This window comes from Eupeodes corollae, chromosome 2 (assembly GCF_945859685.1).
Source record: "Eupeodes corollae chromosome 2, idEupCoro1.1, whole genome shotgun sequence".
Taxonomy (NCBI): domain Eukaryota; kingdom Metazoa; phylum Arthropoda; class Insecta; order Diptera; family Syrphidae; genus Eupeodes; species Eupeodes corollae.
Window position 1 is genome coordinate 154,654,470 of NC_079148.1, and position 144,179 is coordinate 154,798,648.

Here is a 144,179-nt window from a genome sequence, read left to right on the forward strand (position 1 = left end):
CCCTGCCATTGACTGCTGAAGCAAGTCTGGATCTGGAGTGAAACAACTCTTAGCCGTATCTGAGTTTGAAGATGGAGGTCTTATTTGTTCCACACTTAAAATTTTAACCCTCGAACTGTTGCACCAATCCTTGAGGCAATTTTTACCAGCTGTCTTTACCTGGTCCATGTTCCCTCGGCATGGAGAGAAGTTAAAGTTGTCTTTATACCTAAAGCAGGTAAATGCTCCCAAGTTAATCCTAAAGATTTACGACCTATAAGTCTATCATCATTCCTTCTTAAGACCCTGGAAAGATTGATCGATATCCATTTAAGGGCACGTATCGATACAAGACTTCTGTCTTCGTCTCAACATGCCTACTGTAAGGGTAAATCGGTGGAAACAGCGTTACACACTTTAGTACGCACCATCGAATATTCCCTCCATCATAAAGAGTTCACTATGGTTGCTTTCCTTGACATCGAAGGTGCCTTTAACAACGTGGACACATCTGCAATCACTTCTGCACTGACATCTCTAAATGTAGAGAGTTCGCTTCGGGAGTTAATTCATTTAATGCTTACTAGCAGAATAATTAACTCAAAACTGGGCAACTCTTCTAGTAGACGATTCGTTAGTAGAGGGACACCGCAAGGTGGTGTTCTATCCCCTCTCCTCTGGAACCTAGTGGTGAATGAAATCCTAACTAGTCTGGATGCGGAGGGTTTCAGAGTGATAGCCTATGCGGACGACGTTGCTATAGCAGTTTCAGGAAAGCATCTTAATATCCTAAAAGAACTCTTACAAAATGCCTTGGACAGGCTAATACTCTGGGCTGATCGGTGTGGACTGGGTGTTAACCCACACAAAACCGATCTGGTCTTATTTTCGAGGAGATACAAAATTTCATTTGTCAACCCTCCTTACATTAAAGGAATCCAATTAAAATTCTCAGACGAGGCCAAATACCTAGGTCTTGTCTTAGACAAAAAACTAAATTGGAAACGCAACGTACAGGAAAGAGTCAAAAAAGCTACTGTAGCTCTCTTTTCTTGCAAAAAAGCTATTGGTAATAAATGGGGTTTACAACCCAGAATCACGCATTGGCTATACACATCGGTAATCAGACCGATTTTAACGTACGGTGTGGCAGTATGGTGGACTGCTTTAGAGAAAGGTATAAACAGGGATAAGTTGAATAAAGTTCAACGTTCAGCCTGCCTATGTATAAGCGGATCGCTTCGCACGACCCCGTCTGCGGCACTGGACACCTTGCTCTACCTTACACCTCTTGACATATTTAGTAAACAAATAGCTGCAAGCTCTGCTATCCGCCTCAATGCTTCGTCGCAGTGGACTAACAACAACATTGGCCACTCCGTAATTCTAAGGTACTTAGAATCAATTCCAAAGCACACAGACTACACCATCCCCCAACTACAATTCGATAGGAATTTCCAGATTTCTATACCTACCAGATCTTTTTGGGAGGATAGGACATTCTTAGAGGATGAGTCAATCCACTTTTACACAGATGGCTCAAAGACCAAAGAAGGGGTTGGTGGTGGTGTGTACTCTGAACGACTGAAATTAAGTCTCTCATTCCGCCTTCCCAATCATTGTAGCGTGTTCCAGGCGGAACTTTTGGCGATTAAGGAAGTCTTGTCTTGGCTCAAAGAAAACGTGATATCAACATCTGATATCCGTATTTTCTCCGACAGCCAGGCCGCTATCAAATCTCTGGACTCAGTCTCTACAAACTCTATAACAGTCCATAACTGTCGATCATCTCTAATGGAGATGGCGCAACAGTTTAATATTCACCTTTGCTGGGTGCCGGGCCATAGAGACATTCCAGGTAACTGTAAGGCAGATGAACTCGCCAGGAACGGTACAGTACAACCCATCCTACCACGTTTGGCAAGTACTGGCATACCAATCGCTACTTGTAAACTGCTACTAATGCAAGACGCTGTGAGGAGGGCAGGCACCAGGTGGACCAACATCACCACGTGTCAAGCCACAAAAAACATCTGGCCAACACTGGATTTAAAACGTTCAAGGTGCTTGCTCTCTCTAAGCAGATCGCATATAAGCTCGATAATAGGTGTCATAACCGGACACTGTCTAATAGGAAAGCACGCCATGAGACTAGGCGTATTCTCAAATGACTTTTGCAGAAGCTGTATGGACGAGGAAGAGGAAGAAACGGTTCTTCATCTTCTCTGCACATGCCCTGCTCTAGCTCGAAAACGCAAGAATTACCTAGGAGAATTCTTCTTTAACGATCTAAACGATCTAAATCATATCGGGATAATCAGCCTCTCACGTTTCGTAAGAGACTCTAACTGGTTCCATTGAGCTTAGGAGGAAGCCTCAAGATTCATGTGGTATCACAATGGGCCATTAAACTGGCCTAAGTGTGTCCGTTCCATCTTGGACAGCCACTATAACCTAACCTAACCTAACCCTCGAACTGTTTGATGTGGAGGGAAATGATTCCAAAGATTTTCCACTTCGAAAGTAACTTGTTTCCCCAGCCAAGAATACGACGATTTATTTGCAATTTTTTTTTGAAGAAGCTCGGCCACAATGTTTATTTTGTTGCCAATGTTTGGTGTATTTAATCTTCTCTGAAACGAAAAAAAAGTGTTATTATTAATATTACTATTATTGTTGTTGTTAAAAATGATGATTTTTTAGTTTCCAGAATCGAAATCGGAATGGGAACAAATCGCTGAAGACTTTGCGATACGTTGGCAATTTCCAAATTGTCTTGGTGCTCTCGACGGCAAACATGTTGCTTTCAGAAGCCTAAGAAAAGATGGCGCGTATTACCACAATTATAAAGACACTAACAGCATAATTTTATTAACTTTGGCAGACGCAAACTGCAGGTTAATTTACGTGGACATAGGAAGCAATGGACGAACTAATGACGCTGGAGTTTTGCTACAAAGCTCTTTGAAAAACGTATTGGATGATGCACCTAATAAGTTTCCACACGATAGGATTGTGGGAGATGGAAGAGTACTTCCATTTGTGATTGTTGGGGATGATGCCTTTCCTCTTCAAAAACACATAATGAAACCATATCCATTCAGAACGCAAAGCAAAACAAAAAGGATTTTCAACGTACGATTAAGCAGAGCAAGGCATGAGGTTGAGCATACCTTCGGAATAATGTCGAACAGATTTAAAATACTTCAGTCGACTATGAACCTTAGTGTTGAACAAGTTCAAGTTGTCACAAAAGCTTGTTGCGTCCTGCACAATTTCTTAATGAAACACAACTCTAATGAAACTAATTCACTGTTAGCCTCTTTTCCAACAACGAGCACAAACATAAAAACTCAAAAAGTTGATAATCCCCGTAAAGGGGCAGCAGAGGCAATACGATGTAGTTTTGCTGAATATTTTTGTAACGAAGGACAAGTAGAATGGCAAAATAAACAGATTTAAATAAAATTATGTGCTTACTTTTTTTTGCTTGTATAATTATTTTCAAAATCCGAATATTGAGTGCTGGAGTGGTAGGAGGGACTGGGTACTGGGTTTTGCTCGCTATTCTAAAAAAAAAAAAAACAAATTATAAACATAAATTGATGTTTTAATTAATTAATTCACCTCTTCAATATTCGATTCCGATGTTCGGGTTTTGCAGTAAGTTTTTAAGAAAACTAATTGGTCATAACACCAGAGTTTAGGCTCATGTAAATCATCGGCACCAGCCCCACTTTTCTTCGACTTTTCCGTTTCACGGAACTCCTTAGAAAATTGACTACGCAATGTATAGATTTTTCTTTTTATTGCATCCATTGTTATATTCGGATCAAAAGGCTTCAGTGCATTTAACAAACTTTGAAATGCGTCTGCCTTTTTGACCCTGTTTGTTATATATTCCGGATGGCAAGGATTATAGAGAATGGGGTGCACTTCGTAATTCAAAATGAGCTCGGACGTTAATTCCTTGCTCCATTTGAATTCCTCAGCCATTTTTATTTGTGTTCTTCATTCATCAACATTTTCATTTATTTTATTTGCATAAATTTACTCAGTAAGATACAATACCTTATAAATTAGAGTAAAACATCAGTATAATAATACTATTTGTACATTAATTGTGCTTTTCTAATGTGGTTTTAAGATACAATAGAAAATTGAAAAAGCTAATTCATTCGCTCACTTAATGTTAAATATAAATTGAAAATTTTAAAAATTAAAAAAAAAATTATATAAACGAAATTTATTTATATAAACAAAAATGAGTTTATCCTTAAAAAGAAAATTTTATTCAAAACAAAAGAAAAAATATATTTGATTGTCATCATCACCATCATCATCCACAGGATAATTAGGAGAAAAATTCTTTGAGCATCCTACAAAACAGGGTCGAGCTGCTTATTATTTTTAAAGATTGAGGGAGACAATTCCATAATCGAGTGGCATACACATAAAATTGGCGTTCAGATACTAAAAATGAGTAGCGTATTGGTATGAGATTGCAAGATCTTACAGATCGTGTATGGTTAATTTTATTGTAAAGGTATTCCGGCTGATGGCTTTGCAGAATATTGTGAAATAAGGTTAGTGTTCTAAGTTTAAATAAATTATCTAGGGTAATACCATAAATTGATTTAGAGAAATTAGAGATGTGATCATATCTTCTTAAACCAAAAACATAACGCGCAATACAAACTTTCCCTATCGAAATTCTAATATGGTTATTCCAACTGAGCGTTTTATTAAACGTGAGACCAAGGTTTTTCGCAGTATCAACAAATTCAATAACTGTATTATTTAAATAGATGTCAGGGAAATATGAAGTGTCAATTACAGTCCTGGAAATTACTAAGCACTTTGATTTCTTAGGATTCAAACAACGATCATTTTTACGGGACCAGATAACGATTTCTTTCAAATCCTCATTAACTTCATGCACACCGTTCTCGAGCATACCAAGTGGAAAACTATTATACAATTGAACATCATCTGCATACATGTTTACATATGAACTCAATGGGCAAGATGGTAGATCATTGATCTACCAGCAAAGGGCCCAAAATAGAGCCCTGAGGGACACCTCTTTGCAGAGGAAGAAAACATGACATAGAGTTGTTTGCAAAAACTGCTTGAGATCTACTGGTCAAGTAGGAAAGAATCAGTTTTACTTTTTACAAAGTATATGGCAATTGACGGTATCAAAAGCCTTAGAGAAATCCAAAAGTGTAAGTACAGTTATTTTTCCATCATCCAAAACACTTCTTATATTTTCTGTTACGTCAATTAACGCAGTAGTACAACTATGTTTAGGCCTGAAACCTGATTGGTTGATACATAGCAATTTATTTCTGTTTATAAAAGTGCGGATTTGATGATTCATAAGTCTTTCCAAAACTTTAGAAAGAAATGGTAATATGGCTATGGGTCGAAAATCATCTGCATCGCGATTTGTAGGTATAGGAATAACCTTGGCTTGCTTCCAAGCAGAGGGGAAAGTGCTTGTCATAAAAATAGTATTGAATGCATAAGTAATGTATTTGAGAACAGAAGGCAGTATAGCTTTTAAAAACACCGGATGGATACCATCAATTCCAACAGAGTTGGATCTTACAGAAAGAACACTTTCTAAAACATCAACCTCATTAACAGGTGAGAAACAGAAACCACCTGTAGACAGATGGCCATTTAAAATATCTTCTTGTGATTGTGTTTCAATAATTTGGGATTAAGAAAAAGAGGAATTAAGAGTAACAAAATTTTTGTTAAGCTCATCACAATCGATAGATACGATTTTGTTGTTAATTTTTTTACCTACACCTATCTCTCTCAGATTCTTCCATAGGTTTTGCTTAGCTAGGGAAGGGTCAAGCTTTGGAGCATAAAATCGTTGTTTAGCTTCACGAATTAAAAAGACTACTCTATTTCTCAAAGATTTGTATTCACTATGCAATTCGTCAATCCTGAAAGTTTTCCAGCGCTTATATGCACGATTACGTTCTGTTACAAGCGACCTAATATGGTTATTAAACCAAGGATGAGCTTTAAAACGAGATTGCCTTGTAACTAGATGAACATGTAAGCTATAAAGTTGGTTTATATTATTTTGTAAAAATGAAACCTGGTCATCGACAGATGGCATAAGATATATTTGATGAAAATCAAGTGAATTCAAATCAGCTTCCAACTGCTGTCTGTTGACATTTTTAAAATCACGAAAGGTGAAGGTAGATTAAGATATCAGGGGTGAACATTGAAAAGTAAGATAAATTAGATCATGATGTGAGAAACCGGGATTGGAAATTTGGTCATAAAGAAGAACTTTTTGTAAATGACTTACAAAAAACATATCGAGTAATGTACTACTCTCCCTGGTAAAGTGAGTTGGGGTTGAAACATTAGTAGGAAATAGATTAAAAGATCTCATTCTATCTACAAGATCAGAGCTTCTTAGAACATTATGATTAAAATCTCCCGCAACAATGATAAAATCGATGCGAACAACGGTGTTAAATCGATATTGCGATTTGGACGATAAACTGAACCTAGCAAAATTTTGTTGTCGTTACATTTTAACTCGACAAATATATATTCGACACCACTTCCTGGCTGAGACTTTCGAATTATCTTGCTCAAGCCACTGCGAGTAAAAATCGCCACACCACCACCCACCCGACCAACCCTATCGCAACGAAAGACGTTAAACCCTTCAATGCAACAAACGGAATCTGTAGAAAACCAAGTTTCACAGACGCAGACTACATCAATGTTTGAATGTTCAAACAAATAACGAAATTCATCCAGCTTGGGACCTAAACTCTGAGCATTAATATGGCAAACTCTCAAGCCAGTGTGCTGCGAACCTAAAATTTGAATCAAAGAACGCGTAGAATCATGTGAACCCTCGAAAACCGAATTCCTGTTATGATTCAAAATGAAATAAAGCAAATCCAAAAAAGAGAGAAAGAGTAGAAAGAGAAACGTCAAAAACACGCAAGGAAATTTCTACCCGTGCGTGTTCAGATAGATTTATTTCTGTTTCATCTTTTCGTTTTTTTTTTCTCTTTTGCACTTCATTCACTCGAGACTAAACACGCGCTGTGTAATACCGGACTTACTGACTGTAAATCATAGAGTAATTAAGTTCAGGGGAGTCATTCCGTAATTTCTAACGATTATCATTAACGATATCGTCAATAATTTGCTTCACGTAACTTTATCACTATCGTACCGACAATCGTTTTCAGTATAAGATCGTTCAGGAAACAATTTCTACAACGAAAAACACAAGAACAATGTTAACTTAACTTAATAAGGAATTACATAATTATATTATACGCATTACAATTATATGGAGTTTCTTTTAGTGGGAAAAATGTGCCTGCTTATTTTTTCATAAAGCTGAAATATCTGGTTGAATTTGGTACAACTGCAATCGTATATCAGGCTCTGCATCAAGACGGGATCTATATTTTGTTTTGGTTCCAACATATGCAGAGAACCCTGATTCGCACATGTATGTTATTGCAAACAGCAGACAAATCATTTAAGCTTTCTCTGACAGTAAACTGAACTCGTCTTTTAACTTACACCAGAATTCTGCTAAAGACTTCTTTGTTGCAAAAAGTTCTCTTATCGAAGAATCTGATGTCCGGTCAACCAAGCACTTAAATTGCAGCAATGTGAGCGAAGGCAGTTTTTGCGATGCCCAAACGTTTTCCTTAATGTTCAGGTGGAATTCCTCTGGAAAACAAAGTTGTCGTTAATGAGGAAGGTTCTAACTTTAGCTCTCATTTCGAAAAGCCGCGTCATTGTTTTTCCACGAGAAAGCCACCTTACTTCCGCGTGAAAAAGTAAAGACCTATGTAGACTAACCATGTCATCACACAATACTTTAAAAAGCTTAATATTCTTTCACCGTGATTTAATAAAGTTGATTGAATATAATGTCGTCCAACGTCGGCAGAAGAGCAGATCTTCTTGAAAGGACTGTAGATATTGGTAGCGCACAAATACTATTAAAATAGCCAACCCTGCAACATAGTTTTATTCATCCATTCGCATTAAAAATTTGTCTTTTGCTAAGATTCATTTTGATATTGTGTTATTTGACGAAGGAACGGTGTCAACTAATTTTTTGGTCTTTTCACCCAACAAACATTCAACAATGTCTTTAACACATGGCTTTATTAAGTTTTCAGCAATGGTATAGGCTTCAACAATTTGCGCTATTCGGAACTTACCAAGTAGGACGTCATCAACGCATTTTCGATCATTGTCCTTGAGTGATAAGTAATAATGGTTTGAGATTTAGTAAGTTCAGCATACTTTCTTTTGAAGAAATCAGTAGGGTTGCTTTTGCAATCTGGATGAATTCCTACAAAGTGACGTTTAAGCTTTGATGGAAACATAGCAATGTTTGGCAACACTTTGCTGCAAATCACGCAGTGAGGTTTGTTGTCACTTGTCTCAGCAAATCCAAAATTCAAATATGATTCGTGTTACTTCCTTTAAACTGATTTTTTTTCGTTACCATTGATCACCATGGAACTAGTAGTAGGCAAAACGTCAAAATCTCTAACTCCGCTGTCTCTATTGCGTCATTTTCTTTCGCACTAAAGTAAGTATATGAAAAACCGAAATTGGGCAAACAAAATAAAATCATTTTGTGCGGTTAAATGCTTAAAAAGCAGAAGTTATTAACCAGGGATTACTTTTTTACGTAAATTATCAATGACCCCCCAGCTTTCACTTAATTGAAAAATCATGATAAGCTGTTATTTTGACATAAGTGGACTTTACTTGAAGTTACGTTGATTTTTCTTGGCTAACTTTCTAGTCAACTTTCGAATAACATTGGGCGCTTGAGACAACGTAAGGGACTTCATTTGCAGTCATCTTAATTCTTTAAACGTAAATTTTGCCGAAGGCAACTAGTTAGTTTTACAAGTGTCATATGTAAATTTAAAATTAAGAACTTTACCTAACAAACCTCTACTTTAAGTTCATAGTACAAAAACTACCAAAAACATTATTGTATACAAAACACTCCTCAGCCAAACTATAAATCACGACTTGTATTTTGTATTGTAAGGAAATATTACTTATTTCTTTTCGAAATTGAATTGAGGAACCATTTATAAAAAGTATCAAATGAAGTTGTGCAGAAAATAAGTAAATCGCATAGTAATAAAATTCAGCTTTTAGTTGAATACAAAAATATGATAAACTGTCATTTTAATAAAATAACACTTTACTTGATAGTTCGGATTTTGCTTGACTAAGTTTCCTGACTACTTTCCAATAACTTGGCCTTAATTGGAAGGTAATTTTTTGACAGCTGGCCAATCAGATACCAGAAATTTGCCTTTCTTTCAAGTCCCCTATGTCGTCTGAACCTACCCATTCTTTCCAAGAATCCTTACAGTGAAATATCAATCCTTAAATATGTTTAGGGTTAAGTTGTTATTTTGTTTGCGACATTTATGTTATATAAAGACCAAGGGCCGCATTAAGAGGTCCGGGGGCCTCGGGGCAATAAAGGAGCGGAGGCCCGCTCGCTCCAAATTATTTTCAAAATAAAGTAAACCATTTTTTTCACTCGAGTTTTTCAATAAATAATTTCTTGTGAAAACAAGTAGATTCCTTAAGTATTGAACAAACACATATAAATATAAACGAAAAAAAAAAAGATTTATCTGAAATTAAATTTTAGGGTTAACGAACGGAACCTTTGAGGTTTTTGTCGCCGAAAAATCGTTAATGATTTCGTTGAAATCCAGGCCATAGAGTAATTCGCTTCCAATGCTCAGGAGAGAGAGCTTCGATAGACGGTTTTGTCCCATCCTGCCTATTTTTTATAATTTTCATTTTTGAAAATGAGCGCACTCTAATGCAATCTGCGAAATCAAAACCAAATATATTCTCAATGCAATTTCGAGGTTTGGGAATGTAGCTCTAAAATTTTGATTTTCGAGAATTTGGTAGTAAAATAGTTCCGGCAATTGAACTGTTCAAAGTCCTTTTCCTTTTTGTATAAGTCAGTCAAAGACACAAATTGAACCAACTCATTATCAAGACTAGGCTCTAAATCATCCGGATACAGCGTGCGAATTTTCAGCATCCATCTTCTCGATGTGATTCAGGAAACCAAATTTCGAACGTACAGCTTCGTATGCATGCAATGTTTCAGTAGGAGAAACGGATAGCTGGTCAATCAATGGGATGAAGAAGGATACTTCGTATTTTTCCTTGGGTAACAGATTTGCGTCTTGTGCTTTCCCGTAATCGGGCGGATTCAACCTCACATTTCTCGTTCTGGTGCGGGTGCGTGATTGTACATATTCATCAGTATGGGATATTTTTTTGGCTGCTTTCTTCTTTATAAAAATCATTTCGTTTGGATTACACGAATGATTTCAATGATTCTAGTGTACGCTTTGCAGATTCAAGAATCATTTTCGGTTCTTGCAACATCTTGTTTCTAGAGTTCAATCGCTCCAAGATATCGTTCCAAAATTTTATAAACAAAGAGGTTTCGAGAAAACTCATCTTCTGTAGAATGTGCGATGCTTTATTCCTCACGATGTCTTTTTGCTCTTTATTGGAAGATATGCTGGTTAGAGCTTCTTCGATTTCCGAATAGCCGTTGACTAAGGCTTTCGTAGCTTCAGCTTGACAAGACCAACAAGTGTCGCTGAATTTAGAGAATGACCACAACAAGGTACGAACGCCGATACATGATTTCTTTTCCAAAATAAGAGCCTGAATCCCCTTGTATTTGCCACTCATGTTTGCAGAATTGTCATATGATTTTGATATTTCGCTGATTGCCTGATTGGAGTGAACAAATATAGATCAATGGTTTCTGTTATTTAAGATTAATATAATTAAATAGTCATGTACATATGTACAAAGTACTGTAGGCTGTAGGTAAAGGTAAAAGAGTAAAAAAAAGTACATATCAAAGGAAAAGATGTTTACTAGTGTTTAGTTGGAATTTGAAACAAACATTTTTCAAAGTCTCTATTGTGGGGCCCCCCCTTTGTGGAGCTTCCGCCCGGTGGCCCTCTCCTCAATCCGGCCCTGTAGAGACCACTCGATTATATCTTCTACTGCGAACAATACGTTATGAAGAGGGTAACTGGAAGAGTAGACGTCATTGATATTTAGGTTTAACTTGTTTTCGTTGATAAACTATGGGTAATTGAATATTTGCATTTAAATAAAACATTTTTTATTCTTTAGTTTCTTTTGTAAATTTTAATAAAGTACAACTTTTATCTCTTCTTGAATTTAACAATTCAACAAACATAAACAAATAAAAATAAGAAAAAAAAGATTCAACAATTTTAATGAAATAAAAAAACTTAAAATTATAATCTTCAGGTCTTTAAGCAGGTTTTTTAAATTCCATCTAACTTTGCATGCTTTCCAGCATCTCACTTTCTAATTGACGTATTCTATGTCTAAGATTATAAGTCCGAATAAACCATCGAAGGGAGTTGAAAAATTTACGAAGGTCATTATTAGATTCATAGGTCTCGTTATTTGTTGCTTCAATTATTAGACCTTCAAAATCCCTAACTATAGTTATTGAAAATGTTGCATTAAATTGTACACTGAATTCCTTTTTATCGCTTCTATCGGCGAAGAGCTTTTTCGTTAGAGCAAGTTGATTTTCTATAAAACTTGCGCTACTTCGATGCATCTCACGTCCTGTCCACAAATCCACTTGAGAGCTTATTGACCATTTAAAAGGCAATGGCAGCTCTTCGGTTTTGTCAAAATTTTTAAATGCACAATTCCCCGTCGGAGGCAAAAGTTTCATATCGATTTTATAAATAGAATTCATTATTTGTGGAATAGCTGAAATGTATGCTCTAGTCCATAGCTTTCTGATGTTTAAAACCTCATTGCAGAATTTGGATAGCGATGTCAGCTCATTCTGTTGAGGTATTATACTAAACGACAACGTTTTTTGCAAGTCTTCTATCTCGTTGATTATATTCACAAGTAATGATTTGTACATATTTTTCAAAGATATTCCTGGTTCCGAACACTTATTTCGAGCCAAAGAAATGCAAATTTTAAAATATTCGAAAGTGGCCTGAGTTACAACTTTGGGCTTTATACTATTTGCAAGGTTTCTGTTTAGGAAGAACATGTCCTGAACACATAATGTTTGTTGTGTTTCCAATTCTTCTACACGCTCATTAGAAGAAGCAGCTAACAATCTTCTTTGGGACTCATATTCAGGATACTGAAAAACTTTGTTTTGGAAATCCAGCTTATTAATGGTTTTACCCAGATATGGCGCTATTATTACACTCCCGAAATCTAAGGAACCATAGAATTCAAAGAATCCTTTAACCAGCTCATGTATATTTTTGTTCACGTTCATGTTGATGCGTCCCGAGTTAAGTCCATAATTAGTGCCGTTAATACCTTTCTGTGCAGTTTGTTGGATAATCTTAAACGCGGGCAGAATTGGTGGATTAGTGTTTTGCAGATAGAAGACTATAAGAGTCGTGAAGCAGTACTTGGTCATAGCATTTTCATCAACAATTCCCATATTGACAAACCAAATTTTAAGAAACATAACCAATTCGTTAATTCTGCTATCCGCTTGTTTAAGTTGATTAACAAATTCACTATTGTGAAGGTCATATGGCTCAGAAACGTCAATTTGAAGAGCGGTTTTAGTATTAACGTGAGTACATTTTACTAACGAATATTCTTCAAAGGAAGTAACTCTTGAAAAGTGCAGACTCTTCTGCAATACTTCTGTTAATTTAATGTCTATGTTGGGATCAGCTTTGGAGGTTGAACTATAAACATGCAAAGCGATGGCACTTTCTGAAAATCATATAGTTGAGAGACAAATTAAAATGTTTACCATGGAATTAATTTATCAAATTGTTTTTTATTTTTAACTCACTTTTTAAATTCAATCCATTTGCAACGGACTCAAACGGCTCAATATTAAACAATCCAATCTTGTCCAATTCTTCTTTCAAATCGTCAGAAATTTGGGAGTAAATAGATGAAAGATATAGCTCATCGGTAAGGTACGTCTTGAATACAACACTCAGTTCCTTGCCATCCTCACATTCCGAAATTGCTTCCATCAAGTTGTAGTGAAATTTCTTCTTTTTTTCGGAATCTATTCTATCTAGAACGTAACGCATTTTGCGTTTCAGTTTTAAATTTTCTTCATCTAATTCTTCCATTATGATTTTATAGAAGAAAAACACCTGCAAATACGTTTTAAATTAAATTCAGATCAGATTTAGATTTTATTTAATCAAAGCAATAATTTGGTTAATACAATTAATATGATGCATGGCATTGCCGTCTGCCTGATTAAGAACTAAAAGTATAGCTTTAAAAAAAAATAAATTGGGTGGCGCAACAGTCCATGAAGAACCAGGGCCTAGTGACTTACAACTCTCAACCATTCCTGTGTGCGAGTACCTAATGTTGTCAGGAATGGAGGGGACCTACAGTTTTTATGCCGATTCCGAACGGCTAATTTGAGAAAGCACTTTTTCATGACAAGAGTTACTCTTGGAGAATTTGTCAATTCCTCTCAAGAGGCAGTACCCGTGAAAAGACTTTAGATGGCATAGGCAGGGATTGAACCCAAGACCTCTGGCATGACAGTCCAACGCACTAACCATCATGCAACGGGTACTACAGTAGTATAGCTTTATATAAATAAAAAAAAAAGAAAGTGCAGTTTAAGATTAAAACGCTTCATTTAAAATTTGAAGTCTATATTTAAGTGCTGTTTTGCAATATGCATATAACTTTGTGATTTCAAGACGATAACTTGGCATATTTGAGGATGTAATCGATTTGTATCTTGAGTATTTTTATTAATAAAGGCGATAAACATGATCATGTAGTTTAGTGTACTCGAAGGAAAGTGGAAAATCCGTTTTATGTAAAATCTTACCAGTTTTTCCACTCGTTCATATTTCCGACCTAACCAAACTTGCGTCGCATAAAACATAACTGATTCCGGTACAGCTTCGAAGACCCTGAATTTACTGGTATGCGTAATTTCCTTATCATTAAAGGATTGCTTCCATGCTACGTTTATAGCTGGTTTCGCCTTAAAAAGTTTGTCAGTTTTTCCATGCTCAAGTTCTTAGGAAAATAGACTCCTGTTGTGATGTTTGTATTCTTTTACCAACTCTACTCTTTCACCATTATAATGCTATTGCTCACTTGCACCCGATCTTCCTCCGCCATTCTTAAAAATCATCACTTTGGATTGATTTAAATTAACCACTAGGTTCCACCTTTTACAAAATTCAGCAAACTTATTTCTCATTAGCTGAAGGGACTGCGGAGTATACGCGAGCAGAACAATTTCGTCAGCGAAAGAAGAACTTTAATGTTAACCCCTGCGTTCTTGATTCGTGCTGGTAATGTTTCGACTATATCATCAATGAAGAGTGCAAACAAGCTTGGACTGAGTGCACAGCACTGTCTAACTCTTAATTTCGTTTGAATCCATTCTGACTTTGGTAGTCGTGTATAAATTTTGCAATATTGTACCGAACTTAAGCGACAATCCTATCTGGAAAAGCTTGTAAAATAGGGCATTGTGATCCACGGCGGCGTCGAAAGCAGCTTTGAAATCAACAAAAAATTCAAAAAGTTTCTTATTTATCAATAGAAACGAGTCCGTTTTAAATAGGAAAAGAGAAAAATAGGTTTCTATCAAAAAGTTATGCGTTAAGAAGTTTGTTTAAAGATAATGTTAATGTATTGAGGAAAGTGCGTCCAATTGCCAGAATTGAACAAAATGTTAAGAAGGAAAGTGAGACAATCTCACATCTGAGCAGAAAAGTCAAAAGTAGAGTCTTGAAGGGGTTAATCAAATATCTTACGAAAGAAATAACTTGGCTCTAAAATTAAAAAACAACTAAAATTTGTATAGTTCATTTTAGGTATTAGATAAAATGGTTTAATTTAAAAAGATTATCCAAACTATTTTTTAAATGTTCAATCAAGCAATTGACTACTGATTGTATTGTTTCTAGTTCATTATGCAAGTTGTATTGCAATGCACAACAATTTTTTTAATGTAAATTTAAAGCCCAACTTTTTTTTTGTTTGAGTAAGAACAAAACAAAACATTTCTAACGCGCACCGCAAATGCAGACGTTCTTATATATCCTGCTTTCCACATCACACTTCTTAATAGATGGATGCTATGTCTAACATTATAGGCCCGAAGGAAATTATAAAGTGAGTCTAAAAATATACGCAGTTCATCATTTAATTCAATACTGTTATTATTTGTTGCTTCAATGATTAGGGACCTAAAATCCTCAGCTACAGTTAGTGAAAGGAAAGCCTCAAATTGTTCACTGAATTCTGGTATGTTCTTTCTTTCAGTGTAGAGCTTTTCCGTTACTGCAATTTGTTCATCCATAAAAGTTGGGCTATCTCTATGTTTCCCGCGTCCTGACCACAAATTAAAAGACGATCGTGTTGACCATTTAAATGGCAATGGCACCTCTTCTGTCTCGTCAACATTTTTGAATGTACAGTTCTCCGTTGGAGGCAGCAGTTCTATATCGATTTTATAAATTGATTTAATTATTTGTGAAAAGCTGCAATGTATGCCTTAGTCCAAAACTTCCTGAGGTTTAAAGGATTTTTTAAAAACATGGATAATGATTTCACTTCATAATCTTTTCCAACTATTGAAAATGAAAACTTTGTTGGCTTGTCTCTCAGTTCATCAAATATAACACTTCTTATAAGCGTGGCAGATACATATTTTAAAATATTCGAACGGATTTGCATTCTTATGCTTTGGTATTATGCCTATAGCAATGTTTCTATTAAGATAAAACATGTCCTGAATACATAATGTTTGTTGTGTTTCCAATTTTTCTACAGGCTCTCATTGGAGGATGCAGAGAACGTTCGCATTTGTGAATCATATTCGGGATATTGAAACGTTTTGTTATGAAATTCGAGTTTATTAATAAATGTACCCAAGTATTGCGAAATTATTACACTTTCAAAATCTAAATTACTGTTCACGTTCATGTTTATGCATCCTGAATTCAATAAATAATTAGTGCCATTTTTACTTTGTTGTGAGTTTTCTTAGATTATTTTAAAAGCTGGTAGCACCCGTGTATAGGTATTTTGCAGATAGAACACAATCAGAGTCATCAGACAGTACTTAGTCATAAAATTTTCATAAAGAATTCCCATATTTGCAAACGAAACTTTTAAAAAAAGCATTAATACATTAATGCTTTCATCCGCTTGCTTAAGTTGATTAACGAATTCACTGTTGTGAAGACATTTCATTTCGAACATGTGTTTCAGTACCAAAGTGATATTGTTGAATATTTCGTTAGGGGAATAACTTCTTTAAAATGTCGACTGCTCCTAAGCAAGTGGGAAATTTTTTGTATCATAGGGTCAGCTTTTGAGTTTGAATTATAAATATGTAAGGTGATGTTATTTTCTGAAAATCATAATGAAAAGAATTTATCAAAGAGAAATACCAGCATATTTTTTTGTTTTTTAAACCCACGTTTTACCCACAATCCATTAACAAAGGATGCATATGGTTCAAAATTATAGAATGCGGTTCTGGGCAAGTTTTCTTTTGTATAGTTTATTATTTGATGGTAATTAGTTGAAAGATGGTGTTCATCGGGAAGATACTTCTTGAATATTACACTTAATTCCTTCCCATCATCATAATTAGAAATAACTTCGGCCAAATAATGATTAAATATCTTCTTATTTTTGGAATTAATCCTTCTTAAAATCTGTAGCGATTTCGCCTCCACATAATCATTCAGTTCTGTTTCCATTGGTCTTTCTTCTTCTTCATCTTCCGAAGTGTCCATCATGATTATTGTCAGCTAAACATGTTTACATTTTAAATTAAGAGGAAAAAATAAACTTTCTATAAGTTGGTTTTGAAGATAACGCATTTGAAATAGTGTCGAAGTCCTTTAATTACACAAAATGAAAGGAAGTACATAATATCACAATCTAAATGATGAGCATTTTACTATAACAATTGGGTCCCACATATATTTCCATTAAATAGTTTTCATCTCTTTGTACCTCATAAGTACATTAATTCTTTAATTTTAATCTTACCAACGTTTTCTTTTTGAAGAAAAGATCACTTATTTTAAATCTTTTTTTCCAATATTCTATGTTAGATGAGCACTTAATTTAACCGACGAAAATAATAATGTGTGCGTCTATTTTTAGTGAATGCCTCAGGATAATTGGATCAAGAATTATTATGTTTATATTATATTACTCTTAAGTTTAATATTAATACTTAAAATATAATTTAAAATAGAAGATAATCCAAATATAAGATAATTCATTTGAAATGATATTAGATTTACTCAATTAAAAATCAAAATCATTAAAATTTAAAATGAGGTTTGTTTCTTGGACAAAGCGAGTTATTGGCTCATTTTCGCTTACATCCTTTCTAAGCAAAGAACCTACTCGACGTAGGTTGTCGTTAAAAAGATATTTGATGTGATAAGATAAATAAAAAAGATTTTTAAATACGTTGTTGTGTGAAACTCAACACGGGATCTAACGAAACCGCAGCAAAAATGCTAAAAAACGCACATAAATTAAAAGGCACAAGCGCTTTTATACAGCAAGATCGGAGCAAGCAATCTCAACTCAAACACCGAATCCTTCTTGGTTATCGAAAAGTGATAAAAGTATGCAATCCAGCTTTGCAACTTTAAATCGAAAGAAGATTGCTTTCATATCATAAGTATATGCCTAACATTCAAATCACAAAGGCAAGTTTCTTTTGGAAAACAATTATTAACTATGCAGGAAACTATCCAACTTCTAAACGAGTGTGACTGGAAAACCCTAAGCAATTTCTTAAGCAGTTTACAAGTATAGGATGTTATTAATATCAGAATACGTTTGAAACTTAAGTTCTTTTTTGTTGACCTTTGAAAATTAAATTTCAAGGTAAACATTTATAAACTCATAATTTGTGTTCTATTTTTTATATTGAAATGTAAACAAATGAATAAATTTACTTTAGCTTTACTGATAAGATAAAATATAAATAATAAAAATCACATAATACATTTTGCGTCTGTTTTCATGTTATTGAATTCCTAAAAGTTGGCATCTAGTATTATAAGAAGGAATATCGAGATTCCAGCCAATTTTCTGAATTGTTTATATAGTATACATTGTTATTTGGACCATTTCAATGCTACTAGAATATTTTTTATAGAAGACGGTTCCAGGCTACACAGCAGTATTTCAAGAGAAAAAATCTTTAAAATACATGCTATTACGTTTAATAAAGCCTAGCAAGATAAGTTTAGGGTAAAAAATTACATCAATATCTTTCTTGTTCCAAACTCTTTCAAGAAATTGGTCCTTTATTGTGTAGTCAAAGATAATTTCAGAAAAGTTGCAACAGAAGAAATATTTAATATAATTGAATTTTCGTCCACCACCGGCATAATTATTTCTAATTTTCTTTTTGTAAAAGCATCAATGGATTTTATACATTGAAATACTTTAAGAAATTTGCCATACTCGAGACAGCCCTTAAAAATAAAGAAAAGCGGATCATCAATAGAAGAAACATGTTTTTTAAAAACAATAGGTATGATTTCATGTGGACCTAGTTTTTTGTTCATCATTTAAATTTAAAATACTTTCTTCAATTTCTGAAATATTTAACTCTTAACAACTGATATCAACCTTACTGCAAAGCGAAAGCCTCCACCAATTCTCTCCAAATGTTACAAAAATATGGAATATTCTTGCGACTTTCAGCGGAGATCGAAGCGGGATCATGCTCTTGCCATTTTCACATCTAGTGACTCTCTCTTTCAAATGGTCAGGTATAAGATGGAAGACATGGGAAACTTATGATTCAAGCAGTAGAAACTTAAACCAATACAATCGTTATATTACAGCTTTGAATATACAACGCTTTCTTTACCATTAGCTCCTTAAACATCCACATATGCAAAGAATAGATCTAAAGCTCAGAATACGCCTCTGAAATTGAGTCAAGGGTTTACGTTTAGGTTTTGGTCAATTAAGACAGTTCAGTGGCTTATAAACTCTGATCTATTAATATGACTATGAACATAATTCTGTTATGGAATGCATGATACTTTTGAACCATCGCCTGCTCTTCGATCAATACCTCAAATTACAGTCCCTGGCCATATTATTAGATGCACTTTAGATTTTATGCAAAATCTTAATTTCCTTCTCTTTTAATCAGGTTTTCAAATATTGTTATGCATATTGCAGTGCGTCTAATAATATGGCCAGGGACTGTAGGTTCATGAGATATATTTGATAGTTAGAAAACCATTTGTTGATTTGCAAAAGTCCCTCATTGGCACCATGTCTGAATACCAACGAGGTCTTGAGTTAGATCGACAGTGACATAAACATGAAACAGATGTTTTGAATAAGACCACAGCTAAAATAAAGAATGCATTTTACAAGTTGAGTGTCCATTAAATTGATGTCTATTAAAATAATGTTTAAAGTTTTTAAATCTTACCTTTTTCAAATTTTGTTGTTTTATTTACTACCAGTGAATCGAATTATTTGACAATTGACATCGTGGAAAACGATGACAGATGGAAATTTAATAGAAACGGTGGGATATGTTCAACAAACTACAAATTTTTGTAAATTGAGTTGAGTTGAAATGAGATTGATTCAACTCAACCGTATTCAGAGAGCGGTTTAAAGCCAAATTGAAGTTCAACGAAAAATCCATTCAACAAAGGTTGTATTTAAAACGTGTGGTTTTAAAGAAGCTGCCTAACTGCTTGCTCGAGTAAATTATGCACGCGAGGCCCAATTTTCAACCACTGTTTGCACTTAAATGGCCCCGAATATTGTCTTTAAGGGCATATCTGCGTAAAAGAGGGACATAACCTCTCACAAAATAGTTCAGTGGTTCTAAATCGCACGATCTTGAAGACAACGCCACAGGTCCTCTACGATGCGATAATAATAATACGCCCACCAAAAGTTTCTTTCAGTTATTTGATTGTTTGGTTGCGTCGCTCGAAACGGATATTATTTTGGTAATACGTTTGAACGATTTGCAAAATATTTTAACAGATTGAAAAATAACACGGGTTACATTCAAATAGTATGATTGATTTACATTGTTTTGGACTTTAATATCTATTGAGAAAGAGGATGCAAATTATTAATTTCTGTGGAGACAGTAGACGAAAAATGTAGAGTTTTTTATGAATACAGATTATAGGAAGTGCCATAACGGAGATAAGAAAAGGTGCATGTTTATCTTTTCTATTTTGACCCTCTCGGTTTCGGCTTACATCAATCCCGCTCTACTCTCTTCATTATCGTATTCAACATTTGTTTATTCACGTCTGTCCAAACCAAACAAAATCTTTTCCCCACCCCATGGAAAAAGTTCTTTAAAATGAAAGCTAAGTTCTACTAAGTTTAAAAAGTTGCTATAAACATTTTTTAAATGAGGTTGATCAGATAAATTTTATCGGTGGATTACAAAGATAAGCCTACGGACAAACGATTGAGCTCGATGCTCTTAGTTGCTTTTTTTGGGAGTTTCTAGACGATTTTTTAAGAGTAATTCATTGTAAGTAAGCGACTTTGGAAGTGTTCATATGGTTAGGTTAGGTTAGGTTAAAGTGGCTGCGGATACCAAATCCATACACTTAGGCTAAAACAAAAGGCCCATTGTGATACCACATGAATCTAGTGAATTACTTCTTATTAGTCGAACCATTTTGAGCTTTTTATAAAGGAAAAAAGATATTTTTTATCCTTTTTAGCTAGTTCACTGGGATTATCAAAGGATTAGTCTCCCAGATGAAGTTTACGTATTAGTGAAAGAGCAGGGCAAGTGCAGAGAAGGTAAGAGATTGTTTCCTCTTCTTCCTCGTCCATACAGCTCTTACAGAAGTCATTTGAGGCTACACCAAGTCGTATTGCGTGTCTGCCTATAAGACAATGTCCCGTAAGGACATCTATTAGGGAGCTAATATGGAGTGTGCTTTGAGATAGCAAGTCTTTAGAGCGCTTTAGGTCCAGTGAAGGCCATATGAGTTTTGTGGCTGCGCACTTTGGTAAATTGTACCACATAAAGTTTGTTATCGTAAGAACTGTTTCTTTTAGGTATGGCGGTTCCATTTTTAGCGAGTTCATCGGCTCTAAAATTTCCAGTGGCCCGGCGCAGACGATCGACAATCGAGGGCCGTTTGAGATTTGGTTGAGACACCGTCAAGAGATTTAATAGCGGCCTGACTGTCAGAGAAAATTCGGATATCAGAAGTTGAAAGCACGTTTTCTCTTAGTCGGGAGATCATTAGGGAGGCGGAAAAAGATGTTAGATTAAGCTTATCTAAGTACACAACACTACCAACTCCCTCATTTGTCTTGGAACCATCTGTATAAAAATGAATGCTTTTGTCTTCCTATTCATCTCGGGATGGAATGGATACCTGAAAGTATTTTTATAAATTGTGGTTTTGGAATAGTGCAGTCTATGTACTTTGGTTGGTACCTATAGAACCGAAAAGGTTCAAAATGATGGAGTGTCCCAAATTATTGTCGGTCCAATGAGATGAGGCATTGAGTCTTATAGCTTTACTCGCTGCCACTTGTTTGCTGAAGATGTCGAGGAGTGTCAGATGGAGGAGAGTGTCTAACGCTGCTGAGGGTGTGGTTCTCAATGCCCCGCTTATGCAGAGACATGCAGTGCGTTGGACTCTGCTGAGTTTGTCGTAGTATGTGACTATGGTGCAGTCCACCATATTGCAACCCCATACATAAGTATTGGTCGGATGACCGATGTGTATAGCCAATAGGTTTGCGAGGTTAAAAACTCCATTTGCTTCTTATGGCTTTCTTACAAGTTAAAAGAGCTATTGTAGCTATCTTAACTCTTTCCTGAATATTCAATTTTTTGTCTTATATCAGACCAAGAAATTTGTGTTCATATAAAAAAGAATCTTTTTTCTTGGGAGTGGACAAATGATAGACAAACGAGTGGCAAATACCCCCTAGAAAATAAATTTGAAGTCAAATTTTTGACTTCATACAGTTAACTCGTTACAATTTTTCGCCACCAGTTTAGCAGCGAGTAATTTCACAATATGATTTGCAGATGCAATTAATATACAGTTCGTTGGCTGTGGATTTTTCGGTCGTGATTCGTCCAGTAATATTTGTCTATGTACTGTCATTATGGCACTTCCTATAATCTGCATCTACATTTTAAAGATTTGGTCTATCTCCATTAAAAAAATTTAATATTAATAGTTGGCATCTATTTTTTGAGCAGACGGATCATCAAACGATAAAAGTGGTGGTGCTCCCTAAGAAAAGCGAATTAAACATTCAATTTAAAAGTAAACGTCTGGGGTCACCAAATGTGAAAAGTGAAATTCAACAAATAGAACAACATAAGAATGGAAGTCCCAATCTTTTGGCGCGAAAGATTTGGATAATAGGTTTCCATATCCATTTATTTATTTATCGTCAATTAGAGATTATAATAACTCTTAACTTACATTTTAGTCAATTAACCAGAAAGAATAAGCTGAGCATATTTTTAAATGCATCCCTACTCAAATGAAAATTAAAATCAATAAAATCAGATATTTGGTTAATTTCTCTGACACAGCGAGATATTGGCTCGTTAACAGCATAATTTACTCTATGAAATAACTCATGGAATAAATAACGATTTCTAAGCACTAGAGTTGGAGCATGTAAATTTAGAAGAGACAATAAAAACGGACAGTCAATATGATAGGAAACAATATCTTTAATGAACATTATAGAATATATTTTGCGGCGATTTTCTAAGGTCTGAATGCCAAGAAGTTGACTTAGAGTATTATAAGGTGGCATAACATCTGCGTTCCATCTAAGTTTATAAATAACTATTCTTGTAAATTTTCTTTGAATTTTTTCAATTCTAACAGAATGAGTTTTGTAAAACGGATTCCATACCACACAGCAGTACTCCAGAACTGATTTAACATAAGCAATGTAAAGCGTTATTAAGGTATAGGGATCAGTTGGACCTTTAGAGTTGCGGAAAAAAAATCCAAGCATAGAGTTGACTTGTTTACTATGAATTCTAAATGATTACTGAAGTTGAATTTAGAGTCAAAAATGACTCCCAATGACTCTATGGAGAACTTTGTTCTCAATATGTTAATCATATACAAAAGGAGACGAGCGCAGCGGCGGGAAAATGAAAAACATTGACATTTAGAGATGTTGAGGAATAATTTGTTGATTTTACACCAAGTTGATAAGCTTTGAAGATCTTCTTGAAGAAGCTCACAGTCTACCGGATTCTTAATGCATCTCAGACATTTGAGATCATCAGCAAACATTAAGGAAAAGGAATGTAAGAGAAAATCAGGAAGATCATTTAAGAAACAAAAGTGGTCCAAGATGGCTACCTTGGGGAACACCCGAGGAAACATCTATTGCACTAGAGACGATCGAATCAATACGGACATATTGAATGCGTCCTGTAAGATATGAACGCAACCAATTTAACAAGTAATGTATACCTAGTTTTTTCAGTTTATGAATCAAAATTTTATGGTGAACTCTGTCAAACCCTTTGGCAAAATTCGTATATATGACATCAACTTGAAATCCTTTTTTTAGATTATTTAAAACCAAGTTGGAGGAAATTGTAAGATTTTTAGAAGTTGATCTCCCGGATACAAATCCGTGTTGAAATGGGGATATAGTCTCTTTTAATAAAAACGAAAGCTTATCGCAAACAATTTTTTCAAAAAGTTTTGGTTTTACAGATAAATTGCAAATCGGGCGATAGTTGGATATGTCCTGTTTTGGACCACTTTTATGGATAGGAGTTATAAAAGATGTTTTCCATTCGGAAAGAAATACACCTTTCTCAAGTGATCTGTTAAAAATAAAACATAGTATTCGAAACAGGGAAGGCGCACAATTCTTTAAAATAATGGGAGGAATTTCGTCTGGACCAGCATTCTTATCGTCATTCATGCTCGATAAAACTTTCTCAACCTCAGTTATGTTAAAACTTAACTGACCAATGTTAACCGTATTATTAGATGGTGACAAAGAGAAAGCATTATTGTTATTTGAAACTAAATAATTAGATTTGAAAAATTTTGTAAAATTATTGCAAATGTTAGGTAGGTGAGTGTACGTACATATATCCCAAATACTCCATACGCTTTGAAATTCCATTATTATTTTGTTTTATTTTTAATAAAAGTCCAAAAATACTTGCTATTGTTTTTAAGTTTAGATTCCATTGAACAAATATAGTTTTTATAAAGAAATTTAATTAACAAGTTAAAGCTCTTTTCAAGAGCAATATATGAGCCGTTTATTTTGAAAGTGGCATAAGTCACTTTTGTTTTAAGTCGAGATATTTAAGATATTTGTTATACCGTTAATTACCAATACTTCTCTCGAAGAAATCTCAATAGTTCTCAACTTATTGAGTGCAAATTTTTTTTTAAATGAAAAGACACCGTTCAATTGTATTTGTGTGTTGCCACTAACTCGATTTTTTTTTAAAGTGACTTATGCCACTTTCAAAATAAAGGGCTCATATTCAACTTTTAAATTGGCATCAGAGGAAGAAACCCGCAACAGTTTATAAACTTTGTTCTTTTTATTTTTCAAAGTATTTTGTTGTACCATGGTGGCTTAGAGTTATTTTTAATTTGTGATTTAGGAACAAAAATGTCAATTGCTTCCTTAAGAGTACTTAGAAAGTCACTATAGAAGTAAGATAAATCAAAATTATTATTAAAATCATTGGGCAAAACTAAACGATCCAAATAATTCGCTATGCCAACAAAATTGGCTTTTGCAAAGTTAAATTTAAGTAAGTTATATGTTTAAAGAAATTGAGTATTTTGAAATGAAAAGTTAAAGCAATATGATGCATGGACACTGTTCATTACATTTACTGTACATTTAGCCATAATAATTTTAACCACTTTTACTGATACCAAAGAAGACTATCAAAAGATGAAAGGTTACTCTAAATTGTATCAAATATTCAATTAAAATAAAAGAGTAGTTGTTCTTTGTGCCAAATTAATTTTATTTGAACTTGTTAAGTTAGATAAATACATTGTCTAGTTATAGTTTTATAAGTTAAATTTATATATTCTATGCCATTTTATTAAACGAATTAAAAACAAAAAATAATGGTTTTATAATAAGTTTTAATTTTAATATTGAGAAGAAATTTATTTTAATTACATAAATTAAATATGTATAGACATTTCTTTTTCAAGACAAATACATATAGATAAGTAAAAAATGTTCACTATTTTTGTTTTGAAGAATATAAAATGATTGAAAAGCAAAATGTCTTGATATCTTGACCAAAAGAATAATTCTCAATAGTACTGAAGTATATTTTAATTATATATAGAGAAAATAAACTTCATATACAAACATACATAAATGTAAATTAGTCTTACCAAGTTAGTTGATTTATCTATTTACAAAAGAAAACTAAAAAGAAATGGCTTATAAAAGTTAGTTTTACCAAGATTCGGTAGAAACAAGTTGTTGTTTTTTTTGTTTTAAATATATTTTTTGTTTTTCAATAAGAAAAAGGCCATGTTCAATTTAATTTTCTTAAATTCTAATTTAATAATAACAAACACGTTATAAGTAACATTTTCTTGTAACATTAAATTTGTAGTATTATTATCGTACCTTAAGACGTTAAGTTTTTATTTCAAGTCATTTTCTCAAGACACAAATTAATTTAAATATAATGAATATTTTATGTTCTATTTCCGTATGTTGGAATATAATTCATCCGCTTACATATTTTTACTAGATATGTATTATAATAATCGCTAACTGTTTATAAATCCTTAAAACAAATATCATAAAACCATTTTTGTGACATGTTTTATACAATTTCCTGTTAAAAATTTAAACTTGGTGATGTAAATTGAGATCAATTTGAATTATAAATGTAGAACCCAAGTTTTTAAGGTTTATAGCGGTTTGATTTCCCAATTAAAAAGTCTGGCGGGATTTTTTACTACGACTCTGGAAAAGTTGAAAATATCATGAATAAAGCTTCTTTTATATATTTGTAATTTTTAAGGCCCGTGTTATAAAAAGCGAACCGAAGGTTGAAGGAAAGATTTTTGATATCACTCATTTCGAAATTAAGAAATGTTGTTCAATTGGAACACACACGTATTGTACTTCTCAAAGGATCGTTTTAAGTCGAATATTCAGTTGGATTTTTGTAAAAAGGGCCTACAACTTTTATCGATCTAAAAATAAAACCAATAATCTCCTCAATCGATAAAATTAAAGTTTTAAAAATCATTTAAACATTGGCCAGAAGAATTCAAACCTTCTGACTTCTGAATTCGAAAACACGATTGATAAAGCTAAAAGCCGTCATTTTTACAATTTAGTTATGTTGAAGCCAACACAAAATTTGGTTTACCTATTTATTTTACTTCTTACTCTTGTGAGACGTTAAAACACCTTCATTCTTTTACGTGAAAAGCTTTAAAAAGCGGACCAACCAACTTAGTATAATTGTGTCCATTTTTCAAATTCTTAAAATCATAACCTAGGTATAAAAGGTGTCTGAAAATGAGAGCTGTCGTCTCAATTAATCGCCACAAATTGTATTCGATTCAAATACCATTCAAAACGAATACGATTTGAGTCAAGAAATGTTGAACATAGTAAATTTGTATACTTTAAAAATTGTTGCGATTTGGTAATTAGTTAAGTAAGGAAATTTACTATGCACAAATGTAAGAATTGCATTTAAGGATTTGCTTGAAAACTCAAAATATTTTCACAGGAAACTTCATGGAAGCATTACCCACGTCCTTCCCACAAAAGTTTTCATTCAGCTTCGAATTGAACAAGAAACGTTATTGCTTGAAAACTCAAAATATATTCATTTTCAGTTGAAACCTCGTCATGGAAACACTAAGAAAAGCTACGATCTGCGTTAGGAAAAGAACTTATTATTTCTTAATTATCTTATCATAGAACAATTGCTGAGCTGAGAAAATGTTTGACCCCCTTTTACTATGCTTCCTCCATAATCTGAGATCTCAAAAAATGAGTGATCTCAAAATCAAAAACGTAAGAAGATGCCTTTTGATTTTCTTGATACGATAAAATTTTCAAGTACAAAAATCAGTCGCTCTCTCAATTGCTTTTTTTTAAAGGAATATTTCCTCGTATCAAGAAGGTATTGGTAAATTGGAAAGGACCGCTCCAACACTCAAATGAACCTAAGAACCATTGTATCTTGAGAAAATGACAGTCAATCGTCTTAAGACGGAAAAATACTCTAAGATTAAATATGTATACGTAAATATATCTGTAAAAAAGAATAATTTAAGTCCGAAATAGTTCATCTTATCACACATCTTCTGCGTTTGCCTGTCGCTGACTTTCAAGTTGATGGATTCTATTTTTGAGATTATAATTTTGCATGGAACATTTGAGTGCTCCGAAAAACTTACGCATTGGATTCTTTTTGCACAGCGTTTCATTACTACTCGCCTCAACGTGCAGCGAATTAAAATTCTTCGTTATGGTTATCGTAATGAATCCCTTGAATTGTACCGAAAAGTTAGACTTTTGTCTCCGCTCGGCGTGAAGCTTCTTCGTTTGGGCGATTTGGTATTCCATGAAGGTAACATTACTCTTTGGCATCTGACGTCCCGTCCACAAATCCACCGACGAGCTTACTGACCATTTCCAGGGCAATGGCAATTCTTCGGTTTCGTCAATTTTCTTGAATTTACTGTTTTCCGTTGGCGACAGAAGGGTCATATCGATTTTATAAACTTCAGTCATTATTTGCTCAATAGCGGCAATGTATTCCTTGGCCCATAGCTTCTTAAGGTTGAGTGGTTGGTCGGCGAATTTGGCCAGCATTTTCAGTTCGTTCTTTCGAGGAACTACGTCGAATGTCAGGGGATCTCCAGCAACAATGGTGGTGGTTTCAGCTACCGGAAACATCTGACTAAGCTCCTCGATGATATTGACGAGCAGTGATTTGTAAAGATTTTTCAAGGATATTTTTGGCTCACAGCACTTCTTGTGAGCCATGGTTATGCATTTCTTCAGATATTGAACATTTGTCTCGGAGAGGCCCTTGGCGATGTTTATATTGAGACAGAACATGTCCTGAACACACACTGCACACTCTGTTTTGAGCTCTTCTGCTGGTTCGCCGGTTTGTGAGGCCAACATTCGCAACTGTGCCTCGTATTCGGGATATTTGAAGACCTTGTTCTGGAAATCTGCCTTCTTGATCACCTTTCCCAGATACGGTGCAATTATTACTTTCTCGAAATCCAAAGTGCTGTAGAATTCAAAGAATCCCTTAATCAGCTGATGGACGTCTTTGCTGGAGTCCAATGGGACGCATCTCGCGTTCAGACCAAAATTAACACCATTTACTATATTTTTTTTCGCATTTCGCTGCAGGATCTTGATGGAAGCCAGGACCGGGGGATTGCTGTTTTGCAAATAGAATATTATCAGAGTCATGAGGCAGTAGTTGGTCATATTGAAGGCTCCATAGATGTGCATATTCTTGAACCAGATCTTCAAAAACAACATCAGTTCATAGATCCTGTTGTCTGTCTGATTGAGTTCGTTTATAAATTCACTGTTATGGATGCCATAGGGCTCGGTGGTGTTGATGTCAAGATTGAATCCGGTGGCAAGATGAACACACTTTATGATCGGCACTCGTGCTTTTCGAATGGGTACAATGTCGGAGAACTGCTTGCTACGATAGAGCATCTTAGTGATGACCTTGTAGGTGATGTTGGGGTCAGCGCGCGAGTTCGAACAAGAAATGTGCAAATCAATATCGCTTGCTAAAATAAGAGGGATGTTTTGCAAGTTAGTTGAGTGAAATAAGCATTTTTAAGTATACTTACATTTTAGGGCTAATCCATTCGCCACCGATCCATACGGTTGAATGTTGTACGGGCCGATTCTGTCCAATTCCTTCTGCAAGCTGCTATGGATGCGCGAATAGATGCACAGTAGATCCTCATTATCGATTAGGTACTTCTTGAATATGACACTCAGTTCTGTTCCATGATCACAGTCCAAAATTGCCTCGGCTAATTTTTGTCTAAACTTCTTTTCCTCTTCGGCATTGACAGTCTTAAGGACAGCATTTACCCTCCGCTTCAACTGATTCATGGGACGTTTCTTTGCACTTTTCGTCGCCGAATGATTGAGCAATTCGTGCTTGAGCACATCTTGAAGGTTCTCAAATGGTTGATGGCAAACTTTACATTCCAGATTCTCCCGTTCGGCGTCGGTTAGACTTGAATTTATCTCAGAGCTTTCCGTGACAGTTGATCCTTCTTCAGCAGCCTTTGAATCTTCCATCTCTGCGTTTAAGTCTGCTATAAGTGAACGAAACAAATAATAAATAGTCATGGAGAAATTTCATTTTTCGAACAATCTACATTTGTATCTCCTTTGGATGGGATTAAGTGGCTTCTTAAATGTCATGTCTTATTTTCTAAATATTTAGTAACACTAAAGAAATGTTTGGTATTTTTATTTTGGCACAGTTGATTGCACATTGTTTATGTAATGAATAAAGAATTTGTGTATAGTTTTTTTTTTTTTTTTTAAATAGGGATAAGTTGTCCGGTTTTTCTGTCTACAACCTTTTCGAAAAACTCTGTGCTTATGACACCATTCAAGCCAGGACTCAATATCACATTGTTTTCGGAGCGGTAGAGTTCTATGCCTTTGCTAATGGCAAGATCTGTGTTCAAGTAGATCAGAACTTCACAATTATGTCGAATTCCACTGACTCTCTCGGTGCCCGGTTTGAGTTTGTCCGATGCAGAGAAGTGGATGTGGTTGCGATTCATTCGCTTTAGTCCGAGTCTCCTTATGGCGGGCAGATTCTTGTAAAAAGTTCCATGCACAACAATTGGAACTTCGGATGCGTGGCGAACTTTTGTCAAAGTCAGCTCTGAAACCTCGGAAATCGAATGACCCTGGTTGGCTTTGATGAGGATTCTAGTGCTGCTGGGACAGGTGGTGACAGTGTATCGATTTTTCGAATCCGCTTCCACTATCCTCATGATGTCCTCGGCTGTATAGCGATTGCTAAGGTTGCGATGCGACAAAATAGCATCCAGAGGAATGAATCCATTGGATGCTATGGGAAGTCCCTCTTTAATAGCACCATGTCGCAGGAGCCACGATAGACTCTTACTCAGCTCCGTATCGAAATTGCGCGGGTAACTCATGCCTTCGGAAATCGCAATACAAACACTCAGCTCAAATCGCAAACAGAATTTCAATTTGTGTCTTTAGTTGTTTAAGGAGATTGGATTTAGTGTTAAGATTTCCGGGAGCTTACCTTCTTAAGGGAAATATGGTGGAAGTTATTTAATTTGGGACAATAAAAGCAAAAGCAATAATTATCTACGCGCAGAACGTATTTAAATTAGCTAAATTCTACACACTACAATTCAATTCAATTCAATATTGCGATTTTCCAAAATGATGGTAATGGTGTGAAGGGGAACACAAAACAGCAATGGACAACAGAAAATAAACCCTGCGAAAAAGTGTGGTATTCTATAAATACAGGGGTGGTATTTGAACTATCAAAGTCGTATTTACCGCGTTTATATGCTAACCCATAAGTTCAAGTGCCACTCTGAATATTGTATACTCTGAACATTTTTATATTTGTTTTTGAAATTAATCTGACATTAAAGCTCTTAAAAAATTGACGTTTTGTGATTTCTGGCACAATAAAAATCCTTACTTATTAAGTTTGGAAATTAAAATAATGGATTATGTCCCTTTTAATCTAAAACAAGTTTTTTAACAAACCAAAGTATTTGACTTATTATTGATCACAAAATATAAATTCCCCGCCATTTAAGTTGAGTATGCATTTTCCCTTATCTCAGATACTTGACGTTATAGGCTTTTCACACCAAGTCCAAAACCCGGTTTTGGCCTAGAACCTACATCGAAAACTCAAGTTTTCCCATACATTTTTGGTAAACCACAAGTTTTATATAAAACCTCTCGAAAACTAGTAGCAACTCAAAGTTGAACTTAACAAACAAACTTTTCGAAACATTCAAGCGCTCAGCGTAAACAAAACAGCTGATCGCTGCTGTCAAAACAAATATTTCATTTTGAAATTAATTTGGTCGTGTAGGTATTATTATATTTATTGTATTGTATTATTTATACAATTTCCTTACAATATAAGAATTTTGTATTTTTATTTATTTATTTATCTACAAGCTTAGATAAGATTTGATCTTAAAAATTTAAGTATTACAAAATTATAATAAAAAGTAAACAATAAAAGTAAATTGGCCTTAAACAAATCCCTAGAATTACTTAATTCAATAAATTGCCAAACTTTATTGAATTGCCTTATAGATCTACAAATCGGCTCATTATTACCGTAGCTTGTTCTGTGAAAAGATTCAAACAGAAATGTTCTACCACGCATAGCTCTTGACGGAACATAAATTGGGACAATTAAAAGCAAAGATGGACAACGTACGTGATAACATAAAATATCCCTCACAAGCATTATATCATAAATTATAGTTTTTTTATTTACCGAACATGGAGAAGAAAAAAAGGAAACTTTGGGAGGGCTGCGTGGCAACAAAAACGTCGAAAATAAAAGCCCCGGTGACTATTTTCGGCACTGGCAGTCTTTTATAATCCTCCAGAGTTTCAAACACTCTTTGTTAAGCGAGGAAACGGAATTCACTATGGCTACTGGCGTGACGATCCCAAGAACGAGGAAGACTTGCTCTTAGTGCGTAATAATGTTTCCAAGGGATGCGTCTTCGAACTCGTCGCCACAAATATATTCGACGCTTTAGCTTTCACCTGGAGAAAGGCTTTCCTGTAAATCCATTCAATTGCAAGGGTTTAGGAGATATGAGAAAGGTGACAAGTTCATTTGTAGAGGAAAGAAAATTTCTAGTGGACATTATGTAGCCGCGGGCTAGGAAAATTTGTGCCAAAACATTCCACAATGTGGGAATCGTTGTTCCAGTGTGTAAAACCACAACAGTGGGCTATCACCCCTTGATGGACAGCGATGCCAACATCAAGAAGCTCCTCAGTCCTTTGGACAAGCCAGGCAAGTCCTCAAAGGAAGAAACCAAAGAGATAGTCATTAAGAAATTGCAGCCCATCATAACAGCTTCAGTGATCGATCTGGATGAGTGTGATTTTGGTATGAATCTAGAACTAGGAATTGACCATTTCTGCTCCGGCGATTCTAAAGGGATATTTGGGCAGCAGAAACAATAGTTATATGCTTAGTATTTTGGATTGAATTTGTTGTAAAAGAAGAAGAAAATGTTTTAAATAAAATTAATTTGTACTGTAACAGTTTTGTTTGTCTATGATATATTTTCTAGACATTTAGCTTCTCTTTAGTGAATTGTTCGGACCGGTTGAAGTAAACAAAGAGGGTAGGTGCAGCCAAGTGAACTTTTAGTTCTTGTTGGTTTACGTTGTGAGCCCATTCCACCCGCCCCCAGAACATCAGTGGAAACTCTTCTTCGAGACGAGCTAGTGTTGCATTAAAATCAATTTGAATTGATTAGATATCATTTTATTTTCACAAATAATTTGAGAACAACAAAACTTTGTACTCACAAATTTATTCATCAATACAAAATTTGACAGCCGGTGTTAAATAAATTTAAATGACAAATGAAAACTTGTGAACGGTTTTCTGGTTTTCGAAAACTTTTGCCGAAAACCCGGTTTTGGGTTTGGTGTGAAAAGCCTATTAGTTTTGTGCAGGCTTTTTATTAGATCGTTGACGTGCTTCAAACATTCAAAATCGACCTGTGAGCGAAAAAATTAACAAAATTTTTAATTTCTGATCGCACTTAATAAAGAAAATAAACATTTTCAATTTGGCAGTTCCAACAATTAAAAACGCCTTATTATAAAAAGTAAGCACTTCAATCAAAAACGCTCTATAAGGATATAAATTCTTAGTAGCCACGATGGTTGGCCTACAAGCTAAAGTGAAGAGCTGGACCATAAAGCTGAACCTACCGAAGATCTAGTGGCATTATAGAGGAATCGATGACACCAACTTGAAGGTGGGTACTAGCTGTCCATATCTAGTAGGTCATTGATTTAAAAGCTCACTTCATTTTATTAAAAGTGCAGTTGGTTTTTCTTTGCGAAATAAAACGCTAATTTTTTGTTTGCTTATTTTATAATCATATGAACTCAAACTCAACTTCAGCCAATAACTTGAACTTAGGCTAACGGGGTATTGTGAATTTATGAAAAAGCATATTGGCATCACTGTAATGTTCGTTAAGTGTGTCTTTACTTGACTTTTTGTTTATTTATTTTTATTTATTTGTTTCTCTTCATAAAAATCCTAAATTCCAACACAATTTTAAATGGAAAATTGCGAATCGAAATTCGCAGATCTTTACAAATCTCACAACCGATCTGATGTACAAGAAAATCGTCGCAAACAACTACTCAAAGAACAAAAGCTCCATCGTTCTCTATTTCAAGATGAATCAAGGAATCTCCAAGAGATCGTTACCAAAACCGTCAAAAATGATGGCAAAGGCGGCAGACACAAGGTAAGAACATTTAAAAAGAAGTATCAAATCGATGCCAAACTACAGCTTTCCGAATGGCTTCGAGAGAAACCGGAAAACATCAACGATTGGTTTTTGGTTCCTTGTCCGAAAGGACAACGTTGCATGGTAATGGCATGCAATGGTTATACAGAGATGTATTCGAAGGCTGGACGCTTGCTTGATACCTTCAAATCGCTATTGCCAGGCAATGTTGGCTCAAAAAACGATGTCACAATGCTGGATTGTGTTTATGTCGATGAGAAATCAACTTTTTACATACTCGACGCCCTGGCATTTGGAAATCAGGATCTTATCAACTGTGAGGCTCAATTCAGATTCTTTTGGCTGACTTCGAAGTTTTTGGAAAACAGCTACGATGAAATCAGCGATAGGAATCCTTACGCCTTCGAGTGTATAAAATTCTTCGATTTCGAAAACACGACAAGTGTCTCAATAGGCCTGCAGCAGTTTCCACTTTGGGAGAATAACTCTCCGGAGCTGGATGGTTTTCTATTCTATCACAAAGAAGCCAGCTACACATTTGGAACCACTCCACTAGTTGGGTGGCTTTTTGCATTTATGGTACCAGAAGTCCTTAACTACAAAGTTAATTCAGAGTATATGACACAAAAACCCGAAGGTTACTCCGATTACCTTCGCTATATTATAGACTTTGATGAAGCAATGGCAAAGAAGAAATATAAAATTCGGAAAGTGGGGAAAATGGACGAAGATGAGATGAGCAGAGACAAGATTGAAGACATCGAACTTGATGACGATGCTTCGCTAAATGCACTTTTAGAAGCTGAAAAGAATTTGGAACTAGATGGAGGTGTAGATGACGTTATAGATGACTATGCTTAGTTTTATAATTCATTTTAAGTAAGCAGTATATTATAATAAATAGATAAAATCTATTCTATTAGTTTGTTTCATTTTCTTTCTTTGATTTAAGGACTTGAAATGGATTTTCTAAAGGTTAGGTTGAAGTCGCTGTCCAAGACACAATTAGGCCAGTTTAAGAAGAATTCTCCTAGGTAATTCTTGCGTTTTCAAGCCAGATCTGGGCATGTACGGAGAAGATGAAGAACTGTTTATTCCTCTTCCTCGGCCAAACAGCTTTTGCAAAAGTCATTTGAGAATACGTCTAATAGCGTGGCGTGCGTTCCTATTAGACAGTATCCGGTTATGACACCTATTATCGAGCTTATATGCGATCTGCTTAGGGATAGCAAGCACCTTAAACGTTTTAAATCCAGTCTTGGCAAGATGTTTTTTGTGACCTGACATGTGGTGATGTTGTTCCACCTGGTGCCTACACTCCTCACAGCGTCATGCATTAGCAACAGTTTACAAGTAGCGATTGGTATGCCAGTGTGTGCCAAACGTGGTAGGATGGGCTGCACTGTACCGTTCCTGGCGAGTTCATCTGCCCTACAGTTACCTGGAATGTCTCTATGGCTCGGCACCCAGCAAAGGTGAATATTTAACTGTTGTGCCATCTCCATTAGAGATGATCAACAGTTATGGACTGTTATAGAGTTTGAAGAGGCAGAGTCCAGAGATTTAATAGCGGCCTGACTATCTGAGAAAATACGGATATCAGTTGTTGTTATCACGTTTTCTTTAAGCCCAGGACAAGACTTCTTTTATCGCCAAAAGTTTCGTCTAGAACACGCTACAATGATTGGGAAGTCGGAATGAAAGACTTAATTTTCAGTAGGGGGATGGTGTAGTCTGTGTGCTTTGGAATTTATTCTAAATACCTAAGAGTTACGGAGTGGCCAATATTGTTGTTAGTCCACTGCGACGAAGCTTTGAGGCGAATAGCAGAGCTTGCATTTATTTGTTTGCTAAATATGTCAAGAGGTGTTAGGTAGAGTAAGTTGTCCAGTGCCGCAGATGAAGTCGTGAGAAGCGATCCGCTTATACATATGCAAGCTGAACGTTGGACTTTATTTTATTATCCCTGTTTATACCTTTCTCTAAAGCAGTCCACCATACGGCCACACCGTGCATTAAAATCGGTCTGATTACCGATGTGTATAGCCAATGCGTGATTCTGGGTTGTAAGCCCCATTTATTACCAATAGCTTTTTTGCAAGAAAAGAGAGCTATAGTAGCTTTTTAGACACTTTCCTGTGCGTTGTGTTTCCAATTTAGTTTTTTATCTAAGACAAGACCCAGGTATTTAGCCTCGTACGAGAATTTAAATTGGATTCCTTTAATATAGGGAGCGATGACAAATGGAATTTTTTTTTTTTTTTTGTGGGTTACCACCCAGTCCACACCGATCAGCCCAAACTATTAGTCTGTCTAAGGCATTTTGTAAGAGTTCTTTTAGGGTGTTAAGATGCTTTCCTGAAACTGCTATAGCAACGTCGTCTGCATAGGCTATCACTCTGAAACCTTCCGCATCTAGACTAGTTAGGATTTCATTCACCACTAGGTTCCAGAGGAGAGGGGATAGAACACCACCTTGCGGTGTCCCTCTACTAACGAATCGTCTGCCAGAAGAGTTGCCCAGTTTTTAGTTAATTTTTCTGCTAGTAAGCATTAAATGAATTAACTCCCAAAGCGAACTTTTTACATTTAGAGATGTGAACCATAGTGAACTCTTTATGATGGAGGGAATATTCGACTGTGCGTACTAAGGCGTGTAACGCTGTTTCCATCGATTTACCTTTACAATAGGCATGTTGAGACGAAGACAGAAGTCTTGTATCAATAATTGCCCTTAAATGGATATCAATCAATCTTAAGAAGTCTTAAGAAGGAATGATAATAGACTTATAGGTCGTTGATCTTTAGGATTGACTTGCGAGTATTTACCTGATTTGGGTATAAAAACAACTTTAACTTCTCTCCATGCCGAGGGAACATGGACCAGATAAAGACGGCTGGTAAAAATTGCCTCAAGGATTGGTGAAATTATATCAGAAGTCTTTTGTAGCTCGGCTGGAATTATTCCATCAGGTCCTGCAGATTTAAAATGTTTGAAGCTGCTTGTCCCTTGAGATTAGACCTATAACTAAGTCAGGAGTATTTCTTGTAAATGATAACATACACATATTCTCAGATACACATTTACCACTGTAACTATTCATCATTCTACAAGTAGAATCAGAAGTAGTTTATATAAACGATACCGAACTCAAGAAAAGTAAGCGGGTACCACGCCCTTTGGTGGATAATGTTATATTTACTATTTTCGTCTTTATTTGCACATCGACTCCTTTCACTACGCTTAGTTTCATTGTTCTATATCACTTAAAAGAGTACCTTTTAAGTCATACTTCGTTCGAGGAAGAGGGCGTATACCACGCCCCTGAGTGCATAGTTTTTGTACCTTGATTTTTGTTTGTGTTTTCATATGCCGACCTACCACTCTACTGAAGTTAATTATTTGACTACACTTAGAACTGGTATTTTTAACAAATGCCTTGCATATTTTTATGGGTGGATACCACGCCCCTAAAACGAAAATCAAAATGTTTCGATATTTTTCTTTTCTTGCACAACACGACCTAACTGAGCAAAAACATTCTGCGATGTTAGGAAGTGCTTCGCTATTTTGATAGTCGATCAGTCAGTCAGTTATGGTTTTTTGCGATTTTCAAAGCGCTGTATCTAAAAAAGTCTTTTGGCTAGAAAGGGATTGTTCCTGTAAATATGTTTGTAGTAAAGCCAGAACTACCATTCTCAAATATCCTTCATCCTTCAATTCAATTTAAATAATAAAAGACTACTCAACCTTTTTGTTTGATTTTATATACGTGTATTATCAAAATAAATTAACGAGTTACTCTCCTTAAATTGCATTTTCCCTACATCATTAAAATGTTTTACATTTCGTTGAAGTCAAATTACATCGAACGCGAAATCTTTTTGAATCTCTTGAAAACAACTTAAAATCCTGAAACATCTTCTTCGTTTCATTGATATCTCTAACCAAACCAATGAGCCCCCATGCAATCTCTTGTCCATTCAGTTTGACAAATCCAGCACCATTCAAATCCACATCCTGCACGAGTGCACACCATGTGCATGCAACCACCTAGAATTTTGATTTAATTCAATTTATTACAAATTGATTCATCTAATGATTTACTTAGAATTACCATCTCTTTCTGTTGGTGTACGACATTTTGGACATGGTTTAGTCGAAACCTTTATAGTCACAGAAGAAGCATCTTCCCATCTCGCATCAGCAGCTCTCTAAAAAATCATGTAAATATGTTAAAGCAACGTTGCAAATCAAAAAGACAAAAACCAACATTTGGATCGACAGGATATTCACAATTTCCACTATTTAGAATAGTTGAGTTCTCTGGAAGACAATCTCCAATATGATATCCTTGTCTACAGTTCCTACAAAAAACATACTAAAAACGGTTCTTCATGTTAAAATACTTCCTCTCGAGAATATTCAAAAATTAATAAACTTACTCCACAGCCACCTTCACATGTGACTTTTTTGCATTCTGGTCCGATTAGAAGTCCCATTCCACATCCAGGTTGTGGACAGAATACTCCACCAGCTTGCAAAACATACTCTTCGGCTCCGAATCGTTGATATCTTTCATATTCGTCTTTTGAAAGTAATTTAAAATGGTGGATTTCTGATATAAATGAGCCAGTGCAGCCCGCTGGACATGGTAGAGTGTAACCGTATTCAGGATGAAGCATAAGTTGACGCTCCATCAATCGAGATCTCGTATAGTGCTGAAAACAATCGATGCATGTGACGTGTTTCGATTCGCAAGGGAAAATAAGAACAGTCTCGCTAATGAAAACTATTTAGAAATCGATAGACAAAGATCCAAAGAAGAGGTAACACACCTGATATCAGTGCAAGCCAGACAAGGCACATCTTTAATATTGACTTGGATGAGATTTAGAGGAGCTGCGAAGTCAGCCTCACCTCGGGATGGATGTTCAGCACACTTGAAATAGAATTCTGCAAATGGAGGGTCACCCATTTCGTTATCCTGCAAAATGAAAACAAAGGAAATTCGTAATAAATTCATCTCATGGGGATTCTTTAATCTTCAGCTTACAACACAAGCGATCTCCTTACTCTCACAATGACCTGTGATTCGTTTTGGTTGTAAGACGTCATCCCAGCATTCTGGATCTCTGTGGACAGTAAAGGCACCTCCCTTGCACAAAGAACATCGAACTCTTAGCTTACCTCGGCACAATTTAGAGCACTGTGAGCAATGAACAAAGAAATGAGCTCTTGTTCGTTCTCGGTCTAGAAACATAGAAGACACTCAATGTAGGAATATAAAAATACAACGAGTGTACCCACTCTCTTCGCTGATATTAACCCGTTCATCACTTTGAAGCTGCAAGTCAACTAATGTCTCACACAAGGGCTTGGAGGCTTCTTCTTGGAGCTCCTCCTCTGTTAAAATTGACTCGGTATGCTTCTTATCGATTATACTCTGACGAGGTCTTGTTTTGATGGCATGCAGAATGCTCTGCTGACCTAAATCACATTCCTAAAAGGACACAGAAGTCTCCAGTTCACTATGGCATAACCAATCATCTCATTTACCTACCTCAATAGTTGTGGAATCACAAAGCTCCTTGCCAGCAAAAATGATCTTCACTTCGTCAGGTTGCAAGCCAAGTTGTGGGGCAACCAATTCTTTTACATTCTTTATATCCCATTTGGGATCCAAGTCAACAGTTAGGGTGTTCCCGGTGTTTGTCTTAACATAAATACTCAAAGTATTCTTGATGGTTTTTTGACCTATCGAAAGTATTTGCAACATCTTATCAATTATGGCACGTATCAAGTTAAGGAGGAAACTCATAATCCCGATGGATTATTTTCTAAGTAAATATTTATAAAATATACATGTGCTCCTTTTTATTGTAATCTAATTTGATCAATTTTTATTTTCTTATGTAGAAAAGTTTTCCTATTTTGCTTTCGATTTCTTGACTGTGGTGAAATTACTATCGAAATGTCAAAACGTCCAGCTGATTTGTATTTTTATAGTCATGAGATTGCGTTTCCTATCATGAGGTGAGTTTTTGAATACTTTTGAATTATATGTCATGAATATATAGAAAAATCAGCACTAAAAATTTCATGTGGTTCCATAGTGTAGCGGTTATCACGTCTGCTTTACACGCAGAAGGTCTCCAGTTCGATCCTGGATGGAACCAGCTGAAAAGTCTTTTTTTTAAATTGTATATGAATTTTATATTTTTCGTTTCGTATTTACAATTAAATGTTTTGAAAATATGTTGGACATATTTTGTGGTACTATTTACTTAAAAACTAATTTAATCGATTTGGAAACATTTTATATTTTAGTTGGGGAAATGTTCAAAATATACCTTGGACACTGTCAGGGTGATACTACTACCTACATACATATATATTCTAAAGGGCGTTTTTTAGGGGTAAAGAACTTCTAGATGGAATAAAACAAAGACGACTTTTTTAAATTGACGTTACATTTGCTTTGATCGGAAGGTAATTTTTTTTGCATTATAATTAAATATGAATTTTGGTACCTGACCGCCACGGCTGGGTCGGACGTAGTTATACTAGAAGTCCAATTTTCGATTACTTTTTCAAGCATTTGTGGCCGTATATCGGCAATAACGCTGCTGTCCTGCAAGTGCAAGATCCAAGACGTGAAGCGTTTCTGTCTTATCGTCATAGATTAGCGACTTAGCACATCCTGTTGTAGGTTCAGGAAACATAAGGGACTTGAAAGTTATGCAAGTTTCTAGTATCTGATTGGCCAGCTGCCAAATTAAGAAAACTTTAACGGCTGCGTTCAATCTCGTGTTGGATATGTGGATTTTTAGAAAGGTGGATTTTTAGATACCTTGTTGAACGAGTTGGATGGATAGCTGTATTGAGATAGCTGTCATAAAATAAAAACAATTTTCAGCTGTTCACAAAAAGCAGAGAAACACTTAAGCTTCAAAGTCAAAATTGTTGTTAAGATAAAACATTTAATGGATAATTAAGCTGATTCCTCGGATTGGTCATCTACAAAACGAGAACAAAATAAGTCAATTTTCAAGTTTAAAAAATAAATCATAATTACCTTCTGAAATTCATCGTCTTTTATGTACAGAACATCCTCAAATACAACTTCAAATAACATTTTGTATCTCTTTGTTTACCAACAAGTACAAAAAGTTGAAATCAATTTTCAAGTTTCTTGAAATTCAACCATGCGTTGAATCAGCTGTTCTGTCAGATTACTACAGAAATTGGTCGCATTCCCAAAGCTAGTGGCTACGTAGTCAAAATTCAACTAGCTTTGTGAATGCAAAACTACACTACAAAGCTAGTCAATCTGGAACTGTCATATTGTTGACAAAAGCAAATATATAAAATAAGAAACATTATTGATTTGATAATTTTGACTTATCTTTTGTGATTTTAAATTCAATAAAATCATATTTAAGACATAATTTGAATGATTCATATTTGTATTTAAATACTGAACGATTTATTTCATTTCTGAAACCTCAAATCACTCTCCACTGACTTTGTAGCCGAATTTTTTACACTACATCGGACTGGAAATTTCAACTTCTTTTGTAGTTAGATTAAGCCAATCAGAATCCCTTGACTATGTAGCCAATGGGCGCATTCACAAAGCTAGTGGCTACGTAGTCAAAATTCAACTAGCTTTGTGAATGCAAAACTACACTACAAAGGTAGTAAATTTGGAACTGTCATATTGTTGACAAAAGCAAATATATAAAATAAGAAACATATTTGATTTGATAACTTTAACTTATCTTTTGTGTTTTTAAATTCAATAAAATTAAATTTAGGACACAATTTGAATGATTTATATTTGTATTTTAATATTGAACAATTTATTTCATTTTCATTCGTGTTACTATACCGAGCAGCTGATTGTGAAACGTCAAAATCATTCTCCACTAACTTTGTAGCCGAATTTTTTACACTACGTCCGAGGGGAAATTTCAACTACTTTTGTAGTTAGATTAAGCCAATCAGAATCCCTTGACTACGTAGCCACTAGCTTTGTGAATGCGACCATTCTTGGATACCTTTGGATTTTTTTTGACATCTCAGCTGTTTTTGATCAGCTGTTATTTTACACGTACAACACTACCAAAAAGGTATCCCGATATCAGTCTGAGATTGAACGCAGACAATGGAAAGTTGACTGAAAAATATGTAAGTCAAGAAAAATCTCCCTAACTATTAAGTCATTACTTCATACTTCATTGAATGTTTTCTGTAAAAGGGTTCCTTTTAAATTTGGAATAATAATAAGTAATATTTCTTTACAATACAAAATACAAATCGTGATGGGCTTGTAGCTTCCCTGCGGAGTGTTCTGTGGACATTAATTTTGTTGGTACTTTTCGCACTATGAACTTGAAGTTTGTTAAGTAAAGTTCTGCAATCCAAATTCATGACACTTGAAAAACTAACTAGTTGATTTGGTCAAAATGTACGTTCAAAGAGTGAAGTTGGTTGCGAATGAAGTCCCTTATGATGACTGAACCTGCCCAATGTAAGTCTTCTTAGGTTATCATCTTCATGTGGCTTGAATTTTTGTAATGTCAAACCAAACTAAAATAATCACTTAACAGCTGACAAAATGGCCGCCAGTTAAAAGTTGTATTCCCATATATTTATAAGAATATGCCAAGACAACTTAATAAAAATTCACAATTTGATAACCTTTCGTAATTGCTAGGACAATGTTTGTATAAAAGAAATTAGGTGTAAATTCTTGAATATATCGGATTGTTTTCAAATTAAAGACGTTTTTCGCCAATTTAATTTTATAGATGGCGCTGTGATCAATATTTCAACAAAGCCTTACTTTGCAAAAATTTCGAAAAAATTTACTTTTAATTTATTTATTTATTTATTTATTCATCTACAGATATAAGTCTTACAGATTACTGACAATTTTGATATAAAAATATAATTAAATACTTAAAGCTAATTTATAATATGCTTTGCAATTTTATTTTAAATTCACATCTGTTTGTAGAAAGATCAAGTTCATTACATATAGTGTTGAAAAATTGTATGCATCTTGTAAATGGTTCATTGCAACCATAATTACATCTATGTTTAGGATTGTTAAAGAAATGAAATTCTTTCCGGAATATAGATTTCAAAATTATAAATGATTTGTGGGCATTTGATACGGTATGAAAATACATCACGGACAAACAGTACACATTGAACAGAACGCCTTTTTTGTAAAGAATCAAGTCCAATCAAAGCACATCTTGACGGATATGAAGGAGTATCAATTCTCCATTTTAGTTGCCTAACAACAAATCTTGTGAAAGCCTTTTGAACTCTTTCAATACGAGTTATGCCAATGGAAGTAGAAGGACACCAAACAATTGAACAGTACTCAAGGATCGGACGAACTAATGACATGTACACTGATTTCAGAGCATAAGGGTTAGAAAACTCGTTGCAGTTTCGCTTGACGAAACCAAGCATTGAATTAGCCCTTGCAATTACATAATCTATATGTAACGAAAAAGACAACTTCGGATCAAAAATGACTCCAAGATCACGAATCTCAGATTTGCGATCAAGAATCTGGTTGAACATATGGTAGTTGTGGATCATAGGAACTAAAATACGATGTGCCGTAAACACATTACACTTTGTGATATTTAATGGGAGGATATTCCTATCACACCAATCAGATAAAACATTTAAATCCATTTGAAGATTTTGCTGATCAATTCTATTTTTGATACAAAGAAAAATTTTCATGTCATCAGCAAACAAGATGCATTTTTAAGAAGAGAGGGGATATCATTTACAAATATATTAAAAAGAAGTGGTCCCAAATGGCTACCTTGAGGAACTCCTGATGAAGCTTGTATGATATTAGAGAAGAATTTCCCCAATTTCACACATTGTGTTCTTTTATAAAGGTAGCTCTCATCTCCTCTCATTTTCATTTTGTATGTGAGCGAAACATTTTTGGGGGTCAAACCCTTTTTTGTGAGTACTCAACAAATATTTCGTACACTTTGTAGCTATCTATCAAAATCTATAAACTTTACGATAAAAAGTTTTGCGTAAAATTAAATGAGATACAAAGTGTAACTTCAACTTTTCTCAAAATAAAGAAAATGATGGTTGTTCAGTAATATGCAAAATAAGTTTACTTGATCCCCTTTCACCCCTAAACATTTTAAGCGTCTATCCAAAATAAGAGGAATTTTTAGAGAGTGTTAAGGACATATAAATAAAGCTTTTCGCCAAAAACCAGCTTTGTGGGAATTTTTCAAAGTAAACATTTAATTCTCCTGGATAATGATTAAATTTGTTTTATGATCAATCTAGACTTGATCTGAAGGATCAATGTAAATATACAACTGCTGATTTAGTATAGATAAAACCCATTTCAGGAGATGTTTGGAATATGTATGTAGCTAAAAACAGCTGCATTCAAAACATACTACACCAGAACATCATCAATTTAATGAAGTGAAAAAAAAAACTATTTTGAACTTCGAATACGTTGTATTAAATTAATTGACTGCTAAGCCTTAATATACTATACAACAACACAATTTCTAATTCAGCCAATTATTGATATTTTGTTAATATTTCAAGGCATGCTCAACATTTTTTAAACTAAAATTCAACGTAATTCAACAAAATGAAAATTACACTTTTTTTGAATTAAATTTGTTTATTAATTTTAAAATTTTGTGGTTCAATTCAATATTTGGTAATATGTCCTTATTCAATATAGCAACTGTACAGCGCCTTTGCATACAATTTACAAGCCATTGGCATCTTTCAACAGGAATAGATTCCGAGCAGCAGACCAGAGTTTTTTAGCGTTACGTTGCTTACACTGGAACGCTTCCGTCTTAACCATTACATGAGCCATTAAATAATATCAACTTTGTTATGCGGAAATATTTCTTGCTTAGTGTTCTGATATGTTTCGAGTCGTTGTCCTGTTAAAAGACACTTCCTCAATATTTGTTCATGCATATATTTTTAACAACGATACATGAAAAAGTTCACCACATTGTTACGATAAATTTCCTATGTTTAATAAATGTATTTTTGGGGTTGAATTTGGAATTTGGAAGCATATCATGAACCTCTCTCACCAAATATAACAATTTTGGCTTGATCGGTCCAAAAAACATTTATCCCACAGTCATTTTTCTTCTTAATCCTTGACAATATTTTGACCGAAAATGTCCCTATGTTACATTTAAAATAAATTCTTGAAAACATATTTCTAGTATTATTTTACTACAATCTAAATGGAAATTACTGTATTATTAAGCTATAATATGGTTTGAAATTGGAAGAAGAATCTTCTTAACTAACCTATTTGCATACATACTTCAATCTATCATAAGGAGTCATATTTTTTTTATTTTGTTTGTTTTTATTTTTTTTCTGTCGTTCGAAAAAAGAAAACTAAGAAAGTTTATCTATCTTTGGATTTGGATAACAATCAATTTACGAATATGTATTAAAACAAGTCAATTAAAAAACAAAATAACGTAAAACCTTAAAGTTTCCTTTAAGTTGTTTTTATATGTATAAATTTAAGATCCAGGAAGTCTTAAAACATAGCTTTGATAATTCAAAAATAGCCATCTTATATTTTAATGCACATCCATACCCATCCATATGCCTTCTTTTGAATCCTCAAACTCTTTTAAATATACTGTCTTTACCTTCCAACTAGGATTTAAAGGACACATTATGAACCTGAAGAGAGCGGAAATGAAAATTGATTTTTTGTGCTTATACTCTTTGAAAGGATATATGTACATAAATATAAATACATGTGTATATAAAATGTAAGACAGCGGAAACGGAAGCCAGGAACAACTCTGTTTGAGGATATATTATAAATATACATATTTACATAATCATCATAAAACAGAAGGAATCAAACATCATCTGGGATATAGAAACATATAGAATAATGGATGAAATTAAGAAAAATTGTGTTCATTAAATATAAAAATAATCATACTTTAAAAAAAGAATTATTAAAGTGACAGCTTAAAAAATAAATAAAAAGTACGTATACGCCACAGTGTACCAATCGAATAAAAACTTGTAGTATGCAAGGTTTATCTATTTTGCGGTGTAATAAAATGTAGGGCTAGAATTCGACGTCTGTCAAACTAAGTTGTTAAACTATTTTTTTTTCAGTTGAAAGTCTGACATTTTCCCAAATGGATCACGCTTAACTATCTCACAAGGAAAAGAAATTGTTAAAACCTACTACAAAACTGGTGATTCTGCAACAGCCAAGTATTGTGCTTTTAGAGGTTATGATTTAAATAATCATCCAACAACCCAAGCAATTCAAAAAATTGTGAACAAATTTGAGACTGGACTGGTAACAGATATTTTAAGGCATTTGCATCATCGTTTCGCTTGTACCTTTGAAAATATCGCTGCTGAAAGTAAAAGTGTTGCCGAAGACCGGAATGTGTGGATTCCTCGTCATTTTCAGGAATTAGGACTGTCTTACGGCACATTGTGGCGTATTTGGATTTACACCTACATCCAGCTTATACAACAACTGAATACTGAAGCCAACTGACCACTCACAACGTCGTAGATACGTCGAATAGGTGCTTGAACAGCAGGCGGTGGACGGCGATTTTTCGAACAACATTTTTTTCAGCGATGAAGCACATTTCTCACTCTCTGGGTATGTTAACAAACAAAATTGTTGCTTTTGGAGTTCTGAAAATTCGCGTGATGGTTAGTGCGTTGGACTGTCAAGCCAGAGGTCTTGGGCTCGATCTCTGCCTGTGCCATCTAAAGTTTTTCTCATGGGTACTGTTTCTTGCGAGGAATCGACATAATCCTCCAAGAGTATTCTAGTCATAAAAAGTGCTTTCGACTTAAAGTATATGTGGTTCAAATAAGATGGTGCTACATGCCAAATAACTCGAGCAAACATGGCTTTATTGCAAACATTTCCTGGCCGCGTAATTTCTCGTCGTGGCGATATCATTTGTCAGCACTGGGCTTTTTTTGTTACGCTACGTTTAAGACCGTGTTTATGCAGATAAACCTTTAACTCCCGAGAACTTAAGAACCAACATTTATCAAGTTATGGCTGAGATACCGCCCAATATGTGTCAGAAAGTGGTCGTAAATGACCTCAAAAGAATCGATGCTTGCAAAAATTCAATATTTGGTAATATATAATACCTATGTGGTCATTAAAATGATGTAGTGTTAAACGTTCAAACTTTATAACAAAAAAGAAATATCATGAACAATGAAAAATATTGTATAAGTGTTTTGTTTACGTTAACTTTTGAAATCGCAAAATGGATAACCCTGTACCTATAAAAACAAAAATCTATTATAAAATATTTATTTAAAACAAAAGCTTTGCCCTCTTAACTATCATTGAGTCTGATGGTAAACTAATGATTATATTTTACAAGTTAGTGTAAAGTCAAGACTGAAAACAGCAAAACAAAACTTATTATAAATTCCATATTTCGTACAACTATTGAATTTCATCGCATGCTAGATGAATCCTTAGAACTTAGTTCAAGTAATAACTAGAAAACCAACCCTTGTTTCAAAATTGTTCCTTCTCTGAATTGGGTTCTGTTTCTGTATAGGAACAAAGTTTCAAAAAGGAATCATGCTAAAAGCTCTTTTTGCACATTCCAAAATAATTTAAAAGCGTGTAACGCTAGAAAAAAAATCTATTCACTTTCCCAGTTTAAGGGATGAAAAAATGTTGACAAAACAAAAAATAGAAGAGCAGCCCATATTTGATTGATTATTTTTTTCATATCATTTTTTGTTTTGTTTTTTTGAAATGCAAAAATGCGAAAGCTCTTTGTTTAGCTCTGACGCCGCTGTCCGCAGTCACTGACATGGCACCTGCGTGTAACTGACTCTCCATTAATTTTAATTTTTTTTTTGCACATATGTATGAAAATTAACCATCCCAATTTGTAAATGTGTTTTTTAAAAAATAAACCAACAAAAATAAAATGAATCGCATAGTGAACTTTGGCAATTTCCGTTACGACTTCAATTTCCGGTTCCGTTTTGAAGTCCATAAATATTTGATAGGAGCTCGCAGCGTATAGCTTGCTTCAACTTACATGATAACATTCCAATATCACAAAAACTCCACTTAACAGTGGTGTTTCCGTATTTATGTCTGCACAAACAAACCAAGAAGCTTTTTTATGTTTTTTGAATTTAAAGAGCAACGTTATTTTTTATGAGGTTATTGTTTTAATAAAGAACTCAGTTCATTTTGCTTATGTGTACATGTACTCCATCATAACATACATCACACACCACGTGGTTGTTTTGAGCTTTCTTTCCATAAAGAATGAGTACACAAAGAGAATGTATCAAAAATCCTCTTGGAATGTTTGTCTCTCATAACATAAAATGTGCAGAAATCAATATTTATAAAAATTAAATGAATGAAGTTGAACTTTTGAGAACTCAAGACATACCATAAAAGAGTGCACACATGACAAAAAAAAATAAAGAAAACAACAAAAACAGTACAAAAAAGAACTGAAAACGCAGAGAACACATTAAAAAGACTACAAACTTTAGGCGGTTTTGGTTTGAGAAAAGTCACTGAAACGAAAATTGACCAAAGGACATTATAGGTATGCGTTTGCTGTATACGAGGAAGCCTAACTACAAAAATATCGATTGAGTTCTTTTTTTTTGTGTTCTTATTTTTTTTGCGTATGGTGCGGAAAAATGTTGAGAAAAATTCCATGTAGGTAATTTTTCTACTTTTGCAAAATTTGAATTTTAACTGAAAATTAACTAAAGCTTAAGCTTGGAACAACTTTTTAACGATTTTTGCTCGATTTATTAAAGAGCGGAGATTTACTTTCTCTATAGCTAAGATTTTTACTCCATAAAGTAACACTGGAACATTTTTCTGCTTCTCTGAGATTACTTATAGGTTAATTCATTCCATTTACATTAATTTGATAGATTCACGCAAAATTGGAACCGGTGGGTGCTTGATAAAAATGACTTGAAGACGTCTATTTAAATTTCAAAATCACCGCATTTAGCACATTTTTAAACCCTAAAATTATTTTATTAGACGAAACCGGTCTTTTTTACTTCATTGGTGTTATAAATCAGTCTAATGTTAAGAAAGTATTGCGAACTTTCCACTAAACTTCGAAACCAAAGAACTTTGTGTTCTTTATGTTCCTCAACTGACTAAATTATTGGCTTGAATTTATAGTATGGTTTAAAATTTTAAAATTTAGAAGCTTTTACTGTAGCAAAAATATTGAGTACATGAGCTACGAGTATAACCTTAATTGGATCTTGGGGGTTTGTTTTTGGATATAATTGTAATATATTTAAACACACTTAACTTCTTAAAACGTATTTGAAAAAATAAGCATTTTAATAATTTTCGACTTAAGAATAACATAAGGCGCCAAAGTTATACAAGATATTAACAAAAACTAGTTTTGTACCAGATATTTCCTCATTTAGGGTGTTTTTTCCATTGCTTCAGAAATTTGGCTTTTTAACTTTCCATTAGAAGTTATTGTAAGATTTATCGGATTGGAAGTTTTTGACATTTCTCGACGATTCAAGATCCCTAGAACCCGAATGGCAGGTAATTTCGAGAGATGTGTTTATGTGCGTGTGAACCTTTTTTAACGGCCATATCTCAAGCCTTTCAGACACTTGTCTTACAGATAAAAACACCAAAGGATGCATAAAGGACTTTTAAAAACTTTTATAGGTTTTTTTTACTATAGAAATGATTGCAAAACTATGCAAAATGTTGTTTTAAACTTAAGATAATAATTCTTAGAAAAATCTAATTGGTTTTTTGTTTCATAAAAGACTAGCTGTGCCATAAGGCGTTACTCTCATTCTAAATTTTAGAACACAGTTTAAAATATGAGACATAAAGTGCGTTTTTTTGGTATTCCATATATAGTGCAGTGAGAAATTGCCAACAAAATGATCCGCAGTAGCCAGATTTTTATATTTAAAAATTGGGTATAACTGAAAGAAACCCTGTCAGAATAAAAAAATCAAATGTTAAAATTAACATAGCAAAAAAAAACTAACTAAAACTAATAAAATGGACAATTTTTCAAAAAGAAATGGTAAGAAAACATTTGGAAAACATCATTTAACAATTGCTTCAAGGAGGGAGTTTGTTCGTAGACTACTACAATAACACGTGGTGTTGAAGCGATCTTGAAGCTCACCTCAATTATTTAAATACCTGAATCGAGTTAAAAGGTGCTTGATTAGACTCGATTCCGGTCGGGGATCGGAGTCGAGTCAAAATTTGTGAAGAAAAACCTGTGTGGAGGAGTTGGAGGTTTTACAGTTAATGCATAATGGCCTGTTTGCATGTTTGTGTACAGAAAATATAGTTTTGTTTTAATCAAATTAAAAAAAATGGAGCAGGTTGCATATTCTTTTATGGTGCTGCACTAATCTGTTCTTCATTGTTTAACACGAATCAATCTATCTCACATGCACTTCACATATCGAAAACATATAAACACCACTTGCATTTTAGAAAATGCTGTCATACTTAATCATTTTTATTCTTCTTATGCGGTGGAACCAAAAAGATTTATTTAATCTAAACTAAGATAAACCTTTGGTGGAAACATAGCAAAACTTAATTATCTTTTCTATTGTTTTCTCTTGCAAAATGAGCGCAGTTAGTTCATTTTCATTAACAAAACTAAATAATATCAACAGATTGATTTTTTTCCCCAATAGAAAACACATAATTCCAAATGCACAACTACTCAATGAACACAGTCATCAAGATACAAATGCAATATCAATCGTACCAACATTTGGGAACCAAATCACATAAGATCCATTCGAGACTCGTATAAATGGCAAAAACCCATCTCTAGTAAGATCCTACTCTAACTTTCATCGCTAATATTCATGCTTTGGATATTGTTTTTGTTATTCGTGTAAAATCCTACTATGTTATGGATAGATTTTCCAACAAAACACGGGTATATAGTTTTTTAGAATTATTAAATGGGAACGATTCTGTTATTAACTATTTAAGACTGAAAGTATTTTTTTAATCGGAACACGAGTTCCTGAGATTATGGCGTTCAAACAACCAAACAAACAGAAAAACAAGCACTTCAGCTTCATAATATTAGTATAGATACAAACTTTCAAAACTCATTATCAAAATTGGTAAACATTGGTATTCGACTAAAAACCTCAGGAAAAAGAAAAGAAATTGAAATAAAATTTATATTTATAATATTATATATATTAAAAACTTTTTTTTACAAAAATACGAAAACCTTCAAAAACGAAAAAAAATTTACAAAAATGGTTTTTGACTCAAGTATTATGAGAACACCGAAAAATATTGATTTTAAGTTTTTCTTTTATCTTACACAAAATCAACAGACGGGCAGTGATGGAAAGTTATCAGAGTAGGTCGTATCCCAGCCTCATTTTTAAGTTAACTTAAGATAACCCCATTTTACCAGCAATTTCAACAATTTTTAAGTAGGTATTGTTCTGAAATTAAACTCATAATGAATTGCCAAACTTTACTGAGCAGAAATGTCAACACAGTTTGACATTCACAACTGTCAAATCATAGAAAACAGTTATCGAAATTTCTTAGGCAGCTAAAAAAAAACACCTTAGGTATAATTTAAAACACTCCTAATAATACGACTAAACTGTTTTAGATTCTAAATGAAAACTAACGTATTTTTTGATTTGTTTAAGTACCAATTCATTTAAATTGAATTTTTGAAAGTTTTGAAAAGTTGAAAAATAACGGTTATTTAAATCTTAACCCCCAGCAGGTATGTATTTTAAATGGAATTATCTGGTACGTCAATTTCAGGGCTCTATAATTCTGTTGTATTTATTTATCTAACTGAATTTGCTGGAAGTTAAAATTTGATGAAATCGGTCCACCACCCGTGGATATTAATCGATATTCGTCTTTTTTTCGTTTTTCTTACATTTACTCGCGTACATCAAGAAGTGAAGTACAGTCCTGAAATAGACGAACGGCGATGGCGAACAAAAATGAGAAAAGCGTGTTCACCACCTCCCTATTCCTATTTACGGGTAGGTATATCCATCATCATACTAACATTGTCCTTGTGGGAATTCCGTTTTCCTTGAAACAAAAGAGCGGTTGAATACGGTTTTTGGTTTTGTTTTTGTTTTTCTTGCTTATTGTATTAAGTGAGAGCGGCGGGTAAATTAAGCTTAAAATGTGCACTTCACTATAACTTTCTCTCTCTTTATTTGGAGATATAGCAAATATTTCTCTTGACCGCATTTGGAAAACAGAAAAAGTGGATGTTTTTCTTATCAATGCACATCAAATAATATTAAAATGCGTCTCAAATTTTGCTCTCTTCTGCTTTGAAATGTCTTTCGTTTTTGTTTTGAAATGTTCTCTCTGTTTTGATGTGAGTTCTGCTTTAAGTCCTAATTCGTAGAGCAGTGTGAGCATAAAAGCTCTCTCTCGCCTTCTTCGGTTCTGTGAATTTTCCTTCCAGCCAGTGTCCTTTGCTAGCCGCGGTATACAAAATAACGGAATACAATATAGAAGATTCACCGCTTGAGGCACTCGAGTCGACGAGAGTATAGGAAAAGCAAGAAAGCTTGCTATGTTGACCCGAAATGTAAAATACTCAATATACCCGATCGAAGTTTTAGTGTGCGGTTTCATTTGCAGTCGTCGAACAACGCGACAACGACGTTAGCCTTAGCAGAGCTAAGAAAAAGATTCAGGAACACCAAAGGCTTCCTTTTTCCGTTCGCCGTTCGGTGGTGCCCATAGGAAAACCCATGTTTACGGAAAATACGCGTATGGTGACTTTTTCTCAGTCTTCAGTGTTCGTTGCTTCGCGTCGTATTTTCAAAGAGTGGTTCTTCACAGTTAGACACACTCTTGTGGTGAAAACTTTCAAAATTGATAAATGTATCTTGACTTAACTTACAAAATTAAACTTTATAAATAAAATCGATAAAACATCTCAAGTGTTAATATACAACAAAAAAAAGTTAATACCCATAGCACATCGATAAATTTCGGGCGCGTATCCTTAGTGCGCGCGTTTTCTTAGTTTACTGTGATAGTTTGTTTCTTGGCAGCATTCAAAAACATCCCATATGCTATCACAAATCTTCATCATCCTCATGAACATCATCATCATCAACACAATCTAAAAATTGATGTAAGTTTGAAATTTAAAAAATGAAATTCCTTAGTACAGCTTTTTGGCTTTGAGGGTTGAGCCATCAGGAAAGGAAGTGTGAAATTTTTCCACAGATTTTTACGTTACTCATTTTTATTGATTAATTTTGGCAATGACGCTAGCCACGCGCGTTGTAAAACAAAAATACAAAAATAACAACAAAAAAAAAACAGAAAAGGATTACTCCTTGCTGGGATGTGTTTTCTGCACATACTTGTACGAGTACCTACCTTCCTACTGTCGTTCTAGCCAGAGAGTAGGGTTTAAAAAAATGTCCTTTATGGATTTATTTGAACGGATTATTCGTACTTGCTGTGGGTGGTTTTTGAAGTTGACCGTTGTTAGAATTTTGTTAGTGTGATTTCGTTCGGATTCAAAAATTAGAGGAATTTTAAATTGTGCGATTTTGGTTTCGGTTTTCGATGAATTATTTCAAAAATATACAAATTTAAACCAGAGCGTTTTAATTTTTTTCAATACTAGTCGAAGTGTACAAAATAACAACAATAACTTGACTAGGATAGCGGCTGCAAACCATAATAAATTATTTTGAAATTATTTGAATTATTGTTATTATTGATATAGGTTAAAATGGGGATGGTGTTGTTGATGCACTTTATGTTAAAAAAACGGATTTTCGTCCTATTTTTCAAGTGAAACTATAGGTACCTTAGTAAATTTAAAAAATAGGAGGAATTCGTTTTTTATTTAAACGGGTGTTTTTGTTTTGTAAAGGTGTGGCTATACTTTTTTCGGAGTTGATCTTTTTGACACCTGTCACTTGATTTTTCCTCAGTCTGGTCTTCAATTTCATAATATAAAAATTTACCCCTAAACACCTACAGCAAGCTTATTACTAAATTAGAGTGAATGGTTTTTTAAAAATAGAAATTAAAAAGGAGGATGTGATGCAATCTTCACTTATAACTTTCTATTCGTGCCGCATGACGAAATTTCTTAAAGTTTACCAAAGTAATATCTTCTATGTTTTAAATAATTAACAATTTTTGGTTGGTTTTTGTATTTTGTAAACAAAGTTGTCAATTGTATTTTTTTTTAAATTAACTTAGAGTTAACAGCAATCTGATTTCTGTCAAAACATTTGAGATGTCAAACTTATGAACAATTTTTGATAGGAATATAATTGTTGTAAATAAAAAATGTTACCAAATGTCAAAACAAAATTAATAAATGAAATTAAATAAGTTTGAAAATAAGACCAATTTTAGTCCTTAAGAAATTTTAGTCGAAAACCAATTTTTACCAATTTTTGAAAGTTTTTAATTCTTTTAAAAACATTGATTGGATTTTCTAATGTTAATAACCAATAAATAAATAATTTTGAAGGCAATTAATTTATTGTCGAAATATTCTTGACAATTGGATTTTTCTAAAAATGTTACTCAAAGCTAAAAGCAATACTTTTGATTAGATTAAATTAGTTTGAAGACAATGTCGTAAATGGTTGCCAAGATGTTGGAATCAAAATCGACCTAGTAATATCTTTTAGTTTTTTTTTTCAAAACAAAAAACTGTGACTTTTATTTTTATTAAAATATTACCAGGTGTTAGAAATGTTATAATCAACTCAAAAAATAATTTTATTGGCAACATGATTTTTGTTCGCATAATATTGGAAGTGAAAAATATTCAGAACGCCGAGCAATGTCAAAATTTTCAATTTGAAAAATCGGACCGATTAAAATAACATCTTTTGGGAAATTAATAAAACCGAAAAACTTGGTTAACCTCAAATAAGATATTCTTACGTTTCAATATAACTAAAAATTCTATTGACTTTAATAAACTTTAAGTAAACAAAATACAAAATAACGTTTTTGATATTTGTTCAATGGTTTAGAAAATTTTAAAAATAGGCAAAAACTGATTTTCGACTTAAATTTCTTAAGGACTAAAATAGATCTTATTTTCAAACTTATTTAATTTCATTTATTAATTTTGTTTTGACATTTGGTAACATTGTTTATTTACAACAATTATATTCCTATCAAAAATAGTTCATTAGTTTGACATCTCAAATGTTTTGACAGAAATCAGATTACATTTTTATCATACTTTCCGAACTTTCAAAGTTCCTTAAATGACAATTTGGCTGATTGCAAAGAAATAATTATTTTAATGTTATCGGTGTGGGTCGCATCCGAGAGACTCCTTTTTTTCTTAATGACAATGTCACTTTGATAATTTAATAATAATTTAAGTTAATTTAAAGAAAAACATGCGACTCGTCCAAGAAAAGAGACTTTGGGAAAGTGATTAAAGAAAGAACCTATCGCATTTTTCACTTCCTATATTTGCAATCAATAAATTTAAAAACTAAATATAAAGGAAATAGAGAATATGACAACCATAACCTAAGCACGAGGACAGGCCATGCACAAAAAAGCACTCACCATTTGAAATTACTATAACTATATCAAAAACCTTCAGCAAAGTATTTATTAGTAATAAATTCTTTAGTCCATTGGACGCAGGGCTTATTTGCCTATTGTTTTTCCTATTCCTACCACGCTTACCTCTATTTCGTCATATTGTCGTCTAAAGCAACCCCAATACCGTGGGATTCTCTTTTTTCTATTAAACTCCAGCAACCCCCAGGAGTTTAGAACATGCAAATATTACCTTCTTGATACTTATATTGTAAAGGGTGTAAAGTGGCTATATTCCTTTGACCTCAATGCACTTGCACATTGGTGTAAAAATCAGCCAACCCACAAGAAAAGTTTTCTTTTTATTGATTTATTACTGCACTTTATGAGTTATTATTGTTGGCTATATGGCTACTGGATTAAAAGGTAAAGAGGTTGCATTTGCAGTGTCAATTGACAAAAGTGAAGCTTTATAAATGTTTACTATAATTTCTTAAACCAACTTTAAACTATTATCTCGGACTTTGTTTCAAGAAAAACTACATACACAAATTTAACACAAAATAACTAACAAAAAAAAGTCCGAAAGGTTAACTCTCAAAAAATGTTTACAATATTTAAATTGTTGCTAGGAATTATAGCACTTTATAGGATATTTGTTATAACTTGTGAAGTGCAGATTTTATTTATGGGAAGGGTGTTTTTTTAGAGATATATGTATAACTTTGAAATGGAATACGATTTTTTTTTTAAATTGATATAAAATTAATAACATTCCAAAGATAATTTACTAGCAAATGACTTCACATGATCTCACAGAAAATAGCGGCCGGCGTTAAATGGCACGATCTTTCAGACTTATTCACGAATAAGTACCGTAAAACTTAGATCTAAACAGTGAACATACATTTCCTTCATTATATCAATTAAGGTACGATCTATGTGACATGTTGCGTCAGTCAGCATTGACATTAATGTTCTGATCAGCGACATTTTCAAAGGAGTACGTACCAATTATTTCACCAACCCATTAAGCAAATCAAACAGTAAATCTGTGTGGATGTAAACGTGTCTTAACATACACTTGAGGATTATCATCACTCATTTTGTTTATTGACGTATAAATATAACAAGAAGTGTAGTATTTTTTTGGCCCATTTACCAATTCTTTAAATGCCAAACTAAAAGTAAATAATTTGACATTAGTAAAATGACGTCCAGTTAAAATAGTGTTGCCAACTTAAAGTTTTATACACCTAAAAAACACACGTTTGTTTTTAAATTAAATAAATAAACATACTTAATTTAAAATTTCAAAGAGAGAATAAATAAAAAGTTGTCCCATTATTTACGCAAAAATTTGATTTTTGGTTCAACACACATGGCTATAGCAATGTGACAGCTGACACTTTAGAATTTATTGAAAATTGAGCGCTACACAAAAAAAACCACCGCCTTTTCATTGTAAAATAACATAATGATAATGAGTATGCTGATGTTTCATACAAGGTCATCTTCTGTTTACTGTCAAAAAATCGTATTTGGGGTCGGGAAATCCACGAGTTGAGGATTAAATTTGTTTTTGGACTGTTCAAATAATTTTTCTTTGAAAATATGGTTGGTCAGGTAGTAACAATTATTTATTCATTAAAGTGCTATAACACCATTGGCCCTAAATTACAAGATGTAAATGTGAGAAACATGTTGTTTCCAGATGATGCAACACGACTCATACAAAAGTAATTTAAATTACATCACTATATTTTCTATTAAAATTAAATTTAACATACATTTTGAGACACTTATAAAGCGTGTTTTACATATGTATATATCTTTTTGACATTAATAATTATTTTATTATGAGTTAATTTTTTTGAATTAAAAGTGCAATAAAAAAGGTCAACATAGAAATGAAAAATATTAAGCTGGAAATTTGTTTTAGTGGTCCGAGCAAAATCATGGTGTCTATGCCTCCGTAAGTTATAGACTGCCAAAGTTTCCGAACACCACCTTTTCATGATTATCTTTCGATTTTTGGGAAACAATTCTGTTAACAACTTTAAAAAAATATCAGGTATAACGTTTGCAAGCTTTTTCAACTCACACATTTTTTAATATGGCCCACCGTTCCAAAAATAGAGATCAGATTTATTTTAATTAAATTGTTGTTGTGTAAGCTTTTTACTAGGTTGTCTCCTCCACCGATAATTGCAGCATCCTATTAGCATATTATCCGTTTTCTATTTTTAAAAATAAAAATGGTCAAAACATGATTAAGAACCCCAGAAATAGAGCACATTCCTAATTTACCTTATATGCGTTGGAACCGATTTTTTGTGCGACTACATCCTGAACTGTATCCATTATATATATTATTAAGTTTCTTCAAAATTTGTTTAGGACAAAACTGATTTTAGAAGGGTTTCGAGTTGTTAGTATTTTTTGAAAAACTTAAAACTCACTTAAGTTGAAAACTAGCTTTGAAAAAAACTTATAAATATGGGAGTAATTTAAGTCATCTATCTAAAGCTGGTAATAATTTTTTTCATCATTGGCTCTTCAAATCTATTTTTAACAACCCCATCACTAGGGTTCTAAGTCATATGCCCTTGTCAATTTTGTATTTTATAATAGACACGGCTTAGATCAGCTTAATTTATTTAAGTAAAGATTTAAAATGTAGAAATGATGGAAACAAACAATTTGACAAATTGTATGTTTGACAATACCCGTGTTTTTTGGCATTCTATAAATAGTATAGCAGAAAATTCCCTAGAAAACTCATCGGCAGTAGCCAGATTTTTGTATTTAAAAATTGGTACAACTGAAAGAAGACCTGTCAGAATAATAATAAAAAACACAAATAGAAATTTTTTTTTTTGACAGGAGGAAATCTTCAAAAGGCACTTGGCAGCATTGGAAACCAAGTAGTGTGGGACTCTTAACCACTAAAACCACCTCTTCATCAGGACCAACCTTGAAGGATCAACTACAGATTTTTCTTTCATAACTTTGTACAATCACTTTGGGGGAAGTTTAAACTTTTAATACTTTCCCATGTTTTTGAAGACCATAACCTCATGAGGTTTGGTTCTTCTTAATCTCCGAAAATGGTTTCTTATATTCAATACGGGCTCCATTTCAGAATTAGAATGACTTTGCAGTCTCTGTAACCATTTCTATTTGTAAGTCACGATGTACATCGGTATTTCTTATGTACCAAATTGCATTAACTATTCCACGAAAGACTTTGTTTTGTAGTTTTTGGATGATTTGGGTATTTGTTTTCTTTGTACAGCTCCATGTGTGAAAATGAAATGTTAAAATTAACTTAGCAAAAAAAACCAATAAAATGGACAATTTTCAAGAAAAAATGTTAAGAAAACATCTGGAAATTGAAATTCTATAAAAAAAGTCTATTTAACAATTGCTTCAAGGAGGGGGTTTGTTCGTAGACTACTACACTAACATGTGGTGTTGAAGCGAGCTTGAAGCTCATTTCAATTCTTTATATACCTGAATCGAGTTGAAATGTGCTTGATTCGACTCGATTCCGGTCGAGGATTGGAGTCGAGTCAAAATTTGTCAATAAAAATATAGTTTTGTTTTAATCAAATTTTAAAAAAAAATTGCACATGCGGTAGAGGTAGCATATTCTTGCTTGCACTTCATAAGATATATCAAAACAGCATTTGCATTTTAGAAAGTGCTGTCAAATCATTTTTAAATCTTCTTGTGCGGTGGAACCAACAAGATTTATTTAATCTAAACTAAGATAAACCTTTGGTAGGAACAAAGCAAAACTTAACTATCTGTTCCATTGTTTTCTCTTGCAAAATAAGCTCAATTAGTCCATTTTCATTAACAAAACTCAATAATATCAACAGTAACAGATTGATTTTTTCAGCAATGGAAAACACATGATTCAAAATGCATAACTACTCAATGAACACAGCCATCGAAATACAAATGAAATATCAATTGTACCAACATTTGAGAACGAAATCACATACGATCCATTTGAGACTCGTATAAATGTCAAAAACCCATCCGTAGAAAGATTCTACTTTAACTTTTATCGGACGTATTCATACTGCGGATATTGTTTTTGATATTCGTGTAAAATCTTACTATACTATTGATGGATTTAAAAACAAAACACGGGTATTTTTTATAGAACTGAATAAATGATAACATCGCGACTATTGACATAACTGACGAAACAGACTCGAGATTTAATGTGACTTTTACAATATCTTTAAATCACCAACAGGAAGGAATGACAAATGTCCAGCTTCCTTTTATTCTTCTCAAGGTGAAACCCTTATATTATTGTACTAATTCCCCATACAAATTGTTAGAATAGATAATTTCTGAATTTATAAATGGACAAATCTCAAACGATATTAAAATTTAGACCACTTTTCCTCAAATAAAAAAAAAATACTTGAGTTCATCTCTTTCTTCAACGTTCAATAAAACGAATAAGCCCTAATTATTATAAGCTTCCTCCAATCGACTTTCCTCGACGCTCTTTGTTCTTTTAAACCATCAACAATATTCTATATATGCATGCACCATGAAGAGAGGGTAGTAGATTTCCACTTTGACCAATATTTTAACTTAACAAATCAAACAACAATAACAATAACAAAAAGAAAAATATCCACAAGAAAAGTCTTAGCAACAAGTGGCCAATTTAGGGTGTTTGAAGAAGACGAGGAGATTGAATTTAGATTGTTAAGTTCTCTTTGAGTGAATTGGAATTGTTTGGGGGAAAAACTTTTTCCGCCGCACTTTTGTAGGAAATTGTATTCATTTATTTTGATGTTTTTTCTTTCTTATTTTGTTGATAATTTTCCTTTTTCACAGTGATTTTGTACTTTTTGTGTGTTTTTCAAATGGAGTACTTGCAGTTTGTTTTTGGCTAGAAATACGAATACAAAGAAAGGGTTCTTTGGTTTTGTTTTTTTGGCTTCTGAATTTTGACCAAAGTTTGACTTATTGCACTCCCGTGGAAGGCGGGACTCGAGAAAATAAATACTTTGTTGCTAATTAAACATGAAAACTTGTTTCCTTTGAGATGTTGCACTTCCCTGTAGCTGAAATCCCTGTCGAAATGAGAATACTGAAATCAGCGAAAATACAAAAGGTGTTGATTGGTATAATACTTCCGTGGATACGTTTTTTCATTCAGAATTATTACGTGTCGTCGCGTCGTCGGCAAATGAATATGACTTTATCCTAAAAGTCTGTGGAATTTTATAGTGAGACGAATGAAGACGTATTCAGGTAATGAAGTACCTTCATTTGATATGCGCATATTCAAACTTGTCAAAAATTTGAATAAGATGTGTGAACGTGTACCTCTTCGCTGCTGGCTGCCAATTCAAAGTATTTTCTTTGCTCTCAAGACGGATTCTTCTTCTAATTAACTGGAAAATGTATGTTATGTGGGTTGGGGAGTAGATATACTGAGGGTCGATGGGTAGGGTCCCTACCCTAAAAGTCGTTACTTTTTGGATATACTCTTCAAACTATAAATGTTATTAACGGTTACAACTAAAGAATGTAGCTTGAGTAGTCTCTTGATAATTAAATATTATGCGGTGAGAAAAGTTTTCAAATTATTGATGAACTGTAATTATTTCCTAACCCTTTTCATTAAGATTTCTGGTTCATATATGAATACCAGAACAGAATGAGTGAAAACAGCAATATTACGAGTATTTGAGTTTGGCAGTAGAGCTGCAAAAAGGTTTTAGAGAGTTGTAGGAGTAGGCTATAAGTTTTTGAAAGACTGTTTAGGAAATTCCTAAGGGTGTCGTCAAATATAATTAAGAAGCTTTATGTTAGGCAATTTTTGTTGGTAAAGGGAAACGATACATAGGAGTAATTTAATCAAAACGAAAATAGAATACGCAAATACATACTGTCAAAATATTTTTAGCATCTTATACAATTTTAACGCATTGGTTTTGAATAGGGTGTTTTTTTTGAGAGCTTGAAGATTCGATTGGTTAATGGCTTCATCCTTGATGGTTGTATTTGTTTCATCTAATGACATTTTGAAAGTTTTCAAATCAAAGTCATTTAACCATTATGCTTTTTAAAAAGATTTTATTTTTTTCAAAGCCAATTTCCAGAGTTCGAAAGCGCTGTTCTGCCATTCAACGATTTATCAAATTATTTCAAATTATGGACAATAGCCTTCCAGATTTTTAAAACAGCTTACAAACACCATTAACATGAGAAATGAAGGGTCTTTCAATAAGAACTTGAAAACAACAACAAATGTTCTGTCAGCTTCAATTCTGTTGTGTTAACCAAGATTCTTATGCAAAATACGCCATAATGCGGTACGAGCGTCGAGAATGCCCAATTATTTAAAACCTCATAGAATTGACCGATTTGTTCATTTGCTATAGACCCGTTGTCTCACTGCCACTATGTAGACACAAATTTTCGCACTTAACTTTTAATTAGTTATCAACTAATTAAAAAATTAACACTCTTAAAGTTGCGGTCAACGACTCCGAAATTCGTTAGAAAGCTTTTGCAGACGTTGCTCGTTCGTGTCCTTTACCATAATACAAATGTTGAGTTCACTGAACAAAATGACAGTGACAGTTCGATGATTAGTGAAAGGGTGCGTTTACAAAATATATTCAAAGTTGTAAAGTCACTATTAGAAAACCTCTAAATAGTAAAAATGTGTTGAGGATCTCTTAAAGTTTCAATCAATTGTTTTTGTATTCGAAAATGAGTGAATAGTTTTTTGTCAATTTTGCCACTCCTTTTCCAAAACCTATTCTACTTCCTTCAAATTCAAAAGACACTTTTTGACAGCTATTTACATATGTAGTGGCACTTTTTTCAATTTTATTTAGTCAGTAAATGCAGAATACAATTTTATTGTGTACGGGACAAAATATCAAAATATTATTCAAGTACAAAACAAAATTAACTAAAAACAATAACCTCTCAACCGCATTCATTTTTAAATGAAAAAACCGAAGCCCAGACATCACTTCGGTTAGAGCTCTACAGCTCTTCGGCTAGAGCTCTACACCAAAAAACCATATCAACCGCAACCAACTTAACTCTAGGTTGCAAATGTATTTTAATTCAATTTTCTCCTCTGATACCCATCAGCAATAAAATCAAGTCAATCATGATGATGATGCTGGCAACAATTTGCCATATCCTGATGCCCACAGCATTTTATAAGAGTTAACCAAAAACCTTCTCTCAGCACCATCTCCTAGCACCAGCACCATTACCAGCAGCGCTTTAGGTTCCAGCTTTAAATTGAATTTGCTCTGGAACATTTCATTATAAAATAATTTCATCTGGAAAATCGGTAACTTTTGCGTTCCTTAACATAAAAGGACGCCCGCGCCATCTACCGCACCGTCACCTTCACCATTTATATAAATATTGATCGAAAATTTGTGAAATATCAGAAAGTTAATTGATGGTCCTTTCGTCTGGAAACATTTTATATTATTTTATTGAATTGACTCATTCAAAAATAAAGCAAACATAATACTTCATTCAATTAAAATCCTCATGGTAAACGGGGCCAGTACATTATATGTTGGTATAGTTAAGTGAGGTGATAAGGGCACATTCAGTTCAATCGTCCTGGAAGTCAATCACAAAAAATGTACACTATAAATATTTAAGTTTTTTGAGGATTGGCTCATGTCTGCGATCACAATCGAAACTCCATGTCAGCAAATATTTGTTCCCTGAATAAACAAAGCATATAATATTTAATTAATCACCCTGTCCACCAGATGAGAGTAATTCAATCTGACATCCATTCCGATGCTCGATGTCCAATGCCCGATCCCATCATCATCGTCATCCTCAAATATTTAAACATCCTTTAGAGATACAGATTGGCTTCAAATTCAAAAGTTCTTTTTTTCTTTTTGTATATTTTTAGGCGAAAATCAACATGAGTCCAGCTTAATTTGAAATCTTCTCCAGATATCCATTGACTTGGACAAAGTCTATTGGGGAAATCAAATAGAACTCCATCAGCACTGAGCAGAACAGAACAGAGCAGAGCACAGAGCAGAAAAGTGGTGCCACACAAAGAAAGAAAATCAATTTCAATATCCCAGTGTTGCGGAAACATGTCACCATCCCTCTGGCCTGACACTCGTACATTGGGCTTGGAATGGAATTGGGAGTGAACTCAGGGAAAAAAGGGGTGGAAAATCAATAAACAATGAGTGGAATGAATGTGTAAAACGGGAGTGTCACGGTGCACACACAAAAACTCATATTATAAAAGGGAGACCTCCCCCAAGGGACTTTGTCCGAATCTCTGCATTTCGGACTTACAAGGCCAATTTTATGCGGTGTGGAATTAGGGCGAAGAGAACAAATACAAAATAAAAAATCAATTCTCGTTAATATATTATAAGCCTCTCTTGACTGCATGGATTACTGCAGTACTCGCAAGTATTCGGAATACGCTGGTTCGACCCATCCCATGACGAGCCGTGTTGGCGTGGACGCTGTTCTTTCAGGTGGCCCTCCTAATCGGATGGCACCGAACGTAACTGTGGTGGCTGGCCATCACAGACATCAGCAATTGCTTCGGTATCAAGAGCATCAGCATAGATTGGCAGCAATGCATTCTTCTGAAGGACTTTATCAGCAACAGCAGCAGCAGCATTGCTTCGATAGGTACATTCCGTCAGTAGGCTACCCAGCCGAGTATCACCAAAACTCTTTTGGAGCTGCTGCCGGACTCGGCTATGGAGCATTGGGAAGGAGAAGCTTAGCATCACCATACCTGAATCCGCACTCACCCATGTCACACCATCTCTATCATCCCGCCCATTACGACAGCACGTACAGTGGCCGGATGATTGGAGGTGGTGGGACAGGTCCATCAGCCCTGCCATACCATCCTTATCGAGAAGGATACGACCATCAGCAAGTAGGTGCACCATCTAGCATTCTACACTACACTGCTGCAAGGAACAGTGCTTTTCAGTATGGGCATTCTGCTACTGCTGCAGCATCACAACAGCAACGGGACTATTTGCATTTTTATCCATACCATCCTTCAACCTTTGCGCCGGCAGAGCAACGTTATGCCCAGCATAATCTTCATTCAATTAATGGCCTGCAAGTTCAAAGCCCCAAGGATGATGGACGAACGAATAAAAGGAATGGCCAACATATCACAGAATCAGAAGCTTCTTATGTCCACCACCACCAACTGCAGCAACAACAACAACAACAGCACCAACAACTCCAAAACTTATCATCGTCGTCGTTGTCGTCGTCGTCGATGGGAAATACAATGATTGCTTCGCCATTGACCAGTGGTAGCACGACTACAGATAGTGGAATAAGTGGAAGTTCGCGTTGCGGAAGCACACCAATTAGCATGGTTACAACGAGTGCAGGATTTCCTGGCAGCGAGTATTCAGTGAATTCCTCGAATGGTGGAGGCACAGAAGAAAACTGCGGCCCTCCGAAGGACTACACTAAGGATGATCAGGAGAGTATATCTGAAAGAAATGAGGAAATCGAGAATGGAGTTTCGAGTACAAAAGGTAAGTTAAGAAGTCTTAATTTTATTTATCATTTTACTTTCTTTTTTAAAAACGAATCTTTTCTACCATTTAAAGAAGAATATAAGGAAGCTTTAAATTTAGACTGTTTTTGAAATCAAAGTTTGAAGAAAAAATGTACATAATAGCTCTTTTCACAACGATATTTACTTTCACCAAAAAATATCTCCAACAAATATATTTCTTAACCCTAATAGAACTTTCCATAAGCTTTATAAGAGTCAACTTAGCAAAACAACGTTCACTGATACAAATTTTATAATGCTCGTTAAAAAGTTTCAAAAATTTAGAGTTTTTCATTTAATGGTTTCTATGTTTTTCTAAGAATTAAAAATCTTAACACTCGGTTTATTATTCGTGACTTATTTGGGACGATTTCCACTTAGCAAAGCGACTCTTAAAAGAAATATTAAAATGTTATATCTTGAATATTTAGCTATCTTCTATTTTGCAATTTTGTCCCGAATTAGTTGTAACGATTTCAATTTTGTCTTTCCATGTTTTCTATGTTTTTGCTACTTGGATATCAACTAAGAAAACCACCCTTAAAAAAATGAACGACGTTGATGGCCTTATATTGGTGGTCTTATCTTGCCGTTGGGGAAGTCTCAACTTTGTCGCGCAATGTTTTCTATGTTTTGTCAGTCTTGTTTCTATATGAATGTCAACTCAGAAAATCAACTTATCGAAAATGGGGTTTTAAAATCATACCTTTAATAGATAGATAGATGTTTGTATTCAATAATTTTAAGGTTCTTGTTACATACATTTTTGGTTTAAGGAATAAATAATAAGGCATGACAAAAATGTCGTCTGCCCGAGTGAAAATGTTATTTAATTTTATATTCAATTTAAAATCATAAAATTTTTAGTTTTTTGAAGTAATTGTTACTTATTGACTTGTAGCATGATTTACTTTTGATTCAAGCAAACAATTAAAAGGAAAGTATTTGTGACTTTTAGTTTAGTCGTAACAAAATTACGTTAATAACTTTAACTGAAAAATAATAATTTGCTTACTTTAAGTTTATTTACAAAATACAAAGAAAAACATGACTTTTAGTAGACACAAAAATACAAAAACAAGGTAGTTTAAAAATGTTCATCTATGATTCTTTTTCTATAGATCATCGCCTCGGTGGTATATTTTTGGATCAGCAACCAATCTTCTCCATTAGGTAACTTATTGTTTCATTGTCATTTAGATAGCTTTTTCGAAAAAGAGTCTCCTTAGCTCCTTTAATATTTTACATATACCCTCCCATATTGCAAATATTAAACAAATCGTTTCTGGTGTGGCATGCAATTTAGGTTAAGAAGTTCCCCTTTTCGTAGATATCCTCGCCTTTTCTAAGAATGTGTTCCTTTCATTTTCATCGATCGATTAGATAACCTCGTACAGTGCTTTTTTCATCATGGAGACCAGTACATCCATTCAGTTCTAGAATAATACCACAATTTGCAGCAAGATCAATCCAGTCCTTGTAGAATCCAGTTTTTCGACGCATGACACTTCTCAACATAATATTTGGCAATCGGTTTTGGTCCATATTAATCACCTGTATAAAATAGTCTGCGCTCAGCTTTAATTTTGATACAAAGAGTGTCGAAAGCCCTGTTTCCAATTGATGCATGTACTTAGGCGTACTTAGAGGGAGGAGAAATACTTTTCTCAGAAAGAATCGAAGCAAATTTTCAACAATTTCGTATTTCCGAACATCCCAGATCTGTGCTTCATAAAACAGAACTGCTTTTGAAGTTGCGTTAAAAACTTCATATTTGGCGTTTGTTGATATGTTTTTAATATTGAAAATTGTCTTCCAGTTCGAGCAAATAGCCATTCTAGCAGTATTAGCCTTGGCTTTGAGGCGTTTGTCTATATTCAAATTAAACGTGAGAGTCATTCCCAGATAAACATAATCCTTGACTACTTCCAATACGACTCCATCATATCTCCAGCTTTCTCCTCTTGCGGTCCGACCTGCACCATTTTGGAATACCATTATCTTAGATTTTGGAGAATTTACTTCAAATCCCCATTTTTTACAATAATCATATAGCCTATTGATCATAGGCTGCAGTTAAGCTGGAGACTCTGCCAAAATGACAATGTCATCAGCATACATAATTACTTTTATTATTAAGCTTTCGAACTCCATTCCACAAGAAAGCCAATTAACCAAGTCATCAAGAAATAATGGAAAAAACAATGCGCTGAGATTGCATCCTTCACGCAGTCCTCGATTTGTTTGGATCTCTTTTGATGTGACATCTATTAAGAACGCTAGCTTTCGTTTGATTGTAAAGTTTCTCCAGTACTTTAATAAACTTTGATGATACACCTAAGTTGTAAAGTTTATAGAACAGCATTTTTCTGTCAACTGTTTCAAAGCAAGCTTTTAGGCCAAAGAAAATTTGCTTCATATTATACATCCAAGAATAAAAATGTTATCAGCTGTAGAATACCCTTTCCGAAACCCTGACTGATACTCAGTAAATTTGAAGTGTAAACCTTCAAACTTGCATTAAGAAATGATATTCCCCTGTAGTTTGCTGGGTCGTTTGGGTCACCTTTTTTAAGTATTGGCGCTAGTTTGTGCTTAAATTCTGTGGAAGTATATTTAAAGAACTCTGCGGAAATCCCGTCTGCCTATAATATTGAACTGTCTTATAAATTGTGGTTAATCAGTCGTTGATTACTTGTGATAATTGCAATGTCGTTTTTCTATGTTTTCTATGTTTTTTAGTCCCTTTGCTACAGAGATATCAACTAAGCAAATCACCTAATACAAAATGAGTTATTGATCTTATTATTTGAATACTTCACTTTAATATAAAAAGCTATTGAAACATGTCAAAATTTATTATTATATTTGATCAGTATTTTTGATAGATTTCTTAAAGGTATCCAAAGTATTAAACGTTCTTCTAATTGGAAGTTATTTTTTCTGAAAATATCAAATTTGTCTTTCCACTTTTTCTTTGTTTTTTAATCCTTTTGCTACATGGATTTCAACTTAAAATTACACTCCCGCCTAAAAAAATATGTTTACTGGTTTTATCTTGAATATTTTCCTGGAATGTAATTTGCCGTTGAGACAGTTCCAAGTTTTCCATGCCATGTTTTCTATGTTTTGTAAGCCTTTTGTCTGTAAAAAAAACCTGAATATCATTTTCACAAATGACTTCTTACAAAATTGGATTAAGGGTCGCATCTTTAATATCGAAATGTCTTATAATCCGTCGTTGATTAATTGTGAGAATTTCAATTTTTTTTTTAATGTTTTCTATGTTTTAGTCCTTTTGTCACATTGATTTTATCTTAGCAAAGCAACATCCCCATCTCTTAAATCTTTTTACATTGAAATCTCGATTCTCTCGATTTTGGTTGTCAAAAATCAAATTTTGCCCTTTTATGTTTTTGTGTGAAGGATGGTTTCGGGCCGCTTTGATATTTTCATCATCATACATACATACATATATGTTTTATCTTGAACAAATCGTTGGTCAGTTGTATCAGATCCTGCTGCATTTCTTAAAATTACAAAAGAAATATCTTTTCTCTTTTCAAAAACTTTATATTTAAATTGAAATGCCACCGGTTTAGAAAAATTACTTTCCTCGAATTTGTCTTAAATAACTGATTCTACTTTAATAAACTTCATATAAATTTATTGATAAATTTGTCAACTTAATTAACAACCCCTTACATCGTCCAACATCACATCCTTGTCTTAGCTGTTGAATTCTAATCGTGTCGACCGACATGCCGGAAAATTGTTAAATGAATATTGTAATAAATTTACATTTTAAATGAGTTATCATCGACAATGAGTTAAGAGCGGCCATGGCGAGAGTTTTGACATAATCTTATTAATGTGCTCTCACAATCGGACAAAATATTAATAAATTATTCCTCTAAAGTCTCTGAATGCTCATTTCCTGTCATTAATCAAAATCATTTAACAAACTATACAAATTTGCGCAACAGTCAAAATTGTATATATGTATGTACATTGTACATACCTATTTACGAATACATACACATTTCTATATAGACTTGAAAATACTTTTTTAAATGAAAGTGAACCTCTAATAAACCGCAATCTATTTCCCAGGACCCTCAATGGTACAATAACAATGGAAAATAAATATAGTACTACGTATTATTGCAACCGCATTTTAAATGCAACGAGAAATGGGGGTTGGGGGTGGGTTCTTCGTTTCATCAATTTGTGGGATTTGAGGTTAGAGATAGACATTCTTTTGTGTGAAGGATAAATTAACTAACAGAATGAGCTATTTGTACGGTTGGTGTTGTCAAAAGTTATTCGAAATTATTTTTGGCTACAATGAACCTAAACTTAATCTGGCTTGAACTTGTTGCTTTTGAGATTTATTGTGGGGATGAATGGAATTTATTATAAGAGTTGAGAATTGTGGGGAACATATAGTTTATATAGTAGACATAGCCTTGCCAGGTACTTTTTTTAAACACTAGTTATTCGGATCTAAAAAGGAAATCATAAATCCTGATGGTTTATTAAAGATGCATAATTTTTAGTTTAAACATTATGGTATTTATTATGACTATCAACTTTAACACACTTTAATTACAAACCTAAAATTTTCAAAACAAAGATTAGGGTTTTATGATTTTGTATACTGAGTTTTAGTAGTACCCGTGGCATGATGGTTAGTGCGTTGGACTGTCATGCCAGAGGTCTTGGGTTCGATCCCTGCCTGTGCCATCCAAAGTCTTTTCACGGGTACTGCCTCTTGCGAGGAATTGACAAATTCTCCAAGAGTAATTCTTGTCATGAAAAAGTGCTTTCTCAAACTAGCCGTTCGGATTCGGCCTTAAATTGTAGGTCCCTTCCATTCCTGACAACAGTACTCGCACACAGGAATGGTTGAGAGTTGTAAGTCACTAGGCCCTGGTTCACAACGGACTGTTGCGCCACCCCATTTGATTTGATTTGATACTGAGTTTTATCACTTACAACATAATATTTCAGAATGTAGTCACTTACGGAACTTCAAAACGTTGCATACTCTGCAGCACTTGAAGTTTTAGGTTAGTTTTGTAGAGATATTTGGGACGTTAAATCAATTCAGTGAGACATTTTTGGTAAGGTTTAACTTTGTCCCCATATGTCAAAAACGTTATTTTTCGTTGCATACAATTTCTCTTGATGTAATAAAATTTTTGTTCTTAATATATTTTATACGTGGTAAAAATTTGTAGTGTTTTTTTTTATTTATAAAAACAAACTCCATTTTTGAGTTCTAATTAAATTATAAATCAATTTAAGCATTTCTCAAAATTACAAAATAATATGACTCCTGAGTTTCTGACATTTCAAATTAAAATGTCAGTTCTGTAGATTTAGGTTTGTTTGTTTTGATGTTTTATTCATAAGCTGTAACTGTTTAGGCATGTTCAGATACATTGTTTTCAATTAAAGAAAATTGTTAAATTTATTATTTGTATTTGTAAATTTTGGTTTTTAATCTAGCAATTCTTTTCTCGGAGTTGGTCTTTTTGACAGGTTGGTTTGACATTTCAAAAAGACATACTTACTTTTTAACAACGTTTTAAATTACTAAAATATTACTATTATTTTTTCTTCTTGCACCCTTTTTGTTTCAGTTTTAAACAACTTTAACTCATAATTCAAAAAATTAAATTTCCTACGTATCGTAAGTCGTTATAAAATTTTTGGAAAACACCTATATCTTGACTTAAAAATGTCATTTCCATAGGCCCCTTTGACATAAAGGTCAATGTATTTTTATTTTATTAGTATCATCAAATCTGCAAACCCCTACTGAGAATTTTTCAAACGAATAAATCTATGTATTCGATTGATTGACGTCATACACCCATCTAAGCCTTAACAAAAGAAAAACATCTCTATGTTCACGTAATCAATAATTTGAGAATGGCAAAAATCTACTCAGATTGGGGGTGCAATCGTGCAACCACCCTAACAAATGAACACATATCCACATAATCCCCACAGCGCGCCCGCCGGCCGCAATACCGGCCACTACGCTGCTAATATTGGGGAAACCAACAAAAAGGGTGAGAGTTAAGGTGGCAAAAAAAGGCGTCATGGACAGAATTTAATAACTTTATATATCTTCAACAAGTATCCGTGTTCCTTGTGTACTGTATTCTGTACACCGAACGAAGAGAGAAGAAATGAAATCGAAAAGAATATGCAATAAACAAACGTCCCCACATAAACAGGGTTGCCGCATGTCCGAAACTAGTTCGATATAGCCCAATTTAAAAGCATTTGTAGCCCAAAATCAGAGCCAAACAAAGTGAGAAGAAGAATATTTCTCCAAGATAAGATTTAGGCAAATCTATTGGTATTTTCAGCCCAATTATGATTGAGTGGACTGTCTTTCTAAATCTTCTGTTGGCAGTGTAGGAGAAAGGGTAAAAAATGTCCGATAAAGTCCCGAACATGGCAGCCCTGCACATATCTACTGTCAGCTTAAATTTCAACTTTTCCAGATTGAGACAAACGGGACGAACGAGAGAATACACGAACACAAAACAAACAAACCAAGAACCAACTAATATGAAGAAGATAAAAAATAAGTTTGCGGATATGAAAATGAGCTTTCGTGTCCTTAAAGTCCAAAAAAAGGTTGGTTAAAGAGCTATAGAGGACGCGGCCCTCTCTCCAGCAACATAAATGTTTTCACATATGAAAAACTTTTTCAAGACATTCCAATGCTTTGAGGATTTATGTTGTTGTGTGTGCTGTACTGTGCTGTGCATGGGGTAGGTTGAATGGCTGATTGCGCGATGGACATTCAACAAGTTGCGTAGTCGTTTGGGGTAGTTCTCTATCGTAGGTATATAAGGGTTCATGCCGCTTTTTTCCTGTATTTTCTGTTTCTGTTTTCTTCATTTATTATTTCTAACAGTTTCTATACAAATCTCTTGAGTGGAAGGCTTTGGGGTCATCCCTTATATTCGTATTCGTTTTTCCTGTACCGTATTATGTCAGAAAACGTGAAGAGAGCATAAGTATTTAGGGGTTAATTTTGATACTCATTCAACGTAGTTCTGTATTTTTGTGATGATGATGATGACGATGAGCTTTGAATATGAAAAGTGAATGTGCATCTCATTCCTTTGGTGGCTTCTGTATTCTCTTATAGTTTGATGATGAGAAAAGTTGAGAGATATTATTATAGGCTAGAAAGGATAATAAAAAAGTCTCTGTATTCCAAAGCCAATCGAGACCTTATATAAGGAAGAAGAAATAATTTGAATATTTTTAGCCTCTGCAGAAATTTCGATAAGCTTTTTTTTCTTGTTGTAAAGTTGACTGTCTACTGATAACAGACTTTTATGACTAATTGATGATGGAACATTCTTGGATAGTTAAAGGAATACTTATTTACTCGATTCAACTATTAAAAATAATAATAAAATTAAAGAAAGAAATAAACAATAAATTCTTATTTTTAGGAATAAATTTTCTTCAAAAGGTGATTTTTTAATGGTACAGAACTTTGAAATGAAATAAAACAAAGATGATTTTTTTAAATGAATGAAATTTACTTTATCCGAACTCGAAGAAAACTCTTCTGGCACCATTAAGTCAGTATAATTTCTGGAATATGACCGCCAGGTGGACGTAGTTGAAGTCTAATTTTCAGTAACTTTTTCCACAGTATATCGGCAATAATTCAGCTAATGTTGTCCTTTTAAGAAGTCAACCGTTTCGGAATTATCGTGGCGTTGACTATCACAACTTCACATAACCTCGCAGAAAGAAATCAAGTTCTGTTAAACTACACTACATCGGAAGCCAATGTCGATGTAACGGTGTCTCAACACACACTTAAAGATTATCATCACTGCAATTTTGAAATTCCAAATATATCCATGCGTTTCAAAATAAATGATCACAATTTAACAGCTTTTTTCAGGCGTCAGTTTTATCATGTTGAAATTTCAAATAAATCATTTGGCAGTGGACAAAATGGCCGCCAATTAAATGTATATACTTCTTAAAAAAAATCCAACGCTTATAAAATTTATTTCCTCATTCGATTTTCCAATGAAGACTTGACAACTTCGCAATCAGAGAACGTATGTACACATACGTAGCGTCGCTTCAAATGGTCCAAGAGTTTTCATTTTTGACTAAGCTTGATATTTTATGAATGTGAACCTTTCTGAACTATGCCGAATTCTTGAAACCGCACCGCTACGCCGCCGGTTTAGTGAAATTAACTTTTTTGCATAGTTCACTGCATACGTCTAAATGACAACGATGTTTTCGACACTTCGACCAACCCGACTGACACGGATACTTCACACAACGAATATGAAGGCCAAACATTTTTCACAGCCTCGAAACTTGGGCATAAATTAAGACCGAAAATAAGAATTAACGTTCTTAAGGTTGCAGTCACCGACCTTGAATTTCGGTAGAAAATTATAAATGAAAAGTTGAATTGACTTAATAAATTACCAATGATAGCTTCTATGATTAGTGAAAGGGGGGCGTACACAAATTACGAGTATATTCAAAGCTGGCAAATCCCTATTAGAAAGGTGTTTCTCATAAATTTTGTGTTGTCACAATCATGTGGTATTTTCTACCAATATAAGAAGCGGTATCAAATTTAGACATTTATGGAAGGTATTTCTAATTCTACTACAGCACTCCGTCCGGTCCCAACGAGAAAGAAATACCTCGTTAAAAGTCGACAATTGTTTCGAAGGCAATTTTTGTTAAAAGCATAAAAGAAAAATTTACACGCTAAAATGTTGTTTTAATCCTCGGTCCTAAAGTAAAAGATTAGTATTATGGATTTAACATAAAACTGAAATAATGAAGTTAAAATATTAAATATTATTAATGTCGAACTATTTTTTTTCGCTTTCCGTATACAGATCAGCAACTCAGTCCTAATCCATCGAACATCAAATCCCCATCATCCAACCACAATCGTGAAAGTGAAAGGACATTTTGTGAAACTCAGTGTGCTTCCAGTCGAAGAACAGACTGTTCAACTCCATTGGTAAGTACATATTTTATACGAGAACTTTATTTTACTAAAACCATCCTACTTACTCATAGTTTATGCCCAAACTTGACCCCTATATTTCACTTCAAGCGTCTAAACACTCCTTTTGGGTTCAAAGATAGGTATTGCGTTTACCTCTTAGTTTTTTCGTTTATACCAAAACTATATATCTCCTTAATATTAACTATATACAAGTTATATTTTAAATGCCCTTAGTAGCCTTCTGTCTGTAAGTAAAGTTACTTAAAAATAAAAACACTTTTCCCTCTAAACTATAAGCAAAAGCTTCTGTCCTTCAAAACTTGACTGTATGAAAAGTATGAATTACATTAAAAGCAACAAGCTAAACCTACACACAGAAGTTAGAGACATTGTAGCTTCAATTAAAGTTGGGGACAAAATTAAATTTGCATGTTCTAGGAAATTTGTTAATGAGAAAAACTAACTAATTTACTTATGACTGAAGTTTTGCTGTCACCGTTTATCCAATAACGAAATGGACAGAAATGGGGAAATGTTTTGGAAATAATTGAAATATATTTTTTGTTAAGGTCAGCTTTTGAAATGTTTGGGGTAGACTAACTTTTGAATAAAAGGGTTAGTTTTGAAATTGTGTTCACTCTTTGGACAAAAGATTTGAGTTTGAACTTTTGAAGCTTCCATACAATAATAGATTTTTATTTTCCAATATTTTAAACCAACAAAATAAAGTTTTTTTTCTCTTTTTCATTGGTTAAAATAAATCAATTTGTTGTTGATGTTAATCTCTCAAAATGACATTACATTCACTTAAATAAATTGATTTGTTTTCGTTCAATAGTCAGCCAAAAACTTCAGTGATATTTGCTGTCTTCTTTTGGAATAGTAATTTGACATTTTTGTTTCAAAATCCTGTTCAAAAGTAAATTTGGAAAAAATGTGCCTAAATGACAGATATTTTAATGCTTCTTGTTTTTTTATTTGGAAGGGTGTGATGGATAAAACCTGGCTGCTTAACCAGGTTAAATTAAGCAATATCTTCTTAAACTCCCAACTCAGTTAATGTAGGAAAAATCATCACGACAAAAATACTGCAAATTTCATAAATCGGGGTGAACGTTGCAATGTGCATTTTTGTTTTGTATATATTTTCGTTACTCGCAAAGACTTGAAGTATCGGCACTACCAAAACCCATCCTAATGCCAATTACGCGGGCTATTGCAAAGTCTTTTACTCAAGCTATTTTATGCCGTCAACTTTTAGCAACCCCCAACCGTAGCAAGGGTGACACGATATAGAATTTATCGAATATCTACAACATAAAAATCGAAGAGAAAAATATAACGCATGTGCCTTGGAAATCTAGGACAGACGAACGACGACGACGATACGATGTTAAATTTACTCCCGCACAGCTCAAATACCTTTTATAAGGGAGACATTCATCGACCGGCTTTTTTTCCCAGTTTGATGGTAGAGTTTTCAAATAGAATTTCTTTATGCAGACGCAGAGGTATAAACCTTTTTGATAACACTTTAGTGTACTGTAAGCTTTTTCTTGATGTAAAATAATAAGAAAAGACCGGTCGATCATAGAGCCTTTGATAAAAAAAGCTTAGCTGAAAAGGCTGTAATGAAAAAAAGCAACTGATAAGCTTAACCATATTGATTTCATGGAACTTATTGAGATATATGGATAATTTAAAATATGATGTTTTTGTTACTTTGGGCAGTTAAATTAAGTAATTTATGGTCACAGTTGTGCATGTGACTTTCTATAGCAGAAAGTACATTCAAAAATAAGTTGTTTTTTTGAATAAAAATGGTCTTACATAAAATTAATAATTGAGCTGTTTTTGTTTTAACTGAACGTTGAAAAGAAATTACTGACAAAATACAATCATTTTATTTTCCCGAAATAAGTTTTCTTAGCTTTTTAAAACTAAATGTAGCATTTCAGACAAGAAACAGTTTAAACAATTAGAGACTAGTTAAAGCTGTCATTGGTTTTCCACCGAAATATTTTTCTTTGACAGATGTCAGTGGAACGATTAGTTTCATTAAGCAGGTAAAGACAACACAGTAAAATGTTTTTTGAACTCAGCTAGCTAATTTTTCCGATGTCATTAATTTCAAACTTGGAGCTTTACTTGACTATCTCTTACTTACAACATATGCCAATAACATTGTTAGCTACAAAATTTAAATTTACACGTAACAATTCCATCATAAGTTGTGCTTTGTGTTAATAAAAAAAAGTCCTTATTCCTTTCCCAATATAACAAGTAACCCTTTTACACAAAATTAAAAATTAAATTGTGCACTTAATTAAAAGTTATGAAGTTCAGCTTTTAGATGAGTAAAAAATGGTCATCAACTGTCATTTGTTGACTTGACTTCATAGTAAGGGATATTTTTCTTGACTAAAGTTGCCTTAATTTGATTTATATTTTTTGACAGCTGCCAACTCAGATATTAGAACCTTGCCTTTCCTTCAAGTCAATTTGTATATTGTCTGAACGGGTTTGGGTCGAAATACTGTTTAATACTGTATTTGAAATACTGTATCTCAAAATACTGTATTTCAAAATACTGTATTTCAAAATACTGTGTGTACAAAATACTGCATGATCAAAATGCTGTGTCTCAACATTCTGTATTTCAAAATGCTGTAAATAAAATGTGCTCACTTTTTAACATTGTCAAAACGACTTTTCACTTTTCATCACCCGCATTAATTTTTCAAAGAATTCAAACTCGTTTTCAAACTAACACACACTTATTAGCGTGATTTAATAAAAAAAATTAGAATAAGTCACACCATCTAATGTCAACATTTAAATTTTTAATACTGATTAAAGTCAATTCTTTTATAAATATTGATTTATGATTTAATTTTGTCCATAAAGCTTTCAACACCAGAACGTTGTGGAACTCCATTCGTTTCCGGCAGCCATCCGTTATCAAACTTCCATTCACCCCATCGATATCCATATGCTCAAAACAACCGATCACAAAATCCATGTGATACAAATGAAGCACCCTCTAATAGTCCTAAGCCATTAAGTCCGCAATCTTCTAGCCCAATTCCAAACATCAAACGCAACTATCATCCTGAATGTACACCAAGTAAAATATTCGAGGAGAAGAAAAATCGAGTAGTCGAATGTGACCTAATTCCCAGTAAAAAGTCCAAACGAAAAACCCTTGAAGCTGAAGAAATTCGAGAGAGTATTCGGGTAAGTTTTTTTTTCGTTTGTAAATTCTACCTTAAGCTCAAAATACGTGCTTTTATTTGTAGAACATCAAACCTCTCCCAGGATTTCAGCAGGCTTTTGGATCGACAGAAATCGGGCGGTTTTTTGAAACATTTCAAAATATACCTTCAAGTCCGTATACCTATGACTTTGAAGTAGATAATATGAGTCCACAGCCCTGGGAAATAGAAAATTCCGGAGATGGATCCCAATACGATGTACAAATCAGTGCATCCTTACAGACAATGTACAAAAGTCCGTTAGGAGATAAGAAATATTTAACTGGTATTCGATGTAATGGGTATTAAAAAACAAAAAGATAAATTATCAAAAAACTCAGCATCGAAATGAAAAGTCCAAAAATAATCAAAAATTTGTAATGTGAGCAGTGATGCCAAATCATTTTTTTTAAAGAAACAAAGAATTTTTGTATTTATTTGTTTTTGTGAATAAAACCTTAAAAAAAAGTGTTATTGTTGTATAAAACATGCAAATAATATAAAATACAATTTTCTATAGCCCTTGGTACGTGCCTTTTTTGGACAGAATTATTATAATAAAATATTTAAATTTATATAAATAAATTAAATAAATTTACAATAATAGAAACGATTTAGTGCAAGTTTAAAATAATTATTCTCTACACTTGAATTTCGAAACATACTAAGCTCTTTTTCACAAAATTTTTGTATTTGCTGCACAAATTTTGTTAAAAATGTTTATTAATTAAATTAAATTTAAACAAAATCTCTCTAATTTTTCCAATACTCATATCCTCATTATAAAAGAATACAAAAACGCAACTAAAATTTAAAGTTGTCTTCCTCGTCATTTTATTTATTCTGTTTTCATAAAATTCCACTCTTAGCTCCATATTGAAATACTTAAAAAAAACTCAAGTCTCTTGAAAATTATTTGCACCACAGATTTAAAACAAATATTAACAATAAAACAAATTTAAATAATTCAATGTAAGTGAAAGTACAAGAACATTTATTTACTGTATTTAGTTCGTAGAAAAATGGTAAATATAATAAAATCAAAATATTGAAAATAATCAAAACAAACAAAAAGACACTTTGTACTTTTAAAAGTTATTATTTATATATTCCAAGGAAATAATGTTAAGATTAAGAATAAATATATATACAAACAATTAGAATAAATTAATACTGTGCCATTGAGTTGATGAGATGAACAAAAATAAAAGTTTGAATTTACAAGAAATGAAAACAAAGCTGATAAGTTTAGGGATTTTTTAAAATGTGTCAAAGTTAAAATTAAAAATTATTTAATTTCAAGTTTAATTGTTTCCTTTAATAATTAAATGATTTATTTATAAAATTATAATATTATCTTTACAATACAGTGCCTTATAAGTTAACAGTTTTGTATATTATTTATATTTATTAATTTTGCATTGGAAAACAAAATGTCGATAATTTTTGTTTTTTTTTTATTTCATTGGTTTTTATTGTTGATTGCTTAATTTGTTATAAAAAATAATCGAGTTTTGAATTTAAAAACAAAAAAGTAAGAGAACGAATAGAAAATATTATTGTTGTGTATATAATGGCAGGTTTCATGTGGGCCCAATTTGTCCTCACACAAAAAATAAAAATATTAAAACCTTAGAAACATACATTTGTAATGAACAAAACAAAATGTTATTAAACACAAAAATGTTAGATTATAGTTGTTCAGATGATTGTGCATTTCTTAGCTTTTAAGATTTCATAAACATAGTTCTAGTTCTTTAATAAAAACAAACGTTTTTTTGTAAGTATTTAAAAATTTAAATACTTCATGCAAAATAGAAAAATATTGTTGGTTTTTACTATTTTAGTTCTGGTATAGTCAAAAATAAAACAGGTATACAATTTCAATTTAAAAAAAATAATTGTGTGGTTTGATCATGAAGAAATTTGAAGAATGACATTTTTCGAAAGTTTCATATATCATATATCTGACTTAACATAATGTAACCGGTTATCCTTCTTACGGTTTCAAAAGTTGAGGGCTGGAATTCGATATCTGTCAAACTAAGTTGGTAAACCAATTTTTTCAATTTGAAAGTCCGACATTTACGAAAATGGATCGCTTAATTATAGTACAACGCATAAAAGGAATTCCTCAATTCCTCTTCGTTCTCAGGGATTAAGACTGTCTATGGCACATTATGGCGTATTTTGTATTTGGATCTAAACCTACGTCCATAAAGTATAGCTCACATAACAACTGAAGACAGCTGACCATTAACAACGTCGTAGATACGTCGAACGAAATTTTTTTAGCTACGAAGCATATTTCTCACTCGAACGGTATGTTAATAAACACCGTAAGTTCGCAGCGTTATGGTTATATGATAACCGACTTTTGTTTGCCTGCTATTTTAGTACTTGGATAATATGTGGTTTCAAAAAGACGGTGCCACGTGCCACACAACTCGAGCGAATATGGATTTATTACATTTCCTTGCCGCGAAATTTCTCGTCCTTATAATCATGAGACTTGACACCGCTGGACTTTTTTTTTGGGGCGACGCGAATGACATTGTTTATGCGGATGAACCTGAGGGTTATCCCATGTGATGGCCTGTATATTAAGGAAATTTTAAGATTTGTTTTTAAGACCAGTAAATAGATACAACTTTATTAAGATTGTTAAAATTTATTAACATAGTTCGGCAGTATACATATACAATTTGAATTAAAAATATTATAAAGAACACAAGTTTCATCGGTGTGAACAACTCCACCTCGAAAAAATGGGCTCGCACTTCCTCCACGATACCGGCAGATTGGCTGATCTAAAAGAAAAAAATCGTGAATTTTCCTTTTTTCTGCTATAAAAAATTATTTTTTTTTAATTTTTGCTTGTCTATAGTTCATTCCATGCGTTTACATCTGCTGAATCCAACTCATCAAATTTCAAGTCATTCGGTCAAGCCGTTTTTGAGATATGTTGGAGGAAAGTTTGAATACACACATTTTTGAGAAAAACTCGTTTAAAGTTTCAAGTCCTTTTAGCTATGAAAATATCGATTTACCTTTCAATCGGCGAGGCCTGGTCCATAGAGTATTCCTTCCTCTTTTTCTTGGAACTCTTTCAAAGCAGATTTTTCAACTCTTGAATCAATTCTGTCTTGTTTAACGGCATCACTTATGAACGTGTATTCATATAAAAGGGTGCCAGGTATAAAGCCTGCTGTATCTTTAAAGTGAACTATATTATCCCAAACTATTTTGACATTCACGTAAACAGCTCTTTATGTGAAAACCTTGGATTTAATTATTTTGATGTTTCATAAATTTGGAGTTCAAATACTCCGTAAATTGTTTTAATTTATAAATTAAATTGGAGAATGGACATTATTGAACTTTTTTTCAACTGCAAGCAGAAGAATAAAGGACTCATCGACCAGAGAGCTTCGGAGAAATGTTAGAAAGTCCAAAAAAAGGATCGAACTGACCTATGAAACGTGTTCATTTGTTCTTATTTTGAAATAGATAATAAAACAAAAATATCAAAATTATGGGTTTACCAAAAACTGTCAGTTAAACAAACAAGCAATTATGTAGTTTGGATTCAATTATTGTATAAATTTCTAGAAAAACCAAAATGCAATTAATTCTTCTTTTCTTTCTGAAATTTTATGTATGTATCTTGTTTGGTGGCTTCTTGTTCCTGTTTCTTCAAATTGAATTTGAAGTCGCTCTACCCTTGTTCACTCAACCACCTCTTAAATTGGTGGTCCCAGGACATTTAGCCTAGTCCAAGACTAATTTTTGTAAAAGTCTGCAATTCTCCATTCTACGCCTAAATGTGTATTAATATTATAAATAAATTCACTTTATATTCATTTTGAATGAATAAAAGAATATTGTTATGTAAAATTCTAGAAAAATTCTCCCATGGAGAGCAGAATAAGGCTAAATAAGATTGCACAATTCCTTTTTCCTTAACGCCTTGGAGCATTAGGCTAACTCTCACGGTCACCTTTCTGGGCTCCGAAGAGCTATTGATCATTATTGTTTAAAGTATCTATTAATGGCTTGAACAACATTTTAAGGTTTGTTAATTTAGATTGTCTTCGTTTAAAAAAAGGGCATTGCAATTTTTAGGTTAAATTCCATATGTTTGGTATCACTGAAATTATTGTTAGGTATTCGAAAAATTAAATACGTAATAAATGTGTTTGCACAAATCTAAAACTAAGGTCCTCGAATAGATTCCCAAGTATTTTTAAAACGGTATTGAGAAGACTCACTTGTTGTTTAGTCAATTTATCCATCCTACAAAAAAATAGAATGTCTGTCTTTTTACTTAATCAATGCTTTAAGGATATGTCAAAAATGAGTCTAATTAAGAAAATAAGACCAAACATAAACATTTGTATTTTACCTTAATGATTTATTTAAAATTATCAATATACTCGTAAGTATCAATTATTTTTACTATTTATTCTTTGAGGAAAAGTATGAATCAAAGCACAATTCCCTCGGAATTCATAATGACATATGTATTTAAGTGTTGGTAGAATTTTTGAAAACTTTGAAACTTGTTTATTCCTTTTTGACATTTTCGTTTTTCAAAGACCCAATCGAGTTACCTACATTTTGACAGCTGTCATTTGATTTTGGCTCACTTTGCGTCACCATTTTTGAGTTTCCAACCCCACTGCCGCCATTATTATTGTTTGTGAGTAGAGCTGTCAAAGTAGCATGAGACGAGCTTAAAGAGCTCTTTGGCTTTGGTTGGCTAGTCACTGTATCGGTCGAAGTTGATACACTATTCGAAGAATTAATACTACTTGCTACTGAAGTTGTCGTTCCCCCCGATACCGATGACGCTGAAACTACAGCTTGATTACTTCCTTGAAGTAGGGCGTTTCTCAAATGACTACTATTGGCAATATTTGAATATGAATTTGTTATCAATCCTCGACTCTTGATGTTCAAATCGATGAAGAATAATTTCATTTTTTGAATTATGAAATTTGGAATTTTAAAGATATGTAAAATCGAGAGATTCAAATTTTCTCGATCCTTATAGAGGGCAGTTTCTCCAAGAGTTTTAACTTCGTCGTGAATTAAGAACAAAAATCGAGAGTTTCGATTTTGTGCGGGAATAATTTTCTGCTCAACCAACCAGTCACGGTCTTGGCCATCAGGGAGGTATCGAATAAGCTCGGGATGTTTGCTGGCCAAACGTTCCTTTCCGTCAGTTCCAAACCCAAATGCTTGGTTTGCCTGAACATCGAGAACGAAATTTGTCTCAGTGGAAATGGCGGCAGTGTTCCAAAATATTTGCCTTCTTGGAGGAGCAACAGTTGGAGGTCGGTTTGGCTGTTGTTGTTGTTGTGGTAGTTGCTGCTGCTGAACGAGTGATGCTGGCTGATTTGGTTGGGAAGGTTGCTGCTGTCCAGCGGCGGGTGCAGTGGAGCTGATTGTAGGTTTCTTGGGAGTTTGACCTGGGGATTCTAGTATTGAGGGCTTAGGTGCAGCGCGTTTTACCGCCATTGTAGTCTGGGTTGAACTTTCAGGTTTAGTGTTACTTTGGTCAGTTGAAATTTGGACTGGAATCAGAGGAACTTGTGAAATTGTAGCGGTTGGCTTATTGCGATGGGGATTATACTGAGTTTTTGAATTTTCCAAAAGAGCGCATATCATTTTTTGGCCCTAAAATAAACAAAAATTATCGATAAATATTTTGAATCATTATTTTATTTTTTTACCATTTCCTCTGTAACAGCGTGATCTCCCAAATTTTCTTTGATGTTTTTAAATGCTGGTTTGAAGTACATCTTTTTTATATTTTAAACGGGATAGTTTAGAATTATATAAATAATGTTGATAAAATACGTACGTCTATAAACTTTTTAGCTATTGCATCAACTTCCTTGTCAAAGGCAATTTGAATTGTAATACGCAAAAGTTCCAGCGAGCGCATAGCAGCATCTGAAGACGACTTCCGACCACTGACATGACTGCCAAGACGCTGTTTAAGCCTGCCAAGGACATTTTCTGCCATTTGTGGGGTTGTCACGTATTTCTAATATTATATGGAGACATTTTAATAAGGTTCGTGATTTTTGGCGCCTAAATATTTTTTTTTGAAACTTTGACTTTTTTTGTGTGTCAAAAGACGAACATGAAACAATTTTCTTTTCCCTAATTCAAATACTCACAGTTTGATCCATTTTCAATAAAGAATTATTTGTCATTGAAGTTGCTATTGAAGTATTTGTTTGATTGGATCCATTGGAGTCTTCAGATGAGGATGTTGCATTCATTTGGAGAATACTTGTGGTCTTTCCGTTTTCAGTTTGTATTTTCCAACTTCGTTGAATAACCATTTTTATGTGTGTATTTCGTTTGGAAGTTGATTTGAGAAAACTCTGTTTACATACAACAAATTTGATTTAAAGTTAAATAATTGTTTACAAACATCCGCCCACTAGTGAAAATGCAATCGGAAAATATTGATTTTTTTTTAGAAAATTTGATTTTTGTTGAATATGCGCATTGAACAGGTCTTTTATTAGTTTCTATTTCAATCCAAGAGAGGGCACTGTAAGGTTCTTATTTTTTAATAATGTTCAAATTGTGTTAAGTTTTTATACTTAAATTAATTAAGGTTTTTTTTAAAGTACATGTGCAGAAAGTTTTGAGAAGAAGTATGCAATGTTTGAGAACAAAAAAAAAACAGCCATATACAACCATCGGAACAGCTCAAAAAACAGTATGTAAATTTATTAATGTCTGGTCCTTAATTTTGTGGAATACTTGTGATACTTGGAATAAATTTATCTAGCGCGATTTACCAAACGAATTTTTCAAACCTTGATGCTAGAAAAAAATTGTGTACATAAGAAGGAATTGACGTAAATTTTGAGAAAACTCAACTTTAAGATTTTTCCAATAATGTGCCTTATTTTGAATTGCACGCTATTTGGCAGATGTCAAAATTGTATGTAATTTTCTGACATTTACATTACCAGAAATTGAACGATATATATTTGAACAAAATATTAAAATTGTCAAAATCCACTACAAAAATGGTAAACATTTTGCAGTCACAGTTCGGAATTTTGGCAAAAAAAATTAATGATCGTGATTTTTCTCCAAGAAGTGATCGCAATTGGCCAACGAGTTCTTGAAATTTAACGACTTTAAATTCTTTTCTTTGGAATTATTACTTTTATATATTTATATAATTATACTTTAATATTATATTGAGTGTTTTAGATTTTTGGGTATTTAACATAGATTATTTTAAAAGATGAAGATTAATGAAGAGTCGGATGCGGCGGATTTTAGATGATCTTAATAACCTCCTTCACTTTTCTTCAGTTTTATAAGTGAATGTGATTTATACAGCTGAGTTCTTCAATTTAAAATTATCAAAACAAAATAACTCACAATGAAGGCCAAAAACAATATAAATATAGGGGTCGCTATAATGCTAAATCACAACCACTGTCGGTCGGGCTTTTGACAGGCTTCTTACCCACTTTACTATATTTTACGATTTCATGTGTCATAAAGAGCGCTCAAAAAATTTGAAAAGCCTAATGTAGCTTCAAACTTTGGGCTATGGAAAGAAAGTATAATTAGATTTTATTAATATATCTATTTATTTTTTTATAAATTAAACAGGAGATATAAAATTACAATGGCAATACAGTGTTCAGCTGTCCAATCGCGACAAAATAGTAAATAGATCTATTCGAGCATTGAGCAAGGGGTCCCGATATTTACGATCTAAAGCGAGCACAAAGGCAAAGTAAGATTTCAGATTGTCTCATAAGAGTCCATTTTTTTAATTCGAAATGTCAAAGCCTAACGTAAGGTTTTGGTTTGTTTATTAAAACCCACTATTGTAAAACTATATAAAAGGTAATTTTTAAAAGCTATAGAAAAGTTTTTCAAAAAAAAAACAGACAATTAAAAAAAGCCATGAAATCTTTATTTGAATCGATTATATAATGTAATGTAATAATTTAATGTTTGAAGATTATTTCATGCAAATGTTGACGACTGGACCTCGCTGAAATAAGTCGCGATGAACTTTCTTAACAGAGCACGCATTTTGATAATAAAATTCATACTTTTAAAGCGTCGTTCGTTTGTAAGACGATCAATGGTTAAATTATAGACCAAACTGAAGATGTTTGACAGTGAAACAAAACACAAAACGTGCGTCAGCTGTTTCAACCAGTGCTGCCAAAAAGATGATAGCGAAAAAATCACCCTTTATTATGGATATGGCTTTGATCACTTGTGTTCTACGCCAAAATGTTTCTAGTTTTGCTCGGAGCGTTATTTGTAAAAGTATAAAAATCCAATATCCCAACTCCATATGTCAACCATTGAAATTCGTTCTATTATACAAAATTATTGTGCACACTGTATTTATGTAATTCACCACTCGAACAAGTGTCATTAGAAACTCCCCACACTTATTTGTCATGTGTCACATCTTCAGGAAAAATACTCACTCGATTAAGCTAAAGTTGATTAGTTCCAAAATTTACAAAAGAAAAAGTTTTGTTTTTACATTTTTGGTAAATAAAATGTAAACTATTCGAATTATTAACAAAACCAAAATAAAAACGAAATCATTTAAATAAAAATTCCACCAAAAAAATCGTGTCTTTTGTCGTGCATCGAGAAAGACTTCACCATTGAAATATTTTTCTCGCTAATTGAATTAGTGAAACGAATCCCAAAACAATACACAAAAGGGGCGGAGCACTTCGGAGGGTCGCTTCAAAATGCATCTAAGTGCTGATATATCGAGTGCATTGCAGCAAATCGAAGCTGTAAAGCAGGGCATAGACGAGTCCGATGACCCAAAGCTTCAAATGAACACGGCGGAGAGTCTTAAGACTATTTTGGACATTCTGCAGGATCCAGTGTTCAGGACAATAGTGCATGTACAGGACTCTCTGTCGGAGCTGAATACTCAGTTAGTGCAACATCCTTCGATGTTGCCAAATGACTTTGACATTGATGTGAGTGGGAATCTAGTTCTTAGCGTTCCCAGCGATGTTGTGTACGATTTTGGGGATGACACACCACGGGTATCATCGGCACAAATGTCTCCCAGGAGCTTAGGTAGTCCCACCAGCAACAACTACCCAATTGTGAGCTCTGCAGGTAAGCAAAGTGTTTTATTTTGTTTACTTAAATTTCCCATTTCATTGATTTTGGTCTTGTTTTGCAGAACACAGCCTAACAGAGGATCATGGTACGTTTATGAAGAAGACGCGTGGCTATTCGGATCTCTCACGCAGTGCCGACGAAGAACGTCCGCAATCGGTGGTTTCGGACTCCTCAAAACACGCCGTCGATCTATTCAGCTCCGACTATGCCCAGATTCAGGCCATCGAGCTGGTTAACGATGGAACTGGTCTGGGTTTTGGTATAATCGGAGCTCGTACATCAGGAGTCATCGTAAAGACCATCCTCCCTGGCGGAGTCGCCGATCGTGATGGTCGTCTTCGTAGTGGTGACCACATTCTTCAAATTGGAGACGTAAATTTGCATGACATGGTCTCGGAGCAAGTTGCTTCGGTGCTCCGTCAGTCGGGTACTCATGTGCGATTAGTGGTGGCTCGACCAATTGAGCAGGTTCAACCGAAGTATGAAGTTGAACCTGGGTGTGCCACAGTCCCATCGAGAGTTTTGGTCGATCCAATTGAATTGGAGCGTTTTTTGATTGCCGCTGGTTATCCCGAGATCTTCGGTGAGAGCTCCACTGCCTCCACTCCACAAACAACCACAGAGGATGAGCGATTTGTTTATCGCAGCGAGTTGGACATGTCCAAACGCCCACCAATGGCTACTCCCATCGATTTGGACGACTTAGAATTGCCCGAGACCGAGAAACTCCAAGTTGAATTGACTAAGGATGCTAATGGTCTCGGTATCACCATTGCAGGCTACGTGTGCGAAAAGGAGGAGCTATCGGGAATTTTTGTGAAGAGTGTTTCGCCCGGAAGTGCCGCCGACATGAGTGGCAGAATTCGGGTGAACGATCGAATTATCGAGGTCGATGGACAAAGTCTACAGGGCTTCTCTAATCATCAGGCTGTGGAGTTGTTAAAGAAAAGCGGACAAGTCGTCAATTTGCGTTTGGAGCGATACCTACGTGGGCCGAAGTATGATCAACTACAGCAAGCAATCGCTGCAAATGATCAGGTTCCCAGCAGTATTCCCTCAACACCCTCGAGAGCGTTGCCAGCAACACCCCAGAGAACGGTGTCGATACCAAATAAGCCAGCAGTTCTACCACCACCTCCTCCTGTTACTATTGCTCCTGTTGTTGCCGCTCCTGAAGAATCCCCAGAGGATATTACAGATGCTCCTTTACCAATCCAAATAAAAAAGACCACCGACGAATCATTAACCTTGAGTAGTTTTGGAAGCGGAAAGAAATTGATGACAGCTCGGGACTCTCTGGACACGATGAAGATCATTCCCACTGAGGTGCCCATTGTTAATTTGCCAGAAAGCAAAGTTGATGAATTAGATGAGGTATGTGGAGACTTTTTTTTCAGATTTCTTTTATCTTTTCTGTTGATGGTTCTTGTTTTATGTTTCGACTCATCTTTGAAATTCTAATTTTGTGTCTTCAAGTTTCTGTTGGTTATTTTTCACCTTCTCTTAGTGCTTTTAATTGCCCTGAAAGACGTTATACAGTTACACAATTAAATATTGAGAATCACTCATTTATTTGGACTCAGTAGAATTGTTTGTTGATTTCATTTCCTGTTTATTATAAATAAAAACAAAACAAATAGGACTTTTCACAAAAATGAAACGATGTGCACTGATAGATCAATAGTTATGCCATATACAGCTTTGCCCAAAATAATAGGAACATGTTTTAAGTCTTCCCTTAAGGCAAGCTAACACCTCATGAAAAAGCTACAGTTTTTACTCTATTTAATGTATTCTTTTGTTTTTAACTACAAAGGACTTGAGAATAGGGATAATTATGGAATAACACATCCGACACACTCCACACTTGGTTGAATCTCCTCTGCGTTGTTGTGGGCTTGTTAAATTATTAGATCCGTGTTTTTAAATAAACCCATAAAAAGAAATCTTATAGTAGTAAATCAATGCTCTAAGGAGGACAATTCTGATCATCGAAACGAGAAAGTACAGACCTGAAATTGCCTAATGCAGCCGCCATCTTATTGAAAATCAAAGCCAAACAGTGAAACGTTGTGGTTACAAAATGTCCATGGAAGGTTTCATTACAAAAACACACATACGTAAACGAAAGCGTATTTATATTAAAGTATACTACATAAAATCATGATGCCAAGGCAAAATATAATAATCCAGCTAATTATATTACATACAAAAATTAAGAAGAATTTAAGACAAAAAATTATTAATTAAGTGATTTTAGTTGGAACTTGAAAAATAACACAACAAAAAATATATAATAAAGAATAAAAAACATAGTGATCTTCCGATTAACCATAATTTTATATGTAACCCTAACAAAACAATTTGTGAGACACTCTTTAGCTTAGCTTACAGCTATCACTATCACTATCACTATCACTTTCACTATCACTATCACTATCACTATCACTATCACTATCACTATCACTATCACTATCACTATCACTATCACTATCACTATCACTATCACTATCACTATCACTATCACTATCACTATCACTATCACTATCACTATCACTATCACTATCACTATCACTATCACTATCACTATCACTATCACTATCACTATCTCTATCACTATCACTATCACTATCAATATCACTATCACTATCACTATCTTGCTCATCAAAACTATCGAAATAGTTGTGTGCAACGTGATAAAAAGAAATTAGATTTTTTTAAAAATTGATTAATTATAGATAATAAGGTTTCAATTTGTACGTGATCGTAACCAAACAGCCATGACCTTACACTTTGTAGGAAAATGGACAATAATCTAAGACTTCTTATTGAGAAAGGCAATTTATTAAAAACTGAAGTTGCTACTATTGTGAAGAATCTGCGAAAGTGGATTTCATTATCGAGGGGGTCGATACTAAATTCATAGAGTTTACTCTCAAATTGTATCGAGGATTATTTTTTATTGATAGATATTCTTCTATTTAAAAATACCCTCAACATAGTAAAGATGTCTTAAAGGAAGAACTTTTAAATCCTGAAATAAATTTAAACTATTATGAAAGCTATTTTTTTTACAAATAATTACTATTACATGTTTTTGAAGAATAAGAATCGGATTGATCTTATTTTGATTAGACCCTCCCCAACAATACCAAAGTAGGCCATAACAAGTATTTTTTTTGAACAGTATAAACCAAGTGTATAGAACTTTCTAGAGGAACTTAGTAAATAATTTTTTAACGATAATGATTGGACCAATTCATTTTACTATCAAGTATGACTCCAAGGTTTTTAAATGTATTCACAAATTCTACCTGAAAGGAATAAGTTGATAAGAGCGCTCTAGAGACAAAACTATCAGATTCATTAACACTAAATTTAAATGTTTGAGAAATAATAAAAAATATAGCAATCAACTAATTTAGAAGATCCTGACAGACTTAAGTGCATTTGTTTTGTTTTATTGCTTAATACCATTTTATGATCTGCAAACCAGCGTCTTAAGATATCCAAGTCTGAATTAAAGTCAGAAACTAAGTTAACCAGAGAACTTCAACCATAAGAAAAGGCCTTATCATCAGCAAATACTGTAATTTTGCCTTTGAAATTCTGATTGAAAGTAGAATTAATACAAATAAGAAACAACAAGGGACCCAAAACCGAACCTTGTGGAACACCAATACTAATATCACACAAACTACTTAAACTACAATTTATTTTCACTTATTGCTTTCTATTGGATAAATAAGAATCTAGCCAATTATAAATAAATCCACTCATTCCTGAATTTTTTAATTTTCTCAAGAGAATATTATGATCAACTAAATGAAAAGATTTAGGTAAATTAATGAAGAGTCCAGCTATAATTAAATTCTTGTTTATGTTTCCATACATTTCACTGCAAAATTTTAATAACGCATCTTCAGTTGATTTATGGGCTCTAAATCCAAATTGAGAGTTACTAAAAAAATTATTTTTAATAAGAAACTTCAAAATTCTTTTCTTGATTACTTTTTCAAACATTTATAAAGTTTTAAGCTCGAGTTTTAAATTGGTTTTCAATTTATTTTAAGGAATTGGCCGTTAGAATAACGTTTTTTCAACTAAATACAGTGAATCAAAAAAGAAATCGGACATAATAAAAACAACGGGAATATTATTACCTCGTTGGTAATCCGTTACTCTCTTTCACCGCATCCAATATTTAAGGCAGAAAGAAGTTGGAATTGTCTCCCATTCGATTCTTAATGAATTTTCCAAGTCTTTATTTTTGGTACAATTCTAGTTTTTAAGCTGATTGTCTAAGTAGCTCCATAAATGTTCAATAAAATTCAGGTCTGGTGATTGTGGGAGAGGTTCAATCAAATGTTTGCAGTAATATAAGAGCCATAACCGAGTATTTAAAGCCTTGTGCTTTGGGTCGTTGCCTAGGTAGAAGTAATATTCTTCTCGGGAGCGGGTCGAATTGCTGTATTTTAAAATACTGTATGCTTAATATACTGTATCTCAAAATGCTGTGTTGTCAAAATACTGTATCTGATAATACTGTATCTCTAAACTCTTCTTCTTAAAATGCTGTATGAGCAAAATATTATCTAAAAATACTGTATTTTTGAAAAATTCCGTCCTTAAACTTCCATTATAGAGAACAACAAAGGCAGAACTTGATTTCCCCATGTACATTACATCATTTATTGAAACTTCAAACAAGTAAAAAAACAGAGTACATTAATAAGTCATATCATAAATAAGTAAATAACAATAGGCAACAATATTTATAAGTAACAATCTATGAATTGTATATACAAATGTATTTACAACAACAACAAAAATTCAAAGACATGAATTATCACAACTTAATGTTTAAGGGAAGTATATGAGAACATAAAAAAATATTATGATTTATTCTTTGTAAAATTAATCTGTTTTTAAAATTCTGTATCGTTTTGGTAATGTGAAAAAGTACGCATTTTTTTACATTATCAAAAAGTTTTTTTGTTTGTCAGCCTATTTACAGCGTTTTGAAATACAGAATTTTGGTATACAGAATTTTAAGATACAGAATTTTGAGCTACAATATTTTGATCATACATTATTTTGTACATACAGTATTTTGAGAAACAGTACTTTAAATATAGTATTATGCTCCATACAGGATTTCGAATCCAACCCATTCTTCGCTGATTCCTAATTTTCGTGCGCTTTGTTGTAAATTTTCCTTCAAAACTTGAATATACATATTTGTATTGATCCATAATTCCATCCACAGTAACAAGATTTCCTGGACCAGCTGCCGACATACGTCCCCATACTATAAGGGAGCCACCTCCATGTTTTACAGTAGTCTCAAGTTTTTTCCCTTGAACTCTTCATTCAGCTTTCTCCACACATGTGTTTGTCCATCTGATGGAAATAAATTAAATTTACTCTCGTCCGAGAACAAAATACGATTCCAAAATGACAAATACTTCTTTGGATAGTGCCTTACAAACTCTTTTCTCTTGACTCGGTTTTTCTTGTTGATGAATATTTTTTTTTCTTGCCACTCTGCCATGAAAATTACTTTTTCGAAGCACTTTTCTCATGGTTGAGGGTTAACATCTTTTTGCAAGCATTTCTTTACCTCCGCCGTGAGCTTTGGTGGGCTAATTTGGGGATTTTTTTGAACTTGTTTACTATCCAACGTTCATCGCCTGCAGAAAACTTCTTAGGTCTTGCAGATTTTTGTATATTTTCAACACATTTTGTTGTTTTGTCTGGTTCTGCAATAGCACGACGAACAGATTTACCTTTTTTAAAATGTTTTATTACTAATTCTCGCAATTTTATCGTTGTACAACCATGTTGTGCTCAAATTTTGACTGTTCTCATAATAACGCATACAATAAATCGAATAATCATCTGACATATCTAACGGCATTTTATAAACCTAAAAGTGATATCTTTGTTCCGTTAAAAACAAAAAAAGACGAGTATACGACAGGGTGTCCGATTTCTTTTTTGATATTTTATTTGCGATCGGTTCTTTCTAAATTGAATTTCGACGGCCAATTCAGAGTAAATAATTAAAACTGTGGTATGATGCCCAAATACGCCACTTTCCAACATTCATCAAATTTATTTCTTGATTTTAGAAGCAAAAAATGTATGTGTCCGGATTCTTTTTTGACCACTGGATCCAATACAATCTATGGAAAAATAAAATTCACATTGAATTTTTGTGTCGAAATTAATTATTTTTAAAATATAAATTAAGTGTTCCTAGTTTGATGGCCAGCCTTTTTTAAAGTCAACATCAAATAGCCTTCAAAAACAATCAACATAACTTTATTCAAATAACAAATCAAGAACACATTAAGTACGAACATCAAATGCTTAAATCTTAGATGTGTTGCCTAACATCAGTCAAAGTTTTATTCCTATTATTTTAATCATGGCTGTATATCAAATATGACGTCCAACTATGAAGCCTTAGACAACAATTTTTCGAAAGAATATAAAGAAAAATCATTCCCAAAAACAAAATTAACCACATATTCAGAAATAAAACTGAAAAACTAACTGAATCGATAACTTGTGTACTAAAAACTTAATTCTCTGCTTTCTGATTAAGAACTCTGTAAAATTTTGTTCTGTTATTCATCTTGTTTCAGACAACGGTGGTCAACAAGGTTTTCTATTTGTCACAAAACTTATACATTTATGGCCGTTAAAACCATAAGAAAATCGAAGTCAGGAACTATTTTTTTTAATATAATTCGTGATGAAAACTACAGTGATGAGAAAATAATAGAAATGATCTTAGCTTGCAAATTCTATTGCAATAAAAAGCGTTTTTGGAAGAGTATAAGCCAATTTGAAAAAATATCTTATAACTCTCCATTATTTTAGGAACAAATGTAATATTAAATTGTTAAACTTATACCAATAATAGAAACGAATTAAGAATGGTGATGCGCTTTCATAATAGAATTATTTAATGGTTAAAATTCTTGCTTATTCTTAAAAACATGGTCGTTGCACATTTATTTTGAATAGCATAAAGCGTCTTCCAAATATGCAACTAACCACCTTGATACATGTCTTAGAAAGTGTAGACATATTCTATTATTTTAAAATCAAATAATTTTGATGGTTTTCCATAAAGTATACAGTGCCGCTCACTTGAATAGCACCCCCCCTTTAATTCGAGTTTAAAGCTCAATATCTTTAAAAAAAGGAATGAAAATTATTCTTTTTTTTTCTTTTAAATCAAGTTTATTAAGTTCTGTAAAAAAAGGGAAAGAATGGAATGTATATTTACAGTGGTTATTTTTATATACATTTTAAAGTGATGTGACTCAAAAAATTTTAATCAAATTTTAGCTCACTTGAATAGCACCTCTTCATTTAAAATTAATTTATTAATATTTTCAAACTTTTAAACAAATTTAAATTATAAGGAACACAATTATTAACATTAATTTTATGAATAAAAACAAAAATTAGTAATGGGTGGTCCCGCCTTGATTATAAATAACCTCATACATCCTGTTCGGTAGGGAATCATACAAGTTTTTGACATAGGACAGTGAAATCGAGGCCCAGCTACACTTAATGGCTTCCATTTTGTTTCCCAGATTCATATACTTTTCGAGTAAGCCACCCCCAAACATTTTCGATAATGTTTAGGTCTGGCGAATATGGTGGCCAATCTAACAATGAGACATTTTGGCGCTCTAGAAATAGTTTTACTACTCTGGCATTGTGGATGGGTGCGTTATCCTACTGCAATTTCCTTGACAAGTCACCAAACAATTCCTTAATCGAAGGAAAAACCTCCTCGAGGTTTGATTGCGCATTCATACGAGGAGTCAAAAACTGGAATTCCAAAGTTCCATAATAAGTAATGGCTCCCCAAACCATAACACCGCCCACTCGGCTGTGTAAACGATCCAAATAATGTTCCTCTTTCCGCAAATCATGGAAATAATAGTTAAATCCATCAGGCCCCTCTAAATTAAATTTTTTTTCGTCAGAGAAAACAACACGGTACCATTCCTTACTCCATGTCATGTTAGCACGACAGAAACTAAGGCGTTGCTCTTTACGGGACGGGTTAAGCGGTGGTTTTTTCTTAAGCTTTAATCTTTTTAAGTGTGTAGCATTAGAAATAACCCGTTTTACGGTAGATACACTTGCTTTGACACCACTTTTTTCTTTTATTTTGGGGGCAGAATCATGCGAATTTGACGCGAGTCGCAGGATTGCTCTTTTGTCAGCAGCGCTAACGACACTAGACGTTCGGCCTTTCATATTTTTACCATAGCTGGACTCGTTCCGTAAAAATGTGGATATAACTTTGTGAATAGACAGACAGGCCACACTCGCGATAAGCTTTAATTTTAGATTTCTCGTTCTCTGCCAATGATTTACCACGACCCATTTTGACTGAAATTATCTTAAAATGACTAAAAGAAATGGAAAAATATTTTTTAATAACTACCTGGCTTGTAATCCACACGAAAACTGATAATATAGGGGGTGGTGCTATTCAAGTGAACCTAAATAAAACGTTTTTCACAGTAGTTTCAATAAAGTCAACAAAAACTATATTTAACGGAACATTTCCAATGTATGAATTCGGTAACAGAGAGCAATTTAAGAGATAATTAAAATATACAAATATTGCAACGGTATACTGACTCAAAGACCCGAATTCTATATTGCATAGTGGGGGCGCTATTCAAGTGAGCGGCACTGTATTGTGTTATGGAGATTATATTTTGTCTTCAACTTTTATGAGTGCTTCGGTTCATTATCTTGCGTAAATCCTCATTAATTGACATGTCGTCTTCGGGAAAAGATATCATTTTGATGCAAAGAGTCGGAATTCAGATTTTAGCACATGTTTTTCACTTAGTTTCAAAAATTGGCATACTTCAGATAGTGAAAAAAAAAACTAGCAAAAACTCATAGTGCTTTTACCAAAATCCATCATCTACGTGTATTAAGGATCGAACTAAAAAAGTTCCATGATCGTCTGATATGATTTTTTCTATTAATTTGGCTATTAATTGAACAAGGTCTGTTTATTTTGACTAGGGTTAATTTTGTCATACTCTGATTCGCCTTTTCACCATCTTCTTCGTGGGTATGGGCAGGCACACTAGGTAGCCTTTTTTTCTCTTACCCAAGCCCTATCTTTTGATATGCCTTTGGCAAATTACTTGATTTTTTTGTTGCTAGTTCTGAGTCTATTATGTTAAAGCCTAACTATCTTCACTAAAAGCTGACATATATTAAATTATCCAAAGCAACCATATCAAGGGTCTTCTGTAATATTCTAGTTCAGATATAAATGTTGGATTATTACGATTGCGAATGAGGTAATAGGAAAACGAAATTGAATGCCTAAAATGCGTTGTTAGTACCTAACGAACCATAATGGCTAAGTTGTCGTTTTAACAAAAAAGTGCGTGTGTCATTTAGCAATTTTTCCTTAGTATTGATTTGTACGTTTCTCTGGTGCACTTAGCATTAAGAATATTAACCGAATGAATCCAAAACTTATGGGAGACCTGTTTAATTATTATGCCACAAGATATAGTCGAGTGGTTTTTGAGAAATTTTAAACATTAGTAAAATCGTTTGACTACAGATGGCGCTGCCAAACCCTAAACAATGAGAAGAAAAGCAGAAATCACTGAAAAATGGAATTTATATTTCGGAGACCTTTAATGTAGTTCTTTTTTTAAATCAATGCATTAGTTATACATATTTTAAAGCCTTTATTTCGACGAGAGTTGGCTCTGAATGGCTTTGATGTCATTCTCTTTTCGTTTTTATTCTCATCTACAAATATAAGAATCCTATTTCCTCCTAGCTGCAGTAGAAACCCTCCTATTCAACTCAATAGATTTTTGTATTAGCCTTACCCTAAAAATCTAGAAGTTTTTAATTAAAAAAACCGATAGCATGAAAGTTTTTCTCTATACAAATTTAAATTATCTCTTTCTTCAATATTTTTCTTCTTTTTTTTTTGAATTCCTAGCAGAATTACTAAACTTTTGTTCCTTTTAAAAAATTGTATCTACTTACTAAATGATTCATGTGGCAAAACAAAAAAAAATCTCATTAACCAAAAAATTAAAATTAAAATTTGTAGCTTTTAAACCATGCTCCGATCTCTAATTAAGATTAACATTATGAAATTGCGAAAGATTTAAATTGACGACTGAATAATAACCTGCAGATCACATGGAAGATAACAAAGAACTGGCTCGGAGATATTAAAAATTTTGACTATCAAACGCTGATATTCTATTTTCAAAAAAAGGTACTTTAACCGCTCATAATGTAGATACATTCATCTTGAAGAGCTAACCACCAAAAAAAAAAAAACAAAACAAATCAAATTTAATTGCATTTAGGAACATACCAAAGACACAATCAGAAAAATAAAAAATATTTAGAACCATTTTGTATGTCATCGTTCTGTCCCCTCCTTAAAATCTCTTAAAAACTTAGGTCATTGTTATTGAAAAATGTATTCACATTTCTTGAAAAGAATCATACCTTCCAAAGAGATTATTAAAAAAAAATGGCTAACATATGTTTTTGTTGTTTTTCCTTAGGAATCGGATATACTTCATGCTAAAAACACCGCCATCATTTCCCGTCACAAATACTTCACTGAATCTGAACTAACGCCCGAAGCAGAGCAAGATATTCTTAAGAAATGGAGAAAAATCGTCGGTCCTGAAGTTGAAGTGATTGTTGCTCAGATAAAGAAATTCGCAGCTGGGGGATTGGGTATATCCCTCGAGGGAACCGTAGATGTGGAGGGTGGCCGAGAAGTTCGTCCACATCATTACATTCGATCGATTCTCAACGATGGGCCGGTGGGAATTAATGGAGTCCTCAAATCAGGCGATGAATTGTTGGAAGTAAATGGCGAACGTTTACTCGGAATGAATCATCTTGAGGTTGTTGCGATTCTCAAGGAACTGCCTCAAGATGTTCGCATGGTTTGTGGACGGGGAAAGAACACCTTGATACCCTTCTCCGATGACACTCTCAAGAAGCTGAGCAACAATCTGGAGAATCTACTTCCAACCTCTGATCGTCTTGTGAAAGCCAAGTCCGACGGAAGTCTTGCCACCGTTGGAAATGGACCCGACGAGTCCTTTACAAAACTTAAATCCAGATCTCTTGAACCACTCACCGGATTGGCTATGTGGAGTTCAGACCCCCAAGTTATCGAGCTGGTGAAGGGTGATCGTGGATTGGGCTTTTCCATTCTCGATTACCAAGACCCCATCGATCCAAATGACACATTGATCGTCATCCGGTCACTGGTTCCCGGAGGAGTGGCTCAGCTAGATGGACGTTTGATACCCGGAGACCGTCTGCTTTTCGTCAACTCAATCAATTTAGAAAACGCCTCCCTCGATCAGGCAGTTCAAGCTCTCAAGGGTGCTCCCAAGGGCACAGTACGTATCGGCGTAGCCAAACCGCTCCCAATGTCCGAAAACTCTCTCAAATCAGCAAATATCATAATCAATGATGCGAATATATCGAACTTCAGTAATATCTCCACCGCCGCCTCCGATCCCGATTTAATCCCTGGATGGAATGATTAAAAAGATAGCTGATTGATATTTACAGATAGATCAATTTACCGTCGTTATCGTCGTCGTTAGTTAGAATAGGAAAATTAAACTTTAAACAATCAACATGGCACTCGAAACGAAATTTACTTTTACTTTTGTTTGTATCCGTCAACTTTTTTCTTTGATAACTGTTTTTTAATGTTTATGTCCATGTCCAAGTACTTAATAATATTGTTTTTTACTCTTTTTTGAATTTTTTGTTTTGTATTATTTACAAAACTTTACTCACATTCCAAAAACACGAACGAAATTTATTATATTTGCAATTAAAGAGGTATTATTTTTTTTAACATTATATTAATAAAAAAATGATTATTACTAAAAAAACACATGGTGTTGATAAATCTGTGGTAATTGGGCAAAAGTAGCCTTGTTTCCTAAAAGGTGAAGGTATACCTTTTTGCAGGTGATCTTTAATATCTGATCAAGACCTGAATCATATCGTTGTGGACGCAAACGAAAAAAAAAAACAACAAAAGTAACACACCTTGAATCAACTGAAATTGCTATAACTTACCTACGTCCCTTTTTTCCTAGGTCACGGAAACGCTGAATAATTATCAGCTCAACCAAATACATACCTCGCTCATTAAAAGCAATGGACCTTCATCTCACCGAACAATGGAACGAATCTTTACAACGTTTTGGTAAAAAGTAAGTTGTTTGGGCTTTATATTTTGACAGCATTTTTAAGAGATTGGCCTAATACTATATGCATGCCTTCAATTTAAATGAATCCCTCCTTCATTGGATGAAAACCTTTTGGACCGTTGGATGAATTCGAATCTGAAAATCACAAAACAAATTCTGGTGTGCCTCAAGGCACTGTTGTCTTCGAAACTTTTTCTTATTTTTATTAATGATTATGTTTCGTTGATGATACCCCACTTACCTTTTGATGTTCTGTCGGAAAAAGAACATTTCGAAGACCAAGCACATCAACTCTCAATGTGTAATGATTTGACACAATTGAAACATTGTACGAAAACTTAACGGATCTCAATTTGTCATTGTCCCCTGACCTAACTCAAATAATCTACGTACACAAGGCACAGTCCTTGCCCTTGCAATTAATTATTAACAGTCTTGCGGAGAACTTATTGAAATGAACCTAGTCGTGAAGTGGGATAAATCAAAAGCGATTGCTTTAAGAATGGCAGAGAAAGATCATTCTCGGATGAGCACTAGCACAACAATAATGTATTTAAGAAAAGAAGTTGTCAATGAATAAAATTACCATGGATTCGTTTGTTTTACCAAGATCTTTAGCATGAAAAAAGATCTCTTAAAAATTGAAACGGACGAAAACTGAAATGAATGCCGGACGCATGCAATGTTTCAATATTTTTTAATTTAGCAACCGTGTATCCCTGGAAGCCAATCTTATACCGTTTAATTGAAGAAAGTGAACAATCTCGACATTCTCTTTGGTTTGGCATTTCTGAGATGATGCAAAAAATGTTGTTTCTAAACGGTTCCGTACTATTCTTGTAGAATTCAAACCGTATGCCATCTTCTCCAGGAGCCTTATTATTTTTCATTTTACTCAGAGTAGTTACAAGCTCAGCTCGAGTAATAGGATTATCCAGTTCGCAGATGGTGATATTGGGTTCTGCATAATAGAAAGCATGGGGATTCTCATCAGCCGACAAAAGAGCTTTAAAATGAGCTGCCAGTGTCTCAACTTCGAGGGTATTCACCATGCTTCCATCACGACCACCCAGCTCACGAACACTGTTCAAGAAAGAATTTGCGTTCTTACAATTTGCCTGTTCTTTTGCAATATTGTTGACGTAATCACCTTTTTTGGCACATGTGAAGATAGATGTTTAATTAAAGCATTTGTAGATCTGAAAGTCGTATTGTATCGACATCTTCTTTCCCACCCCCACTCTTTTCCTTATGCTCACTGTGTCTCTTGTATATGAAAAATCCTTGTAAGTGTTTTAAATCTAAATAAGTACAAACGCAATTGAAGGTAAATAAGTAATCACTGGACATAGAAATGGAATGGATACATTTGCCTTCTGTGAGTAGGGTCGATAAGTGATAAGATAACGTCTTCTAGGTCATAAAAAAAGAAAAATCTTTAAGCTTTTATCTTTGATATAAATAATTTTATTTTAAAAATTGAATAACTTTATACAGTGGAAATCCTTAAGATTCATTCAGTGCCTTTGTGAGTTCATTTGGAGTGTTTCTGAAAAAAGCGAAAAAATTACAAAAACTCTGAAGTCATGATTCATTCTTTTAAACTTACAACACTATTTCTTAAACTATATCGAAGCTCTTGACTTTCTCTCTCTCTCTTGATTTAGAGTTTTTGAGTTTCTAAAGCAATAGTGGTCGATTTAATTGTCTTTCAATTTTCATCTGCACCCGTCTATAGAGAACCCTTTCCCTCCAACAGACAAGCAAGTAGAATATAAATCCAATAGCACCACAAACGACTGTAAAAATAATGAGGTTTCTTCGTTCGATTGCCGCCACATGATCACAACTCCGAGTGACGATTTCGCCGCTTTTACATCGCAGAAGTTCTTTGTAATGTGTGTTGATGCAAACTCCTAAACTCTTGCTAACCACCTCGAATTCTGTACACGGATGACATTCTTCGATAACTTCGTAGTCTTCTCGTAGCCAGCAGGTGGAATTATTTTCGATGACTACTTGAGGCTGGAAATTTTCTTCCCGCACACTGATATTTGATTCGATGATGATTATAATTATGGTGCAGGCTACAAGGATGCCCAATACCATAAACATTCGATTTCGGGGATAGCCTTCGAGCATTTTTGTGTTTTTGGTTCGTTTTTCTTTGGAACTAAATTTTTAAAGATAAAATGCACAGAGTTAGGATTGTCAATTGGGTTTTCGATTAAGTGGTGAGGCTGTTTAGTATGTTTTGCATTAAGTTTAAAGAAATAACTAATAAAAATAAAATTTAAACATATTTATCAAAATCTATTGAAAACAGTCATCACTCAAATGTCCTGTCAGAAACAAAACAGCTGTTTGATAATTTGAAAACGTCAAAGAAAAATAAGTGATGCCAATATGTTTTAATATTTTGTTTGGATGAAAAGAAGATATTAATAAGGTTGAAGTGAACTGCCAAATTTATGCATTTGGCAGATGTGAAATACACCAATTTAATTGTAAATGAAAGTAACTTTAGGTTTAAATTCTTGAAAATGTATACGTTAAAATAAATTAAATTCCTGTGTGCGAGTACTGTTGCCAGGGATGGAAGGGACCTAAAGTTTTAAGCAAAGACAAGAATAACTCTTGGAGAATTCGTCAATTCCTCGCAAGAATTTACCCTGAAAAAAGAAAAGTCATGGGGAAGACTGCGAAGCACCCACAATTATTGTAAACGGTTTACTTGCAGGTATGTTTGAAAAAATCCCAATTAAAGGTCTTGCACATGAGAGCTAAAAAAGGAATGGATGAACATACTTGATTTTACACATTTCAAAAAAGAAATTTCAAACAAAAACACATTTAAATTATAAGAAACCAATTGACACTTATGTTGGGATAGTACAATTTGCATTTTGTTCTCTAAAACAAGACAATTTTGTAAAAACAATTTGATAGTAACGAATTGCAGTGTGGTTGCTACGAACTGTCATCTTAACCTCAAAATTATACCCTTCTTGTTTTGTTTGTTGAAGAGGGTAATTATGAATTGGCAATTCGTCGCTGTCTGCGAATGGAAATAAAGCTCATGTGAAAGAAAAGTCAAAATATGTGAAAATCCACAGTTAGCAGTTCGCAGTTCGTAGCTCATGTGCAAGATGCTTTAAACCTTATTATTTTGCAGTAATTGGGACCGAATTCGTTTTCCGGACTCTGAAGGCCTGAGGCCTTGAATGACGAGTGTTTTCTTAGGCTAGGCGCGCACATGCAACTTTTAGTTTCGAAACTGTTTGGTTTCTAAACTGAGCACTATAGACTTATACGAGAGTCCGCGCACATGCAGAAACTATTCGGTCGCCCATTCGAACAACTTTTTAGTTTGTGTTTTGACACAAACTAAACGATCACCCCAAACCAATTCCTTAGTTTGTGTCAAAAAGAATTATAGTTAACTGCGCGCACATTCAACTAAATCGTTGAATAATTTTCTTTAAGTGCAAGAGAGAAAAAAAATTAGTCAATGTTTTCCTTTCACAAAAAATTCTGAGGGAAGAGTACCACCTTACATCTCAATTTCACTAGTTTTCTCTTTCATACATTGATTGCGAAAATTTATTAGTTGCTTAAACCCATAAAAAATGTCTGTATCCTACTATGATACACGTAACTGCGCGCACATGCAACTAAATAGTTTCTTTCGTATGTTTGTATTAGTGCATTTCAGTGGAATAATTCTTTAAAGTGTGACGAGGTTAGTAGGATACTTCCAGACGCGCAGAATAATATATCCTTCTCGTAAGTTTGTTTTCATAATTCAATTTGCTACTTTCGTCAAATGTATTTATGAACTGAAAGTGGTGGTTATTATTATTTGTAACTCAAAACAAAACATATTTTTAATTTTTTTATTTTCAGATTATTATGTACTTCAATCATATCAAAGTGCTTCATTGTTTAAAAAATGGAATGTAATCCTTCATAAAACGGCTCAATTATTTCAATTGGAATTTTGCGTCTCACAAATGGGAATGTTAAGAGTAAAACAACGCTGTCACCGTCGAATCCGAATGATATTAACCAGACTGCAAATGGAAATTTATACAATAAAAAGTAACATAAACAACACTGCAACGGCAAAGCAGCCACAGGAGCAGCAGTATTAAGAAGAGGAGGATTCTATGATGATCCTAATCGGAGCAAATCTTCATTCGAACATATCTTGGATTTTACCTGCTCATGATATTGGGCTACATCAATCAATTGATGTGTGACCCAAAAGTCGCGAAAGAAAATAATAGAGAGGTAAGATGACGATTTGAATCGATTTGAAATCCACGAACTGACTGAGTCTGAAATTAGATTTGTTTTCAGGGTTATGTTACGCTTCACGATGCTTTCGAGATCTTCTAATAACGCTATATCCATCGGAGAGCTCGAGATTGCTGGAATCCACCGATTTGCAGTGTCTCTAGGGCGAAAGTAACCCTCAAGGATCTCATAATCATGGACTACGGTTGGACATTCGAGTTCACAGGAACAGAAACACGATGTCTGAACCTGAAGTACAACTACTTGGGAAAAGAATCATGCATCAATTATACTTGGCATTCGATTGTCAGAAGCCACAACAAAAGTGTTCAGAAAACAAAAACATGAAAGATTTGGACAGTGTTCTGCGACAATTAATGGTGATCCAAAACAGCTAACCATGGAAAAAAAATGTTGATTATTGTCCAAGGTGGCATGGAGAGTTTGATTGTCCGATTGCCTGAGGTAATTGCATTAATGAAGAAATACAAAGTTTATTTGTATTTGGAAGCGGCGCATAGTGTGGGAGCAATGGGACTAAATGGTCGCGGTATTATCGACCATTCTAATGAGCTTTGGCAGTGCTGGCGGTTAAATTGATGAAATAAGTGATTCAGTAGGCCTAAATTATTTACGTTAACCACGAGATCTTAATATGATTACTTATTAAGTTAAAAGGAATAAATAAATAAAAATAAATAAAGGAATAAGTTCATTTTATGATTCATAATTTAAGTATGTCATTTATTTGAGTTATGGGAAGGTATAAGCATAAAGTTAGTTACTGAAGTTCTATTATATTTATATCACTAAAAATAAATACATAAGCAAAGAAAAATTAAAAGATGTTTTATTTTCATTGAAAAAAGTTAACATCCATCAAAAATGGCAGTGTTAAAAAAGTATTGGCAATAGAAAGGAAACCCAAAAAAAGGAAAATCGCAGTCATTCAGTAGCCACTTTTTTTTTGGGGGCATTTTGTTTTGTGCCAATTTGTAAAAATCCATTTCCAGAAATTTGTATTCCAACAATACATCTACTCTTTTCTTTCATAAGCAAAAGAATAGGACAGATTTGAAACAATTTCGTTTCGTGTATGTGAGATAGAAAAAGTGAATAATGTTTCCTGTGTATTGGTTTATTTCGTTGATTGCTTTTGGAGTTGCTTATGTGCGCGATGTTTGGGCAACTAACGATCAAACTATTTGGTTTCGAAAAAGTTGCATGTGCGCGCCTAGCCTTAGACGTGTGATTTTCAAATAGGCAATACTTTTTTCGGTTATGTTTTGCCATTTCATAATCAGTAGACTTGAACCTGAACACCGTTCAAAAATTGTGCAAAAATAATTATCAAAATAATGGATCACTTCGCGTGACACAACGAAACAATCAATTTATTGAAGGAAATTACTGGTGGACACATAAAATAGTATCGTGGCCCTGTGGCATAACCTACAAGATCGTGCGATTTAACTCCACTGGACTATTTTGTGTATGTTTATGTGCAGTCACTTGTTTGCGATTGACGCCTTAGCGCCCAGCGTGTTATTTCTGGCATACTACCTCAATTGATACAAATTTGGTCGAGAATTGTGCGTATCAGCTGGAAAAATATGTAACAAAGCGTACAAAATGTAATGAAATTAAAAGTAAAGAAGGCACAACTAATTTAGATGCTATCATTTAGATGTAATCTTTACTTCTGTATTGAACTTACTATAGTATAGAAATGAAGATAATCTACATTTTGGTCTATTATCTCTTTTCCTCAAACATTATTTTTATGTATGTCATTCTCTTTTTTAGAAATCAACAATAATTAAAAATCTATGACATCTTTTTATATTAAAGTTACATTGCTATAATTTTTACTAAATCTAACAATATTACTGCACCCTAAAAATGTTTCATTATCACTGAACACTTCCATTTCGGTTTTGGGCGCCAAATTTTTAAATTGACGTTTAACAAGAAAGGGGAATTCAAACTTAAAGTGTGCAACAAGCAAAACCTTGCGGTGACTTTGTTTATTTTTATTTATTGTTGTTTAAAAGAATTATTAAACAGAAACTAATTAAAAAAAACCATGGACAAACTAAAGAAAAAAATCACAACAGCATTCAAACTGAGTGGCTATGTCATCCGTTCAGAAAATGCCACTTACCTCGCCGAACAACTGCTTCCCTTTGAAGCCTCAGAGCACGACAAATGGTTAACGACGGTAATCGAAAACATCCAAAATCTCAAAATAACTTCCACCAACATCGATCGAGTGGTTATTGACAAAGCCATAGGAGAAATTAATCGAGTGGGCTTGCAGGAGCATGAGACAATTTTCGATGTCATTGATGCATTCCAGGCTCCACGATTCGTCTATAATACGCAGAGCAAGAAGTTCGAATACGATAAGAAACCCCGCTCGGTGCTGGCCGACCCCGAGATGCAGGTGGGGTACCTTGAACAGCGCTACAATATGCTATACCAAAAGACTATTCGCCACGAACTCTTCTCCCCGTCGATTATTGAGAAGACCAGCGGTCAGGAGGTGAAGAAGTTCAAACTGCTCAATGTGGAGAATCTACTGGCTTCCACTGAGTTAAAGGAATGTGTGGTATTGGGTCAACTCAACCAGATTGAGGAGGGTAAGATGTTTCTTGAAGATCTCACGGGATACGTTAGGGTAGATCTTACCTCTACGCGGTATCACGCTGGATTCTTTTGCGAGGGTTCGTTCGTTTTGGCCGAGGGTTCATACGAGAACAAGGTCTTCAAAGTCGAAGGCATGGGATTCCCGCCAGCGGAACCGGCTACGAGCAGTCGTGCATTCTTCGGGACGGCTAACAGCTGGGGTGGTAAATCGGAAAAACTGCTCAAGTACTCGGTTGCTCTTCAGGAGGCTGAGCGAACAAACACAGACGCTACGATGGTCTTTCTCTCTGATGTACACCTTGATGATGCAGAAGTCCTTAAAAAGCTTAAGAAACTCTTTATCGGATATGACTCCTGTCCACCAGTGTGCATTGTGCTGATGGGGCCTTTTTCTACAAAAGCCAATAACTTCTTCCAATTGGTGCCACTGTTTAAGCAGCTAGCCGAAGCTGCCAGTGGCTGTGACCAGCTTAAGAAAGAAACTGATCTGATTCTAGTCCCTCATCCCCGTGATCCGATTGAAATGGACATATTTCCGCGTCATGGCATCCCACCGCCCTTGTGTAGCGATTTGCTCAAAGCATGGCCGCGCACCAAGTTGGTCTCAAATCCATGTCGATTGCAGTATTGCACTCAACAGATTCTGGTGTTTCGAATGGATCTGATGGCGCGCATGGCTCGAAACGCCATCCACTTCCCGGAAAACAAGGACATAGACAATCACTTCGCTCGCACTCTTATCTGCCAGGGTCATCTGACGCCATTCGCACGCTTTATAAATCCAATTCTCTGGGACTATGATACTTCTATGTGGCTGTATCCTCTACCCGACTTGGTAGTTATCGGGGATTCTTGCCAGTCCTTTAGTATTACGCAGCATGGTTGCACGATTCTAAATACAGGATCGTTTCCGAAGTCAGGCTTCTCATTCAAGATGTATATTCCTGCTACGAAAACGATCGAGGATTCTGAGATTCCAGACGGATTTCCTGAAGACAATGTTGCGCCTGCTAGCAGCAGCGAAGAGGAGGAGGCAGAAGAAGAAAATGTTTTAGATCAACAAGTAGTGGAGGAGGATGTAGAACAGTTGGCCGAGAGTGAAGTGGTTGATATTGAAGATTCGGAGATTCCAAATGTTTCTCCTATGGAAAATCTAGAAGAAGACACAGAAATACAACCCGATCCCTATGATGAACTTCCGTCAGTTTCTGGGTTGAAAAAGCACCAGATTCCTGGTGCTCTTACAGAAGAGGAAGAAGCACAAATAAGAATGGTTCAAGAATTGGAACTGGATTCCGATTCAGATTGATGAATTTGTTTTAATGTTTAAAAGGCTTTATGGTTAGAAGTTGCTGAAATAATAAGAAGAAGAAAAAGAACGTGTAAAGTAAAATAAATTTATTTTTGTTAAACAATTTTTTTTGATATTTTATTTATTTTTTTAGTCAGAAAGAAAAAATGATTAATTTTTGTCTTATCGATGAATGAATTGAAATGAGTCCAATAAATTAAACAAATTGCCTAAAATCTAATTCTCTTGATGGCACTGAAAAAAGTGATTATTGCAATGATTCCATATCTGAAGGTGGTAGGTCCTTTTTGAGTTATGAAAATGCAAGAAATCAAGGGTTTTTCTTTCTTTTCAGATCAAGAAAACTGAAGAAAAATGAAGAATAAGAATATGAAGATATAAAAATGGTAAGTCAATGAATTTCTTAAACCAACTTTGAAAATGTACGGCAACAAAAGAAACTAGGACTTTTTGATTTAATTGACGTTTATCAAGAAATATTTATAAAATGAATGTGTTTATCTCATGATTAAAGTACAGTTAGTGATCTGGTTTAAAATTTGACCATTATCAACAGAAATGCATTAGGGAAGAATAATTGAAAGTTCATAACAAAGTTTCCATCCATTCACTGGCATATCTTTTTCTAAACTTTTAAGAAAAGTAGGTATGTATTTTGTTTTTGGTCAAAGAATAGTTTTTATATACCGTTAAATTAAATATATCAAACATTTCTCAAAAGAGAAAAAAACGGAGGGATTAAAATTAAGCTAAATTATTTGTTCATAAAAGTTTTTGTGAACAAATTACACTGTTCTACAAACATTTTTAAAATTGATTATTTGTAATGTGACCCAACAGAAGTTGTAGCTATGGCTGTGTAAATCATTTGCTGGAAGGTACTTCCCAGAACCTGAAGGCTCGAATTATTTTCAAAAACTGAACAAATACAAAAAAGGCTGACATGCCGCCCATATAATTACTTCCGATTGAAGCCTTTTAAAATAATTATTATCTTGGCAATAATTTACATTTTAATTTAAGGAACTTCGGAAAGTATGCAATGAATAATAATAATTCGAGCTTGAGCTGGAACGTTAAACAAATTTATTGTGAAAAAATATAAAACTTCTTTTTGATTGACCGAGGCTCAAATTATGATTGTGTAGATTATTTGATTTCTTAATAATTTTAAAATTTCTTTAAGTTTCGAAAAAAAAGATGTCTGATTCTGTTAGAGCACAAACCAAAAATTTAACTCTGTCGTTCCAGCGATGATTTCACTATTGAATTTAAAATTGATTTAATTCATTTAACAAGGTTTTGTATTCACCAAACAATTTATATTTTTCCTAAGTCTTTAATGGCATTAGTTCAAATTCAGGTTTTTAAGATATAACCTTTTCATTATTTCATTATTTTTATTTTCTTTATTTAGCAATATTTAGCTATTTGTATAAACTACTTTATATTCAATATAAATAAACTTATCTTTAAATATACTTTGTTTTTACATAATTTACCAGTTTCTTTTTAAACATTTTACAATTTTGTTCCAATTTCAAATCATTAGGCAATTCATTAAATATTTTTAGACCATTGTAAACAAGCATATTTTGTGCAGAATGCGTTCTTAACAAAGGAAGACGAATATCACATCTATTTCTCAAATTATGACCATTAATATCACTTACATATCTAATTTTATCACATAAATAATTGGGAACCAGCCCATATTTCATTTTAAAGACATAAATTAACACATTCATAATAGTTCTCTGGCTTATGCTTAGCCATTTTAACATATTTAACATATAAACAATCGGGGTTAACCAATGACATTTAAGTATTATTCTCATCGCTTTATTCTGCAACTTTTGTAATCTAACAAACATTGTTATATTACCGAGATAAATTATTGTTGAGGTTTAATTATTGTGTTATACACATTTATTGCACACAGAATTGACATTCGCTTTCTAATTCTCGAAAAAAAACCTATTGTTTTACCAATTTGGTATTGAATTCTAACTTTTTATCAAACATTATTCCCAGATACTTTATTTTGTCTAATATTTCCATAGTCTGGTTTCCAATTTTAACTTCTGCATTCGTTTCTCCGTTAATCATCATACACTTTGTTTTTCCTATATTCAAACTTAATTTATTCATACGAAACCATTTACTTAGTTGCATTAAATCAAAGATAATTTTCTCAACACATTCGTTTATATTTTTGCCTACGACATACAACAATCATCAGCAAATAGTTTTAGGAAAGAATACTTCACTACTTTAGGCATTTCATTAACATACATTATAAATAACAAAGTTCCTAAAACAGACCCTTGCGGAACACCTAAATTCACATTTATAGATTCAGAAACAGCTTCTTCAACTCTTGTTCTTTGCGTTCTCCTCTGTAAATATGATTGGAACCATCTTAACTCCTTGCCTCTGACTCCATATCTATCCAGTTTTTTCAGAAGGATGTCTCTATTTACCAGTCGGTACTCCTCGGGACCTAGTGGGTTAGTATTCTTGGCAATGGGAACCACCAATGATTTTTCCAACAATCCGGGAAAACACCTTCTTTCATTGACTCATTTACTACTTTGCACAAGTGATCTCCAATAGTGTGAAACGAATCAATTATCATGTTAACTGACAACATTTTTGAATCTTTTTATTATTCATGCCTTTGATAAATACTTTTAACTCATTAAAAGTCACAAACTGAAATTCAAAAGTTTTGTCATGGTTTTCAATATAATCAAAATAGTTTTCTTTCGGTATAGCTTTATTTATGTCTATAACACTCGTAACAAAAATTCATTAAGCTTTCCCGCTAGTAATTTACTATCACTTATCAAAACGTTCTCGAATGTAATACTTTTTATTGAACTCTTCTTTTGTTTTAACACTAATGATTTTATTGTTCGCCACATTGTCTTTTGGTCCCTAGACCCTTGGATTTTATTGGACACATACTTATTCTTTGCCTTATTTATTTCAGATTTCAACTTATTACGTGCAAGTCTATACAAATTCCAATCATGAATACAATTCGACCAAATGGCTAGGTTATAATTAGTCTTTTTAGTGAAATACAACAAAAAAAAACATGTATCTATTCTACTTTTATAACTGGTGAAGTATTTTTCTTCCAATGAAATTCGTGATCATTTTCCGAATCCATAAATCGTTGCTTTCTTCAATATTCCATTTAAAAATGTTTTGTATCTTATTTACTTCTTGAGCAATCCGCATTACTTGTTAGGCTTCACCTGTCCCACATAAACCGTAAAGGAATTCTGATTAATTTATTAATGATTAATTTTTAAAACGAATTCATGTTGTAAACAGAATTTGTAAATACACATTTTTTAAATATATTGAAAACAATATAAAAATTAAGTTAAAAATTAATATTTTTGATTTTAAGCATGTACCAGAGGCTAACTCTAAAACGTATTTTTTAAAACGATGAAAGCACGACTTTGAAATATATTCAAATGAAGACTAAATTCCGAAAACTAATTAAGATACCAACATTTTTTAAACAGTGTCCGAAAGATAAACAGATGTGAACAGTGGGAAATCATTAACAATTTTTTAAAAACACAGGTTTTACTATTAAAGAGGTATACACATTTACAAACCTGATGAGATTCCAATTGTTAAATATGTAAATTGTTTTAAACTTTGCTTCGTAACAAGGAATGTATGTTTGGGCTTTAACATGTCCCTCCAACAGGTCGCTTCCACCATAACAAAAGCCCTAGAAGATCTTAGCAATGTTATAATTTTATTGTTATAAAGCGTTTGCTTTTCGATTTACACAAAAAAACATATTTTTCAAAATAATTTAACTTTAAAAATGTATTCTACAATATTAGGAAATTATTAAGACAAGGTAAAAGGTAAACAGTGTTTTGCAAAATTATTGAAAGTTATAAAACAAATATAAACCTTTTTGTGTCTAACTATGGAAGAAATGTTATGCGTCCTCAAGAAAACTTAATTCACTTCAGTTGAACAAACAAAAATATTGGGGGTGGATCTGACAAAAATCTAAAGCCGCGAAGATTTTCAACTAACGCCAACTGGTTTAAAGTACAAAAGCAATGGAACACCCTTTCGGAAAAAAAAATTACTAAAACTTGTTGAATTCATGCTGAGTCATATAGAGTCGGTCAATAAAATGAAACAGGCTATTCCGGCTATGGAAAAAAACCACTTAACAATTTTTTTATTTCAAAACTGACTCTTTCTTAATTAAATTTTACAATTTTCGCTATTCGGTCGTATAATTTTTTAATTATGTTTATAGATTAGTTGATTTGTTGCTTTCCCTATTATTTTGAACAGCTGTATATCTACATAAGTAGCAAAAGTCACGATGCGAAATCATTAACGAAACGGATTTAACCCAAAATCTAGTGAACCAATTTTATTTTACGGCCATAATTAATTCATGATCGGATTCCTTATTATTTTCAGCAAATTTTCCATAATACAAGTGATCTTTAAATGTCGAGTTTTCTTCGCTCGGAAAAGCATTTAAACAACGACTTCCATCTTATCTTTCATTTTTATTGTATTCAAGAAAAGTGATTTTTAACATTGTTTATTTCGAAAAAGTTTGAGGTTTTAACTAAAAATTATTTATTAAAATTTGTATCTTCTTATCATTGTTGGCCCGAACTAAAAACTAAATTTAAAATTTTCCACTCACTTTCAACTTGTGCGCGACACCTGATTCGCGGTCTTCCTCTACTGCGCTGTCCTGTGGGTGTGGATTCGAAGACTTTCCGAGACGGGCCACTCCCCTTCTATGCACACGGGACCGCACGAAGAACTTTTCGCTCGAAACGACCCAAGATGCTCTCATCCTTTTTTATTATAGTCCATGCTACTGCACCGCATAACAGGACGGGGATAATGAGGGTCTTATACAGCGACACTTTGGTTCTTCGAGATAGGGCTTTGCCACTCAATTGCTTTTTTAGCCCAAAGAAACAGCTGTTAGCAAGACTTATTCTTCATTTGATCTCAGCGCTGGTGTTGTTTTCTGCGTTTACAGCGGACCGTAGGTAGACGAAGTCCTTGACTACCTCAAAGTTACGTCTGTCGATGGTGACTTTTCGACGAAACGTCGGTGTTGTAAGCCCATTCTTCACGACAGCAAATGTACTTTGTTTTTCCCTCATTAACCGTTGAACCCGTTTTTGCCGCCTCTGCCTCAATACTCAAGACATCACGCTGAGTTCTTCCGATTATGTCAATGTCATCAGCATATGCTAGTAATTGGACAGACTTTTGAAGATAGTGCCTTAGTCTTGACGTAAGAGCTCTGCACTTTTTTTTTTAAATACGATGTTACAGAAATCGCATGACAGCGCATCTAAAAAACTAAAACTCTTATTGACATCGAAAGGTTCTGTTTAGTTGTTTCCATTATGGAGCAGCGTGAATTCTCCATAATCATCCTGCAGAAACGGACGAGTTTGGCAGGGATGCCAAAACATTGCTCTAAATTCTAATTTGCCCTCGGACTATGAATTTTTCTGTCGACTTAGAAAAGAATTTCTGTTTTTATCTAAATTTTTGTATAGTTCCTATTGCCAGTCAATTGAACAAAATTTAAAACGTAATCCTAAGGCCTTTTGGAGATTTGTAAATGATAAGCGAAGCAGTGTTGGTTTTCCTGATCGCATGGAATATAATGGAGTTTCATCAACAAATTCAAATGAAATAGTTGACATGTTTGCTAGTCATTTTCAAAAAATTTATAGTTCGTCTAATTCGTTTTCAAGTTTTCCATGTAATTTAGCACCCATAACAGATTGTTGTTCCATGTTTGTTGAATTTGATGAAGTTTTTACTGCGCTTAAAGAGCTTAAGCCTACAACTTTTCCAGATTTGCTTGGGATTTACCCAATTGTTTTAAAATCATGCGCTTCCGTCTTAAGTCTGCCTTTACAAATAATTTTTAATAAATCCCTTTCAACAGGAACTTATTTAGATGAATGGAAGACTTCATGTATAATTCCTCTATTCAAATCTGGAATGAAGGATTTGGTTATTAATTATAGGCCTATTTGCCATATGCCAGTAGTGCCCAAACTTTTGGACAAACTTATGCACCAAAAAATTGTTTACATAATTGGTAATTCTATTTCTGAATTTCAACACGGGTTTTATAAAGGTCGATCAACGTGCACAAATTTAGTTGAGTTTACCCATTTTTGTTCATCTGTTATGGAATCCGGTGCACAGGTTGATGTGTGCTACACAGATTTTGTAAAAGCGTTCAGCAGAACTAACTTGAATATTTTGTTGGCAAAACTTAAAGCTTATGGTTTTGATGGCTTAATTTTAAAATGGTTTGAGTCTTATTTATTAGGAAGAAAACAGATTGTCTACATAGGCAACTATCGTTCTAAGGAAATCTTAGCTTTGTCGGGTGTACCAGAAGGAAGCCATTTGGGTCCTTCTTTGTTTTTATTGTACATTAATGATCTTGTAAGTGTTTTTCGTAATTGTCATGTTCTTATATTTGCTGATGACATAAAAATCTTCAAAGAAATAAAATCTATTAACGATTGTTTTGCCTTCCAAAATGAACTTAATAGATTTCATGATTGGTGTATTACTAACGACCTTGTGCTTAATTATGACAAATGTGCTGTAATGACTTATAATCGCATTTTGCATCCAATTTTGTCGGATTATTTAATGAATGACATTAAACTGTTAAGGGTATTTGAAATAAAAGATCTTGGTGTAGTTTTTGATTCCAAACTTTGTTTTGAGCGCCATGTTGACTGCATAGTTTCAAAAGCTAATTCCCTTTTAGGATTTATTAAAAGAAATTCCTCTGGTTTTAAAGATCCTTATACGGTGAAGTCTCTTTATTGTTCCTTAGTCCGACCTGTCCTTGAGTATTGCAGCATTGTTTGGTTTCCTACTACAGTAAAAAAAGTTAACAGAATTGAAAGAGTGCAGAAATGTTTTTTGAGATTTGCTTTGAGAAATTTTGTTTTACCTGTTAATGTCTCTTTGAGCTATACTTCTAAATGTTTGTTGTTGGGTTTTGAAACTCTTGAAAAGCGAAGGAAGGTTTTTAGTGTTATTTTTATACGTGATATTTTATGTTTTTCAATCAAATGTGATAATTTACTTTTTTTAATGAATGTTTATGCACCGTTAAGATCATTAAGATCAAGAGAATTGTTGTATGCTGAGCGCCACTCTACCTTGTATGGTCAGCGGGAGCCTATTTCTCGTAGTATCAATCTGTTTAATATTGCCAATGAAGATGTTGATATTTTTTGCATGTCCAGAGAAACTTTAAAAAATTCTCTCAAATATGTTGATTTTTAACTTAATTATTTATTTCTGCTTTTGCTTATATGTACATACATTATATTTATAATTTATTTTACTTTGTTCTTGTTATATTTTTTCAAATCTGTTGATATTTTCGTATCGTAGATAAATAAATAAATAAATAAATAAATAAATATACAGCTCGTCCCCGTATATGCTGTCTGGCCTTGAAATCGATGAAAAGATGGCTGGTGTCGATTTGATGTTCTTGGGTTTTTTCCAGGATCTGCCGTAATGTGAATATTTGATCAAGTGTGGACTTTCCTGGTCTAAAACCACTCTGATAAGGACCTATCAGGTTGTTGACGATGTGCTTTAGACGTTTACATATTACAGCAGAGAAGATTTTGTAAGCGATGTTAAGTAAACTGATTCCTCTATAGTTGGTGCAGTTTAGAGGGGCTCCTTTTTTCAGAACTACAGACTTGTCTTTGGTTTTCTTTTTTACATTTAGTGCTATATTTTAATAAAAGTAATAAATTTAATAATACAAATAATTATCATATTTCTAAAACACTTATTTGTGTAATATTTGTCAGAAATTATTTTCGATACAGAATTCGTAAACAAAGCTTTATCTATACGGAAAATTTGTAGATCGATTAGTATCAACTTTTCTCGTGAATACTTCGTTTCAGTGAAAAATTCATTCGTATCCTAATTTTTTGGTTTTTAAATATATTTCAAAAACGACCGACATAAATTAACACAAAGTTGAATCAAAGACTTTTGTTTCAAATTCACTTGAGTTATTAGAATATAAAATATTTCCAATCTGAAATGTCAGTCTACTCTTAAGTAATTAACCTACCTTACTGCAAATTCTCAAAATTTGAATTTAATTTTATTGTGACATCATCCAGCTTGTAACACAAAGCTCAAAAGAATCCCATCAAAAATACGGCTGTTATTCTCTTTACCAATTATTCGCTCATCAAAAATGTCAACAACATTTGTTGCCCTTCATAAGGACTTAGTCCTTATTGTATTGAAACACAATCATCCTAAAAGATAAACCCATAAAAAAGGACATTTTAACACTCAATACGATGAAACCACACATTAGATGCTTCCATCATTTTTTATCTATTTAGAAGAATGATGAAGATAATTTTATCTTTTCAACCCTTAGTTGCACACATTACAGGATTCAAGTTACCCTCGTCGTCGTCGTCCTTAGAATGAATTGTTTGCATTAAATAAAAAAATATATAGAAACAAATGTAAGTAAACCAAACATGCGGTAAAAAATGTTGAAATGCATTCGAGAGAAATCGTGTTAACGAGTTCACGATCGCGTAAAATTGAATCAAGGCTTTTCCGCAGATTTCATTTAAACCTACACCGACTCTCGCTCTCTTGTTGTCACCCACCCTTACTGGGAATCATTTTAAACACTAGAAGCCAAAGGAACAAACAGGACACGCTCTTGTCTCTTGTGGACATTTTACAGTGTTTCTTTTTTTTGTCCTTAATTTTGATGCATCTAAACCGGAAGTTTGTTTTCTTTTAATGTACTTAAAATTTTCCGCATTTGTGGATACTAATTAAATTGAGGACACTGACAGGATCAAAATATTTTCTACATCCTTCTCTTTTCGTATATATAATAAATCTCTTGTCACCATTGCCAGTTCTTGGACTTGTCGTACTCGTTGTCACTGCTAACCCTTTCCCAACTACATCCCCATTCTATCTATGATATTTTTCGACCACTTAACAGACAATATTTTAATCAGCCTACAGAATGAAAGGATAATAGCCTATCAGGACGAACAAGAAGCAAGAACAAAACACAAACACAATCCTAACAAAATGAAGGAACAATGCCCAGCAAAAACACAATAAATTTCACAATTACACAAAGTCGAATTTATATGGCACTTGTGAGCTTGTGACCCCCAGGCAAGGACACAATCCGAAATTTCACCGTAATACCAGATTTTCGTTCGTCCTCGAAAGTTCTGCCTGCCAGCCTGGTTGCTTGCTGCGTCTCCTGCTCTATTGTTCACTCACACAAAAACCCTGGACTTATAAAATAAGATAACTGCGTGGGTTTGGTTTATTGGTTGGTTGATGATGTGCCTCCATATTTAAGCACACTCTTTCATAGTGGAATGGTCGGTCGCTTCGGTGGGTTTTTGGTGTGGTTAAAACATTTTGCCAGCTGAAGGACCCAAATCGGAAAATCGGCTTATGTCTCCAATGGCGATTGGTGTCTATCTGTGGGAAATAATTGCAATCGTGCCGACCAAACAACATAGCAGCCAGCACCCGGTTTCGCGTTATGCTGCGATACGAGAACCATCAAAACCAGGAGGCAAAGGCTTCGCTCGTCGTTGTCGACCGGATTTTCATCACAGGATTCAAGCTTTTATATGTGTATGTATGTACCTACCGCACCGACACACTCCCACATTTATTATCTTTCTACCGTGTTGACAGTGGTTGGCTAAATCGTCGTCGTTGTCCGCTTTTACACCAAACACCACGCTAAGAGGATAACCAGGACCCAACCCACCACCATTTATGAGGGCTCAATACAGCCGGGCATCCCGTGCCTAGGCGAACCATAGTAATGCTCGAATGCCGAGAATTTTTGTGTACTTATATCTGAAACGGTTGTGTTGGATTTTTTTAAATTCCGGATTAATCTGATAACTCGCGGACATTTTTGATTAATGGTTCGTTTCGTCATCGGAGAATGTGGTATCTGCAGTTGCTATTATTTTTGTTTTTCTTTTTATTTATTCTTTTCTTTTTCTGTTTCTGTTTCCATAAACAAAGTATAATTGTTTTTTGCTCATCTGTTTGGCTTAAAAAATAAACAAAGGATGAGTTTTACAGATTGCTTTTGCTTTTTGTTGCCTTGAATGGTTTTCAAAAGAAAGACACATCAAGAACAAAGCCGATTAATGTACTTCTCCTGCTCCTGAGAGTCTTGAGGGGTATTTTCTATTTTAGGTAACTTGTAAGTAATTTTATTTATTTTTGAAGCCGGATCTGATGTACTTAACTTTGAGGTATGGCAAGATTTTTTAATATGTTACGATAATCTGTAAATTTTCACAGTTTTTGTAAATGAAATGTTACACCTCTGACCAAAATAATATAAACAAAACTTAATTATGTCTTAAGTACTTGTATTAGGCAACAAATTTTAAGTTTGGCCATTTCATTTGAATGCATTTTTTAAAAAGTAATTAAAACTTTGTAGTCTGTTTCCTGCAGAATTGAAAAAAGACTGGCCAACTAAGTACTGACATTTTTCTTAGGAGTTCAGAACCACATTTTAGTGACAATTCTTCAGAGATTTGTTTTGTTAGAAAACTATTGCTGACCAACTTCAAGATACAACTGATTTGCGTTTTAAAATCTCACAGCATATGTATATTTTGAATGCAGAGCTTACGTGCGGAGAAGCTCTTAGCCACATTAAGTATCGAATTTCAAAATTATTTCCGCAGGCATCCAGAAGTTTTTTGTAGTTATTCTTAGTTTTTTTTTTTGCATTTTATAACGTAAGCAGAATGGTTTTAAATTTTGGTCAACAATTAATCTTTAGCACTTAAACATTAGCCGTTTTTGTCATTTTCGTGTTAAAAAAAAACAAATAGATTTGCCCTCCCTGGACTCGATTGCAACTTCCGTTGGAATTTAAAGTGTATTGATAAGAGTTTAAAAAATTAAAAAAAATTGTAATTAACTCCTCATAGTTTAACTTAAAAATATAATATCAAATTGGTGAATTTAAATAAAATAAAATAATTATAAAATCCACTGAAGTGTAGAATATGATTTTGACTTGAAAAAATAATAGAAACGAATTAAGAACGGTTTATTGTTTAATGCTTTGAACTATTGTTAATACTTTAATTTGGGGTCGTAGCACCTTAACTTTTGCCAACAAAATTGCATCTTACACCATAAAATTAAAAAGAGGCTGGGATGCGACCCACACTGATAACTTCCCCTCCCGTCCGTCGATTTGCTTTGCTTAAAAGTTTGTAGGTTTTCGTGTTGGTTTAAAAAAGTTGTCAGTTGAATTATGTTTAACAAGTTTAAAATTACCAACAATATTTTTCATATAAAGAAATATTTCAGTTTGAAAATCTTCCTTTGTTAAATAGATTTATAGTCGAAAACAAATGTTTACCAATTTTAGTAGCATTCCTTCAGTTTTTAAAAATTGGATAAATGAAATTAATTTGAAAGATATCAAGAATCAAACAACAATTTTTACCAAATTTGCGTACTTTTTTTGTAGATTTTATTTTTTTATAAAAAAAAAACTACTGAATACCGAAAACAATATTTTCTGTAAAATAAAAAAAAAGTTTGACAATATTTTTAATTTTTGAAAAGATATTTGAGTCGAATGTAAATTTTTACCAAGTTTTAGTATTTTTTTTTAGGTTTTTATTTTTTGTAAAAAAACGTTAATTCGATTTTTTTCAAAATTTTACTGAATGTTGACAACAATATTTTTTAAAAGACAAAAGTAATTTAAAGCCAATGTCTCAAAGTTTTAAAAAGATATTTGAGTCGAAAATCAAATTTTTCCAACTTTTATTAATTGTTTTTGTTTAGGTTTTTATCTTTGTATATAAATTTAATTCGATTTTTCTCAAAATTTTTCCGAATGTCGAAAACAATAATTCTTATACGTTTATATAAGTTGGAAGCCATAATCTCAAATTTTTGAAAAGCTATTTGAGTCGAAAGTAAATTTTTACCAAGTTTTAGTATTGTTTTTTTAGGTTTTTATTTTTTATAAAAAAAAATATGTCAATTTGATTTTTCTCAAAATTTTATCAGATGTTTAAAACGTTATTTTTCGTTGCACAAAATTGTTTTGGAGATGAAATCATATTTTATTCGTAAAATTTTTGAAATGCCCATTTTTTTCAGTTTTTTTTAATTTATAAAAAAACGTAAATTGTTATATTTTAGATTAACAAAAATGTTCACTGTTTTTTTAAATTGTTATGGTAAAAAAACTACCCAAGCAATTTTCTTGAGAGCTCTTTCTGCATCTTTCTGCCTTATTATCTGTATAACTACAGTGACTATATTTTTCGAGACAAAATAATGAACACATTTTTGTATGCTATTGAGTTATAGTAAATAAATATAATATAATATAAATGAATTAATAAATATAGTATACTTAGGCATAATTATAAAATGAACAAAAAAGGAACTTTCATCGATAAGAAACAAAACATATATACAAATAACACAGATTCTTTCAGTCTCTAACTTATTAACAAAAAAAAAATAAACAAAATCTTAAACTCTTTTATATTATATTTGCTAGTTAAACAACTTTGACATCGAATAACAATATATTAATATTGTTAAAATAAGTACTTTTTCGGAAGAATAATAATATACAATAAAATAATAATAAGAATATTTTTTTTTAATTAATTCTTAAATTCGATGCAATTTAATTTATAATTGCTAAATGAAAATAGACCTGATTGCTTAAATTTGTTTATTGCTTTTTTTTTCTGTTTGTCCATAGATTGTTTAAAATGGAGACAATTCTCTCTGTAGGGGCATTAGACCCAGAAAGGCATAAATAAATCTCTACGATTTTTTAAATGTTTCATACTGTATCATTTTTTTTATTAAAAAACTTGAAAATTTCGACCCACCTATCTCCAGCACTTATTTGGCTCTTCTTCCATTCAACAATTTTTTCTAAACAAACGTAACTTTTTACACATGAATACTCGTCGAAAACATCAGTGCCAATAAATGAAATATTGCATCTCTTTTCATAATATACATTAAACTTAACTCCACTTTGTCCCAGGAAAGATTACTTTTGGAAAATGCTCTAACAAGTCCAAATGCAGAAGATATGAGTTTCATTCACATTCACTGGAAGTTATTTTTACCATTGTCATGGTCAGTCAAACTTAATGGTAAAATTAATTTCCAGTGGTGAAAGTCATCCTGTGCGCAAGTGTAAGAGTATTAGTTTAACTTTTCCTGTATGTGAGGATGTATAATATGATTTCATTTTTTAATTGGGAGAGTAGGAAGTGTTACGAAAAAGAAAGACTAAAAATACGTTTTCATTAAACATTTTTTATTATTTTAAAATCAAATAATCATTATGGGTAGTATCTATGGCATGATAATTAGTGCGTTGGACTGTCATACAAGGGGTCTTGGGTTAAATCCCTGACTGTGCCACCTTAATTTAAAAAAAAAGAACTTTCGCGGGTACTGCCTCTTGCGAGGAAATCGCAAATCCTTCAAGAGTATTTCTTGTCATGAAAAAGTGCTTTCTCAAATTAGCCGTTCGGATTCGGCCTAAAATTCCATTCCTAAATGTAAGTCACTAGGCCCTGGTTCCCAACGGACTGTTGCGCTACCCAATTTATTTGTTTAATCATTATGGACCCTCTATTAAGTTTATTTCATTATAGAGATAATATTCTTTTCACAGCTTCGGTTAATTTTTTGCATTGAAAAAATTGGACTGGATTGGATTGAAAAAGACGTTTCTACTTATTTTTTCGGCCTTCGACCTTAAATGAAGGACTGTGTACATTTTCTTCTTTTTAATACTTTAAGACTTTAACTATTTCGGTCATTGTTTCTTCATCTGCTCACAAGTTTTTTAATCAAGTACGTAACATTCAAAACCAATGAAAGTTAATCAATATCCCATTTTATATAAGTTAGCAAGAAAATCATGTACTTCTTAAAAACAAATAAGAATAATTGGAATTAGTTAATTAAATTAAAAACGACAATTTTATACAAAATGGACATTTTGTCAGAATCGCAAGAAAAACACTCAATATTTTTTCCGGATTGATTTGCATATTTTCGATAAGAAACTAGTGCATTTTTAAATGTCGATTTGTGAATAAAATAAAAGCCTTCGTTTCTCTTATTTTTTCCATTACTGTTTATCCTTGTTTATCTAATATAAAACTTCTAGAAAATTCCAGCACAAATTTTCAAAAGAGGAAAAATATGTTACTTCCTTCATGTTGACGATGAATTTAAAAATAATTGTTATTAACCCCAAAAAAGTTGTCCGTTTATACAGTTGGTTATTTTTATCCAAATAAAGGGTGATTTTTTTGAGGTTAGGATTTTCATGCATTAGTATTTGACAGATCACGCGGGATTTCAGACATGGTGTCAAAGAGAAAGATGCTCAGTATGCTTTGACATTTCATCATGAATAGACTTACGAGCAACGCTTGCAAATTATTGAATTTTATTACCAAAATCAGTGTTCGGTTCGAAATGTGTTTCGCGCTATACGTCCGATTTATGGTCTACATAATCGACCAAGTGAGCAAACAATTAATGCGATTGTGACCAAGTTTCGCACTCAGTTTACTTTATTGGACATTAAACCAACCACACGAATGCGTACAGTGCGTACAGAAGAGAATATTGCGTCTGTTTCTGAGAGTGTTGCTGAAGACAGTGAAATGTCGATTCGTCGCCGTTCGCAGCAATTGGGTTTGTGTTATTCGACCACATGGAAGATTTTACGCAAAGATCTTGGTGTAAAACCGATGAGGCTCATTTCTGGTTGAATGGCTACGTAAATAAGCAAAATTGCCGCATTTGGAGTGAAGAGCAACCAGAAGCCGTTCAAGAACTGCCCATGCATCCCGAAAAATGCACTGTTTGGTGTGGTTTGTACGCTAGTGGAATCATTGGACCGTATTTTTTCAAAGATGCTGTTGGACGCAACGTTACGGTGAATGGCGATCGCTATCGTTCAATGCTAACGAACTTTTTGTTGCCAAAAATGGAAGAACTGAACTTGGTTGACATGTGGTTTCAACAAAATGGCGCTACATGCCACACAGCTCGCGATTCTATGGCCATTTTGAGGGAAAACTTCGGAGAACAATTCATCTCAAGGAATGGACCGGTAAGTTGGCCACCAAGATCATGCGATTTGACGCCTTTAGACTATTTTTTGTGGGGCTACGTCAAGTCTAAGGTCTACACAAATAAGCCAGCAACTATTCCAGCTTTGGAAGACAACATTTCCGAAGAAATTCGGGCTATTCCGGCCGAAATGCTCGAAAAAGTTACCCAAAATTGGACTTTCCGAATGGACCACCTAAGACGCAGCCGCGGTCAACATTTAAATGAAATTATCTTCAAAAAGTAAATGTCATGGACCAATCTAACGTTTCAAATAAAGAATCGATGAGATTTTGCAAATTTTATGCGTTTTTTTTTTTAAAGTTCTCAAGCTCTTAAAAAATCACCGTTTATAAGACAATTTTTCAGTAGATAATCAGATGACAATTGCCGACAACTTTGTATCTTCGAATTAATAATGTGTACATGGTTAGAAAACAACAATATTGGTAGAATCATTGGAAGACAATGTTTTTTGACAGATGACAGATGATATGGAAATTTATTTTAGAAGTAAAAACAACAGGTAAAATATTTAAAAATACAAAATATAAATAAATTGAAAAAATAATGAAAAAGGCAATAACGACTATCTTGGAAAATTTGTTAATGCGTCTCACCATTTTCAAATTTTTGTTGTATAGCTTCTTTTTTATTATTGTTGCGAAGCGGTGACTTCTTATTTGTTTTAATGTTCGTAGTTTTCAAATTCTTTCAAAATCATTTACACTTTTTTTTGTTGTTTCCTGCTCAAAAACTTTCTGCCAATTAAATATTTGATGATGTTGCTTGGAAGGAACATCGTTCATTCATTATACTGGACAACCGTCCAATTATTTGAAAATATAAAAACTTAGATGGTTAGTAGACGAGTACAAACGAATAACGATTACAAGAAGTAGGCCAATTATTTGATAGAAAATTTGGCGACACTTTCGACAGATGAAATTGGATGTTTATATGGTTGACAGAAAATTGGTTAAAATGTTTTAAGAGAAATTTGTCAATATTGGAAGATCTTCCAATTGTGTATACTTAACATTAGCTTTCCATTAAAAAAACAGCTTATAAGTACGAAACGTTCCTATTATTTTGGTAATATCTGTATCACTCTTTTTATAATTTCATTCGCTTTGGATAATTCTTTTGCAATATTAAAACAAACAGTTTCGGATGGAATCGTAATAATTTTATATATAAATTTACTTGTCGGACTAAATAATTAAATCTTAGTTTTAATATGTATAAAAAAGATGATTCTATAAATTAAACCTAACCCTTGAAAGTCTGTTTCGAAAAAGAGCCTTCTGTCTTGTCGTGTAGCAGTTTAAAATAAAACCAAATTCTCTTCTCAATCCCTTTTTATTGCGTCCACATGTTTGACCACCTGTCCTCGAAAAATACAGATGGTCAAGTCGATTAATATACTGGTTTCATTATCCTTACTGTAATCATAAAGGTAATTAGAAGAAAAACCCTTCCACATCCTCATCAAAAGTAAAAACATCACTATCACTTATATCCACTCAAATGACATACAAAACTATACCTAACACATTTTACGTATACCACCTCCTATCCGCAGAGTCCTTATCTAATTCTCACTTGTTCAAAAATACTTTTCCGAAGGATAACATATTTTCATCTGAGTGAGAGCTTTTACGCGTCAGAACCAGAGCAGATTGTTGTTTACTAAACTACAAGACTGGAACTGGGAAGACTTCACCAATGAGGAGTTTTGTAGTCGTTGTCGTAGTCGTCCTCGTTCTCGTCCTTGTCGTGAACAAAAATGTAACCAAAGGAATTATTAACCCGTTGACATTCAGCAGCCGAAATGAAATTCAAGCTGTTATCCTTTTTTACAGCTTTTTTGCCACATTCCGCTTGACAGGCTTCCCAAAATATAAAATAATACACCAAAAAATAAAAAGAAAAACATACCAACAACACATGGGCGAGGGTGTTCGAAACAATATTTTCCGAAATCGGCTTTGTGTTAACGAAAAATATATTTTATGTTCCTCCCATCTTGCCAAACAGGAGCAGCAAGGATCCTTGCAGAGAGCACCCCCTTTCGACTTCATCTTGGTGCTGATGATGGTGTGAAATATATATTCATACACGGGAACCTATTCTCGCTTTGAAAAAAAAAATTCACATACTGTTTGGGAACACATATTGGGGGACTTTCGCTTATCAGTTCGCCACACTCGTCCTTAAAACTTGGATGGTCTTAATGGTGTATGGGGATGTGAGAGGCTTTGATGCCATCTTTTAACAGAGATTTCCTTTGGCAAGTGCGAGAATATGGAGAATGGGGTGGTAGGGATTTAGATACATTTTATTTTTCTGTAAATACACTCCATCTCTTGGCATATTTCCCATCACGGAATAACACATTTTCTCTTCTAACAGAAAAAAAGAAAATGGTTTCCCGAGGCAAGTCCTTATGCGTGAAGTCATTATTTTTGATGTTTTTTTTTTTCAAAAGTTTCGTTGGTGTGAAACCCAAAATCCTATATTTGATGTCAGATGATGAGTTTTTTTTATCATTTTATTTTCTTTGCTGACGGATGAAATGAAGCTGTTATTTTTGTGCTCTAATGTACCTAGACAGAAATAGCGACAGTTTGTGGCGACAACGCAACGGGGAAAAAGAGAATCAATGATTTTATGGTGTCAATTCATTTTTATTGACAGCCATTGAATGAGATTAAAAATATGGCCCTTCATAATTCTATAGTCGAAATAAGATGGTGAATATTCGTTACTCTTCCTTTTCCCTTCTCTTTGAGAGTTTTTGTCATGGTCAATCGAATGGAAAGATTTTTGTTATGTTCTACTTTCAAAACATTTTTCTTAAATTCTCTAAATAAAGCGAAACTTCGTTATATATACTTGAATATTATAAAGAACTCGGCATAGGTAACATGGATTTTGGAACGATTTTTGATTTAAGACTTTAAAGTCTTAAATTTTTAAAAACGACTTCTATTAAAAATTGTTCATGTTTTGGGTTTTGAAACAAATACGAAATTCGTTTAAATATAACCTCAAACTTAGAATTGTCTTGCGACAACTGTCATTTAAGAAATATCAAACTTGATGGGCATTTTAAATTCGTGTTCATGTGCAATCGACTTTAACCAACATGCAAGAAAGTATTCAATTTTTTAGTCTTAAATTTTTAAAAACGAAATCATTGCAAGGTTTTAAATATGTTGGGTTTTGAAACAATGCGTTTAACAAACCTGTTTACATACATATATAAAATTCGTTTGAATTAAACCTCAAACTTAAAGTTGTGTTGTGACAGCTGTCACTAGAGTTAATTAAAAGTCAAAATTCAAGGCTTTCCAAGTTCGTGCTCCACGTGCAATCGACATTAAAGAAAATCCGAGAAATTATTGATTGTTTAGTCTTAAGTTTTTGAAAATGGTAGCTATAGACAATTTTCGATAATTTGGTTTTGAAAGAATACGTTTGAAAACCTATGTGCATATATAAACAAAATTCGTTTGATTTTTACCTCAAAATTAAAATTGTGTTATGACAGCTGTCATTTAAGTCAGAAAAATATTAAAATTGATGATCATTCGCAATTCGTGCTGAATATCCAATATATTAACCAACAAGAGCGAAATTAATGTTTTTCTTTATTATTTATAGACAAGTAATCAATTTAATTTTGATCTGGATCTGTCAAAATGTCGTTTGTCCTTTTTTTCCGTTCGATTGAACATAATAAATTGATTTATTTGTCTTTATCAATCGCATACAAATTTAAATTCTAACTTAACAAGTGCTCCAGTACTGGTTCCACTGACAACTAAGAATAAAAAATCCAACTGAAAAAAAATCAATTTTCATAAGTGTTCCATTCGCTATGAAAAAAATCAATTTTTTGATTAAAGGAAAACACGTTTCACAATGTTACAAGACATTATATAATCATCTCGAGCTAAATATCTCTAAATGTAAAATATTTAGGGCTTCTCGTACAACACCTAAAGAGCTGTTCAGTTACAGTCTCGGCAATGAAAGTTTTTCAACCGTGAGTAAAATAAAGGATCTTGGTGTTATTTTTGACACTAAGTTTTCTTTTTCTGAACACATACATTTTATTATTTCAAAAGCGAATTCGTTGCTAGGTTTTTTAAAACGCAACACGGGGATATTTAAAGATAGTTATACTCTGAAAACGATTTACATATCTTTAATATTACCCATACTGGAATACTGTTGTGTTTTTCGTCTCCTTTTTATCAAAATTCTACAGAGAGGATTAGAATTTCAGGTAGTCAGATGGTTTGCCCACTTTTGGCTCTAGGTGCTCACTGATAGGTTTAAAATCTTTAAAAAGCTGTAGAGAAACCCTTGGATTCCTTTTTATCAAGGCCATAATCAATGGTAAAATAAAATCTCCGGGCTTACTAGCTCTTATGTCTTTTTATGTTCCTGAGAGACATCTAAGAAATAGGGACGTTCTCTTTTTGATTCCTAGTCACAGGAACTATGTTAATGAACCCATAACTCGTAATTTATCTCTTTTTAATTTAATTCATAGTGAAGTCGACCTTCAAATGAATAGGGACATGTTTAAGAGTATTGCTTTAAACTTTTTTAATGGTGTATAATGATAAATTATAATTTAATTGTAGTTAACAGATTATGTATCCATTGATGAATAAATAAATAAATAAAAACAATGTTTTAAAATTGTGTAATTCCCATTGTATTTGTATTCCAAATTTTGATCAAATTCTGAATCTACAGAAACTAATGGTATATTCAGAAAATTCGCACAGCTCTTGACCATAAGTCAAAATGTCACACATTTGTTCATCATTCGACCATTTTTCTCCGAATCTTTTATATCGAAGGTCCAAAATGCATTTATAAAATAATTTTATACCAATTTCATCCTCGGTCAATTGAATAAATCCCTTGTTGTTGAGAAAATGCACTTTTCATTGTTATCATTTTTATATAAAAGTACTTTATATTTTTCGGGGCTTAAAGCCCCTTATCGATGACAAAACATCCACCCAAAGAGTTTTCGTTCTCATATCTTATTATTATATTTCACTTATATTTCACATTATCGTCTTTGTGCTGTTTCAGAATGACCTGAAGGTCCTTCGACTTATCGTTGAATTGTATTTTTATATGTATTTCCGAACAGATGAGTTCGTATTTTGAGTTGGCCTTTCATCCCTCTTAAGCTTCGAACCAATAAATATACAGTAGTTGATAATAGTATTGCCCTGAAGCTACAAAGTGGAGCTTCATTTTTTTCCGAATTTTTACACTTTTGTGTCTTTCTTTAGTTGTGTCCTTGTGAGTTGTCGGGACGGGAGAGATTTATTAATCGAAATTGGAAAGAAAGTGTCAATTTCATAAAAGTCAACTAAATTGAATTGAGCTCTGGAGTTTTCTATAAAAAACCATAGGGTGAATTGGCTATTTGATTGTGTCTTATATGATATTAAGGTATATGTTATTATGTTATAGAAAAGAAGTATGTATGTATATAGATTTTCTCATAACTTTTTTAAGTCCGAAAATGATGGGGTGGATTTGGACATTATTTAATATCACTAAATCATATTGTATATTTATCGTGCTGAACAAAAATGATATATGTAGCAATAAGGTTAAATGGTATATTGTGTCTTTGAACTTTAACAGCGACAATATTATATTCTTGAATCATGGAAAACAAACATTCAGAATCAGAAAACAAAAATACTCAGCCATTGATTTTTCAAGGACAGACAAATAAAAGTTTACTTTTCACTATATAAAATATTTGTTTGTTTATTAGTTTATTAAATTTCACGTGTTTATTAAATTTCACGTGTTTATTAAATTTCACGTGTTAGCTATTATCTCTTTGGAAAGACTGATTTAAACAGCCGACGCACGTTGCGTGTTTTGTTTCATTGTCAAACATCTTCGGTTTGGTCTATAATTTAAGCATCAATCGTCTTACAAACGAACAACGCTTGCAAATTATTGAATTTTATTATTAAAATGCGTGCTCCGTTAAGAAAATTCTGCGCGCAATTCTTCCATTTTAAGGTCAGTTTAATCGACCCACTGAAGCGGCTATTCTGATCGGACTATTGTGACTAAATTTCATACGAAATTTACTTTGTTGGACACTAAACCACCAACACGCTTATGTAGAGTGCGAACTGAAGAGAATATCGCAGCTGTATCGGCCAATGTTAGTGATGACCATCAATTATCGATTCGTCGCCGTTCGCAGCAATTGGGCCTTTGTTACTCAACAACGTGGAAGGATTGCAGGAAAGATTTAGGTGTGATGCCTTTCAAAATACAGCTAGTGCAAGAATTGAAGCCGCACGACTTACTGCAATGCAATTTTTGGTGAATGGGCTCTTTGAAAGTTGGCTGAATATCCCTCTTTTTACCGAAAAATGTTGTTAAGCGACGAAGATCATTTTTGGCTCAATGGCAGCTCAATACGTTAATAAGCAGAACTGTCGATTTTAGAGTGAATATCAGCCAGAAGCATTGCAAGAGTTTGGTGCGGTTAATGGGCTGGTGGCATCATTGGACCGTACTTCTTCAAAATTAATAATTAATAATAATAATTGTGAATGGTGAGCGCTACCGTGAGATGATATCCAACTTTTTTTTGCCCGAAATGCAAGAGCTTGACTCGACATGTCGTTTTAACAAGATGGTGCCACATGCCACACAGCACGCACAACAATGGGCTTATTGAGAGGCGAGTTCAATGAACATTTTATTTCAAGTTTGTTACCGGTCAAATGGCTGCCTAGATCGAGCGATTTAAAGTTTTTAGACAATTTTGTGTGGGGATATGTTAAAGCTTATGTCTATACAGACGAACCCGCTTTAATTGGGGCATTGGAAGACAACATTGAAGCATTTATTCGTAAGATACCGGCCGAAATGTCGGAAAGAACATGCCAAAATTGGACTAGGGGGATGGACCATTAGCGGCGCAGTCAAGGTCAACATTTGCATGAAATAATCATCAAACATTGAATTATATGGACCGCACTATCGATTCAAATAAAGATTTCATGCATTTTTCTGAACTTTATGTATTTTTTTCCTATGTCTTTTTAAAATCACCCTTTATAAGCCAGCTAATAGACTAAGTGCAAACACCTCGTTGGATACATTTATAACAAATCAGGGCACCATAAAATTGGAAAAATCAAATTGTTCATTTCTTTTAGTCAAACTATTATAAGATGAATTCTTGGCTATACTATTTTTAAACTTGCTACCAAGCACATGTTGCCTTGTTCTTTAATTTATGTAATGCGAGGGCTTTAATTCTTTTTGGTTTTATGTCTTTATTAGGCGTGAAAAAATATTAGATTATTTTTTGGTGATGACAAATAAAAAATGCGTATACGCCTTAGTGTACGAAAGAAAACGTTTCATTATATCGCTCTTAGAGAAATGTAAAAACTAAAATCAATAATGTCGTCGTATCCAATGGAAACCAATTTTGTGCATAAGCAATCATACATTCAAAAATAAATCGATAAAGGTTTTTTAAAAATCAAAAAAACTAAACAAAATTATTTAGATAAAATATTTTACGAACACAAAATTATGAAACACTCAAAATAATTTAGACTACAAAGAATGACGCGTTTGATATGTGAACGTTTTTTGTTCAAAAATTTAAACAGGAAAAACTATAAAATTTTGGCTTGCAGAAGATATCATTGCAAATTTCTTAGGGTACAAATTTTTAAGTTATCAATGTGATAATTTCTCATTGATATCTTCGTGTGTGTACTTTTTTATAATTCTTCTCATACTAAACGCATAAAATATATGTTCTGGCTAAAAATAGAGTGTCGTAAAACATTCCAGATTCGTGCTGTACGGCAGAAGAACTAATTTCTGTATTCGACAGTATATACCGAAATTGGTATATTATCGAATAAATTTGCGGATTAATTTTATATAAATTCATCACGCATTTAGTATCCCTATATAAGGAAAATTCTAGAAACATTTACCACATTTTATTTAGTAATTTATATTGTTTTTTTATACCGCTTTTTCCCCAATTTCAGAGAAAAGTCTTGTTTTTTTTTTAAATTTAAAACCTTTGCGATTTCAATACAAAATTTAAGGAATATAAAACAAAAAATATAAATAAGACTTAAAAAGTTAAGTGAAATTTTGCTAACTTGTCTTATTTCTTTTTCTAGATCCGCAATTATTTTGGTATTATAGATCATAGTTTTTGAGGAACCAATTGCACTATGAACCTACCTTTTTTAAGCTTGTTTTCAATACCCTTTTCTAGAAAAAAACATTCGTATTTTATATTAAAAATGGAAACTAAGCATAATACAAAAATTAAAACATTCTCATTCAAGATTTAAAAACATACCTTCAAAATAAGTTTGCCTTCAAAAATGTAAATGTTATTTTATTTCCAAGAAAAAAACACTAATTGCTCTAATTTTTTTTGAAAATCGTTTTTTTTTTATTTCCCATAGAAAATTATTGTAATGGGTCCGAATTTTTGAATTTTCAAAGTCCTTTTGAATTTTCAAGGTCCTTAGATTCGAAATAAACGATTTTTAGAAAGATGTATGTATGTGCTGTGCGTGCGTGTATACGTACGTCCGTACGTCCGTACGTTCCCAACGTTTTTTCATCGTCCATAACTCAAGAACCAGAAGAGATATCGACTTCAAATAAATTAAGTTATACAGATAATAAGGCAGAAAGATGCAGAAAGGGCTCTCAAGAAAATTGCGTAGGTGTTTTTTTTTACCATAGCAGTTTAAAAAAAGGCGAAAATTAGTGTTAACCCTAAATATCTCACGAACCAATGACGCTAGTGACTTGAATTAAATTTTATATAATATATTGTAACGTGATACCACCAAGTATATTTTTGGAAACAAATTCTAATCAACTGTTTTTTCTATAAATTAAAAAAAACTGAAAAAAATGTATCACCTCGAAAATTTTACGAATAAAAAATGATTTTATCTCCAAAACAATTTTGTGCAATGAAAATAACATTTTTTACATCTGGTAAAATTTTGAGAAAAATCGAACTTACAAATTTTAATAAAAAATAAAAACCAAAAAAACATTACTCAAAGTTGGTAAAAATTTATTTTCGACTCAAATTTCTTTTCAAAAATTTGGGATTATGGCTTCCAACTTATTTTATCTCATACAAAATATTTTTGTAACATTCGGTAAAATTTTTAGAAAAATCGAATCTACAGTTTTTTTTACAAAAAAATTAAAAATCTAAAAACTGAATAACAAAAGTTCGTAAAAATTGATTTTCTACTCAAATATCTTTGCAAAAATTTAAAATATTGGTTTCAAACTTAATTTATCTCACATAAAATATTATGTTCGACATTCAGTGAATTTTTGATAAAAATCCAACAGTCCTCTTTTCCATAAAAAAATGAATTTAAAAAAAACAGTACGAACATTTGGTAAAAATGATGTTCGGTTCTCGATATCATGTGAACAATCGAAGGTATTGACTTCAAATCAATTTCATTCATCCAATTTGTACTTGTTTATATAAGAAATAAATATTTTTAAGAAATGCTACTTAAATTTTTAAACATTTTTAAACGACTAAAAAATCTCGTTAACAAAAATAGATTTTGAAATCAAACTATGTATTTCTTCCTAAACAAAATATTGTTATTAATTTAAAAATTTTTAAGAACAATTCAATTGACAACTGTTTTTAACAAAAAAAACGAAAAGCTACAAAACCTTTTAAGAAAGACAAATCGACAGACAGGATTGGATAACTTCCCATGGGTCGCATCCCAGCCTCTTTTTTTTATTATTATTGGCACGAAAACAAATATTAATGTTTTTAGAACGGTCATTTCTAAAAATAAAAAGCATTTTTGAACCTCTGCCTTGGATTATGCTTAAACCCTTAATGGCCAAGCTTGAACTTAATCTACTCAATGGCTTAGACTGAATGGGCGAGGGCTGAGAGAGAGACCGACAGAAAGACAGAATCGACTTTTTCAACTTCTCTACCATCGTAATGTCATGTTTAATTAAGATTTACGGTTAAAATTTTTTACGAATGCACTACTTTTTAAGATTCCTCAACACCAGGATTTTACTATGCTTTCTTATTCAACTCACTTCTGAATTAGGGTTTGTTTTTTTTTATAGAAAGTAAACGAAATAGGTATTGATTTTGTTGTGATATTTAAATTTTATAAAAAAAATTAAACTACGACTTTAAGATAAACAGATTTATAAATAATCACAGCAGATTGCTCATTTATGTCCCCGCTCCACATCAATTTACAACAATCTTGGATTCTGGTTCATTTCATTTGAAAAATTCAACTTCTGAGGACTGTGTTGCCATATCCGATATATCATCGCTTAAAACATTGCTCTGTATATGTAATAATGTATTCAGTACCGTAACGAAGATCATGTCAAATGATTAAAACAAAAATAAAATATTTAAACTGCCAACCAAACCCACAACTACCCATTTGTCTTCGCGACATGGTTTTGTCTTCTCGTTTCCGGAAGCTCCATAGCACTTCGTATATAGAAAGAAACTTTTGTATATTACTCAAGTCATTCTGTTTCATAATAAAAATCAGAAGCACCAAGGGAACTATATAAGGAAGCACAAGGACGACAAAACGACAATGATGACGATACCGACGACGACAACAAGGACAACGACACACCCCTTCATTTATCCGTGTTTCCATTGCGATTGCGATATGCCCCGAGGCGAGGGTTGAAATCGACACCCTTTGTTGTTGTTATATTATTTCCTTCTTTCTTAAACAAGACTCATGAATATGAATACCTATACCCTCCCCCCCTTTTGTATAAGAACATTCTTACAACAACAAAAAAGAAGAAGTCAAATTCTAGCGGTTTTGATTGTCAAATTCTCTTGGCAAAATGGTAAATACGATTAGGGGTTGTAATTGATTTCGCTAAACGGTGGAGCACCGTTTGCATGATAAATAATTGAATTCGAAGGAGTACTTTTTAACTGTAGTGTATCTAGTGTATCTATGTATGTATGTACGTTTTCAAGGTATGTTTTGGAAGGGAGTTGATACTTATTTTATTGTTCCTTCCTTAAGAAACTGATAAGAAAGACGTCGCTTGTCTTGACGTCGTGGTTTGATTTTTTAAGTATTTTATTTTCTTGGTTTGTTTCTTTTCTTTCTACGAAGGGTGGAAATACTGTTTTTCCTTTAAGACGTCCTAAAAATCATCATCATCTCTATAAAGCTACGACGCGACGCGACGCGACGCACGGCGGTGGTGTGTCATTAATTCTCTAATTGATCTTGATAACTGTGATGAGAAAATTCTTTTATTATTTCTCGACGTGGCTTAAACCGCGAGTTACTAATTACTTCTGACATTATTTGTATTCTTTTTGTGTAAAGATCTCTTAAATGATTTCAAAATATTTTCTTTAGTTTATGGTTTTATGTGTACTTATAGAAAATCGTAAATTTAATATTATTTTTTAATGTTCTAAGTATTGATAAGAAATTTCACTGTAGAAATGTTATATACAAGAAAAACCAAAGAGCAGGAGTGTTGATAACTTTGTTTCTTAAGATCGGAACTTCAGGGTTCTAATTATTATTTTAGACAGAAAAAAAATGAAAATAAAACATAAAATCGTTTTAATTACAATTCATCCGAAAATATATCGAAATAAAAAAGGTTTAGGGGTTTATTTCAAAACTAAATGTTTTATTTATTCCAGTAAATGAAATGCGTAATTAAAATGCACTGATAAGCTTTTAAGAGGATTGAGTTTATTAATAAAGTAGCTGAAAATTACTTACTTACTTAATTTAAGGACGCTGCAGTCCGGGGTGGATCTGGGCCTCAACTAACATGTATCTCCAGCCAGCTCGGTCCCTAGCTAGCTGCCTACGCCAAATTGGTTTAGGTCTTCACCCACCTGAGTGCGCAACCTGAGCCGCAGTCTTAATCTACTGCGCCGCCGGGACATCCAAGTCGTTTGACTTTAATTTACCAGAATAATTTTTCTCTTGAACCATCCTAAGACACTCTCATCTTCTTTGACTTTTTTTAATTGATTAATAAAATATTACCATTATACTATTGGAAAACTAGACGACTTTTAAAATAGCTTCGAAACCATATTAACTTTAAATAAATTGTTTTTTCGTCAAAAAATAAGAAACAAATTTATACAAACGATTTGCCCTCGCTAACTACAAGTTTTTTCAAGTTTCTTTCGAGCAAGACTTCCAAAAATGACTTCCTAAACTTTTCGAAAGAATAGACGACGATGAGAAAGACTGCTAAATATGTTTTGTTTATGGAATTTTTCGTAAGAATTAAAGTTCAGCTCGTTGAAATTTTAGCACATTGACGAAAATAGGTGCTAACCGGAAGAGGTCAACCGTCTCCAAGCAGTTTTGGCCTATTTTTTACAAGTTAACGTCATTAACATTCGGTACAAAAACGACTTTCTTTTTCTTCTGCCAAGCTAGATTTTGTATGTGTTTTATTGTCTTTCCATCTGTTTGGAATTCAATTCATGCGGCACTTATTTTCCGTCCTTTTTGAAAATTTATCATATAGCTTAGAAAAGGTTTTTTGAGAAGCACCCAATTACTTAGCAACCACTTTCTGCGACTGTCTATCGCATACCTTTCCAAAAGAGCCTGCCTGATGGTCTTCATCCTTCGTTTTTGAACCGACGAAACCGATACTCGTTTAAAAGACCTAAATACAATCATTTGATGTGATTCGCTAGACGATTGCTTTAAAATAAAATCAATACATTTTTTTTCTAGCACAATACTGAACATTATTACAAAAGGAAAAAGGAAATTTCTGTTATTAAATTGCTAAAAATATGCACTGATCAATCTTGAAAGACGTCAAATTCATGAAAAAAAAAATCAAAATGGCGTGGTTGCGCAATAGGAGCACTAACACCATCTATGAGCAAACAACTAATTTAAAGTTATACATCGTAAATAGTAAAGAAATTTTGTTTCAATTATTGTTTTGGATATTACCAAGAATTTTTGGATATTAGAAGAAAAAATAAGTTAAACAAAATTTATTCTCAACAATAAATTACCCAAAATTGGTCTTCTCCAAATTGAAAAAATCAGACCACCCATTTAGGTTCTAGTTGAAATGCCGATAGAACGAAAGAAACCCAATTCTTCAAGTAATGTCTACCATCTTAGTGTTAATAAGCTATTATGTATGTTCAAGATTCTATGGTCTATGGTTATTTCAATTTCATTCAAACAGTATTCTATAAAGGCTTAAATTTCCATTAAAATCTTTATCAATAAATAAGCACCTTAAGTCGTATGCATGTGGCAACATATTTTCCATTGAAAATTTCTTTTTTTTAAACAGGAATAAACTTACACATCACGAACCTACTTCAAAGACTCAAAATCGGAAAAAACCTCCACAATAAGGATCATATTTAAATATTCCATTGAGTCAAACAACAAAATCAACTAATTTACACTTGAAAAATCAAGTGAAAAAGCCTCACATCCAAAACTCCCTAAAGGCGTTTCGTGTCTAGATTACTGCCAATCTCTCACACAACAAAAATTTTTCAGGGAAGAAAAAACCAAATCAAAAAAGTGAAACCGAATCCTTTTCATTTGAATAAACACTTTGACCATATGCGCAACAAATTGCAACCTGGCTTCATCTTCTACACAACATACCATCCTTTTTGAAACGAATCAAAAGCCTATATTATGGCGATATCATTTCTATAGCCGTCTCCGTGTATTCCGTCACATGGCATATGGTCTCCTAGAAAAGGAATTCAGAGCCAGCCTATTTTCAAATAACCCCAGGATATTCATGCGGTGGTGGTGGTTCTTTACAAAGCACGAAAAATACAAAAGGGTTGATGTGTAATCACAAACCCCTTCCATTGTACAACACATCACATCTCCCATCCGAGAGTCCGTCTTTGAAGTTTTCTCTTGATTACTTTGTTAGCCAAGCAAAGAAAAAGAAGTTCAAGCTCAAGCTCCAAACCAAACAAAACAATCAGATAACAAATGACATGTCTCGAATGAGAGGACACTTTATCCCATTCAATTAATTTCCTGACAGGATATCAAAATCGGAACTCAATTACTTATGGTTCGAAAGTTATCTTGTGTAGGAAAAGGTGCTATGAGCGGATTATACGAGAAACGCCAATTGTGGACACTTTGATTAATCGCTCTTTCGAGATACCGGATCTCCATCTGTGAAGAGCAACACTATCGGTGATGGTGGCGGTGGAGCCGGAGACTGTGTATAAAAAGGATTTCGCTCCACATTGCCACAAACTACGATTAATCCATTCGAACAAAATAAATGACTTTCTTATTGCTGTCTGATTATTGCTGGAGTAAGTTCCCATATGATTCCAATGCCAAATCAAGTGTGGCCACTCCCAATGGGATAATCATTCAATTAATAGGATTTTATTTGTTGGCGGATGTTTGAAATTAGAATTTGCGTCACAAAAGCCGACCACCCGAACTGTGACACGTGTCGCCATCTTGTAGTGTTTACGAAACTGATAACAGAAGTTGGCGTGTGTGTTGGGTGAGAATTAATGGGCGCCACGTGCCCCTTTTGCAGTGATTGAGTTGTTTGCACTTTTTTTGTATTTTAATGGTGCCAAAGGACATCTTATATAAATAAAATATTTGAATTAACACATAGAATATTATTAAGTTACGTATGGAGTGTGTCTGTCTAAAGTCAATTTTGTATGAGCTTATGTTATTATAGGTATCATTGGTTTGGACCATTTAAATGTGTGGAGAAGAAGATTTAGATATGAAGCGGCCAAATCGGATTAACACATTGCATTTTAAATAACTGAGACATCTGCAATAAACAGACAAAAATAATACAAATTACAATTTATTTTATAACTATAAGGGGTTGAAATGTGAACATTTTTTAGAGAAGAGATAATATGCGATATGCATATTTTATATAACTGATATTCTAATGGTTTATGAAGATAAACTAAAGGATTTATAGAATCGCAAAAAGTTTATCATTTGGGTTTCAACCAACAACTTTTGTTAAGCTACAATTTAAAAAAAATAAACGTTATGCTTATTTCTATAAAGGATTAATTATTATGAGTTTTTACTCAAAGCCTAAAAATGCTCTTTAATGTTTTGTAATGGAAGCTTACAAAATTTAAATAACATAATGTGTATCTTAAACTTAGATTTACAGATTTCAATTGTGGCAACTTTAGTTATCAAATTATTTTAGAACAGTGTTGACCAACAAGGTATGGTCTAAGTATTTAATTTGGAAAGCATTCCAAAACTCCAACAGGTTTCTAAATATGCCATATTAAAAAGATAAAAGACAATAGCTTAGATTGTTGTTGGTGCATTTCACGCAGCAATGTAAGAAATTGTTTTGGCACGTAGCCTTTTTTCGAAAAATAAAATATACTTTTCGTGTTTCCATTTCTATTACTGCGAAGAACGCTACAAAAATTCAACAGAGACGATCTCATAAGAAGATCTGTCGGGCTTTTTTTGACGCAGTTTTTGGACTCAATTTTCAGGAGTCTATTATTACTTTCGCTATCAGTCTGCTTACTTTTATTTTGCCCTTAAAGGAGCCAACTGAACTTAAAAATTGTAGAAATGCTTGGTTCTTTAATTTGAGGATATAGGTGCATTTAAGTACATAACTTCCTAAAAAAATAAATTTAATCAAATTAAGGTAAACAAATAAGTTGGGAAAAGACGTTTGTGTTGCACTCACAATTTACACGTTTCAGAATCTCGTTTTACTTCAAATCTCAAACGATTCAAAGCTTTTATATCAATAAATATGAAACGCTTATTATGTTTTCAATTACCCATTAGTTTAATTGTTTTTGGGACATTTATATTATTGAAATTCGTGTTTAAATCTTAGTTCTAGAGCATCCAAAGCAAATTCACTTTAAAAGTAGAGTTATTTAATTTTGTACGGTCTTTTAAGATCTTTTGTATTCAACAGAAAATCAATTTTGAAAGAAATAAAAAATTCATGTCTGGGTCGCTAGAACTAGCTAATGTCTTACAAAAAGTGTGTTTAAAAATATTTCATATATTTTAAGATTTAAAAATGCAACTAATTTTTTCGCACATTTTAAATTTTGTCTTAAAAATATTGTTGGTAAGCACTAAATAAAATGCTTATAGATAAATTGATATTTTTATAAAAATAAAAAATATGGCATTTTGATCATCAAAAACCATCATCAATTTGATCATCAACAAGAGCTTGTACAGAAAAAGAAGATTTTTGAAATCGCCCCACTAGATCTTTAGAAACCTAAATGAAAATTGAAGGTTTTATAAGTGGTACCCTTCTGGAGCAATACCAAAATATGTTTTTCTTGTAAAATGAAGTCAAAATGAGAATAAACAAATTAGAGAAAGTTTTAAAAAAATCTCATGTTTTTAAATTGAAGATTTCTTATTCAAGGTTTTTTCTTAAGGACCTGAATATTTTCTCTTTTTCTTAGACACAAATTTTATGAAAATAATTTAAGACATGACTTAAGTTTTTTCAAATTCTAAATTATGAGTAAAACACAAAAATTTGAGTTGTTTTTGACAGAAAACCGGTTTGTTGTGAAGACTGATAAAATACTAACAAATCTTTAAATGAAATCTTTACATATGTATACAATTTGACTGTATAAGCTTTATGGCTAATATGACCTCGTCTTGGATCGTCCATTGGTCAAAAGTTGTTGAATTTGTGCTATGTTTTTTGAATAGGGCAGAGTATCCGATTCATATTATGTTCTTGGTCCAGTCTTTAGTTAAAAGTATACAACAACTTAGCAACAACGTTTAAGGAAGAAATATACAAATTTTGTTTACATACACGAAAAAATTAATAATTCAAAATATAATGGGGGTAACACAATACGATTAGTTTGGAATTAAATGGAGTTCCTTCGAAAAAAAAAACAAACAAATTATCTTATTAGGGGGGGGGGGGGGTTTCATCAGCTAAGCGTTTTGATAAGAGCCTGGCAAATTATTAAACCTGTTAAACTTTTAGCTTCAAACTATTACATTTCTTAGGACTACTTATAGCATCGATATTAGCTTAAGAACCGATTAATAAGTTTTTATCGAAAATCACAAAACTATTTGTTTAATATTAATTTAATTTTGTGTAAAAGGAAGTAGTTGTTCTTGAAAGTTACACGACTACTTTTTTATTTAAGTTTGCGGTAAGTTTATTGCCGTAATAAATTTGTGATCCAAAATCTTGATTTCATTGCAAATAATAAATTAAAAAAAATTTATTTCTTAAAAAAAAATTTCTGAAATTATTTTTTTTTCAACTTCAAGATTTTTTCAACTTTAAAAGCAGAAATAATTTCTTTATAGCCTTGATTTTTTGTATAAATTAATTGACTGCATTAAACAAAAAATATATAAATAAATAAGACTGAGGATAGTTATATTCCTTTGAAATGTAATTTATTGAAATAGATATAAGAAGAATTAAATTCTGAAAAAAACTAAACAAAAGTAAGCTCGTGCAATTGAAACTTAATAATTTAAGGTTCCTTAACATTGTATAATTGTTTTCTCAAGTCTTATTTTATTTCACTTTGAAACACTTTCTATGCAAGCATTTAAGAAATGCATGTTCGTTGTGAGTTTTGAGTAGTTTTACAAACTTTAAATCTTCGTAGCACAATGGTTTTAAAAAAAATATATTCAAAAAGTAAAAAGAACTAAATAAATAGTTATTAATTATTAAATAAATTACTAATGAACATGGTTTTTCCTCACTTTCGGTTTTGAATAGGGTCAAACAAACCAATAACTCAAGATTTCATAAGCGTTTTTGATAAATCTTATCTTTAAATTGACATGAATTTTATAAGAGGAGTTTTAAATTTCTGTAATTATTTCTTGGTACTAACTTAAAATTTTAACTTCGAATTTAGCTATCAGCTCAAATTATAGGAAGTACCCGCTTTTAACATTTGTTCGTATGTTATTTCGAAAACGTGAAGTAAAAGTTTTATTTTAGAGTTATTCTCAAACCATACAAAAAAAGAGGCTGGGATGCGACCCACACTGATAACTTCCTATCTCTTTTGTCTATTTGTCTTGCTTTAAAGTTAAAGGTTTTCGTGTTACAAAACTTTTTTAGTTGAATTATACTTATAAATTTTGAAATTTCCAATAATAATTTCAATATAAAGAAATAGTTTAGTTTGAAAATCTAGATTTTTAGTGGAAAAGAAATTTTTAACAATTTTAGTAGCATTTCTAAATTTTTACAAATTGGATTAATGAAAATAATTTGAGAGATATCAACCGAACCGAACATAAATTTTTACCAAATTTGCGTACTATTTCTTTGAAATTTAATTTTTTTTTGAAAAAAAAAACGGACTGTTAGATTTTTATAAAAAAAAACAGACTATTGAATATCGAAAACAATATTTTCTGTGAATTAATAAGAGTTTGAAGATAATATTTTTAATTTTAAAATGCTGTTTGAGTAGTAAGTAAATTTTTACCAAGTTTTAGAATTGTTTTTTGTTAGGTTTATATTTTTTGTAAAAAATAGAATTTCCTCAAAATCTTACTGAGTGTTGACAACAATGTTTTTTAAAAGAAAAAAGTAGTTTAAAGCCAATATCTCAAAGTTTTGAAAAAGATATTTGAGTCGAAAATTAATTTTTACCAACTTTTATTAATTTTTTTGTTTAGGTTTTTATTTTTGGAAAAAAAACTATAAATTCGATTTTTCTCAAAATTTGTCTGAATGTTGAAAACAATATTTCTTTAAAGATAAAATTAGTTGAAAGCCATAATCTTAAGTTTTGAAAAGATATTTCAGTCGAAATTCAATTTTAACAAATAGGGCTCATTACAATAACTTTTTATGGGAATTTAATAATTTAAAAACGTTTTTATGCGTTTTAGTTAAAAGACCGTTTAAGCAAATGATTCAGTGTTTTTTTGTTTTGTTAACTTTCAGCCAAGTTCTTGAAATCTATTAAAATCGAAATTTAAAAAAAACAAACGATTAATTTTGTGTGCAGTTTTTCACACTTTGATTGATTTTAAAAATCTCCGCAAACATTAAAGACATACAGAAAGAAGCTTTTGTCAGTCTACAAAAATAAAAATTGAATCGCGTCGAGTTAAATTTGTCCATTTTTCTTCGCGATCGATTTCATTTTAAATCACGAGTAGTGAATTATCTTTGTAGTTCTGTTCTAACTTATGAATTTTGTATTTAAAGTTTGAAATCCATATTAAAATTTTCAGATTTCGGGAGTTTTAAATCATAATTATTTAATGGTAGAGGAATGCAGAGCTTAGCTTTGACGGAACATATGTAGATTTTGGCATCTAAGTAAACTTGGCGTATTTAACTCATGTTTTCTTAAAATGCATTTGGGATTTTCATAGAACGAACTTTTCTAAAACTAATTTAAATTTATATGGTTAATATTTTAGCAGAAATTTGATAAAAATATATTAAAAATCGGCAGAAATTTTAGTGAAAAAATTATTTAAACGCTATATTCTCATAAATCTCCATCAAAAAGCTTCGGGAAAATTGTGTTTGGTTTCAGTTTAAGACTCTTTGTGTCTAAGCTATTAAATATCGAAATCATTAGTTTAGTAATACAAAAGACTCAATAAATAAAATTTGTTTCTCAACATTAAAATGTAATTTTGTCTGTACGGTAATGAATTTTAACGTAATTATTTTTCAAAGTGATTCAATGCTGATAAAAGAATTAGGGGGTCATTTTTGGAAATTTTCGGAAAAAAGTACTCAATGAAGATTTTTGAAAAATTTTAAATATATTTGGTTTGTATATCAAACGTCTATTCAATAATATTTTCACGAATAAAAAATATTGATATCTGGCTCATACGCAATATTTGAAAGGTTCAACAAATATTCTCCTCCCCTTAGGCCATCATCCCGGACGATGAAGTAGCCGGAACTGAAAATAAAATAGGAAGGTAATTCCTCAGTGATCACCTGTAAGGTTTTCAAAAATATCAGTATCCAACCAAATGTGTTCGGCGTTGTCAATTGCCATCTAATAAAAATATATTCTACTTTATCGTAGTGAAATTATTTTAAAAGTTAGTCTTAAAATACAATTCAACAAAATTTAAACTCTCATTTCGAGAAAAATCGAATTACTAGTGAAGCATTTTATACCTGTAAGTCACCGCTTTTGAAAAGGCTGTTATTCTTAGAATATAAGAGATACGGCAGAATATGTTTGAAAACATCAATAAAAGATAAAAACGGATTTTTGAAAAAAATTACTTTGGCACAGACGTTTAATAATAGAATATGAATATTTAATGTTAAATTCTTCGTTGCTTATTTATTATTGAACTATTTATTTGTGTTCAAATCTAAATGAAAAACTGAAAAATCGGAAACATTTGTTTAGTTTTTCCCAAGATATACCTGGTTTCTAGTTTTTCTCTTTTAGACATTATTTGTATGTTTTTCCTCGCAGCTAACTATTTTCTTCTTAGCTTCAATTTTTAACACTCAACATTTGTTTTCCAAAAAAAATCTTCAAAAAGAGAATACAAAGTTTCTGTTGATAATAAATAAAACTTGTATATGATTAAGTTATTTTATAGAACGTTAAATAAGACAAATGTTAACTGAATGTTTGCAAACAAAATTACTCAGTTGCAATAATCTCTGATTATTTTCACACGGTTTCAATAAAGAGCACCCCTAATAAATGTAAGTCCAATAAATGTTAACACTCTTGTGTCAGTATAAACTTTTGACAACGAATAAAAACTCTTATTGCACTTAATTTTCACTGCCACCATATTTTTTTATGACTCAAACGCCAAAACCGCATGAGTTCGTTAAAACGCTATCCTCCTAGCTGGGTGGCTTGTTGGCTGGTTGGCTGGTACTTTGATGAACTTATTTCTGGCCAAGGAAAAGCGGTATAAACTTTTTGATTGTCCTGCTAAAGGATGAAATGGCCATTTCATCCTCTATATCTATTTCTTATGGCAAAAACATAAAATCATCTATAAAATTCACACTTGGAAAGTATGAACTTATTACCGGGATCGAACTGAAAATGGGCTCCGTTGTATTTTGAAGAAAAACAGAAATAAAGAAAAGGAGATATAATTTTTCGCTTCTGCTCTCTGACTTCTTGTACTCTCATTTTCGAATTTCGAAATATCGAATCGAGTTCGAAAACAACCCCCCAAAAAGGAACAAATACGAATTTTACTCATCTCTGTTTGACTTTGGAGGCGTATCCCTGTCGTTGTCCTATCGAAAAATCGAAATGGAGTCTTTTTTGTAGCTTGGCGAAAATGGAGCCCTCTCCTAAAGATGCACATATGCCCACGGATAGTACATAAATCCCATTTAACCACCAACGACCACCAACCACCCTCCAATGAGGGTTGTACATAGAGCCTTTATATCTTGTGTAGAGAAACATGTGTGATGTGTGAGAATCCGTATGGACTTCGAGAGAAGACACATATGATGGCATATAAACAACTCCCAGTCCCCGTGCTGCTGCCTCTGCCGCTGCAGTGGGTTCTCGGTCTTCCCGTTCCTCGTAGCTACCGCTTTTGGCACGGGTAAAAAAGGAGGACTAAGGCGGCGGCGAACATGTTGCTTTTCGGGAATATCTTGATTCTTTGTTCCCCATTACCACAAGAGTACAACCAGTAC

General features: G+C 33.2%; 10 protein-coding genes and 1 non-coding gene across 15 annotated transcripts; 5 read left to right on the forward strand and 6 right to left on the reverse strand.

The window, feature by feature from the left end:
* Positions 1-11,232: 11,232 nt before the first annotated feature.
* On the reverse strand, positions 11,233-19,626 carry LOC129947887 (speckle targeted PIP5K1A-regulated poly(A) polymerase). The gene is made up of 3 exons (XM_056058639.1): positions 19,571-19,626; positions 12,920-13,235; positions 11,233-12,837 (listed from the first exon to the last, which is right to left on the reverse strand). The coding sequence occupies exons 2-3, from the start codon at positions 13,209-13,211 to the stop codon at positions 11,396-11,398; spliced, it is 1,734 nt and encodes a 577-aa protein (XP_055914614.1). The 5' UTR covers positions 13,212-13,235; positions 19,571-19,626; the 3' UTR covers positions 11,233-11,395.
* Positions 19,627-25,642: 6,016 nt separating this feature from the next.
* On the reverse strand, positions 25,643-30,626 carry LOC129945539 (speckle targeted PIP5K1A-regulated poly(A) polymerase-like). Of its 4 annotated transcripts, none has more exons than XM_056055348.1 (3): positions 30,467-30,626; positions 29,010-29,486; positions 25,643-28,946 (listed from the first exon to the last, which is right to left on the reverse strand). In XM_056055348.1, the coding sequence occupies exons 2-3, from the start codon at positions 29,470-29,472 to the stop codon at positions 27,472-27,474; spliced, it is 1,938 nt and encodes a 645-aa protein (XP_055911323.1). In that variant the 5' UTR covers positions 29,473-29,486; positions 30,467-30,626; the 3' UTR covers positions 25,643-27,471. The 4 variants fall into 4 exon arrangements, with proteins under 4 accessions (XP_055911323.1, XP_055911322.1, XP_055911321.1 ...); XM_056055347.1 differs by having other exon boundaries at positions 29,010-29,489; XM_056055346.1 differs by lacking the exon at positions 30,467-30,626 and adding an exon at positions 29,553-29,730.
* On the reverse strand, positions 29,721-30,470 carry LOC129945540 (tRNA 2'-phosphotransferase 1). Its single transcript, XM_056055349.1, has one exon. It carries the CDS (start codon positions 30,351-30,353, stop codon positions 29,721-29,723), a length of 633 nt encoding a protein of 210 aa, XP_055911324.1. The 5' UTR covers positions 30,354-30,470.
* A 2,817-nt stretch (positions 30,627-33,443) lies between the features above and the next one.
* LOC129945689 (snurportin-1) lies at positions 33,444-34,644 on the forward strand. Its single transcript, XM_056055545.1, has one exon. The coding sequence runs from the start codon at positions 33,531-33,533 to the stop codon at positions 34,584-34,586; it is 1,056 nt and encodes a 351-aa protein (XP_055911520.1). The 5' UTR covers positions 33,444-33,530; the 3' UTR covers positions 34,587-34,644.
* Positions 34,645-37,477: 2,833 nt separating this feature from the next.
* On the reverse strand, positions 37,478-39,700 carry LOC129945510 (E3 ubiquitin-protein ligase parkin). Its single transcript, XM_056055296.1, has 8 exons — positions 39,290-39,700; positions 39,037-39,229; positions 38,783-38,979; positions 38,565-38,713; positions 38,172-38,508; positions 38,000-38,107; positions 37,844-37,940; positions 37,478-37,779 (listed from the first exon to the last, which is right to left on the reverse strand). Exons 1-8 carry the CDS (start codon positions 39,545-39,547, stop codon positions 37,670-37,672), a joined length of 1,449 nt encoding a protein of 482 aa, XP_055911271.1. The 5' UTR covers positions 39,548-39,700; the 3' UTR covers positions 37,478-37,669.
* Positions 39,701-39,832: 132 nt separating this feature from the next.
* On the forward strand, positions 39,833-39,905 carry Trnav-uac (transfer RNA valine (anticodon UAC)). Its single transcript has one exon. It is a non-coding gene; the product is annotated as a tRNA-Val (tRNA).
* A 12,485-nt stretch (positions 39,906-52,390) lies between these two features.
* LOC129947354 (la-related protein Larp4B) lies at positions 52,391-79,151 on the forward strand. The gene is made up of 5 exons (XM_056057880.1): positions 52,391-52,991; positions 63,357-64,989; positions 73,943-74,070; positions 76,966-77,295; positions 77,358-79,151. The coding sequence occupies exons 2-5, from the start codon at positions 63,858-63,860 to the stop codon at positions 77,619-77,621; spliced, it is 1,854 nt and encodes a 617-aa protein (XP_055913855.1). The 5' UTR covers positions 52,391-52,991; positions 63,357-63,857; the 3' UTR covers positions 77,622-79,151.
* A 2,550-nt stretch (positions 79,152-81,701) lies between these two features.
* LOC129945945 (deoxynucleotidyltransferase terminal-interacting protein 1) lies at positions 81,702-83,781 on the reverse strand. Its single transcript, XM_056055929.1, has 4 exons — positions 83,504-83,781; positions 83,182-83,367; positions 83,051-83,119; positions 81,702-82,994 (listed from the first exon to the last, which is right to left on the reverse strand). The coding sequence occupies exons 1-4, from the start codon at positions 83,669-83,671 to the stop codon at positions 81,879-81,881; spliced, it is 1,539 nt and encodes a 512-aa protein (XP_055911904.1). The 5' UTR covers positions 83,672-83,781; the 3' UTR covers positions 81,702-81,878.
* Positions 83,782-85,783: 2,002 nt separating this feature from the next.
* Positions 85,784-98,463, forward strand: LOC129945394 (patj homolog). Of its 2 annotated transcripts, XM_056055125.1 has the most exons (4): positions 85,784-86,477; positions 86,545-87,857; positions 96,718-96,801; positions 97,100-98,463. In XM_056055125.1, exons 1-4 carry the CDS (start codon positions 86,093-86,095, stop codon positions 98,105-98,107), a joined length of 2,790 nt encoding a protein of 929 aa, XP_055911100.1. In that variant the 5' UTR covers positions 85,784-86,092; the 3' UTR covers positions 98,108-98,463. The 2 variants fall into 2 exon arrangements, with proteins under 2 accessions (XP_055911100.1, XP_055911101.1); XM_056055126.1 differs by lacking the exon at positions 96,718-96,801 and having other exon boundaries at positions 85,785-86,477.
* Positions 98,464-100,225: 1,762 nt separating this feature from the next.
* Positions 100,226-101,140, reverse strand: LOC129946015 (protein JTB). The gene is made up of 2 exons (XM_056056025.1): positions 100,398-101,140; positions 100,226-100,337 (listed from the first exon to the last, which is right to left on the reverse strand). The coding sequence occupies exon 1, from the start codon at positions 100,928-100,930 to the stop codon at positions 100,469-100,471; it is 462 nt and encodes a 153-aa protein (XP_055912000.1). The 5' UTR covers positions 100,931-101,140; the 3' UTR covers positions 100,226-100,337; positions 100,398-100,468.
* A 3,913-nt stretch (positions 101,141-105,053) lies between these two features.
* On the forward strand, positions 105,054-107,151 carry LOC129948305 (DNA polymerase epsilon subunit 2). Its single transcript, XM_056059259.1, has one exon. The coding sequence runs from the start codon at positions 105,174-105,176 to the stop codon at positions 107,043-107,045; it is 1,872 nt and encodes a 623-aa protein (XP_055915234.1). The 5' UTR covers positions 105,054-105,173; the 3' UTR covers positions 107,046-107,151.
* The last annotated feature ends 37,028 nt before the right edge of the window (positions 107,152-144,179 follow it).

What these genes read in the sequence shown, in the direction of transcription:
- LOC129947887 (XM_056058639.1), bottom strand. Translation starts at nt 13,211, where the DNA reads ATGGAAGAATTAGATGAAGAAAATTTAAAACTGAAACGCAAAATGCGT. An exon ending in AAATGGATTGAATTTAAAAA is followed by an intron (nt 12,838 to 12,919) that starts GTGAGTTAAAAA and finishes TATGATTTTCAG; the next exon opens with AAAGTGCCATCGCTTTGCAT.
- LOC129945539 (XM_056055345.1), bottom strand. Translation starts at nt 29,598, where the DNA reads ATGACATTTAAGAAGCCACTTAATCCCATCCAAAGGAGATACAAAT. An exon ending in CATCCAAAGGAGATACAAAT is followed by an intron (nt 29,490 to 29,552) that starts GTAGATTGTTCG and finishes GTTCACTTATAG; the next exon opens with CAGACTTAAACGCAGAGATG. An exon ending in GAATGGATTAGCCCTAAAAT is followed by an intron (nt 28,947 to 29,009) that starts GTAAGTATACTT and finishes CTCTTATTTTAG; the next exon opens with CAAGCGATATTGATTTGCAC.
- LOC129945540 (XM_056055349.1), bottom strand. Translation starts at nt 30,353, where the DNA reads ATGAGTTACCCGCGCAATTTCGATACGGAGCTGAGTAAGAGTCTATCG.
- LOC129945689 (XM_056055545.1), top strand. Translation starts at nt 33,531, where the DNA reads ATGGAAAATTGCGAATCGAAATTCGCAGATCTTTACAAATCTCACAAC.
- LOC129945510 (XM_056055296.1), bottom strand. Translation starts at nt 39,547, where the DNA reads ATGAGTTTCCTCCTTAACTTGATACGTGCCATAATTGATAAGATGTTG. An exon ending in CTGGCTTGCACTGATATCAG is followed by an intron (nt 38,509 to 38,564) that starts GTGTGTTACCTC and finishes AGTTTTCATTAG; the next exon opens with CGAGACTGTTCTTATTTTCC. An exon ending in TACACCAACAGAAAGAGATG is followed by an intron (nt 37,780 to 37,843) that starts GTAATTCTAAGT and finishes TCAAAATTCTAG; the next exon opens with GTGGTTGCATGCACATGGTG.
- LOC129947354 (XM_056057880.1), top strand. Translation starts at nt 63,858, where the DNA reads ATGGATTACTGCAGTACTCGCAAGTATTCGGAATACGCTGGTTCGACC. An exon ending in TGGAGTTTCGAGTACAAAAG is followed by an intron (nt 64,990 to 73,942) that starts GTAAGTTAAGAA and finishes TTCCGTATACAG; the next exon opens with ATCAGCAACTCAGTCCTAAT. An exon ending in CAGACTGTTCAACTCCATTG is followed by an intron (nt 74,071 to 76,965) that starts GTAAGTACATAT and finishes TTGTCCATAAAG; the next exon opens with CTTTCAACACCAGAACGTTG.
- LOC129945945 (XM_056055929.1), bottom strand. Translation starts at nt 83,671, where the DNA reads ATGGTTATTCAACGAAGTTGGAAAATACAAACTGAAAACGGAAAGACC. An exon ending in TAGCTAAAAAGTTTATAGAC is followed by an intron (nt 83,120 to 83,181) that starts GTACGTATTTTA and finishes AATATAAAAAAG; the next exon opens with ATGTACTTCAAACCAGCATT. An exon ending in ACGCTGTTACAGAGGAAATG is followed by an intron (nt 82,995 to 83,050) that starts GTAAAAAAATAA and finishes TGTTTATTTTAG; the next exon opens with GGCCAAAAAATGATATGCGC.
- LOC129945394 (XM_056055125.1), top strand. Translation starts at nt 86,093, where the DNA reads ATGCATCTAAGTGCTGATATATCGAGTGCATTGCAGCAAATCGAAGCT. An exon ending in CCCAATTGTGAGCTCTGCAG is followed by an intron (nt 86,478 to 86,544) that starts GTAAGCAAAGTG and finishes CTTGTTTTGCAG; the next exon opens with AACACAGCCTAACAGAGGAT. An exon ending in TATTCTATTTTCAAAAAAAG is followed by an intron (nt 96,802 to 97,099) that starts GTACTTTAACCG and finishes GTTTTTCCTTAG; the next exon opens with GAATCGGATATACTTCATGC.
- LOC129946015 (XM_056056025.1), bottom strand. Translation starts at nt 100,930, where the DNA reads ATGCTCGAAGGCTATCCCCGAAATCGAATGTTTATGGTATTGGGCATC.
- LOC129948305 (XM_056059259.1), top strand. Translation starts at nt 105,174, where the DNA reads ATGGACAAACTAAAGAAAAAAATCACAACAGCATTCAAACTGAGTGGC.